The sequence below is a fragment of the Ammospiza caudacuta genome, chromosome Z (assembly GCF_027887145.1).
Source record: "Ammospiza caudacuta isolate bAmmCau1 chromosome Z, bAmmCau1.pri, whole genome shotgun sequence".
In the NCBI taxonomy this organism is placed as follows: Eukaryota; Metazoa; Chordata; class Aves; order Passeriformes; family Passerellidae; genus Ammospiza; species Ammospiza caudacuta.
Window position 1 is genome coordinate 44,577,968 of NC_080632.1, and position 115,034 is coordinate 44,693,001.

At 36.9% G+C, this 115,034-nt stretch overlaps 1 protein-coding gene across 1 annotated transcript; it reads left to right on the top strand.

Annotated features, from left to right (window-relative positions):
- The first annotated feature begins 507 nt into the window (after nt 1–507).
- On the top strand, nt 508–107,235 carry SV2C (synaptic vesicle glycoprotein 2C). Its single transcript, XM_058823925.1, has 13 exons — nt 508–640; nt 25,857–26,560; nt 44,260–44,440; nt 55,475–55,626; nt 75,821–75,954; nt 76,110–76,199; nt 80,471–80,581; nt 82,107–82,195; nt 82,550–82,714; nt 85,417–85,550; nt 86,882–87,085; nt 87,975–88,134; nt 97,802–107,235. The coding sequence occupies exons 2-13, from the start codon at nt 25,981–25,983 to the stop codon at nt 97,983–97,985; spliced, it is 2,184 nt and encodes a 727-aa protein (XP_058679908.1). The 5' UTR covers nt 508–640; nt 25,857–25,980; the 3' UTR covers nt 97,986–107,235.
- The last annotated feature ends 7,799 nt before the right edge of the window (nt 107,236–115,034 follow it).

Here is a 115,034-nt window from a genome sequence, read left to right on the forward strand (position 1 = left end):
ACCAGCACTGATCTTTACTCAGTCTTTGCGTGTGGAGCACAGGCGGTTTCTCACTGTTGCTGCAAAGTGTTCACTGCTCGCACTCTGGGAAGAGAGTAAAGAGGAGGGATGCAGTGGTCTCTGGATGATCATCGGGCCTGTTGCAACCTGTATTGAAACAACCAATTTCATATGCTCTCTCCTGTCCTCACCTCTCATAGAACACTGTCTTCTGCAATAAAGTGAATGCGTGAGCGTCACTGATTTAATTTTTCCCTTCTAGCAGGAAAAGGGCCCTGTTTCCACGGAGGCTTCCAGCCATGCCGGCGGCGGGGGCGGGGGCGTTTCTGTGCCTCCCCTGGGCCGGCTCGGGCCGCTGCCTGCGGCGGGGATCGCCCTCGCCGCGCCCCACGCCCCCGGTTATTGATGGTGGCGGCCGCCGCCCGCCCCGCGCCTCCCGCCCGCTCCCCCTCTCTCCCCGGCACTGCCGCAGAGGCTCCACCGCAACGCGAAGCCCACACAGCCGCTCCGGTCCGCCCCTCCTCTGGTCTGTCACGCTCGGCGGCTCCTCCGAGAGGCTCCGCTCGCTTCACGCCGCCAGCAGGAGCAGCGGCAGCGGGAGCGGAGGGAGCAGCCCCGGCTCTCCGCCGCCTGCCCCCCGGTAAGTGATGATCCGGGCGCTCGGGCTGCCGCGACTCTGCTCGAGAGCAACTTTTCCTTTTTTTTTTTTTTTTTTTTTTTTTTGCATGCTTGGCTTCAACTTTTTCACGGGACTTAGAGGGGTCTTGCTTGCCGGGGACGGGGTAGAGCTCTCTTGCTCCCTTCGGGGCAGGTCGGGCGCTAGACGGCAGCGCGGGGTTCCCTCTCATCTCCGCGGTGAGCGCCGTGAGCGGTCTGTGCTCGGCTGCTGCTCACTCCTGCTCTGCCCAGAGCTCGGTCTTTGCGCAGAGAAAGCAGGTTACACAGATCCGAGAAGCTCCGGGCGCCTAATCTTCGCTTTAGAACCTGGCTTCTTAAAGCTGAAACTTTTGCACGCTAGGGGAGCAAAAACCAGGGGTGTCGAGGTTCACAGACTCCAGATGTTAGAGGAATACAAGTTTGCAGCTGTCGTAAGGATGGTGAGGAAAACCGAAGGTGCAGAAAGGATGTCAATTCCAGTTCCTCAGGGGACCGACACTTTCCAAGATACGTTAAGGAGGGAACAATCGGCATTTCAGACCTTGCAACAGGAAAGGAAGGGGGGAGGGGGGACGAGATAAAACAAAGAGAATAACCAATTTAAGTGGTTTTGAGAACACTGTTGCTTTTGTCACGATAGATTTCCTTCAAGAACTGTCACTCACATTGACTGTGTTGAGTAAACAGTTTAGCATTTGTGACCGGTAAAGTGCAGGGAGGGATTTCCTTCTCTGCAGCTTCAGGAAAGGAGTTCTCCAAAACATACTAAGTCCTGTTTTACAAGGGGCTTTGGGAATTTAGGTCCCGAGACGATTCTGACACATGTGGGGAGGAGAGAACACAGAAGTCACAATGATGAAAAGTATAGCCCAAGTCTAGGGTTAGGAAGAGCCATGGGATGGTGAGACTTTTCGAGGCAACACACATCTAATTTAAAGAAGATTGCAGGGTAGAAGAGCCCGAGGAATTAAAAGAGGCATAGGAGCAGGTCTGGCAGTCCTGAGAGAAGGCAGGATGCCCCAGGGGCTGGAGGGCTGGATGATGTGGGTAATTGAATGTGTAGGATCTCTGATTAGGCTTAGGGGCCTAATCCTGCAAAACACTGTGGGTGCAGTGAGAGTAGGGGACGAGGGTGGGAGCTGAGTCATCCTGGCTGGGGTGGGCACAGCACATCTGTACAGAAGGGAGGGGGCTGAGGAGAGAAGAGAAAGATGAGGAAGAAGCATATAAAGATAGGTGGGGAGGAGGGAGGCTGTCTCATCGAAAGATGCTGAGATCACCCGGGCTTCTCTGTGATGGATAGTATCCTGCTCTCCTTTCCGTAAAGGGTTAGGAAGGACGCTGCTGAATGTATCTCTGATGGAGAGGGGGATGGATTGCAGAGGTTAGTACAACACAAGGGAAACCTACTCAGACAAACACACTTGGTACTGCTGGTACTTGGGCTGCATTGCACTGCAGTGCAGGGAGCTAACAGGAACTTCTGCCTTAGGAGAGAGAGGGAGCTGCTGAATTCATCTGTAAAGGTGGCACAAACTCTGCCAAAAATTACTGCTTCTCAAGGGAATTGCAGATAGAACTGGAAGTGGAGCTGAAAGGAGATACTGGAAGGATTTTCCTGATGAATTCACAATAAGCCACAAAGGGTTTCAGGAAAAAAACTCCCAACATACAAGCCAAATGAAGGTCTCTGATTGGATTAATTGTAAATAGTATATTTCTATTGGAAGTTTTCCTCCAAGTTCTCTAAGTGAAAGGGTCCTGTTTTAACTGTGTTGCATATCCTCCCAAATAGAAGTTTTACATTTTTTTTCCCTGAGTTGAGTTCCCTGTGAGAATGAAAACAGCAATTTCACCATCTTGTAAAATGTTTGGTTTTCCCTGTAACTGTTCATTTATTCAGTATTGTCCTGAATACTGAAAGCAGCATGGTAAACAAAACCCCACCATTCCTTCCCTCTCACTTAGGCATTTTCTACAATTTCCCTGAATGATAGCTTACTATTTTAGTGTTTTGTTGGGCTTTTTGTTTGTTTGATTGGGATTTTTTGTTTGGTTTTTTTTTGTTTTGTTTTTTTTTTTATCTGTTTCCTTAATGTGGGAGCAAGAAGTCTCACTTTTCTATATTTCAAAGAAATGAAGAATTTGACAAAATAGTCACAGTAAGTTCCAAGTATACTTCTACTTTTATTTGGAGAAAAGCTTTGCATAGGCCAAATACAGAGAAAAAGACAGTCAGTCAATTAAAATCATTGATTCATGTCCAGTCCCCAAACATCTTGAATTGATACTTGAGGAAAAAGAAAAAACAATCATTTGTTTAATGTCTGTATTTCTAAAGCTGTATTCCTATGGTGTTTCAACAAAAATGACCCTGAATATCAGTAGCACTGACTAAATACGTAGTTTCTCTGATGGCAATTTGATGTTAAATTATGCGTCATTGCTTTTGGGGAAAATGGATTTAAATTTGACCAAATGAAATCAAACCAAATCTTTTCTCATTATATATTTGAGAAATCTAATATATTTTCAAAAATAATAAAGCAAAGGTGTTAGGTTTTTTTTCTAAGTTCTATCAACATGCAAGAAAGATACTTGCAAAAAACAAAAAATAAATACTAAAAAATGTTATGTTTACGAAACATGGTGTTACCTCAGGTGACAGTAGCATGTGAAATCTGTAACTGAATCTATGTATACCCAGGAATGTAAACTTGTGTAAATTACTTGAACAAGTGGTAAATTTCAAATTGGCTTTTTGAAATGTGTGTTTCAAAGCACAACTGACAAAAGTTTATCCACAGTGGTCCTGATCATTCTGTTAAATCAGTGTGATTTGAATTTAGGTTGCAGTGTGAAATAGAATGCATCCAGCTATATAATTATCTAGGGTTTTAGTTAGTTGTGTTTTCTCTTTTTCTTTTCTATGTTGTTGCTTTGTTTGTTTGTGGTTCTTTTTCTTGCATGAAAATAGTATTAACAAAAATATTTCACATTCTCAATATTATCAAAGTTGTTTCAGCACCACAGGCAGATTACTTGGGCTGTATATTGTTGTGAATCTTTGCAAACCATATGCACCACAGGATGCATATCAATGCATGTTTAAACAAAAGCTCATCAATTAGATTAAATGTGTTTGCAAACCTGTGATAGGGAACTCACAGCTGCTGCCACTGCTTTCATATGATGTAGTGCATAACATTTTCCTATTAAAACAGAATGGAGTCCTTTGTAAAATGACTCGGAGGACTAGATTTACAGCTTTTCTTCTTTTAAGTGTTTGCAAGCAATATAAAGGGGGAAAAATTGAAATTGTGCTCAAAGTATTGATGTTGCAAGAAAAGGTAGTTTAATTTTTCTTTTAACTTATCAAACTTCCTCAGTTTTAAATTAAATGTTATGTATTTTCTAGTATCTTTGTTGCAAAACACGGTGGGCCTCTTTTTCCATAAAGCAGTGGTTGATAATTTTAATTACAAATCTTTAATTCTTCTTTGGTTTCCTATATTGCTACACAGTTCATCTAGAGACATTCTAAAGGTACAGAGTACATATTCTCATGTAAATACATATGTTACAGGTCAGTGATCTATTAGTCAGGTTTGTTTTCAAATCACCAGTTTTATGTCAGCAAGAGATAAATAAGTGTGCATGAAATATAATCAAATGTAAGTTTCTTTAGTGTGATTATTATTGAGACATTTGTCCTCTTGTTAAAAAAAAAACAAAAACAAATGGAGGAAAGCAATATCAAGCTCAGTCCTTCCTTCTTTGTGGTTCCAACTCTCAGTCATTTTCTCATCCAGAGAGGCTAATAAAAGTTTAAATGTTGCATACGCAACAAACAAAATCGCTTAAAGATGTAATGCAGTGTAATTCACTGTAATAATACTAGGATACCATTAGCATCCTTTCATTTTTGAGACTGAATTCTTACCTCTGTTTGTCTGTATTTCTGCTGACTGACTGCTGACAATAAAGACTTGCTATGCATTAGCAAAACATCAGAGACTTTCACGATTAGGTGGAGATTCCATCCAAATATTTCTAATTGGACTGAAGATGCACCATATTAAAAATACAAATGACACCTATCACATAATTTATCTGCTTCAGCACACAAGGCATTTAGCTTTATATTGATCTGGACTCATAAAAACATGGTGCTGCTGCAGCTTCATGTTCCCTTGCCAGCCGCAAGATTTATTTTTTTTTAAGATAAAGCAGCATCCCTGTAGCTGGCTCTCTCTTTCGCTGCAGGTTATTTCTGTGGTCATGGCTGCATAGGCCTGGTTATGTGCTTTGTTCTAGAGTGGAAGTCTGAGTCTCACAAGCACGTCTTGATTTTTGACAGAAAATCCATGTTACAATGCATACTGTTCGTAGCGGCATTAAAGCATCTTGCAGGATTGTTCCCCTTTAATGATCACATGAGAGCTTGTATAGGAAAAAGCTTCATGAGATGCATTATGGAAAATAATTATTTAATCACTATTTTACCATTTAACCATGGTAACTCTGGAATGGAGAGATGACTTTATTCACAGCACCTCCCAGGGCCTCCGTATCTTTAGCTGACACCATTTTCAATTTGTATGGAGCTGGAGGATAAAATTTCCTGTCTGTAAGCATAGCAGTGCTTATCCGAAGATGTCTTTGCAAAATGTATTCTACCATCCCCACCTCCCTTAACCATAGAGGGTTTTGCTTTTATCTGGCAATCACAGCTATTGCTGCAGCCTTACAAACAGTGGTTGCCTGTACTGTTCCTAAGGCTGAGAAATTAATGACTTCTTGGACCAGAACTGTCCATGGGCCAGCAGCGTGTTCTGGTGGCCAAGAATGCCAGTGGTATCCTGGGGGGCATCAGGAAGAGCATTGCCAACAGGTCATGGAAGGTGATCCTGCCCCTGTACTCAGCCCTAGCAAGGTCTCCCCAGGAATGCTGTATTCAGTTCTGGACTCAGGACCAAAGAGGCATGGAGCTCCTATGGTGAGTTCAGTGGAGGGTGACAAAGTTGATGAGAGGACAGTAGCATCTCTTTTATAGAAGAAAGGCTGAGTGAGTTAGGCCTGTCCAGTCTTGAGAAGAGACGACTGAGAGGGAACCCATTGATGTGTGCAAGTATTTGAAGGGAGGGTACCAATAGAATGGACTAGGCTCTTCCTAGTGGTGCCAGGCAGTAGAACAAGAGGCAGTGGGCAGACACTGATGCCCAGGAAGGTCCACCTGAACATGAAGAAGAAATTTATTGTGCAGGTGACCTTGCAGTGGAACAGATTGCTCAGAGAGGGTGTGGAGCCTCCCTCAGTGGAGATAATCCAGAACCATCTGGATGCAATCCTGTGCCATGAGTTCTGGGATGGTCTAGCTTATGCAGGGAGGTTGGACAAGGTGACCCACTGTGGTCCCTCCCAATCTGACCCGTTCCTGTGTTTCTGTGATTTCATTCTGTGTAAGCATATGTATGCCTAATATACTAGGCATGCATTTTAAAGGCTTTACCTGTATAATTTACTTTTTTTTTTAAGCTACACTGATTGGTGTGTTTCATGTTTTCCACTCAGGCTCGTTTGATTTTAATATACACCTGAAATACAGTAGGCAAAAGTACCAAAGGTTACCATTTGATGTCTTGTTCTCCTGTTTTTCATATCAGCAAATAGTTGTGCCATTGCTGTTCTCAACCGTTACTTCTTTCATTAAATAAATCAAATTCTGGAAACAGAGAGAGTATCAGACAAAAACACCCTTAGTGATGTAGGACATATAACTAAAAAATTTCTTATTGTGCCTGGAATGTTTTTAGGGGTGATCTGTTTAGTGGAGAAAAAAAAGGAGTACTAAGGCTCGTGGGAGTCTCTGCTATGCAGATGTAATCTGCTCTTTCCCTGGTATGCCGTCTCATCACGGGCTGCAGTATACTGCAGACATAATGGAGAGGTTTAAAATAGCTAGTTTCTGTGGCAGTTTGGTACACCAATACAACGCTCTGAATGAACTACAAACATAGTTCTTGAGATTATCCTGCGGTGTGGATAGTGATGCGTATAGATTGTCCTCATTCAAAGGTAATTAATTTAAAACTTACAGGAAGGTTTCTGCACAATACTATTGCAGTGCAAAAGCACCATTGAATACTGTACATTTGAAGGTACTTCTTGAAATTACTTAATCCAGTCCACTTCTAAATGCAGGGACAATTTTATAGTTAGATTGGGTTGCTCAGGGCCTTTCACAACCAAAGTTTAAATCTCCAGGGATGGGGACCTCAAGGCTTCTGTGTGTAACCATTCCCATGCTTCACTGACTCAGTATGAGGACTTTCTTCCTTATAACAATATATTGGTAAGAGGGGCAAAATTGGAAATACTAATCTAACCACATCTTGACAAACAGAGGGGAATGTTGCCTCAGGTGAAACTCTTGTTAATGCATTCCAGAATGTGGTTATTCTGCATTTGCAGAGGTTACATGGTGCTGTACAGCAATGTAAGTTAAAATGGGGTCTCTTTGCCCAAAGACTGATGTTAGTACAGAGGACCTGATTCTTCTTGGAGAAAACATCTCTCATTCTCTCTTAGAAAGATGTTACTGTGTGTGATTTTTCTAGTGTAGAATTCCATGAAAAATATTTTGTGACATGGCTGCCTACAAACAGCATGGAGATAAATGTCCCATTGAGCTAAAAAGTATTATGTAATGGCTCAAGTGTCTGTTGACAAAGATATTTTACACTGGCTTCTCCTCAGCTGTGAGAGCAGGGACATCTATTGCATATTCACATATAAGGAGTAGTTTAGATGCCAGTAAATCTCACTGTAATTCAAATGTGGTTAATGCAATTGCATTCAATGGGAATTTGGCTTAGAATCTGTCAATATAGAGGTCTGTTGGAGAGAAAGGGCTAAAAAGAAATTGATCTTTTTTTCTCTCTGATTATTTTCCATCTGATTTTAAATAGTCCTACCTATATTGATCAATAAATAAGCACTTGGCTAGAAAAATTCTAACCTTCTAAGATTTCAAGTATTGTGTGGTATCTAAAACTTGTATTTAGATAGAACATATATGGTCAGCCTTGGCAGATATTGTCATGTTTACTAGCATAGAATATTTTGTGTGGATGTGTTTGTCAGTACCATAAACAAAAGAAATCACATCCATTTTGTGGGTGTATAACTACCTTATAAAGCCTTATAGAGGTTATAAGGGCATAACTTCACCTTTAAAGAGAAAAAATGTATTTTCTCTATGTATGTTTCAATCCTTTTGTGGACATTACATTTACCTGCTGAGAACATGATCCCTATGGGGAACAGCAAGTATACACTTACAACTTCATTCTTTGGTGCTCTAAATTAACAAATGGATTCTTAAATTGAACATATTTCATATGGTTTCCCAAGTTGGGTAGGCCAAGACTGTTGCAGCAAAAATTCAGCCCACTTGTTGAGAAAACTGAAAAGCCTTTTATGTTAGTCTTTGATAATTTCTTTGGTCCATTCAGGTGGAATACTAATTCCTTTCTGGTGCTCTCCATGCCTTCAAATGAACTGGAAAGGAAAACAAACAAACAACAATGTGGGCATGGAGCAGTGAGTCTGTTTTTCCTAAAAAATATATAAAGGTGTTATAAGTGTTAGACCCTAATGGAAACAACTAGCATTGGTCTGCTTAAATGCACTAAAATTTATTCAACTTATATTTCTTCAAATTTAATTTCATATTTCCTTCACATCTGAACTTGGGAGAATCTAAGTCTTTATTAATTGTAAAGGTCTTAAAAATTTTATTTACTACATGATCTTGAGGATATGAGCTATCTTCTGTTCCATAAATGCACTCCTTAAACTCTGAATATCTCAACAAAAATATTTAGGCCCATATTTACAAAAATTCTTACTAAAGACAAATTCCAGTTGAATTCTGTAGATATCTGTATTAAAAATAATTAAGGGATCAGTCCTTGTACACCTGAACAACCAATCACAAACTCACAAAGGTTAAAAGATAATACAATCAGTGTGGTTCTGTGTCTTTGCTCAGAAAAACTAGAAGGCAGGGAAGATAATAAAGCCTCTTAGCTAATTGGTCAAACATATTTTAAGAACCAGATGTTTAGAAAATAGGTGTAAATTAGATAAAAGTAGCTGTTATCAAATACCATTATTAATTAGGTCCTATATTGAACAGAGCAAAGCTTGCTCCTTAAAGACTTTCGCAGCTAAAATCCAAATTAATAAAATACCAATATCCCTGAAGGTATTTGCTGGAGCTGTGGCTATCTGCTGTCTGTCCATGACCATGTCTCTTCATGAAGATGGTGGCTGTTCAAGATGTGGCACTACTCATTAATAGTCTGGAAGCAACCATAAGGCTTTAGTCCTGGACACCTTTCCTCCTCAAGGCAGTTTTTTGTGGAGTGCAGCTTGTTTTGTACTAACTTCCTCTGTAGAAACAAGAAGACTCCTGGAAATTCTCTTTCAGTTCACATTTGTTAAATGGTTTTTAAAAAAGCTTTTTTCTGTTGTAAAATAGCATTACAGTGTTGATTATGAATCTGGAACAACCGACTATAAGCACTAAAAAAAACCCCACTGAGTATTGCTCTGACACATCTTTTGACTAAAGTGACCTGGGGATAATTCAAGAGTAACCCATTTAAGGTGATTTTCTCTACTACATGTAAGTCATTGCTTGGCCTATCAGTTGCTTTAGAAAGTATCAGTGGACTTCAATTTTTGAAAATTAAGAAAATAATTGTCTTTCAGATCCCCAGCTGGGATTGAAATTCATTACCTGTGAGTAATCATTATTTCTCATACCCGGCTCACCCTTTTGTTTAGGAAGATGACTGAATTGCCTCCTGTATGTTGTTTTTGCTCCACATAGCATGAAAAACTTAAAATGTTACTTTACAATTTTCCTCCCAATTTTAAGTGTTTCAGTTCAATTTCAGCTATAATTTCATGGCAGAAAACTACCAGAACTCACAAAATTGATTTAAGTTCTTTTTTCTGTCTTTAACGAATATTTATCATTCATGTGGTCATGCAAAACAGTGTAGAAGATTCCTTGCTGTAACCAGCTGTACAAAATTATTAAGTAGAATGTCACGCTGCTGCCACTCTACTTAATCTTAGCAGATGGGGAAACTGTTTCTTTCTAGGAAATAAGTAATTTTCTCAGAAGAACAAATTTTCACTGGAGAAATTACTTGCTAATTTCTGTATTATATTAACAAATGAGCATGATGACTGTCAGCTCTGTAGTCCAAAGGAAGACAATAAATTTTCCAATATTTGGGAAACTATTGCAAACCAACTTCTTTCAATATATTTACTGCTCTCTAAAGTAGTTTTTACTCATAGAAATCACCAAATAGTAATTTTATTGTGTATACTTGCTGAAATATGAGGAACTCAAGTGTATTCCCCTTGAGTGTATAGCATAGTGTAAGCAAGTGTGGTAACATTCCACTTTGATGTTTTAGGGGGTGTTGTGGTAAAGATATAAATAATATTTTTCCTAAACCTTCTAAGCTTCACATATGCTCACTTCAGGTACAGTGTTTCAGAATAGAATTACTGTAGATGCCAGCAAGTGAAGAAACAAAATCCAGATAACAACCTGAATCAAAAAGTGTGTCTAGCTGAAAAATTATGTTGTTTAGTATTCTTCTGCAGTTCTTCCAAACTGTAGAGCTGCAGAGTCATTTAGTTCTGTCTTTATTTATGGAGATGTTGTAGCATATAGTGTCAGTTCATAGCTGGCCATTATTTAGCTTTTTGGCTATTTTTCTCTTCCTAGGGAAGTGTACTTAGGAGTACCCAGAAAGAATTTGAATAGAAGTGGACTTCATACTAAAAAATACCTAATTCTCAGGTGGAAATAATATGTTGAATAAATCTCCTCACATAGCTTAGAACACATGAAGACTGCAGCATTTTAGGGATTTTTATCAGCCAAAATTACTTTGGGCTAGTGGTGAGATAGAAAGTTTACCTTCATTATCCAAATTCACATGTGACAGCCATAGTTAATTCTTTCCTTCTCTTAGAAATACATGAGGATTTTTGCATCCTGTGCTGAAAAGTTTTTCCTGATTGTAGGGCATAAGATTTTTGGCATATTTTCTTCAATATTTTGTCATATGACTAATCTTAAGAATATTGTAGTCAGATGCAATATTTAATTAAAAAAAAAAAATCCTAGCTCTGTGTTGTACAGAAGCAGATTGTGGGAATTCAAAACACAGAAACCTAATTTGTAAACAACATCCAGTGAAGGTTTTTCCCCATATATGTACAAATATCTGTTTATATGCACATAGATATGTAATGTATCTATAATCTTCTTTTTTGCTATGGAGTTGTTCATATGAATTATTACCTCAAGGGCATAGGTTCTTGTAGAATAAGACAACTTAGTTGATAAAGTGGAAACCTTGTGGAAAATAGGTGTTGACAGAGAAAGTGCCTGCCAGGACATGAGTAGGAAATGGAGCTGAATTATCAATTAATTTTTTTTCCTGTCAAATATTGATGATTCTTTATGAAGTATACTTTATGTCCATTTTATTTGTGGTTATTAGGTAAAAATATATTTTTTGTGTTTGGGAAAAAAATTGTTTTATATTGTCCCTTTTACGCATGAAAAAATGTAAGCTTTTTTGTATATTTGTATTTCAATATCTAGGAATAGGAGCAAGCTACAGGTTCCAATACACTGTGTTCCTTCACTCCTGTGACTGGGAAAATGAACTACTGAGAGCTGAAGTATCCTTTTGTTGGCTGAACTTTATGCTAGCAATTTTCTTTAAATGATTGCTTTTGTTAAAATATTAAAATCAATTTTATTTAATATTTTAAAATAATGGAAGCGGTAATTCGGTTCATGTCTTCTGTTTTTGATAATTTAGTAATGTGGATTTTTAATGAGGAAGCTATTTTTAATAAATAAATTTTCCTAAGAAAATGTACAGCATAAATGGAATAGATTTGATTGAAAAGGAAGAGTTACTGTACTTCCTAAGGGCTCTGTAAACATGTAGAGGCTTTTTAAAAAATCTGAGTAAGTGTTAAAAATACCACTAAGAAAACCTGTTACCTGCTGGTCTGAGTGCTACAACAGCAGAGAATGCAAGGCTTATGTGTTGCTCTGGGTGTGAATCACTGAAAGATGTAGAGAGGCCAGGAGAGCACCTGCAATGGACAGAAAAGATGCACTGATCCAAATTCCTGCATAATTTTGGGTTAAATTAAAGTTCCTTGCTCTGGGGGGAGCAAACACTGAGTGCTGATTCAACTATACAATCTACAAAACTGTTTTCCATGAAAGCTGATGCACACATATTCAAGGAATCAAGCATTTAATATGACCTATATCCTGAGGCCACCACAATGTGATACTTTTTAAAAGCTGATTGTAAACTATAGTCAATAACTAATTGGCTGATATAGTAAAAATTTATCTTCTAAAATTGCTTTTCTAATTAAATGTAAAAATTTATGGCATCCAAGTATTCTCTTATTTTTCCCAGAAAAAGAAAATTACTTTTAGACCGTGGTGTACTGGGCCTTAATTTGGACTTTACTTGCTGTTCATTTTGCCTGTTTTGGGCATATGCCTCTACACACACAAGTGTGTTGGTTTTTTTTTTAATGCTTTCTTCAGACTCCCTGGCCCCAGAGTACACAGGAAACCTTCTTCGAGTGTAACACCAATTTCTTTTGTTAGTCAGCTGGCGCTGGTTGCATGTAGATAATTTTCTGCCTTTGAACCAAAAATATTATCTGATTTGAGTCATCCATGGACCCCACTGTGGGTGGATGAGAAGGGTCTTACTGTTTCTTTTGGATGAAATAAAAGCGATAATTATAGGCCAAGTCAGAAGAGAAGAAAAATCGAAATGCTTCTAAATGCCTATTAGTAATGTAGAACATTTAAATTATGCGTGCCGAAGCATGAGGGTGTATTAGAATCACTGGAGAGTGCAAATAGTGTCCTTTAACATGCTCTGCGAATGTATCTGAGGTGCTGATAATGGTATGATCCCCTTGTCAAGGGATGTTATTGATATGGCAGTGCTTCTCTGTGTGACTGATAGCAGCAATATCTTCAGTTAAACAAAAAGCACTTGTGAACATGGAACCACTATGCAGGCGTCTGTTCTTGATTATCTGCTGAAGGGTCATGGCTGGTTTTGTTTGAGGGCAATATCAGTAAAGAGCCAGAGTGGAAAATGGGGATAATGATTAATCAGATGGAAGACATAAATTCAAGGGAAATTGCTTTAGAACACAGACAGGTCGGGATGACCTTTGCAGTGTCAGAGACCACTGTCAAGTGAAAGATAAAACTAAGCTGTTAAATGTTAAGTAATTCTTACCTCTTGGGGAATGCATGGCTTTTAAGGATTGAGCCAGTGAGGGTGGGTTCCACCTTTCAAAACATGCAAATGACATGAAAAATTAAATAAGGCTGCTGTGTACACTCTCTCTTAATGGTTTGATTTATCATATTATACTGAACCTCGGGATTTAGAAGAAACCACAGTAAAAAATATGACTGTGTATCTCCTCTGCCTAATTTACATTGCTGTAAAAAACAACCACTCCTTTTAGCAGGAAGGCATAAAATAAGGTGGAGGTATTTTATAATTATTAAGGAACTATTACTGATTTTGACTTTTTCCCTCCTGTGTTTTTATTCCAGTTCCTTTTAATGAAAACCCTTTTAATGTGAATCAAGAAATTAATACATTTGATCTCAGCAGCTGGCAGAGGTAGTATGTTATGCCCCCTTCAGAACTGTGGGGTTAACAGTTTTTATTTATGTGCTCCATACCAAAGACTCCACAGATTTAAGACTTTTGACACCACCTGCTCCAGATGATGTCCAATGACTCCCAGTCCCCTCTTTATGTTTGATGGAAGATAATGCTTTGATAATATGTCTAATATGCCACTTGAATGGCAGAACAGGAAATCAAGCCCACGGCTCCTGAACGCAGCAGAGATTCTGTAGCTTCAGCCTTTGTCCTTTCAAGGGTTTCTTTCAATGACATTTTTCTTCCTGAATATTCAGTCATAATATAAAAACACTGAAGTGCTATAAATTCATAAGCCTGGTCAATGCTAAAAGTTGTGCAGAACTTTGAATTGTTTCTCGTGTGTTTTCAGCACACACTTCTAGCAAACTACTGAAGATAATTGTTCTATAGAAGGTGATACCTCATTGCCAATCACCCTGGCTTCAGTGTGAGTGTGTTAATTTGTTCCAATCCAGTCTAAAACATTCATCGCTAATGTTCCTTGCAAACACCCTTTCAGACTTTAAGGGTGTGCTGTTGCTTGATGTGGCAGAACAGAAATATGACATCACAGATAGGTAGGAGAGGCTTGATGCTAAAAAGTGCAGCTCAGTGTGTGAAGTGCAGTGTGCTCCCCTTGTCTTGCCACAAAGGAGACCTGAGAATGTCTGTTTGTCGACTGCACTTGCTACATATGTCAAAAGTAAGGTTTCTAACTAGCCATTCTGATAACAGCTGTGGTCAGAGATTGCTAATGAAAAATACCGCCATGTTGGCTTTTTGGCTATTCCTGCTGCTCTTCCAGATATAGTTTTAGTCTCAAGAGGCTTTATAATTTTGAGCATACCATTCTCTATGGATAAAGCTGCTTTCAAATTTCTGGTGTCTAGAGTCTAGACATGCCTTCAGCATTGTCAGTAGAGAGATGGACCTGTGTATATAGAATTTTAGCCTGCTGTCTGTAGCTTTACTGTCTGCTTTTAGTCAAGTTTGATGGTCCTAAGGGTAATCTGCAAGTCAGGAGTATGTTCTTGTTTTCTCTGAGGATGTTGAGTGCCCCAACAGACTTGGTTTGCCCTGCAAGTCTCGCTGGGACCCCTCACACAGGCACCTTCGGCCTGCTGGTTCGGGGCCTTTGGCTGAGACCAGGCTTTGGCCCTCAGGAGAGTAGCCAAGGAGCAGCAACCATGAGACTGCTCCAGGAGAGATGGCAGGGCAGGAGATGGCTTAGACCAGGCTTTGGCCCTCAGGAGAGTAGCCAAGGAGCAGCAACCATAAGACTGCTCCAGGAGAGACGGCAGGGCAGGAGATGAGGGGGACCACAGTGTGGGCAGGGCAGTGCTGTCGCTGATGGAACATTGTCCTGAGCCAGAGAATGGTGAGAGCAACAGTTTTCAGCAAGCGTCTGGTGCTCGTCAGAGTAGGGCAGTGTTATGTCCCTGATCTGTCAGGCAAGTCCAGTCTGAGATTCAGGAACAGCAGGGAATAGGAGAGAGATGGAGCTATATAGTGCAGCTATAGTGAAGCTCAGGCAGACTTGGGGCAGCCAAGTCTGAGCTTAAGAGGGAACTTGAGCCCATGGCAGAGCATCTGGTGTACTGGAAGGGGTACTGGGTGAGGCAGGGCTGGATTTAATGAGGGACTTGGGTCTTAATGAGGGACTAGGAGCCCTGACAGCCAATTAAAACTCTACAAGAGAAGAAGCGCAATCAGTTTCAAAGCAAGGAACTCCAGGGATATGGTAAACTTCACTGCTGAATGTCAAAAGATTTTAAGAACCTTAGGATCTTAGTGAATCAGAGAATTGTTCATGTCTATAAAGCACAAAGATTACCAGGTGGCATTCTGCTTTAAAATAAAATAGAGATGGTTTGTATGACAGAATTTATTTTTGAGATTTTCAGCTCACCACATCTTTCTGCTGTGCAAATTCAAACACAGGGAACAGAATATTTTTTTTCAAATTGTCAAGTAGGTTGTTTTCAAAATAAGCTGCAGAAAGCTTGTCGAAATTGAAAAAAAAATTACAGCTCTTCTATCTTCATTTTGCTGCCTTTATTTTGTGCTTTTAATGGCAGAGCACTGTGTTTATTCATTTGTGCCATCCATCTCTACATATTCTACCCAAGGGAAGAAAGCCACACTGTGGTTGTGCTCAGATTGCGTAATGTACTCTGAGATACAGATAAATCCCATTTTGTTAGATGTCTAAGTTACTGAATCTGAAAAGCTTGGGTCTGCTGCAATTTCAGTACAGACTTTTCATCTGTACATTATATTAGTCTCTTTTCATGGTTCCTTCTCACCTATGTTACCAAGTCCACAAAACAAAGGCTTATGGAGTTCACAGAACAAAGTAGTGGTGTAAAATATAAGCTGCTAAAGTGTTATATTTGTGATTTAATGGCACCCATAAAACTACAGGCACTTTGATTCATTTACTTGAAGTTTTCTTACACCTGCATGTGCTAAGGCACACATGCGCTCGGCAACCTGCAATAATAGTGTGATTCAGGATAAAAAACTGAAGATGTGTAGTCAGCACATAATGCAGTTTGCATCTGGCTAAAATATGAGTTTATGCTCAGCACTATAAAGTGTGTTTTTCCCAGTGTGGCATAAAATGAGGTAAACAATTTGCACAATTGTAAGTCAGTGCAACCTTAAGTAAGATGTATATGGGTTTTTAGCAGCACCATTTGTGTTTGGGGAGCATTGAGCAGTCATGGTTTCCTTTCTTACCTAGTTAAGGCCTGGTAGACAATGAGTCAGCCTTTATTGTGAAAAAGTAATTTCCACCTCAAACTGTTGCATTTCCCTGCTGGGAGAGGTAAGATTTTATGAGTGTGAAGAAGCACTTTTTTAGTGCAGCAGAACTAGCATTTTATTTGAGTATCAGGTTCCATAATCTTTAATAGCTCGGGTATATCTGAAGATGAGCAATACATTACTGTGATCACAACCCTCCAGTAAAAACGCTGCATGAAGCATGGTGCAGAAAAGAGTACTAGGAAAACTCTGAAGAAACAGGATGCATTAGAAAAGATTGGTGTACATGATCTGGAGTACACACAGTACAGTTCTTTTTAGCCAAATCATTTAGAATGTATCCTGTTCTTTAGGAATAAAAGAGAAAATCTAAGGTGAATGTAAAACCAAATGACTTTGCAAAAGGAAGTCTAGGAGTCTTGGTTGTTCTTGTACAAAAATGAAAACAATGTAGGATTGCAGGGTACTTTCAAAGTACAACAATCTGTTCCTTAACCTCCTTCTTTTATGTGAGATGCCAAGATGTTTAAAGAGAAATCATAAACTTTTAGTTACTTCATAAGGAAAAATAATATGTAAAGCTTTTAAATTCACTTTCTACTTAAACTTATAGGAACTTTTTGCTATTTATATATCTTATAAATATTTAGATATATTTTGAAAACACTGAAAATACTTTTTGCCTAGGCACCTCTTGTCTGCATATTACCAGGCTGCTTTTCTTACAGCCTTCCATGGATATTTTCTTCTGTCATTCTTGATTATAGCTGGGTTCCCATATTGATGAATGTCCACAACAGAATCTGAAAGGCATTGTTACTTTTTATGTGCAAGTATATTCCTTATCAACTTCGTTATGGCCTTATTATGTGTAATGATTTGTTCCTGACATGCACAGCTTTAGTCACACAGCTTTCTATTTTGTGTCTGTATTTTTCCGAGCTGTTTTCTCTCAGAAGTAGTAAATTTATGGAAAAACACAGTTCAAAGAGCAATGTGTTGAAATTACCAAATACAAATTTTAAAACATATTTTTATATCTGCCCATGTCAAGTTTCACCAGTGGTCTGATTTTTTTGTGTTTAAATTGCCACTATTTCAAAGTAGGAAAGAGAAAACGATGAAATATTCTGTGTAGTTTATCTGAGGAACTAATTTTAAAAGAAATTTTTGCACTTTTGAACATTAATAACCTATAGCATTTGTTACATATTTTCTACATATCCTAATTAATTTGCATCAAGAAACATAAAAGCTGTCTATCTACGATCTAATTTTACTTTTCAGACAGAGCAAAAATAGTAGGAACAGTGGCATTATTTTTGCATTTCAAAATCACTAGAGATCAAGCATTTTGAACTAGAGCAAAGTCATTAAAATGTTGGAATTTTTATAGCATGTGACAGGGATGTGACAAAAATCTGATATACATTTCAGATCTGTTCAACTTTCTCATCTTTGCCCAGTGCTTCTCCAAAATGAAATCTGTATAAAAACAGAAGACTTTTCTTTTCCCATATGGGCATTGGTTGCTTAACCAATTTTAGCTAACTGTTTAGGGGCCTAAATGGTCGCCCATCTTCTAGACTCTGTGTCTAGAAGGGGTGTCCTTTTGACTCTCTCTAGATTACCAGACTGAATTCTAAACCTTTTTGTTATTCTGTGAAAGATATATTTGTATACTGACATATTCAGCAATTGATGCTTGATTTTGATTTATAAAAATAGAGCTCTTCATTTAATGTGAGAATATAAACTTTTTTTTTTTTGATCTGTCAGAATGGTAGAGTAATTTGGGTGAAGAAGTAATTTGGAGGTTACCTAGTCTCAGATCTGGATTAAAATAGCTCCGAGTCCTGTCCAGTTAAGGTTTGAATACCTCCAGTGCTGGGAAACCCAGTGCTCCTCTGTGTAGCCGTGTAAGTGGCTGGAGACTTAACATGAAGAATTTCTTCCTTAGAACTGTCTGTAATTTCTCTTGTTGCAACTTGAAACTGTTTCCTCTTTTCTTTTTGTCTTTGCCTCTGAAAAAAACCCATCCTCATTGTATTTTTAATCTCTCATTAGATGATGGGGGATGGTGAACAGATTTCTCCTAAAGTATTCTCTGAAGATGAGGCAAAAAAGACTTACTCTCCCTGTGCATCATGCATCCCAGACCTCTAACCTCTCCAGTGATCCTCTCCAGACTGTGGTGATGGTGGAGTGCACGAAGTTGGATGTGTGTGTTGGATGTGGTAGTCAGTGTGGCCACAGAGAGGGGAAGTGTTCCCTTCAAACAATGGAGAGCATTACTCCTAAAGTGATCCAGCTGTCTTGGTGGAACATATTCTGTCTGTTATTCACCTGAATCCATAGGGCCATGTGTGCAGATATAAGGAAATTATTTAAATTTAAGCAATGTAAATATTAATGTAACTCAAAAAATACATTCCCCATCTTAACTTTGCATTTTGGTGTAGCCAGATTTATGATATTTGGCAATAATGTACCTGTTACAAATAACAAAAAGTAACAGATGTTAAAGATAAAGAAAAAATAATATGATCTTTGAGTGAATAGCAAAGTGACTGCAAAGGGAGTACGGATGAGAAAACCAGGGTGTTCAAGTACCTTTTAATGTTATGCTGAGAAACCACTATTCTCCTACCAGGGTTTATTGAGCACAGCAGCTGATTCCCCATGCAGAGGTCAACACAGAGCAGCATCAGATAAAGACAGAATTGGCAGAACTGGGAAGAGTCTTTTGACTCTCATTCTGCAGGCACAGGAATGATGTACCCCAGTAGAAATTCAGGAGAATGAAAAGCTAAATGTTTTCAGAAAGTTTTTCCCAGTGGGATCTCAGAGTGTGACCCTGTATTTACTCCTAAAAAATAAGTAATGCTTACCTCTTTTATTTCAGGAAGACAGGAAAGACACATAATTCCAGCTTGTAATACAGCTTGCCCTACAAGATGCCCTTCAACCTTCCCAAGTTTTCCCTAAGCTCCAGTGCTATTCTGTGGCATCTGTCAGTCTAGTATTTGTACAGTTGCTGTTTCAAAGTACCTGTACATTACAGCTTTGTGCAAAGCAATTTCAGAAATGGCTTCTTCGGTGGTTGAGACTTGTCCTGTTGCATTTGCAGATTTTATTCCCTGGAGAATTTCCACAGGGCATTATTTTCTATTTTACTTCCAGGATAGATCTCTTTGGCTGTTCTTCTTAAAACTTCAGTCTTGGTGTTTTTAAAATACGGTTTTTTAATATATATCTTTCCCCAGGTTTCCCTCTTCCTTGTGAGTGAAATTTTTTTCTGCTTTCTTTTGATCTCAAATGATTCATGACTGCTGGTGGGCCTTCATTTCAGAGAAGACTTGTCTGCTTTCTGTACAGCAGCAAACATGACAATGGCAGATACAAGACAGAAATTGCGAGTTGGTGTGCTTTTGGTAGAGGGTTGTGGTTTTTTTATTGCTAACATTGAGCAATGAAAACTTGCTTGTCCAACTGCTTTGTTCCTTCATTATTGAAATGCAGGATGATGCTTTCCACTGTGATTCTGACAACTAAAAAGTACAAAATACATTGGAAGCACTGATGATGAAAGCAAATTTTCAGGAGAAGTAGGTATGAGAAGGGAGATAGCCCTTGGCTTCAGAGGAAACAATTTTCTTTTGCATTTTTTTTCCACTTTTAAGGCAGCCTTAAAAGTGCAGAGATATGTTTGAACATGTTTGGCTAAAAAAAAGGTTTTATCAATAATGAAATTTCAACTTTCCTAAGATTTGGGTAGTCATTCAGGTAATATGGGTAGAGTATGAAATCTCATTAACTTTTACTGATGAAACTTAACTTATGTCATTTAGGCTGGATGATGTTTTATTCTTGCCAATTCTTGTTGAACAAGATGATGCATTCAGCTTGTGTTGACCACCACCCAATACAGATCCTGGAAGTAATATGTGCTTTGGGTGAATAGCAAAGTGACTGGAAGGGAGCACTTCTTCACTGAAGAACTCCACAGGAAGCACAGTATTCAAAGAACAAATTGAAACCACAGTGTTGGAAAACCACAATGATCCCACCTTGTCTTTAAAGAAATTATTTCTTTTTTAGTGTTTGCCAGGTAAAAGCATGTAGAAGCTTGAAGTAGCCAAATAGTGATCAGATTGACCGCAAAATTGACAAAAGCAATCAAAACTCTGGTATTTATGTACTGTAAGAGAAAACAACCAGGAAGCATTAGATTTCAAAAAAATCCAAAAACCAAAAAAAAACCCCTAAAGACTTTGGACTAACAAAATTTTCTTGTATATGCTAATCTCTGTTTACAGTTTACTGTGGGAAAGACAGCAAGACATCTCAAAACATGTCCTAAGCTTTGTTCAGTCACCTTTTCCTAGGAAAGCAAGCTCTTGATTACATTAAAAATGAAGGAAAGTTTCATTCCACTGTAGGGTCTTGACAGTTTTGTTCCTAATAATATTTTAATTTTTGTTCCTACTAATAATTTAGTTAGTAGATATGGCTATTTCAGGTTTGGAACTCAGTCTAGCCTGTTAGGGGTGCATTGAACTGAGTCTAGTTCTAAGGAATTAGACATTGTTATTACAACCAGAGAGTAGGTAATATCTATTTTCTCTTCAATAATTCTTTTGCTGTCAATATTGAACCTTTTTTGTATGTCAAAAGAAAGCATGAAAAAGGCTTGATAAGAGAGGTTGGAGCATAGATGAACCTTACTCCAGACGGTGACCTTAGGTGGAACTGTGGATCAAAGGGGTTTAGAAGACTGATAAAGAGTGAGATGAATTAGACATGACTGTGTCAGCATTAGGATGGTAGTGCTCATAAAACTTATCAGCATTGTGTCAGCTTTCTTCAGGATACTCTTTGAAAGATATTTAGAGCATAGAAGTACAGCATGGAGGACTAATATAGTGGAAGTATAAAGTGAAGAATGTCCCACCTCCTAACTTTGTACCTATAATTTTCCACTCTGCCTTTCTTGGAGAATTTGTTTTTACAATATTACTGCATTTTTATCAGTGATTATTCAGTTAAGATTTCCTGATTTTCACTGGACAGAGTTAATAGCTTTTGTCCTAGGTTTGTGATTCCATTGTCTTACGTGGTCTGATTTCATCATAACTGTTAGCTTTCCAGTTAGTACTGCTTAAAGGAGAGCTTTTGCAGATCCTGGTTTCATTGCTTATATATCCAGATGTAAGTGGGGAAGAACCAGGCCTTTGATCAAAAGCACTATAAGGCAAGAATTATTAGAGTTATTTTTTGTTAAAGGCAGATGTCCTCAAACATTTTACTTTCAGGCAAACATGTTCTTTTTTCTGAAATTTCAAGTAAAAACAAGCTAAAAGCAATTCCACTTGTTTTGTTCTGATTTGTTAAGTAGTTTAAGAAGAATTGGGCAGGTAGAGCATATGGTGCAGAAACAGTTATCTGCAGGTTTAATGAGAAAGGAAAATAGTAAAATGGGAAAAAGGAGATTGCAATGTACCATAAAGACCCTGTTTCTGCTGAGCTCGGGATCATTGATGTGTACTAGGTAAATGAATTCCCATGCTCATCTTGCACATGTCTGTTGTGCCTGCGGAGAGGATGCAGTGACAAGTGCTGGTACAGGACCAGTGGTGAAAATACCATCCAGGCAGGGAGAGTGTTGGGGACAGCCACTGGTGGTGGCACTGCAGCCTTGCAGTGTTGTACACAGTTCTGTCTACTGCAGCTTGAGCCGGAAGAGTGCAGCCTCTCATCTCTCAACATGAGAGAAAGAAAATTTGCTTAAAATACAGAAACATAGCTTTTAATCCGCTAGCACTACCCAAAATGAATCTGTTTCACACCAGCTTTGATGCCAGCTCTTGTTTATTTTAAATAACTTAATACTTCTATAAATAAATACCCTTTATTGAGGATTCTATTCTTTATTAGGTTATACTGAAGTAAATACTACCCTGGAAAAATAAACAGAAGGCTTTGCACATTAGAGATGAGGAGGAAGTTTGCAGGTATCCTGGTGAATTCAAGTGTGGGTTATTTTCTTAATTACTGAGAACACTTTCAAGACAATAGCATCTTCTGTATGTGAATTAACATAGTTCAGGTGCCCCATTTACCCTGGGATATAAAATAATTTGACAAGGTAGTAAAATTGGAAGTAGTTATGATGTGTGAAATGCACATTTGAGTGTGACTTCCAGATCTGTTCTGAAGATTTTATTATCCTATATTCGTATAGTTAATACCACTTTTTGGAGTACCCAGTGAGTCTTCTCGCAGCCTATATTAAGCAAAGATCTGAGTCTTTGTGGGAGTGAGTTTTCTGACTTGTGATAGATTTATACCTTTAAAGGATCTCACTGATTTAGTTTATTATGTCCAATCTTTATTTCAGATGTATCACAGTCTATACAGAATGCCAAGTATACTGAAATCTGTGAATGTAACATAGTGGAAAAGAATAAATATTAGAGCAAAAGGATGCTTTGATTTTTATTTTGTGTATGCATCTTTGAGTGTTTTTAAAGGCTGGTTTTTTTAAAGGTGTTTCCTGAAGGAGTATTTCTGTTTCTGGCAGAAACACTAGTTTCCTGGGATTTTTTTTTGTTTTAGCTGAAGGAATTGAATAGGAATATGGTGTTTGCTTTAGTGAAAATCAGTGAATATATTGGCTGAATTGGTTGGTACAAAGAAGAGTGTATAGCTAGACTGTCATCTCTGCTTTTGCTGCTTTATGCTACTCAGGTAGTCATTAATCCTTACTCTTTCAGACTTTCCAGTTACTTACTTGTAGTAATCAGTCCAACATAATTGAAAGGGTGGGAAGCTATCATGCATGGGCTGTAAATTATTCCTCTTTGTACTTATCACCTTAAGGCACGGATTTCAATTCATTGAGAAAGCAAAGCTGTTTTAAAAAACAGTGTTCAGATTAAGCATTTTGCTTGGAAACTTCAGCAAGATAGAGAGACATTTCTGATTTCTGCCCAGACAGAAATTTTGCTTTGTCTGTCTGCATGTTTTTTGATGACAGGGTCATCATAATTTTAGTGAATATGAGCAGGTGAAATTCCTTGTTGATGTACCTGGTTTATCACAAACTGCAGAGTAAGTTCAGTTACTTTTTCAAATTTGATTTTTTTTGAGTCTGTTGAACTCATGGGGTAGGTGTACTGCAGAAGGGTAAAGCATGGTTGTACCAGTGTTGGCTCTTAGACTCTTCGTTCATTTGCTATTCCTAAATTCCTGCTTTCTTCAAGATAAATGTATACATACACATACAGACAGACACACACAGACACACATATATATACATACATATATATGTGTGTATATATATATATGTACACACACACACATACGTGCCCTTTAATAATGGGTAATTTCACAACTGAAAACCCTAGCTGGACAAACAAAAAGAAACAAATATCAGTCTGAGAATGAGAGGAATTAGGTTAAATGTGTTGCATGGACACTGTAAAATTATCTAAAATCTAGGAATACACTGTACTCATGAACAGTCAGAAAAGTACCTGTTAGGATTTCATGGAGTTCTTGAAAGTATTTGTAGAAGACTTCAGCAAATCCATGAATGTTTTGATGCATGTTCACTAACAGCTAGTAGATACTCCTAGCTAGGAAGGTAACTTCTACTGAGCACCTTGAAAACTCTAATTAGAGAAAGAGCTCTAATTAGAGAAACTGCCTTGGCATAAAAGATTCACCAGGATGACCTACTTAAAAGGATCATCATGTACCTAAAGTAAGGCTACAGTTTGAAGTCATAAATATTACATCAGGACTTTTTTAAGGCTGCATTTCTCTTCCAGTAAATGCTTCAGTTCCCATTAATAGTTGAATAGTGCCATCACATTTGATTTCTCCAAGAAACAGTCAAAGTGTATGAAATTAATCCAGAGGAAGATACTAAAAATAAATACTTTTTTTACTATAGGTGAATTTCTATTATTAAAAAGCTAGGGAAATATCTTTTAGCTTCTAAAGTCATGTCAATGTGATTGTAGGCTTCATTTTCTTGTATCAGAAGTACATCACATCCTTAGTTTATTTAATGCAGTCTGTAGTTTTTCCTATCCCTCAAAACACTATCAGCCCTAAAACTCATGTCTGGAGTATACTTCTGGAGACAGTATATGCAATAGAATGAATAAAGGACAACTTCTTAAAGCCATTCCTTGGTCTTCTCCCATGCAGCTCTGAGGGCAGTTCACACTGCTTTAGAAAGGGTAATAAGATTAGTTTCAGAAATTTCCATCTATTTTTACTCCTGCATCATATCTCACTGCCTCCTGAGTTGCATTACTGCAGTTTTTCTGAGGTAATGCTGGAAAATAGATCATTAAAATGATCATGGTTAAAAATAACCTTTTCCCCAAGCTGGAAGCAGGCCATGTTTTCTTAGAAGCACTGCTAAAAAACTGTAGCTTGCTTTCTCCCAGGGGGGAGGCTTCTACAATCTGTTGCAGTGTCCAGATTCACTCATGCGCACACACACGCACGCACTTTAGACACGTGAGTAATGACGCAATTTTGTAATTGATTTTAGCTGTGCTAACTACAGACTGTTGCAAAAAAATGATCCTGCATTTCTTCCTTCTGTATGCTTGCATGCTGCTGTCATTTCTTTCTCCCGCCCCTAGTGATAGTGCAGATGTGTGTTGAGCAAATTGTCTGTAGATATGCCTGAAAACCACACCGAGGAGAAGGGAGTGGTTAGTCTTCACTCTAATAAGCAAACTGCTCTTGACTCATTGTGTCTGCATTCGGGGCTCCATGAGATTGAAAGATACAGCAGGGGAGCAGGGAGGAGAACTGGGGGAAATGTCTTGGTGCTTTTGTGCAGCTTGGTTATTGGGAGCTCATGCTGGACTAACCCTGGGAGATGCATTAGCTGATAATACACAGTTGCTCCCCTCTGACCCTACTGTGAGTATAGATAGAGAAGAAAGGAATGTGTCTGTCCATGACTGAAGTGTTGGGAATCTCCAAAGTGCTAAAGTGCCACCACTTCTGCCCACACAGCTCCCCACACAGAATTTTTTAGGGTGGGCTTTCATGTTGCTAAGACTCGGTGTGAATGCCCTGTGAATGCACTGGCCAAATTCAGTCAGCTTTGAGACACTGGTACAGATTGGAGGAATACTAACTTTCTACAGGATTTGTGTTAAATAGAAGGCTAGAGAGATATTTCATGGTACCTCACTGAGAGAAAGACTAGTGTTTGTAGCCCTTTCCTACGAAACAGGGAGTTCAAATGAGAAAGGATATTGCAGACAGAGTCAATCTGATGTATGATGCATGGAATTGCTTGATTTCTTTCCAAATAAAACCTGCTATCCAAGACTAGACAGTAAAAAATTGAATTCTGAAGATTCTCTGATAGTGATATTAAATTTATCTTTTGCATATTTTCCTTGTAACCTGTGGTATTTGTATCTCTCAAGAAAATGCAGGCTTTTATATTCGAAGCCCTCTATTCTAACGTCCAGTGCTTAAATAAAGATTGGGATGACTCTGTATCAGTGTGAAGAGGCATCTAAAAATAGCAAAGTATAAACTTTTTTCTCTTATATTTTACAGGTTGAATATTACAGCTTCACTTGTACCTGGGCTTTTTCCACTGATGTCCAACACCCAGTAGACATTCCAAACAATATTTGGCAGGTATTTTTGCAGCCTAAAAGCAGTCCTTCTTTGACACAGGATGGAGGACACCTACAAAGACAGGACTTCACTAGTGAAAGGGGCCAAAGATATTGCTAAAGAGGTGAAGAGGCAAGCAGTGAAAAAAGTTAATAAAGCAGTTGACAAAGCCCAGGATGGCTACACACAGAGGTCCTACAGTCGATTCCAGGATGAGGAAGATGATGATGATTACTATGGCCAAGGAGGAAGTTACGGTGTAGAAGCTAATGATGATGAAGGATCAAGTGAAGCAACTGAAGGACATGATGAAGATGATGAAATTTATGAAGGAGAGTATCAGGGAATCCCCAACATGGGGCAGGGTAAGGATGACATGGCAGCCTTAAGTCAGTCTATGCGTGATGAATACAAGGATCGTCATGAACTGGAAACAGAGAGGAAAGCTGATGAAGAAGAGCTGGCACAGCAATATGAATTGATAATACAAGAGTGTGGCCATGGTCGTTTCCAGTGGGCCCTCTTCTTTGTGCTAGGAATGGCCCTAATGGCTGATGGGGTTGAAGTGTTTGTGGTTGGATTTGTGTTGCCCAGTGCTGAAACAGATATGTGTATACCCAATTCTGGATCAGGATGGCTTGGTAAGTAAAGTCTTCATTCTATCTTTTTGCTATTAAAAGATTTGCTTACAGTAAGACTAAGTATGTATATGTCATCAGAGAAGCTTTTATAAAAAGAGATTTGTCTTGAATATAAATACAATTATTTAAATGAAAATTAATTGTATGTATTAAGAATTTAATTAATATTGTAGTTTTATTTTTAGATTATTGTTTTCTTAGTCAGTCAGTAAATAAATCACTAAAGAGAAAGACCACACTGTGAAACTTAATAAGGAGAAGGACAAATTTTGTTCTTGTATACAAGAGTAGATGTCCAAATGAGCTAATCTAAAAAAAAAAATAGCTTTTTTTTAGATTAGCCCACAGATGGAGAATTGGAGTCCTGTTGAAATTATAAAGGTGTAATAAAGAGCAGATGATACAACTGTATGGCAACATTTTCACACATGAACCTTTGAAATGGTAAGGTGAAATCAAATCTAGAAAATGAAAAAAATTCCAGTGAAAAGGCTATCTATTGCAGCCTTTCACTCTTTTTGTTTTTAGTCCTTTTATGCCAGTGACTGTTCTCCAGCCATCCAAAGAGAATACTGTTTACTTAGGGTCAGGGTGACAGAAGAATGAACAAGAGCCTGAGGTGTGCTTGTTGTGTCCATTCTGCGGATGGGGATAGGCTGTGTCCCATCCCCTCGCCTGTTCCCTCCTGTGGTGTGGTAAACAGGCAGTCTGAGCCAGCTTTGTGTGGCTTGGTAAAGCAGCAGTGCTGCAATCAGGTCCATGCTCTCTTCCCTGGACATGCCTGGGCACAGAAGGTAAAACAAGGCTCTCATGGGGCAGGGCTGGAGAAGAGTTGTAGAAATGGTACCCCAAGGAAGAGGGGAGATGGGCAATTGGGACAAAGCAGGCAATGAAATGTATATGTGTAAATTAGTTACTTGGGCCTGAAGACTGGAGAAAAGGAGGATATACAAGACATTTAAAAGTCTTTGCTTTGTAGCAGATGTTCTGCTTGCACCCTCCATCTTTGCAGCAGATGTTTATGTTGCAACAGATCTCATTTTGGCTTTGCTCAGTTTCCTGACATACTGATACCAGCACTGAGGGTCTGTGGGTTTCATTACTGTGGACTGCAGTCTCCCACAGTTACATCTCTAAGTCTCCCTCCAGGTGACAGGAACATAAGTGGAAACAGATGAGGAGTTCTCAGATAACTGTGTCCTTTGCATTATTCTTTGCTGTTTGATCATTTGTTATTGGAACTACTTTGCCTGTAGTGCAGTGATTAAACTTAAAATGGAAGGAAATAAATTATTACAGTTTTAATGGTTAAAAAGTTTATATGCTGAATATACATATTTTTTTTTTTATTGCTTGTTTACATTAAATGCCAACATAGTATGTGTCATGGTTGGACTTGCGAACTTTCAAGTCTACTTCTTAAAGGATGAGAAACAAAGATAATGCAAACCTGTATCACTAGATAAATGTCAATGGGTCAGTGCCGATACTAACATACAATGCATCTTAGAAAAGTAGTGAATGCCCAATTTGCTTTTTTAACATGATTTTTTCATCTAGTCCTTGGCAGCTGACTTTAAAATCCACTTTAATATCTTTAGAATCTACACCTCAATTTTTATAATTTTTGTAATTTTTATAATTTTTATATTGCTGGAACAAAAGTTATTTTTCTCACCCCCATTTTAAATTACTGATAAACCTGCCTGTTACCATGTGCACCCTGCTCAACAAATGAAAGAGTCAAAATTGTCTTTGTTCTCCAGGGTGAAAAAATGTGAGGGTAACCCCCAATCTCCAATTAATTAATATTACATTGTATTTTCTACAAATAGTATTCTTTCTAAACAACTACATTAAATATTATGGAGGTGTTTGGAATTGGGAGTGGGGAGTATTGTCTCCAGCGTAACAGGGGCCATGATTATTCACATCCACCTGTTGGGGTCTGACCCATGTCAAGAAGGATGAAGATTTCCCTGTCACTAGAGTTCTTATGATGCTGTCTTGAGATGTACTGGAATAAGTCTGTAAGTATTTAACTAAATTCAGTACAGAAGCTGATAAACACATTATAGTTACAAGTATTTGTATATGTGTGCATGTGTGTGTGTATGTGTGTGTGTATAAATGAAGCTTATTGACAAAATTAAGGTAACAGTTCTGGAAAACTAAGCTGTGTAAACCATGTATTCTCATGCCTAAAATATAGAAATCATAATATATCTTCCTATTGCAATAATATAAAACTAGCCTCTCTGTTGTGGTACTAACAAATAATTGTGTACTAAAAGATGAACATACAAAACCAGGAAAGAACAGCGATAAGCAATTTCTTTCCCAGTGTGTATTGAGAGCATTGCAACACGTGACTGCTTTAGCAATAATTTCACCAAAAATATATTTCTTGCCCATTGTTACTATAAATGTATCATAAGCTGCAAGTCATCAGCACACTAATGTGCATATGGCCTATAAACAGAGTAGATATACTGCTTGCAGACAGCATAATCTTAATTCCACTGATACAAAATATTTGTTGTACCAGTGAATGCTCAGTGAAAGCTTTTTTATGTTGTCACAACTGAGCCCTCACAACCATGCATTTCAATTATTTTGCACTTGTGATTTCACCTTATAATTACATCCTAACTGAGGTCTTCCAGACAGGCATAATTCTTTTTCTCATTATTAGAATTCCATAATTCAGAGGATTCTGACATTGCTAGAATATTAAAGTCACAGGACTAATGTTAAGAGTTACAAGGTAAAATCAGTACACTTATACAGTATTTATTTTTCAGGCAATTTTTTAGACTGTCAAAAGACACACTAAGAGCATCTTAATTTCTCTTTGAAAAAGCATTCATTGATTTAGTTGTAAAAACTAATTTCTCATATATCATGCCATGACAGTTTACTAGGAAACTTGAGCTAATTAAAAACATGTGACAGTATTTATTGACCCTCCCTGTTCCATCTTTTATTTTTCCAAAATTCACTTTTGCAAGGACAATTTCCCAAAATCCTTCCATATTGACCCTTGCATGAGCTTGAAATCACTGTTTATTGATCACCAGCTATGTCTCAGAGCCTATAAAGTCACATAACAAATGTGCTGGTGCCATGAACTAGCCTCAAGTTGTCTTTTGAATTCAATAATAAACCAATACTTTTTCATCTCAAGTAAGTGGTTTTCTTAAGAAGAGGGCAGTTAACTAGCTTAAATTATTCAACTTTATAGTGACACGTCACAAAGCATGAAAGAAAGGTGTCCTTGATGTATATATAACTTGGCTGTACTTGCTAACTCCTCCGTTTAAGTGGATTCACACTGGCCTTTTGGGTTCTGGCACTACTGGGATAAGACTGTACCTTCGTGAGACAGGTTGTGGGCTCAGGCCTAAAGATGTTGTTTTAACACTTTTCCTGCTTGCATCTTACCTCTTTAATTTCATCAGTCAGAAACAGACTGATCTTAGGTTAATTCTCTGGGCTCTGATTTGGGTATACTTCTCTATCTAGTTTTTCTCTGTCTTTGCATTCAGATTGCTCTTAAGTTTTATTGTGGGGTTTTTTTTTGTTGTTGTGTTGTTTTGTTTCGATTTTTTGGGGGGGATTTTGTTGTTGGTTGTGGTTTTTGTTGTTGTTATCATTGTTGTTGCTGCTGGTTTTGCTTTGTTGTAATGTAAAATTCTTATTATGGTTTTTTCTTTCCTCAGCATCTCTGCACCTGAGATACTGAAATAATGTTTTTCCTATGACTTTTATTCAAGAGAGCATGGATAGCAAAAAAGTTAGGTCCTTAAATATGATCTGGTGTATATACACAATAAAAGCATCTAGGTAAAGACTGTTTACTATTGGAGCCATATCAGATATTTGCTAGTGAGGAATCTCACTGAAATAACAGTGACAGTCTGTTGCACTTACAGTTAATAGTAGTAATAAATCTTTAGCAGCAATAGAAATATTTAGCAATAGAGCTGCAGTCATTGAAATGCATCCTAAATATTCCAGAACAAGGTGAAAATTGGTCTGTAGGATTAATGTCTTACTCCTTCAGAAGGAGATGCCAGAAATTCAAATGCCATCATGCATGCTGTTCACCTTTGGTGCAGTTCAGCTCCCTTGCAAATGACATTATTAAAGTCCTCCTATTCAGTGCTTTTCTCACTTCTCTTCCAAACACATTTTTTTTGAGGGTGAAAAATTAAGAGACAGATCCTTACAATTTCTAAGCTGTTACAAAATATGGATATGTGAAAATAGTGGTTATGTCTGGTTTTGTTTTCTGTGGGGAAAAAGGGGACAGTGGAGGGAATAGGTGAAGGGATTTTGTTTGTTATGGCCTGGACTAAACCTGTATCACATGGAACATCACAGACTGTCACAAGACAGGATCTGGAAGCACAGATTTAAACCATTAATGAAACACAGTGTACTCAGTGGTCTCTCTGTGCTGGTACAGGCTCCCAGTGTAAGCAGCTTTCTAAGGTGGGTCATAGCTACCCTCTTTTTCTGAGTATAATGTTGCTCTCCAACCACTTTGTTGAAGCCAGTATTAGTAAAGTGAACAGACCCATTTCAAATGTTTTTCCCCTTTCAGGTTGTTTCTACATGCAGCTTTACTGCAAAGATCAATAAGGATCATTGACCCCAACCCATCATCCTGCTCAGGACAGCCCCAAAAATCATACCTGAGAGCCTGAGGGCATTGTCCAAACACCTTTTGAATTCTGTCAGGCTGGTGCTGTGACCACTGTTCTGGGGAGCCTCTTCCAATGCCCTGCCACCCTCTGGGGGAGGAACATTATCTTCTTCTTACCTAAACTTCCCCTGGCACAGCTTGATGCCACCTCCTCAGGTCATGTCACTTGTCACCAGAGAGATCAGTGCCTGCTCCTCTGCTTCCCCTCGTGAGGAAGATATAGACTGCAATGAGGTCTCCCCTCAGACTCCTTCAGGCTGACCTCAGCCGCTTCTCATAGGGCTTCCTCTCAAGACCCTTTATTATCTCCATTGCCCTGCTTTGGACATTTTCTAGTAGTTTAATGTCTTATTTTTATGCTGTGGCACCCAGAGCTGTCCCCAGCACTCGAGGTGAGGCTGTCCCAGCTCAGAGCAAAGCAGGACAATCCCCTCCACTGCCTGGCTGGCCATGCTGTCCCTTAGGTCCCCAGGACATGGGTGGCCCTCCTGGCTGCCAGGGCACTGCTGACCATGTCCAGCTTCCATATCTCTTTCCAAAACGCTACTCTCCAGTTTTTAGTATCATTTATTAGCATAGAAAATTGAAGCTAAATAATTATTGCATGTAGTTTTCTTCAAATCTGCCTCAGAAATTGAGTTTCTCTAAAATAATCAAAAATCTTTGGGCTGCTTTTTTGCACTTGACAGGTTATTTTCTGGCTCTGCCTATCCCAGCACAGATCAGTAATTTTACCATTTATGTCACACAAATTTATGGTCCTACAAAAGTGGCCAAAAGAAAGAAATGCTTCCCAAAGGAAAAGCCTGAGGGCAATGTTGATTTCACACATTTAATTTGGCTGTCGCCTTCACTTTTTCCTCCCTCTCTCAGCTACCATGGGATCTCTGGTTGACAATACATCAATTCTTAAATCAATGTGTCAAATAGAGTTTTTTAGCCAAACTGAACATTTAAAAGAATGTTCAGTGCAGTCTCTTCCAAGTCTCAGTTTGGTTAATTCTGCAGCAGAGTTTAGGATAATCTGCAAGCTTTCAGATTTTTTGCATAGCTTTGAATTTTGCATCTTGCATCAAATGTTGGTCTATGAAACGAAACAGAGAATGTACGAGCTCCTTGTCAAGACAAAGAAATATTTTTACAGAGAAAGTGGTAATGAACTTCCTTAAGACATGGACCAAACATTATTTAATGGCTTGGTCGTCACAGCTGAGTAAATATCTTGCTATGCATTTAATTCTTGAATTTAATCAATCAAGGATTTTTGAGCCTGTCAAAGTTTGACTTGTTTTTTATCTTACACTATCAGTATGTTGAAGAATTGAAAGAAAATTGTATGTTATTATAGCAACCATTTGAAATAGCTTCCTATTCCAGACCTTTGGCTTGTTTAAGGGAGTATCAATGCTAAAAAAGATGGAAAAAAGAATTTTAATCTGGTCTGGCTTCATTTTAATGCAGATGTAATTCTTTCCTAGTGATGGGCACATCAATTCTCACTTTACACACTTGTTTCACTTATTTGAGCTATCAGTTTATTATTGTTTCAAATGTATGAAATATTACAACTTTTATAACTGATGCAGAATCAAAGTTGTGGTTATACAATATTACACAAAAAATACTTATACAAAAGAATACATGAATAGGACATATGTATGTTTTTTTAAATCTTCCCCTTCCCATGTAAATGCTTTTTCAGCAACAGCTATAATTGTAGCTAAAAGTCTGTCTGATTTAACAAGAAATCACAGGATACTGTAGGTTACTGACATTTATAATAAAGTCTCTTGTTTGCATTTAGTTTTATTCATTTTTCAGTGCTTTGTCAGCCCTATACAGAATGAGAAGTATTGATATAAGGGAACAATATAAATGTAAGATTTTGTAGTTTCACATGCTATTAACAGGCCACAGGAGTATGGGGTGAGTTACTCACAGATTTATCGTGTGAGCAGAACTATGGGTAACTTAGGAAAGTTCTGTTCATAATAATAATTTTTTTACTAGGGAATCTCATATTTTACACTCAGATCAACTTTACTTACTACTCACACTGCTAGATGGGCACTTCCATACTGCTAACTGCAAAAATGTTCCCTGGCTCTACTAAACCTATGACATGTTTACACAACATCTACCAATCTGCTTCAGCTACAGGAAAAAAACCAAGAGGTTTTGATGGCGCATTATATATGTTGAGTTATTCTTGCTTAACAAGTAAACTTTACCCAGGACAAATATGTAATGACAAAGACTCATAGAAACCTGTTTAATCAGCAGAAAGGTGTTTTTATATCGTTTTTTGAGGGGATTGCAGAATGTTGGGAGAGTATTAAAAGTAGAAAAATTAAGAAAATGGTGTAAAGTGAAACTGGATTTACATCCATTGTATTAAAGAAGATCTGCATTTTCAGTGATAGGCAAAAGTGGCTATTTGCAAATTTCTTTGTGTCAGTCTATCTGGACTGAAATGATTTGCTTTATACTGGCTAGCAGTGGAGCATCTTATATCAATTTGAAGGAGTATAGACGAAAATAACTCATGTGATATGTGACTCTATTGCACTGTTGTTCATCAGACCTGCTCATTTTCACAAAGAATAAGTATTTTCCTAATCCATTAGAATTCAGGGCAATTTTCAAGGTTTGTTTTGAAGCTGCCACTAGCAAGTCATGTTAAATGGATATTATAAACTGGTAGATGCACTAATCTAAAAAAATTTCCATTTAGACGTTATAACAGTGCCTCCTGGTACCATGGTAAATACATAATTAAAAAGCCTGTTTAGCTTCACCAGCACCTGCAGGTGTATTGGCATCACACAGAACATTACTCTGATTCATTATTCCTAATTTTGAATTGGATTATTTAATCTGTTTCATTGACTGTAAATTGGAAAGCAGAAAGAAGACATGGGATGGAAGATTTTTTTCACTCTCATGCAGCTCTGTGCTAGGTGAGGTCGACCAGGCATTTTCTCAGGCAAATATGTGTGTTTCAGACCCTTATTAATTTTAGTAATCTGTTTCTGAATGACTTCAGCCTAATTCAGTGTCTGTATCTGAAAGCAAAAGGTTTGGTTAGGTTTTAGGGTTTTTTCTTCATTTTTCTTTGGGGAGTTTTCTACTTTGTTTTTTTATTGTAATTTTTCTTCCCCCACCCTTCCAGTTTACTGATGGTAACAGCCACTCTATTGATGCAACAAAATAAAAAGAAGATGTTTTCTCCCATTTATGAGGAAAGAAGTTTACTTCTGCACAGGGATATACTTACAGAAAACAGACATAATGGCTGACTGAAGAGATAACCAACGGTTATCTTAAATATTGAACAGAAACAACTAAAAATGTAGTTTTGTTAATTAGTTCTTAGTATCACGTATTTTGATTTACTGCTTTGGATGAATCTGTTATTAATGTAGGTTTTTATGGTTTGGAATTTTTGTTTTAATTCAGCACTAATTAAAAGTTAGAGGTATTCATGGGATGTGCTCTGTTTAGGGTCAGAAGCAGGACTAGTTGTATTAGAAATTAATATTCAGACAATAAAACATGTGGCCAAAATGAACAGTTTTGATATAAAATGAGATGATTAATGTAGATGACTGCACAGGCAATTTAAAGCTTTAGTGAAATATATCTTTTGGCTTTGAAATTTAATTAATCCTAGCTCATTGCACAGTGCTATGCACCGTTCAAGCATATGCAGCATTTATAATCATTCTGATTCTCAGGACTGCCATGGAAGCGCATTTCAAATTGCAAAGTCACAGCAATTTCTACCATGACAGGGTCAATTCAGAGATGGACAAAAGTGCAATGAATTTAGCATCTAAATCTGAGAGCAGAAAAATCCAAAGGAACCTCCACAGTTGCAGAGGGATAAAACAGGAATTAGGGGGGCTAGGACAGCTTAACTAGCTGTGTTTTATCCAAAGCTTGTCTGTTAGGATTTTCTTGCTTGTGCCAGAAGGAATTGTTGGATCAAAGGAAAAGATAATGTGAAAATAGTAAGTTCAATGATAGCACCTATGGAATCTGTCAACAGCTCCATGTCATCACCTGGGATTACCTGAGCTTATGTTAATGTCTGTTATTATTGGTATATTGATAGCTACCATCTTGTAAAATATTGTTTATATGGGAAGAAAAATACCATGTATTGTTTGCTTTTTACAGTTCCACATTGTTAAATTTGAATGCTGATTGACTATTTGGAAGTAGCAAGGAATTTACTTGCTAAATTTTTTACTTTAATTTTTTTGGTATAATGCACAGTTGATTTATCTATCCAAGTAATACCTGTATGAAATAGCAGTGTGCTGCTGTTGGCTGAAATAGTGTCTGTGAGTATCCAGTTTAGAATGATTCCAATGAAGAAATGGAATAATGTTGATCAAATATTTATTCTGATAAATCTGTTATGGAATAAATAAAAATTATGCTAGCATCTGGTAGCAGATAGTACTTTTTTTAAAGACTTAAGTTCTTGGCATGATAGCATTTTAAAAGTAGAAGCAATGATGGCAATGTACTGCTGCCTTATCAGAAAATGCAGCTGTGCAGAATATTCCTCAGCCTAGCAAGTAATCTATTACCTGTCACAATCTCTGCAGCTACTGATCTTCTCCTATTAATTTATTAATTTATCTAATTTGGATATGAGGATAAGCAGAAGCACTTATTCCTTTTGTCATTACAGTGTTTCAATTAAAATAATATCTGAGTACATAAGAATGTGTGTTACTAATGAAATAATAATCCAAAACTGAGTATTCTTTCATTATTAAAACAAAAAGTATCAGCACACCTGCTGGTGTAAATTTTAAACATATTGTAAGGTGAATGTCACTATAAGGAAAGTGACTAGCATGCAGAAACATAGAGCAAGAAAATATTATGTTTTTCTCCAAATGAACTGAAAATTTAAAGGTCTATACCTATATCACCTTGGTCTGCACTAAATATTTAAAATAAAACTAGTTTCATTAACCCAAGGAGGGGAAATATGGAAGCAAAATGCTTCATGATGGAACTTAATTGAGCTTGTGCAACAGCACTGCAAGTAGAAAATCTCACAACTGATGTACAGGAAACTAATCAAAATTAAGCATATTAGGTATATAAATATAATATGAGGATGCCAGAGGGAAAAAACAACCCATATTAATACCTGAATGAAATTTATGTGAATTATTGTTGTGGTCTCATTCATTTTTGATGGAGAGTATTTCTTTTATAGGACTAGAAGAGTTTTGATCAAACATTTCCAGCAATGAGTTTTCATCTTTGTGATTTCCCTCAGGATGGATCTATTGGAGTAGATTCCTGAGACATGCAAGTTGTGTTCCTCAGGAAAAAAAGAAATGGTTTTGTTTTGATTTGTTTTTTGGGGGGCTTGTTGTTGTTGTATGATTTTTCTTTTTCTTTTTTATCCTTTTTTCTTTTTCTTTTTTTTTTCTTTTTTCTTTTTTTTTTTTTTTTTTTTTTTTTTTTTTTTTTTTTTTTTGTTGTGTTGTTGTCTTTCTTTTTGCTTTATTTTGTTTTCTTTTTTAATGGAGAGGATAGAACAGTTCTTACTTCCCCTTTCCATCCAAGAAAAAAAAAATTCTTGGCTCATCTTTGACCTTTTGACCTTTGGAAGAGCAAGCTGATCTGTTTGAGTAGCCATGCTATAAGGTGACTTTTACTTAAGTCTCAGTGTTAAATTGAGGCAAATAAATGGTAGGTATTTGTCAATCTAATGTTTTGGTGACATAAAATTATGTATAGTCAAATTTTGTCTTGCATTACATTCTTTCTGGTCCCTAAATATGTCAGAAGTCCTATCCACTTAGTTTCACCTGGTTTTGGCTTCTACATTTGTTTCGCTTTTCGGATTACGTTGTCTCGAAAATTTGGACTTTGTTCTTTTGAAAAGGAAATACTATGGGAGAAACCACCAGTTTTGTGTTCTTCTTAATTTTCATTTAATGTTTTGTACTTTTTTGGCTGTATATTTTGTTTTGTATTTGTGAAACTTCTCTTTAGAACTATAGTACTGGGCTACCTCACAATAATTTTCTTTTACTAAATCACTCATCAAATTATAATAGTCAGTCATAATATTACAAACCTGTATTTTTAATTGTTTGTGCTACTGATACTGCTTTTTCTCATTATCTTTAACATCATAAACAGGTTTGCATGAAGAAGTGTTGAGTTACTTGCTCTTTTCCCATCTTTGCTGGTCAGCTGAGCATGATATTACTTTTCCTTGTTTTTGCTTTAAGTTCCATTTTCTTGATTTTCATGGTTGAGATCCTGTATTACAGCTCATCAAAGTTGTTTGAGAACAGGATCATTTTGTGTAAACAATGGATAGAATTAATTTGATTTTTATTTTTATGGAATTTCTGGGTTAGTATTTGACTGAATGTCATCAGATGTTTGTAGGCATATTTGAAAGTTTGGGTGCTTGGGTTTGGTGGGTTGTTGGGTTTTTTGGCTTTTTTTTTTGTTTGCTTGGGATTTTTCCTACTAATGAAGCAGACAGACAATTTCTTGTATAGTTTTAAATTGATTGCCGTGAGCTATCACTTGTGTGAGATGTATTTTTTGCAGCTTGTACGTCAGAGGATTTCCCTGAGTTGTTTTCTCATGTAAATACTAAAGAAACAGAATTTTACAAAAAATTATTTTAAAAATTTGTTTTGGGTTGAAACAATAGTTTTAGATTTTTTTGCCTTGATGAAAACACTAATGTTTCTGTATTGTTCAACAAGTTTAAGAAGAAATGAGGCTGTATTTTCATTTTCCAGTAGTCTCACTGGAATTTAGTCTTTTCCTTTTTCTTGAATTTATATCTTTCTTTAGTTATTATGGAGATAAAGTTGTCCTTTTTTACTGACTGTGAAGCATATCCAGAATGTTTTGTGAACTAAGCAGCTAAAAGATATGCAAAAGCAAAATGGTCTATCATGCAAAGGCTTGTCACTTTGGAATTATTGCTATTAGAGAAATAAACACAGAGGTTACTCAGATGAAAGTTTTCTTCTTGAAGGCCCAAGAATGACTGCAGTATGATTGATGCTGTAAAAACTGCTACATTGAGAATGGAGACCTGCAACATTCATTTTAAAATAGATTTATGTCTTTCATGCATTTAAACAGATAAACCCTATTACCCCGATTTCTGAAAGTAATTCCAATAATACAAGTGAACCTTAACTGTCTGTAAATGTATTTTAAGCCAAAGAGCAAAGAGCTTCAAAAAAAGTGTGTAATTAAGCATCTGTGCTAAAGAGTGTGAAATTTCATATCAAAGCCTGTCTGCAGTTGTCTTGACAGGGAAGGCGGGAGGAGTGGATTAGTCTGAAAAGTTGTAATAGAAAACGAGCCTGACATGCTGTGGCATTTTGGGGATTTACATACATTTCATATTATTAGGTAAGAGAAGTCATTTAACATCTGAAATTAAGACACTAAACGTTTACTATGAGAAACAGGTAGAGTTTAGATGAAGGAAATGCAAGGCTTGAGAAGTCTTGAATTTGCAAAGACTCGTGCAAAATATTAGTTTTAGTTAGTATGGTGTCTTATCTCACATGCTTGCTGGAAAACAGTACCTATCAGCTTTTTCAGATGGCTGAACAATTTGTGGTTTACTTTAACCACTTAGATCCACTCATTAAAATTTTACCATTCTGTGTATATAGAGCTTGCTGTTTCACCACTGCAAGAAATATTTAGAGAAAAAAAGAAATAGTTATTACAGATAAATATTAGTTTGTGGCAATTCTTTATGTAGAAATATTGCAGCCATTGTACATCTGAGGGGATGAATGGCATAATATTAATAATGAAAAGTGAAGATCAAATATACTAAGTACATAGGTTTTAGACATCTAAATACATGGGCTGTAGAAAATTTGAGGTTTTTTTTCAATTTTGGAGTTATTACAGCTTTATTATATTTGTTGTCTTAATGGAAAAGTGTTTGCCTTAATTACCTCCCATTGCAAATGCTTAATTAGAGGTTATGTTTGACAGTTGCTGCATAGGTTGTTCCAATTTTCCAAGTCTTTTCCGATCAAAGAAACTATTAACAGATTGTAATTAAATACAGGTCTGAAATATTATAGTCTTTAAAATCCAAATATAGTGTATTATCAGGATTAAAACAAATATAAAACTGGATATTCTCATTCTTATATTCATCATGCTACTTATAGGCATTGCAATATTCCACTATGAATTATTATATTCTCAACAATAGCATATGGAAAGATCCATGTACAAGTAAGTAAAACACTGATTACATTATAATTCTTACAAAAATTGTCTTGCTTGTTATAGAACCACATTTATAATTGCTCTTTCCAAAATAGAAATGATATTTTAGTCTTATTTTTAAAGTCTTTTTATAACGTGTATTCTTTTTCTGGCTGTATGAAATGCTTTCCTCATTCAGACAGATTACCCAAACGATGTAACAGGAAACAAAAACTTCATGCTCATTTTATAACTGATTTATAATAGGTATGTTAGTGCAAAAAGCTAATCAGGGAGTCCCATACCCTCTGAGTCTCTCTATTGCAGCGAAATCTGACTTTTCTTTCATTGCTGTATTTTTTCCTGACTAAATACACTTACAAACTGATTTTTCAGAAGGTTTTGTCTATCTTTTAGATACCAGACTATGAATTACAACTGATATCAGCAAGTAATGAAGTTATGGCAGCACGAGTAGTAAAATACTGCTTAAGTGAACTTAAGTGACTAGTTATGCATTTATTGTTATGTCATTGTTTAAATTGTCAATAACTAGCATTTGGATACCAAGGGAGTTCTTGGTCAGCTGTTTGTAAGGCTAAACTCTTTCAAGCAGTATGAAAGATGCTGTGTACACATCCCTTTAAAAATATCTAGCCATCTGGTAGCCAAAGTGTGTGCATGGTCTAAAGCAATCCCACACTAAGGTTCCCTTGTCTGAAGAGGATGTAAGTGTGTATTATGTACATTTGTGCAGTGGGTGAAAATCATTGAAGTATGTAAGAATTCTGCAATGGAAAGAAAATACAGGTTTGTTAAAACTTGTCAAAAGAACAATAAAAGAGATTATTTATTTTAGCATGTTTCTTTTCAGCTACCATCTGCCTCTTCTCAGTGCTTTTCCAAAAATTGAGAGTTTTAGACAGTTTTGTTACCTTGTGGGGAGAATCCAAGATGTATGATACAGATATCCTTCAAAGTCTTTATATTTTAAAATATTTTAAAATATGTTCTAAGGTCAGACTGGATATCAAACCAGTGTGTTCCTTCCACTGTATTAGCTGATTTCTTTGGAGAAAAGTGTACAAAAAGAAAGAGAAAAGCAGCCAGTCTTGTGGATGGTAGTAGCTATTCAAAAAAGGAGTACCACCTCTCAGCATTACATGCTAGGTTGACATCTATATACATATATAGATTGACCAACAACATGGTATTTAATTTTTACATATATGAATTTATGCAAAATGTAATGTGTGAATTATGAAATATGTGCAAAAAAAATAGTGTTATCCAGAAGACATTTATTTTCTGACCAGTGGCATAGCATAATGAACAAGAACTACAATGGTTAGAAAATAAATGCTAATGATAATCTGATGACAATAAAATTATCATCTTATCTCATTGGCTACTTACATTTGTTGGGTGGTTGTTCAGCTATTTTCCATGGTTAGAGTTCTCCTGTACCGTTTTTCACTTTTGTGACTTATTGTTAATATTGCTGCAGGGTAAAATGATCTTAAGGAAAAATTTGGAAATTGAGACAAAGGGCACTTCCTTTACCTGATGCAGTAGGGGTTTAAACTAAGGTTTACTAAAATAAACTAAAGTTTACTAAACTAAAGAAGGGAGGAGAACTTCAATCTACCCCAATCCTGGCATTTTGGTGCCAGTGCCAACAAGAGACGCCCAAAATGTAGAGAATTTTCAGAATCCAGCAGCTTTAGATAAGGAAGAAATTCTTCATTATGGGACAGATTGTACAGAGAAGCTGAGAATGCATTTTCCTTGGAAGTTTGCAAGGGCAGGGTGAATGGGGGTCTTAAGAATCTGTCTAATGAGGGGTGCTCATGGCAGGGGCGTTGGAAATAGATGGGCTTTAAGGTCCCTTACAACCCAAACCATTATATGAATGTCTTACAATAAAGAGAAACAGAAAATACAGAATAGAAGACAGAAAATGTACCGAAACGTACTGTTGGTAGCTGCAGTAGGTTCAGGATGGAAGGGTTACAGATCTTTGGTCAAGGAGAGGATGTGTGCAAAGACTACATGGCAAATAGGAAAAAATTGGAAGTTAATATAATGGGAAAGAAAAAGATAATGCTGCAGCTCAGAGAGCAGCTTATTTATAGCAGTTTATTGACAGGATGAGAATATTATTTTTAGCAGCATCTTTCAAACATTCTTTAGGAGAATTACATCAGTATCAAAGTCCAAAACACAGTACAATGACCAAAGGATTTTTCATCTAAAAGAAAGGGATTTTTTTTTAAACTCAAGACTTGCAATCATTTTTCTTTCATTGTTCAAAATGTTTTGATATATTTGTGCATCACAAGGAATGTAAATTGGTAAAGTTATGATTATTTGCATAGAAATATTTCAAAGGTATCTCTATAAAGAAATAAAAGGTTATTTAATTGGTCTTCTCTATTTCTTATATTAGAATGTTGACTGGGAAAACCCAATAATTCTTATATTGAAAAGAATGTAATGAATTTCACTGTAAGAATAAAAATGACCTTTTTTTCTTTTTGAAATGTCTGCTGGCAGTACAACTATTTGACGAACTTTGCTACATTCTTTTCACTCCGACTGTCAAGCAAACGGCAGATCTGTTGGATGGAGTTTCCAAACTGCTTATGGGCAGTGATCCACCTGCAGCATGGTGAAATAACCCACAGAAGAGATCTTAAAGCCATTGAATGAATATGTTAAATTACCCACCAATCTTTGTCTCTTTAGGACCAGGAAATACATTAGCCATGTGCATTTACAGAAAAATCTCAACTAGTGGAATAAAATTTCTGATCAGAATGAAAAAGCTATCCAATAAATGTCTGCTCCTAAATACCTCTATACTAAAAAACAGTACTGTAATGTCTGTGTCCTTCCTGAGCTAAAGAAGGTAAAGATAGATGTCTTAGTAATTCTGCAAATTCTGGATTTACTTGTATTATCATCAGTATTTTTTGATTAAAGTCTAAGAACCCAGCAAAATTTAGAAAATATTCATTGACAAAAGCTGTTTTTTAAAAGACACTTAACTGTTGTTCTTATGGAGTTTGTTGCTTTAGCAATTCTCCTGTGATGAGCAGCATGGGATCTGTTATCCTGAGATTAGGTGCAGATCTGAGAAATCTGATTTAAAGGAACATGCCTCTACTCATGGCCAGGGATTGAAATTTAAGGTGGTCTTTAAGGTCCTTTCCAACCCAAACCACTTTTTATAATTCTGATTCTATAATCTTGTTAATATACAATATAACACACAATGTGTATCCTATTTTAAAAAATATCCTATTTTAAATTATGTCTCATAAGGGAACAACAGTGGAAACTATTGCACAGAACATGAGAGGGAACAGAGACACTTCAGGGTGTATAAGACCCTGCAGATGTCAGCACTTCAGATGTTATCATCTGTAATTCCAAGAACAGAAATACTGATGTGTAAACTCTACACTGATATGCATTTAACCAAGAGCAGGAATTTAAATGGGTTTTCTTCAGCTTCCTTTACCATCCAACTACCTTCTGCAGGGCAAAGGTGATTCTTTTGGAGGCCAGAATTTCACAGCAATTACAGTCCATTAGAGACGCTGGAGAATTTGTCCATTCTTGAGACTAATCTAAAGGAGACACATAACAAGGAATTCTAGTATTTTAATTACTTCTAGCACCTTAGTGAGTAATTCCTGCTCTGTAGAAGATGGTAGCAATATGCAGGATATATAAAACCTAACCTGGGAAGTTCAACAAGAAACTAGATGGAAAAAGAATTCCATGTATCAAACAAAATACAAAGTTAATGGTTCTGTCCAAAACTTGGGAATTACTTTTTCCTTCCGACAGTCTGCTCAATATGTTGTACATATTTGTGAAATGTTCCACAGGGTGTTTGTAAAGGAAATTATCTACAATGTGTTAAGATGAGAAGAATAAAAATGTTAAACATTTCGACTTATCTTTCTGTGAGAAAGTACATGTGGAAACACAATTTACGCTAAAAAAATATCACCCCAATATTATTTTTTGCTATACCATTTTAAGAAATGTAACTGTATCTGTTACATTTATTATAATTATTGAGAGGGGGGAAGATGACAAAAAAACCCCCAAAACAACAAGTCAAGAACATTACAGTTTTTGCTTTGAAAGGACATTGACTTTTAAAACAAAGAAATACACTGGTGTAGGAGGGAGAAAAAACCAATCAAGATCAATGTTTATGATTCTATATATCTCAGGTGAAAAGTGTTTGTTATATAATCATCTTTTTTTAGCACATATTACTCCCAGCTATCCTGGTGTTTAATGTCCTGCTGAAGATGTTCAGACAAATTGTACCTGATGGAGAAGTAATATTTTTTTGCATATTTAACACGAATGCATTTTAATTCTGAGGAAATAGTGGCATTTTCTCCTCCTATTCAGACTTATTTGCCTACATGTTTATTGTTTTAGCTAAATGCACCTTGTTTAGTATTTATATTAAGCTTCAGTTTAATGTTTATATTAAGTGTGTCTGGTAACAGATGAAAAAAACAGTAGGAAATTTGTTCTCTCTAGATACATTTACAAAACTGTGCATGTAATTTCTATTCAGTGAGAAAGGATAAAAACATCAATATCCTAATCTTTTTGTAAATATAGAGGGTTAACTGATTTTGGTGTGGTCAATTATGTAGCTGACAAAATACCTCTTTTGTATTTTTGTGTATTACAGGGAGTATCGTGTACCTTGGGATGATGGTGGGGGCATTCTTCTGGGGAGGCTTGGCCGACAAGGTGGGAAGGAGACAATCACTCCTGATATGTATGTCTGTCAATGGATTCTTTGCCTTCCTTTCATCCTTTGTCCAGGGCTATGGCTTCTTCCTCTTCTGTCGCTTGTTTTCTGGATTTGGGTAAGCTCCTCTGGTTTTGTTAATTTTCACAATTCTGTGTGTTAATAAAACTTTTCTGTTTGCATGAGCACATTATTTAGTGTAGAAATACAGTCTGTGTCAGTGATGAGAGAACTAAGCAAGGTAGCTACTACAATCCTAAATAGCAACCTGAAGGGGAAGAATAATTTTGGGAGAAAGACACAGACTGAAAACTGTGAGAATGAGTTTGTTCTTATATTGCAAAGGATTTGTTTTGTGAAGTTGATCAACTTGCTTAACTCTTTGAAGCCTCAGCTTCTGTATGTACAGCATCTTGTTCAGTCAGCAAAGTAACACTCTCAATACAGGTGTACACTAAGATTTTGGTAATATTTTTAAAGTTTCTAATGTCTTTATGTGCACAATATTGTGCACATGGCATCGTGATAATTTACAATGGCATCCTAAACTGTGTCAAATGTTCTCTCTGAAATATTGGAGTTTATGAACCTGTGTTTTCTTTACTTTTCATTTAAATAACTTCTCAGTGATTAAATTTATAAATTTAGACTTTTATGAGCAGAGAAGGAGTTAGGTAAGTAAACTACTATGAGAAAACCTCTACCTTTACTGCACACTTGGATAAACAAGAGCTTTGTTCTGCCGACTGCTTGGTTTAGCACTTCTGGTCATTGTTTGATTCAGATTAAGACTCCTAATTACAGTTCCAGTTCAGATCACTATCGGTCTCTGGTATGCTGAATAGACAAGATCATATGAGAGCGCAGCAGCTGTGCTGTAAAGCCACACACATGAACTCCATTTCATTAATGGCTTGTTGCCTCTATATTATGGAGCTATGGTTCAGCAATACAGTTCTATGATATTTGTGCTTTGAGAAATCCTTTGAACTGGTCTGAAGTAGGCTACGGCTCAGCATGAATACCAAAAAGAAATTACCATAGCACTCAGTAATTTTAATCTGATTTAGGAAGAGGAATAGAAGGACAAGAGGAGATAGAAAAATGTGAGGAGTCATCTAGCTAGAAGAATCTCTTAGTTTGTCACCAGATTGTCAGATATAGCTTTATAAGACAAGAAGGAAAAATGGCAATATTCTACTTCCTGAAAACCCTGAATCCTATAGAAAAACAAAATTTTAAAAATCCCTTATCATAAATTACCATCATTTCTAGATGCCATGTTTTTTCACGCCATGCACAAACACTACAGATCATATAGCATGACACTTTCACTCTTCTGTGATCCTGCAAAGTTGAGAAGCTTGTTGTATTACTGCTTGGCCTGGTCAATTTCCTGGGGCAGGTCTGGACCCTTATGCTACAAAGGTTTGTTTTGTTGTAGACCCAAAATGACTTTAATTGAAACTGTCCCTTTTCGGATATACTGCAAAATATGTATTAATTATACTTCATGAGAAACTTGCTTACACCATTTCCTCCTCACCTGTCTAGGAGCTTTTACAGTAAGAGTCAGAGCCTGTAGCTTTCCTTGTGATACATGTTTGTCCTTGATTGGGAACCACATTCTCTTGTGTACCCAGCATATGATTAAAGGTCCTTGAAGGAGCAGGCCTTTCAAATCTTTACCATACACTTTCCCCATTCTGTTCAAAGTCCTCCTACTGCATCTTTGAGAGCTACATGAATAGATCATAGATAATTTGTCGCCATGTACTATATTTTAAATGGAGTCTCCAAAACAAACCCCAAACCAATCCAACAACAACAACAATTAAAGACAGCATGAACTGTAGAGTTGTTCCTCATATCAATTACTGCAGAGAGAGATTCATGGCTGGTTCGTGTTTGCTGTTTTCTTTGAAGATTGGATTTTTTCCCTGAATAATCCCTTTCAGATTATATCAGGGTAGACATGTGAAAGCCATGAGGTTTCTAGAAATCTGTTTGTTAGACCCTCTTGGTCTTGAGGAAAATCCCATCTTGATAGGTGTTTCCCCTCTTCCAGTCAATGGGCACCTCACGAAACTGCCACAGTTTCTCAGATATGGAGGATAGTAGCTTAGAAACTTTGTCTTTCAATTTCATCAGGACCCACCAATGTGTATTATCAGGTCCCATCAGCCTGTGCATCTTCAGGCTACTTAGATGTTCTCAAACCTGATCTTCTCCTGCAGTGGAATGCTGTAATTCTTCAAGTTCCCCTGCCTTGCCTCCTGCAGCTGATGTGAGTGGAGCTCTTCGTGATGAAGACTGAGGGGAAAAAAGTTAAGTGCCCCAGCCCTGTCCATATGCAGGTAACCAGATCTCTGGTTTCCTTTGGGAAAAGGCACACGTTTTCCTCTCGATTACATTCCACTGTACTTCTGTTTTTCTTCCAGTAATTTTGTGTGGTTCAAATAGTCCAACTATGGAACTTGAATGATTTTAAGGAAAGAACTGAATTATATGTTTTAAAGGCAAAATAGTATTGTTACTCAGACTGGAGAGGAGTGGGAGTTTTCTGAAGGGGCAGAGAGTTATCGGGATAATTTCTTTTAATTAAAGATCACTGAAATTGAATCCAGAAGACTGATGAAGTCTCTAGGAGGGCTTTAGACATGGTTTCCTACAAAGTGAAAAGACATAGAAGAGAAACTGTGTGTGGTATTCATCATTAGCCATTGTGGGAAGGTACAAATATTTATCATCAAAAAGCACCTTGTTGTATCTGTTTGAAAATGTCAAAAGAATGTTTCTCTGATGCAGAGAACATAGCTGCTAACTTGAATGAAGCTGGAGTTCTGTTCAACACTACCACTGTGAAATAGTATTCTCAGCTACATAGTTTTGTCCAATTTCTAGAAAACACTAATCTAAGCTATTAGTTTAATGTTTTTGATACTTACAAATTTAGATGCAATTTTTTTAAAGTAAAACAACTAAATTTATAATAAAGTGATTAAAACTGCGCTACACATTTGTCTTATCCCACTAAATTTCATTTTGGTTGCTTCAAGATAAGCATAGATTATACAGTTTGGGGGAAAAAATCATGCTTATCCAGCCCAAATATTACTTCTAAAAGAAGTCAAAGTTTTTATACATTGAAAACTAGCTGAAATAAATATTCTGAGGTGAACTACAATTTAAAATTTTTCAGACAACTTGATATGTTTGCTCCTGGTGGAAAGTTATTCTTTCTTCTGAGCAAAACAAAAGATGCTAAATAAATGTGGCCTCTTTTAGAACTACACAGTATTTCCAGAATGCAAAATTTCTTCAATTTGCCAGAATTGCCAATTTGGCCAAATTTCTTCTCCAGACCCACAGAAATATTAGGAAATACAGGTTAGATATTGTTAACTGACGTAACTAAAAGCTATTAAGAAGCTTTTCTCCTGCCTGTTATCCCTTGTGAAAAAAAGTCTTTCTCAATATGTATTAACGTAATATTCCTTTTCCAGACTGCTTTGGACTATACTTCATTACTTCTGAGACTTACCTTCAGACTTTCTTCATCCTTTAGACAATCTCTAAACCTTCCTGCAGTACTCCTTCTATATTATTGGAATCTATCACAGAGTGCTGGTGTCATTATGGTAGAACAAAACTTGTAATTCAGGTATTTTCTAAAATTCTTCACTTTTTCATGGGGAATCAAAAATTAGCAAAAATCCAAAACTATGAATGTAGTTTCTTGTAACTTGCAGTTCTGAGAGGTTCCTTGAGTAAGTCCACACACCCTGGCTTTTACCAGCAGTTTTGTATACTACATCGAGTGGCAAAAAACACTTAAGGGTTGCATATCCACCCCTTAGAGACTATGACATGAAGGGTGTACAAGCAGGCTATATACATAACAACTGCAAAAATGTTCCAACAGAGATGAAGACTGAAATGTTCCAACAGGATAGGATTGTTGACCGACCCAAGCAGTTCCTTCAGGAACTAGTACTCCTCTAGGAGGAACTAGACCAACCTCCAGCTGTTATAATTCCATATCATCACTATTATCATGTTGTATTTATCTTTTACTTCCTCATATCCACTTGTTCCACTGCTTTGTCGTGAAGAACCTTGTATCCTTTAACTCTCAAAATGTTGTAATCTTCTGCCTCTGATTCCTCTTCAGCATCCAGCTGTGTCCTACGCAGGGCTATCAGTGTTTTTACACTGTGAGCTAATGAATAGCTCTGCAGGTGACTGGCTTCAAAGCTGATAGGCTATGCCAAAAGGGATATACACTTCTCAGAGAAGCCAAGTGAGCATTTGGCAAGGTCTGAGCTTCACAAATTGCTTTGCTTCAGTCCTTGCAGTTTCAGGAGTGGGTGAAGGTTGATGAGAGGTTCTCAGAGAGAAGGGAGTCTTCTCTAAACCTTCCCTTCTATAAGAGAAGACACCATTCTTATGAGGAAAGGAAGATTATATAAAAGGGAGAAAAGGGGGAAAAGGCCAGACAAGGGTAAATAAAGAGAGATTACACAACAGAAAAAAATCAAAAGAAAAAATATAGAATCCATAGAATTATTTAGGTTGGAAAGGATCTTTAAAATCATTGAGGTCAACCATCAAACTAATACTGCCAAGTCCACCACTAAGCCTTATTCCTAAGCATCTCATCTATAGATACTTTAAAACCCTCCAGGGATGGACATTCCACACTTCCCTGAGCAGCCTGTTAGAATGTTTTGCAAACCTTTCCATGAAGAATTTTTTCTATGGAGAAATTTTTCCTACTCTGCCATTCCTATGGTACAGCTGAGGTATTTCCTCTCACTCTATTTTTTGTCTCTTGGAAAAGGGAGACCAGTCTTTCTACACCTCTTTTCAGGTAGATGTAGGAGTGATAAAGGGTTTTTTTCTGATTTTCTCTAGCTGAAAGTGCCCCAGTTCCCTCAGCCACTCCTCTTAGGACTTTGCTCCAAATGTTTTACCATTCTTGTTGTCCTCTCTGAACATGTTCCAGCATCAAAATGACCTTCCTGTGGTAGGTCATTAAACAGAGGATTGGAGGTGTTGGCCTCACCAGTGCCCAGTACAAGGGGACAGTCCCTGCCCTGCTCCTGCTGGCCACAGCATTGCTGATCCAGGCCAGGATGCCATTGGCCTTCTTGGCCACCTGGGCACAGCCTGGCTCATGTTCAGCTGCTGCCACCAGCACCCCCAGGGCCTTTCCAGCCACTCTGCCCCAGCCTGTGGCACTGCCTGGGGTTGCTGTGACCCAAGGGCAGGACCCAGCACTGGGCCTTGTTGAACCTCACACTGTTGGCCTCAGCCATGATCCAGCCTGCCCAGATCCCTCTGCAGAGCCTCCCTGCCCTCGAGCAGATCAGCACTCCCACCCAGCTTGGTGTCACCTGTGAACTGACTGAGGGTGCACTTGATCCCCTTGTCCAGGTCACCAATGAGGGCATTAAACAGGACTGGCCCCAGTACAGAGCCCTGGGGAGCAGCACTGGTGACAGCCACCAGGTGGGTGTAACTCCACTCACTGCTGCTTTCTGGGCCCAGCCAGCCTGACAGTCCTTTACCCAGGGAACAGGGCAACTGTCCAAGTCACAGGCTGCCACTTTCTCCAGGGCAGTGCTTTGGAAAATGGTGTCAAAGGCTTTACTAAAGTCCAGTTGGGCAACATCCACATTCTTTCCCTCCTCCACAGTGTATGGTTTGTGAAAAGCAGGTCCTACTTGATCTCCTATTATTGATCTCCTGCTTTTCACAAACCATACCCATGATGGCTGGGCCTGATCCCCTGGTTCTCCTGTATGTGCCATGTGATGGTGCAGGGTCATCTACTCCATGACCTTCCTGGACACTGCAGTCAGGCTTGTAGTTTCCCAGATCCTCCTTCCGACCCTCCTTGTAGATGTGCATGGTATATCCCAACCTCCAGTCAACTGACACCTCCCCAGTTAGTCAGGACTGCTGGTAAATGATGGAAAGTGGCTCAGTGAGCACTTCCACCAGCACCCCTAGGGCCCCTGCGTGGATGCTATCCAGGCCCAAACGTTTGAGCATGTCTAAGTGATATAGTGGATATCTGAACATTTTCCTTTGGATTATGTGGGCTTCATTCTGCTTCTGCTCTCTGTCTCACAGATCAGGAGGCTGGGTACCTGGGTACCCTGGTCTGACTATTAAAAATTGAAACAAAGAAGACCCCAGTTTTTTCTTCATGCTTTGTCACTGTGTTTCCCCCTTCATGTGAAAAAGGCTGGGTAGTCTCCTTAGCCCGCCTTTGTTGTTAATATATTTATTGAAACCTTTTTTTGTCTTTACGGCAGTAGATAGGTTAGGAATCAGTTGGGCTTTGGCTCTTCTGATTTTCTCCCTGCATGATCTCATGACATCCCTGTACTCTTCCTGAGCAGCCTGCCTACTCTTTCTTAGATCATAAACTCTCTTGTTTTTTTCTGGAGTTCAGCTCTCTCTTCAGTCAGGCTGGTCTTCTTCCCTGCTAGTCGAACTTTCAGCATATGCTGACAGCCTGGTCCTGCACTTTAGGATTTCGTTCCTGAAGAATGTTCAGTGTTCCTGGGCTCATTTGGCAACCACAACTGCCTCCCAAGGGATTTTCTAAACAGGCCCAAGTCTGCCCTCCACAAGTTCAAGGTACATGTTCTCCTTGCCAACCTTCCTTACTTCTCTGACAATGAAAGGCTCTGTCATTTTGTCATCACAGTGGCCCAGAGAGCCTCCAGCCATCATAACCCATCACCCACTGGTCCTTCTCTGCTCACAAACAACAGTTCCAGTAGGGTGCCCTACCTTGTTGACATCCTGACCAGTTGGGTCAGGGCATTTTCTTCCAGGAACCTCGTGGACTGGTTCCTCTCCACTCTGTTGCTTTTCCAGCTGGCATCTGGTAGGTTGAAATCCCCCACAAGAACAGTGGAGGGATTGTGCCAGTGATTGTGAGAGTTCTCCCCAATGCTTCTAGAATATTTCACCTGCCTTTTCTTCCTGTTTTGGTGGTCTATAGCAGACACTGACCATGGTATTTGTCTTTCAAGTAAAAACTTGAAGAGTGAATAAGAAAAAGCAAATCTACAAAAGAAAGAATTAATTAGCATGTGAAAGCAATTTATTGACATATCTGACACATTTTTTGCTTTTATATGCTTGAATGTAAATTAAACTTGATTTTTAAAATAGTGTTGGGTAAATAGGGGGAATGAATTATTTATTTGTCAATTCATTTTTCATCAGAACTGACTGTTGTAGAGTTCAGTAAATTATCATGTGAATCATTTTTACAAGGACTGCCTTGCTATTGAATAGCACACAGGCCACTTATGTACCTGCAAGAAAACTTCCTTATTCATAGTCCAAAGAAACACTTGTATTTAAAAATGGGTATAGTGACCAACAAAGCTTAGTCTTTAGTGTGATGTAGTTTTCCAGGTCTTCATCCAGCAATTCTCAAGGAAAAGGTCGATCTGTTTGCTCACTATTAAATACTTTGCCAGTCTAATGGCAGTTCTGAAAGGGAAAAAATGGTGATATTTTTCAGTGAGACTTGTGGTACTGGGGTGGAAAACTGTTAAGAAGACTGTTATGTGCAATCGAATGGAAGGACAAGGAGTGATGGGCTGTTTCCAATTCTTTGAATCTGTGTTTTGAGCTCTATCACTTTTTAACAAATAGCAAATAACAAGGTGACAACTTGCAAATGCCGTCTCAGACAAACACTATCTATTTTTAGTCTGGATGTTGTTCAAGTTTGAAAGAGAAGACAAGGTATTTCAGAAGAACACCAATCTACCTTGTATATTTAGTATTCTGTAAGGGCCTTTTGTCCTAATTATCTCTATTCCTTTTATGCTTTTGCATTTCAAGCCCTTTCGGCTAGTGAATCTGCAAATAAACAATAGCTTCTATCTGAAGCCAGAGGTTTCTGAATGCCTCACAGACGTGTTTTCATCCCAGCTGTCACACTGTGCAATTGCCAAAATCTGTTGTGACAAATCACAGCTCTGAAGGTAGATTAGCAGACATTTATCATCTTTGTTTGTAACAAAGAAAATGCAAATATATCTTAGCTTATTGTTTGTTTCACTGAATCCCACTCTCCTAAGGTGCACCCCTTAAATCTCCTTTTGGTTTCACCTTTCCCATAATTGCACAGAACAAACCTGAACTGAGAGTGTACATAAATATTCATTCTCTCTTGCTCTGCCTACCTACTTCTGATGGGGTTTATTACATAAAATGAAGAATAACTGAGAAAGATCATTATTTATTATTCTTTTGATTGACATTTATGGTATTCTCCCACATATAAACAATACGTGCAGTAGCAAAAGGTTCCTGCTATTTTATTAGTGTTGTTCTTTCATTTATTCCTACATATTTACCAAGAAAAAAATCAAGGCTGAAGGCATGTGTCCTTTTATTTCATATGAAAAGTCTAATTTTTATTGAGTGAGAGAACTTATTTCATGATTTTGGGCCAAGCTCAAGGAAATTTTACCTCCTGTTGGTATTAGATTTTGCCTCATTACAGTATGTGTTATTCAGGAGACAGATATCACTCATGATCATCATCCCAGAGGCTTAGATCTGTGGGTTTTTAATACTCTAAAAAATGTTCAGACTCCACACAATTTATCTGTGAAGGAAGATAGGAAAAAATTGTACATACTAACAAGATACATACTATTCATGACCCAGAAGGAAGTAGTGCATGGACTTCTCTCTGTTATCTGTGGGTAACATGTTTACATCCACTGCTTTGGTTAGGATAAGTGAAGAGATAACAGAAATGAATAAGAGATGAGATATTAAAGCTTCAGCTTGTTTGAATAATTTGCGTTTAGGAGAGTTAAACTCCTTCCCATTTTTAGAATGAATATTCTTCTCAAGTCAACCCACAATTTTCATGGGCTTTTCATCTGCACAGGGAGACATATCAAGAGAAGAATGTAGGTTCACATATCAAATTATTTTCTACAAGTGACGATGAGCCAAATAATTTACAAACACAGTAGTAGTAAAGAGCCCACTGTATAATACCAATTCTTTGCCAGAAGCGGACTTAACACTGTATCCTGGGGAAAATAGCATTTGCATTTCCCTTAAAACAAAAGATGAAGTCTTCCTACTGAAAAATTAGGGGCAGTTCTGCTTTTAATTTTACTTGAAATTCACTCCTGTACATGCCACCATGCATTTCACAAAATGTTGGCGGGCAACAATGAGACAGTTGCTTTCAAACTTACAATACAAAAATGTTGAGAATCAATTTTTTTTCCCTCCCTAAAAATATGCAAGGGATTACCTGGATGCACTGAATTATTAAGGGTTTTTATGAGGACAATTGAAGATGGGATCTAGGCAAAGTTTTCTTTTTTAAAACTGTTACAATTGTGTTCTTTGCAGCTGTTGCATGATTTATTGGTGGATTTCTTTAAATATAAACTTTTGATAAGGTAATTCATAAATAGCAGTAGTGGCTGAAAGATCTGAAAAATCCTCACAAGAAAGTGATGGAAAAAGTTGGAGATACTCTGATCTTCTCTTGCCCCAGTCTTTGAGAGGTAGTTTATGCTTCTGCTAGCAGTGTTCAGTATACCAGACACCATGTTAGTTCCATGATAGAAAATGACTGTAGTACCAAGCACAAGTTAAAACTTTTGCAAGTTGGGAAGAAATTTCTTTGCTCCTTAGAGGAGTTCTCAAGGTCCATTGAATTTTTAAGACAATTTCTCATTGTTGTTTGGTGTGAGAACAATTGTAGCTGTTCCTTCTCTCCCTTCCTGCTGTCACTTGCTCTGCATTTAGGAGCAAGTTTTAGGGAATGGAGACATGGCTACTGCCACTTTGGGATTGTCCAGCATTAAGAGCAAAAGGACAGTCTTCTGCAGGAGGATGCTTCCTCTCCATCTCCCTCCTTGGTCCTCCAGTTTTGCAGTTGATTAGCCTTTCTAAGATTTTCATAATAAATCAGCTGATCTTTGAGGTTCTTTCCAACCTAAAGCATTCTATGACTCTGTGAAGACCTGTAGAAAAAAAAAGAGAAAACAGCAGTCCCCTATAAAAGCTCAACCCCATACTTCATAACAGTACATTAACATATATTAAAATTAACTGTATGCCTGTGGCACTGAACTTTCTTAGTATTGAAATACCATTTCTGTATTCATGTTTCCCTTGTTAATATCTATTTAAAACTGTTTTGAGGTTTGCTGTTTGCTTCCAGTTTGGCAGCTGCCAGATGATACATAAATATGCATTTCTCTTTAAAATTTACTTACAAATTCAAACCATGCCATATGTTGTATGTAATCTGAAGGTATTTTCTTCATTGGAAAAAATAAAATTCACAGGCACTTGTTGTGATGTAGAACATTAGGCAGCTTGCATACGTAGTGAGCAGGTAAAGATAGTAAAAGATGACTTGGAAACTGGTACCAAAAGTGATACATATTTTGAGTTACTTTAATTTTTGTAAAACCAGGCTGAATCTTCTCTTTTTTTTTTTTTTTTTTTTTGTACAACTGACCTTTAGACAATATTTATTTTACCATAAGAAAAAAATTAATATTATATTAATGCAAATGCTTTTCATAAAAAAATGAGTAAAAAGCCAGCATGGACTTAGCTATTCGTGTAGTCCAAATGAGTAGAATATGTTTTGAATTGTGTATAAAAAAATTCTAATGACATTTCATTATTTCTTGGTTACCTAAACCATGGGAGGTAAGAATTAGAGAAATACCCATTACACTTTGGGAAAATTATTCATATTTTTCCATTAGAAGCAAGGTATTTTAGCACTTGTCAGTAGACTGCCATGATTTTGTAACAGTGAAAGTCAAGACTTCACACTGGTTTCTGTTCCTGTGACTGACGCATTGACAATTCCCTTGAAACACTGAATGTAATAAATGGTACATAGAATTTTCAAGGAAATATTTGACAAAAAATTGCATCCAAACTGATGAAAGTTTTCTCTAAAGTTCTCCAATATATTGTGCAATTTGAGAAAAAACACTTGACAGAGAGGGTGCTTGTATTTCAGGTTTTTGATGACTGCTGCTATGGGCTTGTTCAAACTTTATCTAGCTGTTACTCTTTTGCTTAATCCATTATCTCTATCTCCTTTTAGGATCGGTGGCACCATGCCAACAGTCTTCTCCTATTTTTCGGAAGTGCTTGCTAGGGAGAAACGAGGTGAACACCTGAGCTGGCTCTGCATGTTTTGGATGATTGGTGGCATCTACGCTTCCGCAATGGCTTGGGCAATAATTCCTCATTATGGTAAGAAAAGCCGTAGAAGAAAGAAAAATCTCCTTGTGATTTGGAGGTATTCTAGTATGAAAGTAAATATCTCGAAGCTTGATAACTTAAAGAAGAGTCTTCATATCTGTTTTTGAACTAGTGACCTAACTCATAGTAATAATAACAATAACAATAACAATAACAATAACAATAATAATCTTATTTATTATTACTATTATTATTTAATAATTCCTTTTGGAGGGTATAGTGGGAATAGATTGTATGCCAAATAATAAATAATTTATTACAAGATGCAAAACTTCACCAATATCCATATTCAGTCAGATTTTTTAAATTACTGAAAACTTGTACGCATGAAAATTTAATTGGTGTCATTGTTAAATCTGGAGAAGATAGATGATGTGGAGATTTCCATCAAAGAAATTTTAAATTGCAGGAATGTCTAAGTAGTGATCCTTTTGATACAGTGTTTGATTGTGAATTGAACATTCTTGAGAAGAAGAGTTTGCAGTGCTGAAATCTGAAATTAGTCTGAAAATAAAGCTGTACTGAATGCTTCTTAATAACTTAGTATCTATCTTAGTAGATATTTTTAGTGGTGTAAAAACAGATAAATGAAACACAGTACATTTAAATGCTGTAGGGATGTGTGAGGGCAATGGCTGAAGTTATACTCACGTAAAATACAAGCTACTTTGTCAAAGAGCTCTTTAATTTCTCTGACATAGTTAAACATAATATGGAGGTATAGATTCAATTCTTTGTCTCTTGTGCTTGCGTTTTATAAGAGTTAAGTGCTCACAGGTCTCCAGGGTTGCTCAGACTGCTCAGGCGTTCTTAAAAATCAGCTTCTTAAGCAGTTCTCTCTGGCAGGACCCAAGTGAAGTAAAGCAGCACTGTGAGCTGGCAACCAAAGCAACTTCCTTTAGCCAAGCAATGAGGTTTATCAAAGCATTATTGTGGAGGTTTGCTTGAAGTGATGGGAATATTTAACAAGTGATAATGTCCAGAAGTATATTATAATAGTGCTGATTAATCAAATACCTGGACTGTTGCATTAAAATTATTTTAGGGTTCAGTACACCAAACCTGAATCTCTATCTTCAACCTTGCCTTTTGACTTTGAACTGCTGGAAGCAAAGAGAGGAATTTGTGCTGACAAGGCACAGTATGGATTTTTTTTTTTTCCTAAAGTAGTAAATTGCTCTGGATGCCAAGTACTTTTTTGCTGTCCTATGGACTTTTATTTTCTTTATCTTTCAGTAGAAAATGCAAACATTATGACAGACTAATTTACATAGGTTGTCTAATTTAATGTAGATTTTATTAATAACTTTATATCCTTTACTGAGGTGCTTTTAGAACATCACAGGGCAGTGTATTTTAATATCGTGCACTTATACCAAAGCAGTGTCACTACAGGGAAAGCATTTCTGTTTCTTTAGCAGAGGAAGAATATCAGCAACAAAAAAGGAGTGCTGCACTGAGTTTTTTGTTGTTGTTCTTGTTTTTGTTTTTGCTTTTTCCACCTACAAAATATTTGTTAAATAATATAAGACAAAAGAAAGTAAAAAACTATTTCAAAACATAGTATGCTTTAGTGCTAGACACACAAATCACTACTTGCAGTTTATTAAGGTAAGTTACAATGACCAAAAAAAGGCCAAAAAATCAAGCTATCAGAAGAATCCCTTTTCAGAGTAGAAGAAGTAAGTTTGTACATCATTGTGGCAAAAATATCCCCAGGGCAAGCCCTGCTCCAGCATTTGGGGAGTGTGGTCACACACTGCTGTCCCCTCCCAGAAATATTCCAGGTCAAGCAAATGCCTGTTCAGGTGTCTACACCATTTGTATTACATGCATTTACAAGGAGGCTTTTATGGTATTTTTTATTTTACTATTTCTGAATTATTTCTACATAGATTTATTTTGCCAGAATTAAGCAGAGATAGAGATTTTCCTCCAAATCCCTTTCTGTATTTCTCATCATTCACATCTTCAGTGACCAGGAAGCAAAACATAATTATTATAAACTAGACTTTCTCTTTTAAACTGCATTTATATTTGTGCATTTCTGTGCACAGAAATTTGGGTATTTCTGTGTTCTCTGCTTCTCAGTTGAGGACCTGACAATGTTTGGTTTTCTCAGCTGGACTCAGAAGTTATTCAATAGCAGTGAATGGGCTCCATCTGTACAAAAAGCAATAAACTGTCATTGAGCACAGTGGAACTATTCTTCTATTAACAGAAAGATACCAGGTCAACAGAGTAGAATACTTCTGAATATTCTTTTCTTCCCTCATTTACCAATGTATTCCTTTCATTTGTAGTTTTTCTTATACAAGCCACTTTAAAAAGTCCTAGCATACCTTATCTAGCCCAAGGCAGACTGTGAAGCTATATATGTATGTTTGTCCATTGAACATTTAGATACATCTTTCTGGGAGAAAACACAGATTACTCTTTATATGTAACAGTTTATCTCTGTTGCTGTTCAAGCAACATAGCAGTATGAAACAGGAGATGCCCTGGAACACAAAATAAAATGTTGATAACTGTTGTTTTAACATCAGCATGTTGTTAACTGAGGGATAAGTGTGATGCAGTGCTGCAGTCACCACACATGGAAAGGCTAATATCATCTGGAAGACAAGCATCTCTCTAGCAAGGCTTTTTGACTGAAATATCTGTTTGCCATTGTTTAAAAACTGAAAGTTTGTGTAGACCAGTTCAAGGTCTCCTAAACTGGAGCTCAGGCTGTGAAGAAGAAACGTCTGCAGAGAAATGCTTCTAATTGCAACTAATTTTAAAAGTCTCAGATTAGACTGCTAAAAAGAAATTCCTCTCTACAATTCTTATGTCAGTCTGGATAGGAGAAATAATAATCATTCTGTAAATACTTCTGCAAGTGCAGTTTTAATTTCAGCATCCTGTTTCAAAGTAGAGTAGTTCAAAGATGTCAGAGACTTCAACAGTGTATTACAATAGTCTTCAAAAATATTTGTTTTTCAAATAATGAAGAATCCCAAGAAAGAGAAATTTTAGTTTAAAATACAGATATTTATATCTTACAAAATTTTTTACACCAAGTTTATTATTTACTCTGAGAATAGGAATTAAAAAGAATTTTGAAAGTTGTTTTATCAGTTATTAAAAAAGAAAACAATTCTGTGGTATGATCATAAAAATCAGTGTCAGTTTTTATTGTAACGTATCTCCAAACTAAACATCAAGGGAGGCTAGATAAGGATTTCGGTGTCCTAAGCCTATCAGTTCTGATATTCTGTCTAATTTTATGTACTTTGCCTGTAAGAGTTGTACGAGCCTTTTCTGGCTTTATGGACTATAGGGAAATCTTTTGAAATTTGCAACATTCTCTACAGTATTTTACTTAGTCATAAAAAATATTGACTTTGCTGGTTCTTAAATCTTATTCTTGAACAAGAAGAGGAGTTCTTGACCAAAAAGAAATTAGATTGCAAGGAGAAGAACAGGATGGTGCAGGTATCTAGGCTGTTACAGCACAAACTGCAGGGGGAACCTGAAGCTTTTTCCAGACTCTCACACCCCACTTCTGGTATTTACCAGAGAAGAGACGAGATAGCCACGTCAAATGATGTTAGTGAACAAGTCTCCACTGTATGGCCAGAGAAGAGACATTACCTCCATAAATATGCAGAAGAGTCCAGTTAAATTAGGCTCCATTATTCCCTAAACCACTTCAAATTTAATAATACAGAATCAAGAAAATAGTAAAAACACTTCTTTCCAACACTTTCAGTACAAATCAGATGTAAGTTTAAACATTCTTTCAGACAAGGGTAATCACATTATATGACAGATCTTCACCTAAAGTATTCATTTTTCATCACTAGAGTCTTTTGTCCTACTTAATTGAGGACCACTTACTTGTGTTCATAAGAGAGGTATTTAGTACTATTCAGGAAACAAACTTGGAGTAAAAAAGTGTGGAATAAGAAGTCTACAGAAATGGCATTCCATTTCAGAAGTGAAGATTTCTTGCCTAGGTGTAATGTGTCTCTCTGGCTGTAAGTGGGAAGGCATTAATATGTTCTCTATTACAGCAGAGTTTTCTATTGCATCAACAAACAATTGGTGTTTTATTCTGTGACTAAAAGTCGCAGTTACAAATTATAAACTTGTCACCGGTCATAATATTTCTCCTTCAGTCATTAGAGCTTTACTAGAGAAGGCCATTTTTTCCTGAATGTATTTTTTTTGAGAGAGGAAGTTCTTTACAGTAACAGAACCTAAAAATACAGACATTGAAGTGTCCAAATACTGCACTCACTCTTGTCTTACAAAGCAATATATTTAAAATACTAACAATAACTTCTATTTTAAAAAATTTTAATCATGTCTCTTACTGGAAATATTTGAAAAAATTTCCTGGTCAGTAAAATATACTCACTTCTATTTTCTCTGAATGTTTTTGCTTTTTTCTTTTCTCCTGTCAATATGATTAAAGGGCAGAAAAAGGGACTTAATTTAGATAGGATAGAAGTTAAATTTTAAATGCAGTTGTTATGTAGTACTAATATGCACTGCCAAATATATTTACAGAATCTTCATTCACTGGATGTTGTCAAGGGCACATGAAACTACAGACTGCCCTTAACAGTTTAGAACTATGCTAAATTCACTAGACCTACCAATGGACACCTGTTGACTGTTCTTATTCTACTTTCCATAATTAGATAAGTGTTTTTTAGGCCCAGGAGTACATAATGGCCTCTGAGTGGAAATGTGAGGAGAATGGACCAATGTGTTTTTCTTTTGAGTAAGATCTGGTTTGCAAAGTGGCCTGAAAAATATTTCTCAGTTTGTAGCAGAAGATTGTTGTGGTAAAGCAATTAAATTAATCTGAAGAAATTTACTCTACTGGCAATGAAAGTGATCCTTTTATCACCCTTTACCCATGATGGCTTGAAAACATTTTTGTTGTTCTTTCCATGTCACGTTTGTTCCATTTTTGTGTCATCCGACTGAAGATAAAAAAGATAAACCTATCTTCAAAACAGCAATGAAATCCCCTTCTGCATGAAAGCATCATGAACTCTATAGTAGTAAAACAGGCAAGGCAGCAGGGCTGCATGCAGCAGCTATGCAGATGAGGAGATAGATTCTGGCTCACTGTGCAATTCACAGCATGCAGAGCACCAGGCAGAGTTAATGGAGGAATTAACCTCTCAGCCTGCTGCAGATTTAACTGAGAACATGATGGACTAAAATTGTGGAGCAGCAATGAAAAAAGAAAACCTTTTAACTCCCTTATTTTGTCTGGGTTTTTGTTGGGCTGAAGGGTTTCTCAGTGTCACACAGCAGTGGTGGTATTGCATTAAAAATTCCCACACTAATGCTGCATACTGTCTGTGGGTTAGAGACTTAGGGCACAGCAAGTACTAGTGCTTGATGAGCAATAAAACTAGAAGGATCTCTGGAGTCATCCATCTTTCAGCACTTCTGGTGAGCAGACCGGGATCCTTTTGAGTGGTAGGAGCTGTTTAGTGTGGATTTACAGAGACTCATCTGATATTTCTGTCAAGAGTTGGTGGTACAGATAATGAAAAAGATTTTATAATGGTCTGTTTGTTAAGCATCTGAACGAAACTGCCATGAAAGAAGTAAAAGCTCAGGCTGAGGTTGCAGGGGCCATTATTGACTCTGGTTTGAAGCAAGTTGATGCAACAGATGCCCCTCAAAGTTCCCACACCCCTGTTCTATTAAAAAGATACTGTTCCTTCGCTTGTGTTGGAGTAGACTAGAAAACAGCAAATAAAGAAAAAAATACTAGAATTTTTAAAAAAAATAGGAAAAGAAGGAGCATTGAATAGTCCCAGCACATGTAGGAAAATGCATGTCTATCAAATTATTCTCACTGGTAACTCCAAATGGAAGACAGAAAGCTTCTTGGCCAAATAACCCTGCACTGGTAGAAAAAGTACGTTGGTCCTCATTTAATTTCTAAAATTCTGGACTCTCAATTTTTAAAAATTCCAATTCCTTAATATTACTTTTCTATTGTTTTCCTCAAACACATCTTTAAAAATTTTCCTTTTCAAGGTAGTTTAGAACAAATTCATGCCATAGCAACAGCTGTTTGGGAAAAAGTTGAACCCAAGGCATGATTTTCTATTATATGGTAATTTGGTATTTTTGCAGAACATGTCTGAATTTCATCAGTTGTCCAGTACAAAGAGAAATGCCAAAGAAGATGGCTTGGGTAAGAGAACCATGGGATTTTTTCTGAGCTGTAAAAAGCCCACGAATGCACCAAGAAATTTGCAGAATTTGAAATCAATCTATTGTCCTTGTTCTTAAGACATGGAGGAAACATGTGAACCAAAATTTAAAACCAAGAACAAATTTTCAAATTTGCCCCATACAATTTCCTTTCTGATATATCTTCTCTCTTCAGAATTAGCCTTCACAAATGAAAAATACCATTTAAGGTTTAAAGAAGTTAGAGTTTTGTTAAGGTTGAATCTGCATTTGTTGTGAGACTGTGTCATGCTGTATAAATGGAATAGATCAGACATAAAGGCATCTACTATGTCCCACAACATCTGTTGATCTGTTTTATATTCCTCTAAGAGGCAAAGTGATTGATCCCCAACGTGCTATGCTTCCCCCCTGCAAGTACTTAATGCACTTACATTTATCATGTATTCTGCAAATGGAGCTTTATCTATACTTTTTAAAATCTGAGTTAATTGAAGTGTTTACAAGGCAGTTTCAATGTTAACTTGAGTTATCAACTTCTATTTGTGAATTGTTCCTCATTTGAAATAATCCTATTAAATTAGATTACACTGAATGTGTACTTTTAAAAAATCTTCATCTTTAGGAACAACAATAATGACAGAGTACAGCAGAGTTTAGAAGTGCTGCTTATGCAAATCTAGCTAGGAGAGCAAATAAACCCCACTTTATCAGGTGGTGGTTTTTTTGTTTTCTGTGCTCTAATGCAGAGTTTGATATGGTCATTTCAATGTTTATATTTGCAAGCCCTAGAAGTTTAAGCAGCTTTTAGCACATCTATACTTAATGAGCACTAAAGATGCTCATTAGTGAGCTTCAAATATAGCCTTTTCCTTGGCACTTCAGTCTGAAGGTGAAAGAGAAAATTTGTTTAGGGAGAGGTTCAGTAAAAATCTAGCAAATTGTTTTGTGAGCAAAGAAGATACGAGGCTCAGTTTCCTAGGGATTTCTGTCAATCACCTTTTGATCCTGATGAACTCCCTTCTGCCCTCTCTTCCCCTATGTTGCTTACAAGGCACCTCAGCAGTCCTTTTAGTTTGTCCTTGCTTTTTCTAGGTCCCTTTCTGCTACACTCTCTGCAGTTCCCCCTTCTTTCCCCCAGAACTCTGGAATAAGAAACATTCAGTCATCCACACTCTCACCATGCTCAGTGGTGCAATACAGCCCTGGCCTAGCTGCTCTCAGCTAGAAAGAAACTCATTTTGACCCGGATCAGAGCCAAAGCCAATGGATTGAGTGGCTGTGCTGCATTCCCCATACCCAGGTAGGCTTCAGCATCCATGAGGGACCGCTGATATCTCCTGCCTTTTCCTTCATCTTCCACTGGACTCTCTCTTCTCTACCTGGACAGCATATTTCACAAGGCTTTGGAGAATGTGACTGTCTTTGGGACTATTACTTCCTGTGACACTTCATTGAAGTATCTTAATGGCTTTAAAGAATGCTGGTGGAGAAACTGACAGACAGGTGAACAGACTGTTGCCATAAACATCATTGTTTAATGCCATAAACACAATTTTCCACAAAAACTGTAGTAATAGTCAATCATTCTTATGACAATAAAATAGTCAGCTTCTCAGCCTCACTCTTAATGAGAAATCAGTTTCCCACAATAAATTGGTCTTGAGTATAATTTAAGGAAATTTACATCCAGGTTAATAAAGATGCCTTACAAACCTGTTCAGATTGACCAGCAGAAGTACCTGCAGTGTCAGACATTAACCTTGCTTTTCATGTCTAGAAACAAGGAAGATTCTAATCAGATGAGATTTCTTTGTTAATATTTTTAATGTTAAATTACAAAAAACCTGTGTTTGATTTTTTGGCTGTTCTACAACAGATGAAAAAATCATGAGATAAAGCATATACAAAAATACATTAATTTCCTCTGGAACATATTAACAGTATAAATTTGCTGTCCATACTTTCATATTATTTCTGTGGCTTGCAGAGCTATCTGCTTTGAAGAACTTGGTGATTTTCCTTTTAGTAACAGTTTCTTTTCACTTTAATAATATATTCTTTCTAAGGATTGCATATACAATTGGAATATAATTTTTCAATTTGCAGTCTAGTTGCCTTTAAAATAAAATTAACAAAATCAATTGCAAATGACGTTGGATTTTTTTTTCAGGAAGTTTGTTCATACTTTTTCTCAAAGGAAAATATTTTGTGTTACTTTTGACAATCATGCCTACTTTAGTGAAAGTAATTCCATTGAGGCCTATTAAAATATCCGGGCTTACGACTGTATCTGACTATCACACTTTTAGGAGAGGAACTTGTTCAAAAATATGGCAAAACCAGATCTACCTTCCTTACAGTGTTTGTGCACGTCATCTTTCCAAGACAGCTCTGTTTTTATACCTTACAAAGATGTTAGCGGAAAACACTATAAAATGAGCAGTGATAAGCATTAAGATTTCATAGTGAGGGCTCTAGGCTGAGGTTTCCATTCCCAATTTCCTCAGCTTTGGTGCTGGGCAAAGTGAAGAAATGCTGCTTTCTACTACTCACTGTTCCTCCCTTGCTGTTTGAGTTGATATTGTTTTCTTTTTAGTGTTGGGGCAATTTGATTTTAGGCATTGAAAGTTTTGGTCCCCCTCTTAGTTGTTTCAAGAAAGTGGCACTGCCATTTAATAAAAAAGTAAGGAAATACAGATAAAGATGCAATAAAGGTAAGGCTTTTATGTAGTTTTATTTTCCCATAGAAACATTATGTAGTTCAGTCTGATACAAACATTTGATTCCTTTGTGATTCTAGGCCCTCAAGGAAGTAATGAAGCTGTATAAAAGAAAGAATGTAAAATAATTATCTGTTTTCTTAATGTATTGTGTTTTCATTGTTTCCTTCATAATTGCATTTCAAACACTGTGACTGACAGCTCACAGGCACAATGCACCTCCTGCTGCCACTATGATAGACTGACAATTATTAGTACTGATTTGAGCGTGCAAAAAATATTTTGTTGGAAGTTTGACCAAGGCTTGAATTCAAGACTTCTCACCCATTGTTCACACAATGGCCCTACAGCCTGTACAGTAAGGCCAGAAATGTGATCAGGCTTGTTCTATTGACTGCTGTTAGATTAGAAGATAATTCCTAGAATGCACGATGGCTCTAATAATTTGATCACATAAACTACCTGCTTAGTCTATATGTCTCTCTCACAGGGGTAAGATATTACTCCTTTTCATTCTTTTTAAGAGAAAACAAGAGGCAAGCAAAATAGCAAAAAAAGGAAATAATGCTTTAGTCACAGCACTGATATGCTCATTGAAAATAAGCTCTTTTCTTGCAACACTGTTCAAACAAATAAATATAACAGTTAAATTTTGAAAGAGTTTCTTGAATTACGGAGATATTCTGTTGTTACATTGCAGCAGCACACAAAAGATAGAATGTGTATCACTGATAAAAGACATGTCCTCTTGGTATTCTTCAAATATTGTTCCAGCATTTCAATTAATGTTTTGTTTCTACGTTAAGCTAGATAAGGAGGCCCCATTTTCTTTTCATAAGCTACAGTGTTTCATTGTGCCTTTTACTGATTGTCCTTTTTGATTAATTGCTTCTCTTTCCTTCTTTTCCATGAGCCCATTATTTAAATATCCTTAGTCCAGATGCACATAAATCACTAGGAGTCCTGGAGCAGGACAGGAACACTTACATTTTCAATTAGTTTCCACATCTAACTGCTGCTTTTAGTAGTGTCTGCAGCAACTCATTACTCCAAATATAGCACCGTTTGTGATCTCATGGCAGTGGATAGATGGTGGAGGGCGCCACACAAGAATACATAGATATCATTGTATCTGTATTTTGTGTATGGGTAAGTCAACAATATGAAGGGATTCTATTGAAGATGAGTGTTTCCTTATAGACTTTGGTCATAATGGGTACTGCACAGGGCATTTGACAATCTTATATTGTCTTCTTATAGAAGTAGATTCTGTTTGCTCTCAATGATTTACTTTTTGTAATCTTTGGCACTGTCCAAACAGATGCCTCAAAATTAATACAAAGCCATTTTTCAATTCTTAAATAAAGTAGTGGAGAACTACTAACTACATGTTGGAGAATGGAGGTAAAAAACTTAATACAAATTTAAAGCTACGTACATATGAAGTTCATACAATGTTTGAAGCACATTTTAGTGGTATTTGGTTGCAGAGTCTTGGCGCCAACATTGGCCGTGTTAGTTTGAAGCCCTGACAGCAGCCTCTCTTAACATTCTGTCTTCCCCCACTTCTGACATTAATTGCATCTCTTTGAACCATCATCTCTGGAAAGCTTGACATAACCTTTTCTTAGACTGACAAGCCTCTAAGTTGTGATGTTGTCAGTGTTGTGGCTGGCAGATTTTACTCTTTGTTTTGCAGATTGTGAAGAGCCTTCATTGAACAGCTGCACAGAGCCAGACCCAAGCCAGGACTTTGTAGAAATGCCTGAATACATAAATCTCTGGGGCCACTGACTCAGTCAGCCAAACAGTCAGATCAATTATGTGCCACAGTCCTTGTAATGAGATTTTCAGCTGCATATTAACCCTTGGTGGCTTATTCTTTTTTATCTATTTATTTGTATCTGAGTACTTAAAACATCATCTTTACAGTTTTAAGTCTTTATTGTAAATTTAATGTAATTATTGAATAGACCTTGTTCATATTGAAAAATACATTTCAATATTTATGCTCACTTTTATCTGGTTGTTAAGCTAAGAAAGTTCAGCTACTGCTGGTTTTTGATAGTTGGTTTTCATAAAATGCTTCTAGGCCATATGGACACAAAAAAATTAAGATAAATAAATCTTTCTTACATAGTTAGCTTTAGTCAGCTAGGTAGTATTCTATAAATCCAGTTGAAAAATGTCTGGTGGTCATTAAATTCAGGAAGGATGTGAACCACTGAACTATAACGATCCCAGCACTAATTTTTTTTCCCTAAGTCAATGGGATTACAAAGACATTAGAAAGATTCAAAATGTATATATAAAAGACCATCAGAGCAGTAAAAAAAGTATTTGCTTCCGTAGGACTGCAAATGGTGCCATGTAATGTAGCTTTATATTAGGTCTTTAACTAAAATGAGAAAATTTTCTAAATCACATTTGCATGCAGAAATGTGACAAAAGCAGACATTTAAAGTAAAATAAAACTTTTGAGCTTTTGATTACATACCAGAGCTCTTTTCATCTGAACCTTGGACAAAAGTTGACCTGTGTTCTTCTACACTAATTTCTAGCAGACTTGGGCAGTTTACTCTGAGCAGTGCCTTAAGTTTTAGCATTCATATTTCAGATTTCTGTACTGCCTTATTAAAGGACTCAGAACTTCATATAAAGTGTTAGCAAGTTCTCTTCACAGGGCAGTTAGACAAACAATCCTTTTCCAGCCTGGGAACCAAGAACGCTGTTGTAGCTTCAGGCCCAAAAAGGCACAAACAACAGCAAACTGGGGAGAGCAGTCTGGGAGGATGGGACTTCCTAACCTGGAGCTTTGGACCTAAACTTATAAAAGTGTGAAAACTCGTGACCAGTTGTCCATCTTGGGTCTATCTTGGGCAGAGCCCCAGCTGGGATCTTGTGCTGCCCAAGGTGTATCCTTTGAAGGCTTTTTTATAAATACCTGCTTTATTCCTTTAACTCTGCCTAGCCTCTGCTCCAGGTCAGCCTCTTTAGCCATCAGGGCCATGCACAGAAGGGAAGTTCAGAACCTTTTAGCTTTCTATAATGTGCATATTTACTTAATTTAAATAGCTACATAGTATTTCTTATTTTAAATTTCAGGAGTATGCAATCCACTTAAGTTTCTGGAGAGATTTTGCCCTGATTTGTATTTTATAAACTATAGGGTAGAGCAGAATAAAATTATTTTGAGAATGTACAAAGTAGATTATTTTAGACACACTAACATCTAAGCAGAAAATTAGAGATTTGCCATAGCAAGCTTTCAAAATCTATGCTTGTTAACCAATTAACCAAAAACTCTTAACAAGTGAGCATATACCCACTTCTTAAGGACTTTAATGGTATTTGCATTCAGAATAAAGCTGAATGCTTTATTCTGAATGCTTTATTCTGAATGCAAATACCATTAAAGAATAATGTTGAAGTTACTCAGACTCAATTCCTGGTAATGGGTGTCTGAAGTCTGGTTAAATGATAGGACAGAGGCAAAACTCTTAATGGTGATCATTAAAGTCAAGATGTTGCAATGTTGTATTGAAGTGCTTTTTTGGCAGGTTTCCAGTCCTGTAGGATAGTTGCATTGCAATTGTGTTCAGAATTTCTAAGGTGCAAAATTGTGTCCTGTATGATGCTGGAGATATTACACCAGCATGACATCTTAGCAAAGTGCATTTCCACTATTTCTTTCTTGCTTGAGAATGGAAACTTCTCAGTGGCCAAGGTTAACAAAGTACAGAATTGCAGACCTGTCTCCACTCCTCATCAGTGGCATCCTTTGTTCCTTTCCTCTAAGTGGAATGCTTTACTCTTAGCCCTTATTTTCATGAAGAGTCATGTCATTGGGTGCAATGAATAGTTGAAGTTGGGATCAACCTAAGAAAGGCTCACAAAATTCTGTGGGGTAATCACACATCAGCCAAACCTATGTCCTGTGTCAAAAAGGTATTGGATAACAACCCTAAGTCTCCTAGGAAGGAGGTGCAGCTATACCAAGAAACCATGCAGAAGCTTTGGACAAATTTGATGTGTCTCAGTTTGGAGAGAAATTTAGGAGAAAACACACTGAAATGAGAGTTCCATCTGAAGAGGAGGGCTCCTGTAATGCCTTTTGCCAATGAAAAATGAATGCCAGTGGGTGAAAGTGAAAAAAATAAAGCAAATTGTTTCTTAACAAAAAGCAAACAAACAAACAAAAAACAAACAAAAAAACCCCAAAAACCCTCAAAAGGATGCCTGCAAAGCACAGAAAAGGATTGAATAAATGCAAGACACTGAAATTTCAAAACCTTAACTCCAGTCCCGACCAGACTGTGTGGCGAGGACGGAAAGATGGTGTCTGCCCTCCTTGTCTCAGGGAAGGGGAGGAACGGGAGTTTGCACAGCAGACTAGATGGGAACCATTCTGGTGTTAGTCTCTTCCTTGCAGCAGGCGAAACTGGTGGATTTTAGAGTCCTTTCTCATGTTGGTTCAGCTTCTCTGAGGTCTGGGGTTCATGGCACCCCTCACTGGCTCCTCTAAGGGACTGAAAAAAACCACAAAACCCAACTCAAAGCCAAAACAGTTCAAGGAGCAAAACAAAACAAAACAAAACTATAAAAATCCCCAAAACAACATTAAAAAACCACAAAAAAAGCTGCCAAGAGGATTCCCAGTACAGCATCCAGGTGAAGGGGAAAAAAAACCCCAAACCTTCTTGCTTCAAGCTAGCGAAAAACTAATCCAACAAAAGGACCAATGTAGCATTCCAGTCCACTCTGCCCACAGCACACCGAAAGTGGAGATTTGAACCAAACCCAGCAGGAGCTCAAAGCTCCCAGCCCTACTCCTGGGGCCATCTTAAAACTACAGCAGCCATTTCTGGGCATAAAGCAGATGATTAGGGGGAAAAGTATCATCATAAAATCACCCCAAGACATGATGTCTGTATTTTCTTGCTCCTCTTATGGGATATTGGCTTTGCATTTGATGTCAGTGTCTTTCTTTAGGGATTTTAACAGTACAGTCTCTTCCAAAATTCTCTGTATTTTGACTCTGATTACTATCTTATTTTTACACCTCTTCAGTGTCACTGAGGTCTTACAGCATTGAGTAATATTTAACCTGGTTGAGTATTACTATTTGCATCATATAAATATACAGAAAACCACAATAAAACACTACATCTTGCCAAAAACTTGCCATATAATTGGGTGATGTTATGAAGGGTGGTGGCTTGGAGACAAACTAAAAGACATAAACATGTATGCCTCTGTGCAAGATAACATAAGAGGCAGAGAAATCTTCCTCTTCTATCGTTTCGATGTCAGATAATTCCTACAACTACCATTCAAGACAGAATTTTTCCTGCAAACGGTACTAAGTCAAGGGCTTTTTATTTATTTTTAATCTGCTGTTTATCTATAGAGGTGATAATTTGTTTTAGTGCACCTTTACATTGGTTAAAATGGAATTTTTCCAGCTCTGTGAACTGTAAACGAATGCTCTTGCTATCATACTTTCTCAGTCATATAGAAAGGGCTGAAGAGGCAAAAAAATTTTCTGAAAATACCATAAGCTGATTCTTGTGAATGCTTTTTCCTCTTTTGCCATTGTTTGTCATAGCTATTGGAACAGCTATACCTTCTGAATAATTGGGATAGTCCCCTGAAGCAGGATGTATAGGGTGAATATGTAGAAAATTTATAATGGTCAATTTAGTTTGCAAGTCCTTGCTCTCTGGTTCGGTACAGCTTCTCTTCTGCCTTGTTAGGCTTCATAACATGAATGGATAATGAGTGATTTTGTCACATTCATGTCTCTGTTTATTTGGTTGGCCAAGTATCCTTCCCAGTAAAAAAAATTAAAGTAAAATTTTCCCAGTAAAGAAAATTGAAGTGCAAGAATAGCTTCCTTTGTTCAGCTCAAGATACAGGCATGCCATTCCCATCAGGCCCATTACTAGCAACAGCCTGCTTCAAGACCCTACAGGTTTTAATATTTATCTACTAGGGAGGTAAGAGAGATTCTGATTTCATAACCATAAATAGACCAGTTATTAGACACTCCTTACCACTTCCAGCTTCTGTCAAGATTAGATAGATAACATGACCATACTATGGGGTAGCTGCAGCTCTCTTATTAGGGATATTGCTTTAATTCTCTTATATGATTAGGTTCATCTCTTCTTCATTTTAAATATTATCTTCTTGGCTGCGCTGTGAGTCACAGATCTTAATACAGCCAAACTTCAAGGCCAAATGAAAGTCAGATTTCAGACAGACCATTTCAAACCATGTGCAACTTACACATCTCCCTTACCTTCTCCACACATCTACCTCCACCCCAGCATTTTTAAATATTCTGATTTGAAACGAATTTTTGTGAGTTCTTTTTTTCCTGTCAGGCCTCATACATTATTATATTTATTATTACATTTCTGTGTAAGTGAAAGCCTTACTTGTCATTACTAAACCTCAAATTTTGGGCACATAATCATACCATATCATTGTTTGAGAAATGAGGATACACAAACATCCTCCTTAAAGGAAAGTAAAATATTCAGGGCAGTTCTACAGCAGGTATTAGAGAAATTTAAAAAGTGGACTATTGATATGGCTGATCAGAGGTACTACACTTGGATTATAGTGCTATGCAGGAATGGGTTTAATAGTATTTGAGAGCAAATTATTTTCTATGCAAGATCAATTCTTCTTGCAGCTGTCCTGGGGATTGTTGGAATACAAAATACTGCCACAGGAGTGGCTGGAGACTTGATTTTTGTATGTCTTCAGATAAATGTCAATGTCAGCACAGAGGAGTGACTTGGGTCTGTGCTTACAAACCCCTTCCTCTGTGACAGAGGAAATGTGTCTTTAGAAAATGCTTTGTTCCTTCTCATCATGTTTTAAGTGTCAGCTCCCTCCATCATGGCCTGCCACACTTCAGCTATTTCATTTCCAAATTCCTTCTTCAGAAATTACCAGTAGCTGACCTGCCGAGACTAGATTTGTAGAGTATCTAACTCTCTATACAGGCTAAAAATAACACTGCTTTTCCCATGTGATATTAATAATTTAATCACAGAAAAGACAAGTGTTCTACTTTGCGCTACTGGAATTTCACAGTAGTACAACACTGAAGAGTTCTGAAAATATCATTTCTGCAGTTGTTTAAAATCATGGTTTTCATCCAGTTTTGTAAAAATGTGTAGAAGATTTTCCTCAGCTACAAAATTTACCCGAATTTTTCTCTTTTTCAGTTTTCTTTAATTCTAATGAGTAGCACTACAATATATGGTCTCAAAATGACATTGACAGTTAAACTTGGTAACTTAAATCTTTATTTGTATTGAGTAGGGTAACAGTGCCACCAAGTGACAATTTAGAGCAATCATGCTTCTTAGTTCCTGTAAATATTTCAAACAAAAACATTGAGAATGAGGGCTAGAAAGCTGACTTCTGACCAAAGGTTGTGTGGTAAAACAGAAATAAGGAAAGCTATAAAATAATGTAAATTATTCCTTGGAAGAATCTGTGAAGTCTATGAATTAATGTAAATTCATTGGTTCTCTTTCTCTCCCATCTGTAATTTTTAAATATGGTTCTGCATCTACTCCCTCCTTTGATCTACTAAAAGACAGAAATCTATGAAAAATCATGTTTTGGCAATTTATGACACTACCATGAAATTATTTCCTCTTATTCATACTGAACAAAAATTGTCAATATGCTCAGTCTTTAGCTAACCATGCCATAAAATCACAGTATTTGATTGGATTATATTTGCCAACTTTAGTGTCATAGAAAGGAGTTCACAACTTTATTCCTCTGGTGTATATAAACTGCCTCCTTGCCAGCCAGTTTGTGGCCACCCATGTTTTTCATTGCCCACTTTACAATTTAGTGTAACATATATGAGTTTGTAGACATCTATGGTGTTCCTTGCAACCCTTAGTGTGGAAAGTTAAGCAAATCATCCCCAAAAACCTGCTCTCTAGTAACATGTCTACTGTAGGAGAGGATCCTTGTGCTTGAATGTACTTACTGTTTATCAAGTGTTATACATTCATAAAATTGATCTTAATGTGGACAGGTTTCCCTCTGTATATATTCAGGAAGTCTATGACAAATAATCTTTTCTTTCCTTTGGAGCAAGAATTTTATAATATCTTTTTGATATATTAATATTATGGGGCTGATAGTATGCTGTTCTGTGAGACAAGATTTTGTTGACATTGTGCTCAACTCATACATTGGTGATTGGCTACAAATTAGTATCTTGTACAGTTTGATTTTGTTCCACTGTGTGCTCCTGTGTTTCTGTAATCAGTAATTGCCATGTCTGTGATTCACTGCGCCTTTTCCAGCAGCCAGGAAAGCAGGAGGGTAGTATTTAGCACAAAGATTCCTGCAGCAGCTTCAGATTCGGCCATTCGCAGGTTTTGGGTTGCTCTAGAGTGCATTACTGCCAAGATGCATTTAGGACAAATGTTTTGCAATTCATAAAACATTGTGACTTGCTCCTGTTCTCAAGATTAATGACTCTTGAGTACAGCATAGCTGGGGAGCAGGGGTGAAGGTCGGCTCCAGTTTTGAGCAGTGCGCTGAATGCAGCCATGTAGTGCTGTTGTGCCTTTGCTATTTTGCCATGAATCAGGGGAGAAGGAGATTGACTTACAGCCAAGAACACAATTTCATTTACTTCCAAGACTTGCATACAAAGGGACTGAAAGCCACTTTGTGAGCTAAATTCAGAGCTGCTCTAATGGCTCCATTATCCAGATTAGCTTATGACCTAGGGAAAAAGGATGTGTTAAATATAAAAATAAATCCAAACTTGCTGTGCATTTGAAATACATGTTTGTTTTGCTGATCAAGTGCTGGTGCTGGAGTAGATGGGAGGAAAAACCTCCAGAAAGCTCTATGCAGCTCCAGCTTTTTTTCTTAAAATTGTTTTTTATAATAATGACATTCCTCTTTATCATTAATTCGGCAGATATATTAAATCACAAGATAAATTGCAGCAGCTAATACAGTACATAGTGAAAAAGATGGAACAAAAGGAATAAAAACTATAATGAACATTTCACTTGACATGTCTCTCGGGTATTTTGAGGAGTAAAAAAGATGTTTTGTATGTTGTCACAATGACAGCAGAATGAACAGCGCATTTATTGCTTTTAATTAAGTGTAGTGTGGTTCACTTATATTAATAAATGACAACTAAAAATAAATTACCAAGAGCATTTTCCAGGACTGGCTACAGAGCACAAGATGTTGCTCTTGCTTTATAACAGGTATAAAGTCACGTTGATTTCATTTACTGCAGAATTCTCCTTTGTACAGCTCAGTCTCATAAAACATAAACTGGAGCTATGAAAGGCAGATGGCTTAACTATTCCAGTGGCTTCATGTATTTGTGGAACAGTTTTTAGTAACAACAAAAGCCAGTACCTTGGCTGATACTGAACATTCTGAAAGAAAGAAACTCCTACCCTGTGCTGCCTTCCCTGCAACACTAGCAATTGCACAGCTTCCCGAGATTCAGATCAGCTCACTGTAAGACCAAAAAATAACTTCACCAAATAATTTTGCATTAGGTGATTTTGTTCTATACTTTAAATTACGTAATGAAGTAAATTATTCTAATTATTAGAACAAAATGTGTACACAATATCCAAAACACAGCTGTGATCTCTAATTGCTTCATTAACACAGTGTAAACCTTTCTTTACTTCCTTTCCTTCACAATTTAGATGTAAAATAAACCCACTTTATTTAAGTCTTGAAATTCCATAAGATCAAATGTTAACATTTTCCAAAAATCAATAAAGAATGAATTCTAATACACTTTCATGTCCTTGTTTTGTTTACAATTTTATTTGTAAATTTTAATTCCAGGTTATATTTTTGAATAAAATTTAACATTAATTTTTAGACATCCTTGTTCAGTTGGAAGGATATTTTGAGCAGTAATGTCCATATGGAGCCTTACTTGAAAAAAATGGCATGGGATTCCAAGATCATTGTCAATACTCTTACAGATTTTATACCTTTCTCCCTGGGGTAAAGGTGGCAGTGCTAAATGGCTGCAGAGCAAAGTAATATAATTTCAGAAACATAGGAAATTTGTAGGAGACCAGAAAAACACATATTCCCACATCTGTTCATCAAGATTTTTCACCAAACTATTGATAAAAAATAAAAAAAAAATCCGTATTTTTCATGGGGTAATGTGTAAGTACATTATTATAGAGAAAGAAGTTTTTTCCCAATAATGTGTTTGTGATCCACAGCATAGAATCTTTACACTCCAAAACACACTTTATATTTCTCACATAAATACCTCCTTTGGAGAACTATTTAATAGGCCTTTTGTTACTATGTCCTGCAAGTTGTTTACTGACATCCAGAAGGATTTAACTAACTCTTTTGCCTAGAAAAATCAGGTAGCAAATAATAAATAGATTAATCCAGTGTAACAGCTCTTTCATTACCCAAGACTTCATTTTCTTTCAGTAACGTCTTCTGTCCTTTACCATTGTTCTTATCTTCCACTCACCTTTTAATAAGTTACCCTTGTAAATTTTATTTGAAAATTCCTGCTCTGCTGAAGCCAGACTAAAAGGCCAGGTAGTTACCAAATAATACTTTTCTCTTTCTTAGGATAAATTCTTAGTTTTCTTATAACTATAACATTTCAATAGTCCAGTCATAATATACCAACCAACCAGATATTTTAATAAAAAGCTGAACTACTGGTCCTCCAGTTTCACATGGGTGATTGTTATGAAGAGTAAAGAAATCAGTTTTGTAGAAAAAGTTAATGTTAAGAACAGCTATACAATTCCATAAAATGCGTAATTTGTGTGTAGTTTTTTAAGTCTCTTCACTTCCATTGTTCACAGAAAACTATTTTTTTGTATATATATTCCTATGCATGGTGATAGTGTTCCTGTTTGGTTCACATAACTACCTTAATAGAGATTTTGTTAAGAGAATTGAAAGAAGCGTCTTCATCCCTAAACCAAGAAAGTTTTTCATCCATAATACAACCACTTTCCGGTATGACTAGTCACATGCAAGAGGCTAAAAGTCATAGTGTAAAACTGCTTTTTAGGTGGCCAGTATTTATGGAAATATATCAGTCAGGCTTCATTTAAATACAGGTATCATTTTGTATGTACAAGAAGCAACATATATAGAATAACACATATAATACTCCTTATTTGTCTACATTTTGTGAATTTCTGCTTCCACAGGATGGAGTTTCAGCATGGGCTCTGCCTACCAGTTCCACAGCTGGCGAGTATTTGTGATTGTCTGTGCACTGCCTTGTGTCTCTTCTGTGGTTGCCCTCACCTTTATGCCGGAAAGCCCACGGTTCCTGCTGGAGGTATAACTTCCCAAATGGTTTCTAGATTCCAGTGAAAATTATTTCTGTTTTATATCATGACTTCTACCAAACAGGCATTAAGATCATTCAGGGACTATAGCTAGTAACTCTATTTGTATGTATGTTGCACTTTAATGTTTTGTTCTAACATTTAGGTTGGAAAACATGATGAAGCTTGGATGATACTCAAGCAAATTCATGACACAAACATGCGTGCTCGTGGTCAGCCCGAGAAAGTCTTCACTGTGAGTATTGCTTTTAAAGCTAATCACCTATCACATCAGCAAAGCCTCCTGACTGGTGAGGTCTGGACAGCTTAAGCAATCAATATTAATTCTCTAAATGGCTAAGCCAATTTTTGGCACTCTAAATACCTAAATAAAAAGTATTGTGAATTCCTGCTGAAATTGTTATATATACAATGTCTGCTAAGAAATCAGCCTTTGGGGAGGATATTCATGGATGTATAAAGCCACAGCATAATAATTTTATCTGTTGTAGCAAGATAGTTAATAGATTCTACATGTGTTTTATTTATTAAATTTTGACCTTTAGTACTAACAGTAGACACGTAGTCGAAATTGGTTAGCTGTTGTGTCTTTAGGATTTGGAATTTTTCCCCATTCTTATCAGCTAACACAATGGTTTTAAAAACTACATGTTCATTTCGATGAAATAGTAATTTCAAACATTTACCATTCTCAGAATGTCTGGGAGGCTCAAATTCATTTTGTTGAGGCTTAATTATAAAACACTATTTAAAGTATTGATGGGTTCTTTCTATTGGAGGAGAAATTGCCAATTAAAAATAGACATTTTTATGGCATTTTTGTTGTTTATGATGACTATACATAACAATCTTGTCTTCTTGGATACAGGGAAGTATCAAACAGCAGTTTCTTGCTTTGAAATCCAGTTGGCCTCTCCAGCTTGTGCAGTGCTGTGGCAGTATGTGCACACTCAGAGCCATGTGTGGGATGCTGTTCCTCTTCCAGAAGCTTTCTTCTTATTTTAACACACATGTAACTCAATTAAGAAATCCTCTTAAAGGTTCTGCATTTGCAGGCAGTCTTGAGGAATGACCATCTGACCACATAACTTATATTCCACCGAGATTTGCTGTTTCTGCCTTGAATGTAGTTTCCATTGCTTCCATTTAAACCTTTCCACAAAGAAGCTCAAGAATTCCTATATTTAACTTGAAAGAAAGCTGGTTAGCACATTTACCATGTTAAATCCACATTTGTTGGCACACTGGTGACCTACCCCTAATCCCACCTAATCTAATATTTTATCTTCTGATTTAATTTATGAGTAAAGGGATTTGCCTAGCACCATACAGCTATGGTGTAATTTCACAATTGGCTCTTGCTGATCTGAGCAGCTTTCAGACAGAATATGCCTGCTCCTGGTGACTCCAGGGTTTGTTTTTTTTTCTGCTACTATTGGTATTCATTGACTATTTCACAGTCAGCCATAGTGTTGACCCTGTCCCCCTTTTGTATTGGTTTAAGGACATGGAAGAAGAACAGAAATGTGCTAGGAGAAAATGCGGGCGAAAGGATAAACCTCTCACGTCACTTTAACGTAATTGTAATCACATCCCAAAGCAGCTGTCAAGAACAAAGCAGAGCACAGACTTGTTGTTTCCAGCTCTTGTGATCTGACAAGCCTTTGTCTCTATGGTTGTTAAAATGTGACGCTAAGACACTTTATCTACAGTCACTTTTGTAAATTGGTCAGCCATTAATTTTTCCAGCTTCTGCCTTGAGAATTAGGAAAACTCTACTCCATAGATCAAGTTGAGACTAGAAATACGCTCTGTGTGTCAAGGTTAGACATATATAGAAGTCCCTAATTTTAGCTTGCATTAAATTGATTAGAAAATGCATCATTCTCTTCTTTTTGTACAACATCAGCACTTCATCTCATAAAACCCAAAAAGCAAAGATCTTATGCATATTTTTTTGACATATCTTTTTAGGTTTTTTTTCTGTTAGTCCACAAAATATTGTGACATTTTGTCTCACTAATTTATTCCCATACTTTCTATACTCCTCATTTGCTTATCCAATGCCATTCTGTGATTTATGTGTTGCTATTTTCCTCCACTTAATGTTGTTAGTTACATCAGACACACTTTGATATTAGGTTTTCTGACTCTATAGACAATGTAACTTTTTCTCCATTACACCTATACTTTTAGTGCAATTTTCTTTTATGCATTTTCCTCTATTGGTTTAATCTTTTTCTTGAAGCTTTTTTTCCCCACAGGTTACATTTATTCTTGTTACTCACATTATTGAGGGGATTATCATCATGTCTTTAGAAAGAGATGGCATCAAATGACAAGTAGTTGAGTTTAGAGTTAGTCCAAAATGGAATATTCTGGTTCCTGAATTAATTTAGAGGGTAGATCTTCATACCATGAAGAATTTGTCCTGAAAGCAGTGACACTAACAGAAATCAATAATTTGATAGTATCTTCAATCACAGAACTACCAAAGTTAGACGTTTATGTACATGCTTTATTATCTTCCTGGGTTTTTAAAATAGCTATTCATTAAATCTCTTGGTTTAAATATTTAAGTTAAAAAAAAATCAAAATGCATCCTTAAAATCAAAATTTTATCCACTCCTCAATTACCATGTATTGATTCCTTTTCTTGCAAATATTTCTCTTTGCAACAAGTCTTGATTTTTTAAAATTTAAAACATGGCATATTTCTAACCATTGCTTTTAAACAGAAGCATCTTTTTCATTAAAATAGGTTTTCTTTTCTGGGTTTTGGCTGTTTTTTCATTCTTCATACACTGACATGCTGAATTTGCATGTTCCAGATGGACTATTATCCTGATTTGATAGGACTTTTCATATGTTAAAGAGCCACCAAGGCCAGGGAACTATTTTTTCCCAGCCCCATACAGTGATCCCAGGACACATATGTTTCCCTGAATCCCCACAGCTCCAACTGAGTCAGGTGCCCAGTACAGTGAAAATGCTGCCCCCAAAAGGCATTCCTTTTCTGCCCAGAGGAGTGGTATGTAAGGATTTCTGTATGTAGGAGATACCAGATAATTTTTGAGGATTTGACTCAGTCTTTTGTATAACATATCTCCTGAAAGCAGTTTAAGAAAAGCTTGAGATGAGTACAGTGATGTGGACATGATTATTGGAAGAGCCATTACAAGAAGTTTACAGGTTTTTGATAAAGTCATGATCTGGCAAAACAGCGAGCTGAAGTACTTCAGAAATGAGGGTAGTTATACCTCAAGCTGCTTAGTGGGCTTTTCTGTGTTCTTGTTCATGGGATGAGGCTGCTGTTGCATCTCAAACAGCATACATCTGTAAAAGCAGTGGGCTCAAAACTTGACCTTTATCACCAATATTGCTATTCCCTGATGTTCTGTAATCCACTGTGATACATTAGAGGTGGGGGCAGCGGTTGTCCTCATTGTGTTAAGGAGAAACAGAAACTATGTCTAACTTCTGAAATTGCAGCCAAACACCAAACATGCAGTCTCTTGCTCTCTCCTTCCTTCTGTGTAAGTCCTTTTCCCTATTCTATTAATTTTCTTTCTGTTCTCGACTCATCTTCTTTTAAAATAAATTGTGGATGAATACACTGCCTTTTGTGATATCATTATGAAGCTGGGACCAGAGCAGAAACTAAAACAAAAACCATACATTAGTATATGTTTGTCAGATCCTGTGTCTGGAAAGACCATGGTTCTGCCTTTTAATTTTCCTTTTTTCTTTAATTCTTTTTTTTCCTTTAGCTTCCTTTTTTTTTCCACTTTTAGTCTCTTGTGTAGCAGAACCACATCCTGGTTCTGCTACACAAGACAGTAAAATTAAAAATTAGCTTTGTAGGATGCATTACATTCTCCATCACTGGTAATTTTCAGTATTTTTCCCCTGATGTCTCTTTATCTCATTTCACTTTAGATAAGTAGATGATTGTTCATAACAGCAATAATATGCATGGTTCCGGATAATTTTACCTAACTTCTTCTCTCTTCATTAAGTTTTCTGTTTAACACTAGAAAAAAATAACAAAATAATAAAAGGTTGTCCAACTACAAATTTGTGACATTTTGAATACTTCTGTTTTCATCGTTGTGTCTTAAATTACTTCCAACAGTGTTGTGATAGCAAGTTAGAAGCAATTTGAAGGCAAATTCTGGGCATGGCTAACTGGTGGATGAAATTAATGTTTTATCCTTTGTGGCTTTGGGGGTATATGCAACAACTCTCTAGAAGAATATTGCAGCAACAGCTTATTGTAGCCAGAGGAAATGTATTTCCTGCATGCCTTGAACATAGTTTTCTGAAACTGTTACATCCATAAAGACTTTGGCATCACAATGTGTTAATATTCCTTCCTAAATCTAAAATATGTCTAGTGTAGACACAGGTTGAGTATCTGCTCATTTTTAGTAGATGGGGTGTAATAAACCCCACCAATACTTCTCTGTAGGCAGTTCATGATTTTTGTTCTGTTTTTATTTCTAGGTTACCAGAATCAAAACACCTAAACAGATAGATGAGCTCATAGAAATTGAGAGCGATACTGGAACTTGGTACAGGAGGTGTTTCGTAAGAATCCGCACAGAGCTGTATGGTGTAAGTAACAACATCTCTGTTCATTCTGTAATTACCTTTTTAATTAACTTTCTGAAATTAGATGGATTTGCTGAGCTCCTGCTGTTGATAGCTGCAATGCTACATTTTCCATGCAACTGAGGGAATCAGGAACCAGTGTAAGGTTTTGGTTTCCTGACCCAGAAAAAGTGCAGGTGAATCATAGAGCTTTATCCCAGCTTCAGAGGAGGAAAATGTTGCATGGGTCCTCACAGAAGTGATGGCCAATAATTACATGGTGATATTCATAAACAGCACAAAATAACTATGTATTGAGAATGCGTATGGAAGGAGGTGACACATGAGTAGATGAAAAATTATCAGGAGGAAAACAAGGCAGCTACATTAGTTAAAAATTATAAAAAATAAAAATTATTCATTAATAAACTGTGTACGTAATGCCTTTGTAAGGCATTGTGTCTGCATGTATTTTTTAGGTATTTCAAATGTTTTACCAGAAAAATATTCTAGAGCTATTTCAGATTTTAATACAAGCTTGCTGGAACTGTGCTTCTTATCCTTTTGTTAATTTTTCTGTAAAACCAAAATTACATAGTATCTTTGAGCCTTGCAACAAAAATTGGAACAGTCCTCATTAATTAATCCTTTAAAAGTTCAAAACTTTTCACAGCTATTAAAAATCTGTCATTTCAAGCTCTCTAGAACTATGATGAAGTGTTAACCAAGGTTTGTCACAAAATTACTTTGTTAGGAAAAGTCACATTTTCCCCAGGGAAAAGAAAAAATTCCAAAACCTTCCTACTTTTACAATTACTGGCCAAAAATGGAGCATTTGAAGACTAAAATAATATTTGGCCATTATATTACTAAACCAGCTTTCAAGGATCTGCAGCTTGGTTGGATCACATCCTTTCCTATATCACTAGACTAGATCCTGGGTCAGAGTCATCACTGCATGATATATATTAGGGCCTCTGAGAACAGACTGCCTCTCCTCTCCTCTCCTCTCCTCTTGAAGAGAGGGAGAGATATGAGAACACCATTCTCAGTCAGTTCTACTGCACTGTCTTTGACCCTGTGGTACTCCCACATTTTCCTCATATAGTGCAGGCATCAGTTTCTAGCCATAGTAGATTACAATATATCAAACTGTGATTGTATCCCTAATTATGGAATATCGTTTGTCTAATACTGGGAAGTGAGAAGAAAACATTTCTGAGACAATCTGTGGTTTATTTTAAAAAGTAAAATGAAGCTGTCTAGAGATGAAGAAAGTTTGAGCTGATCAGAATAAGGTTGAATTTTTGTACATAGTCCACACTGGTTACAAAAAAGAATTGATATGAGACTACAGTATGTTCTTGCAGCTGAGAAAGCAAATCACATCCTGGGCTGCGTTAAAAGAAGTGTGGCCAGAGAGCTGATTTGCTCTCTCTCATGCCCTCAAGAAGCAAGCAAATAAGAATCAAGTATCTTCTAGCCTTTAAGAAAACTGTTCAAAATAAATGAAGATATGTAAATAAATGTGTTTCATAATGATTTACAGATTTGGTTGACATTTATGAGATGCTTCAACTACCCAGTGAAGGATAATACAATCAAACTTACTGCTGTGTGGTTCACCCTGTCTTTTGGGTAAGAGTGGTTGAGATTAAGCCATTTTTTATAGTCTTGACAGACAGAAAAATCATCTGCATGTAAATTTCTGACACTATAATCATAATTTTTATTCAGGATCTTTCCACAAAATGCTGTGTTTGTCATTTAGTCTGTTCTTGGTTGCAAACCTGACTCATCAGGAATACCTTCTTTGAAAAACTGACATCTTCTGGCGTCAGCATCTTTCAATAATTCTATATTATGGAGGACTTTATTCTGATGGAGCAGCAGCTCAGTAACATAAGTGTCCAAGGGAGCTGCTCATTCACACCTTGCACAGATTTCTGAATGAGTGAGATTGGTGCCTGAAGTTTTTCTGGTTTTCCACAGCTACTATGGCTTATCTGTCTGGTTTCCTGATGTCATTAAACATCTGCAGTCAGATGAGTATGCATCCCGAGTGAAACATTTCCGTAACGAGGAGGTCTCACATTTCGTCTTCAACTTCACACTGGAAAATCAGATTCACAGCAACGGAGAATACATCAACGACAGGTCTAGAGGTTTCCTAATATCTTGGCTTAGTTGGAATAAACAGATGCATGTTTTAAAGCTCATCCTAATAACCCTTTTTTTCCCATGAGGTAATGATAGATGGTTTTGTTACCTTTTAGTAAATATTTATTTCTGTTCTAAATTTCTTATGACTCATGAGCATGGGAAGAAATGTACATGCCCTTGTGGTTCCTGTGTGAGGATCCACCATGCAAACCCAGCTTCCTCGTCTTCCTGCAAAACAGACCAAAAAGCCTACGTCAGTTTTACTTCCTTTCACAGTGGGATTCAAAAGTTTTCAGATCCAACATATGCAGTATATTGTAGGGGGCTGGGCAAAGACGTACTTTCATCTCTGTTGCTGCTTCTTTTTTTTTTTTTTTTTTATGAAAGACACTTCTGTGAACAGACTGAACATTGGGAGGTTAGGATCTTATCACAGAAAAATGAAAGCTAAACATTACTGTAAACCAATTAAAAGCATGAACAGCTCTGAAATGGGAAACACCACCCTGGCAATGCCTTTTGTGATTTTTTTAGCCAAAGGCAAATATATTAAGGCTATATCTGGACTTCACAAATAACTAGATAACTTTGGGGAAAATTAAACACAGCTGGTTTAGATATCTGGTTTCTATTAAGAAATGTACACACCAACCATGTGAATGGTCAGCTGAAGTCATGATAATAAGTAATTATTATTTCCATACGAAAATCTATATTTAAGTGAATAAAATTGATTTTGTGATTATTTAGTCGTAGTAGTAGTGCTTGAGTTTTGACATAGTCAAAGGTTTATGTACTGAAGAAAAAAATAGCTGTTATTTAATTTTCAACCTAGCCATAGCTTCCAAGTCCCACTCCTTTCCAGAATGTAGATGTTCTCCTAAAATCAGAGAACTGTCTGTAACTGAGGTTTTATCAATTTAAACAGAATATTCTTGTGAAACACTAAATCTAGCATTAATTTATGGTAAATCAGTAATGTACTCTTTCAAATGTGCAAATTTAATATGCCTCTGAGACTTATTTGGGATTCACAAAACATTTTCCAGGAGATATGAACCCATATGATATCCTTGCTTCATAAATGTTTCAATACCCTACTCATCTTCAATCTCACTGTTTCCTTCATGTTCTTTCTTAATGAGAAGATCCATCATTACTTGTCTTTTTAATACATTGCTTTTCTGTTGGGTTTTAATTCAAATCATTGTGACACCAATTTTAATGTAGTCACATAGTTCCTGTATGAAGGTAAAAAGTGCATCAGAAGAATGTAGAACATGTAGTTCTGTAATTTTTTGTTTTAACTGACTAATCTAGTCACTATATTTTCTTTGTTCTCTTCTGGAACTAGTCTACATTTTAGAATGGAAAGTGCTGCATGAAAAATGATAAGGAGTAACTCCAGCGTGATTTTAATCAATCTGTCACAAATGAGAAATTATATAGTGACTAAAACTAATGGGCTGAAAACACAATTCTTCTGACCAATACAAAAAAAGAATTCATTAGTTAGTAAGTCACTTACTGTGATAAATACTAGCTTTTTCTCTCCTTTCTCATAAAGATGTGGTTCCAACAAATTTATTCATGAGAGAATTTAATTCCTACTACTTTGTAGATAGCATATTTTTTGTGTTCCTATTCCTACTATTACTCTTCTTATAAGAATAATACTTAGCTAGTGACACTAGGTTTGATTAGAATAAGGTTGGATCTGTGTTTGGAAGAAAAAACTGCCCTTTTTTTCCACACCGTCGTGTGAAATAAAAGACATCACAAAAATAATGATGCCATTCCATTCCACATATTTGTTAAGGTTGGTTATGTTAGCATGATCATGTTATTTGGTAGAATTTTACTAAAAAAGTCATACTCAAAAAAGCATTGTTTTAGTGACATGGGGTAGAAAGTCACTGTATGTAATATAATTTGTCACTGATTTTTCTATTTTTATTTTGATAAAATCTCCGTTAAATGAGAGTCAGTAGGAAGGAGGATGTTCATAAATAAAAAAGCTACCTTTTTATGTTTTATGTACATAGCAAACGTTTTATGTTTTATATACATAGTAATTATAATTATAATTGCATCTATAGGCACAGAATTAATTACATACTTACAGTTAGATGTCTAGCTGTGTAACTGGCAATGTAACTTTTTATTCATGTTATAGCCATTTGTGAAAACAATTTTTAACACCAGTGTGTTTTGCATTTGAGCCTAACCCAGTAACTAGTGTGTTCTTCTGACAAATCAAGTTTCTTTTAAAAATTCTTTATTTTCAGCTTGTTGGTATTAGCTAGTGTTTGTTTATTCACAGGGACTGAATAGCTGAAGCATGATCTCCCTGTTTCCAGATGTAATGTCAAATTACTAGCAATTGTGATTTTACAAGGCTGTCTCCTGAATTTCATGACATTGGTTCTGATTGATGATTAAGGACAAGTAACAACAGAAATATTATCAAATAAATTATATTACCAATTTGGGCCAGTAACTGCGTGGTGTTACTTGTCTTGCTAATTATTCTGAGCAATAGTATTCTAGAATGAGTTAATCATTAATCACATCTGCAAAATGCATCAAAGGAACCATTGTTACTGGGATTGAGGTTTTTTAGATCTAAAAAGCTGCATCTGTTGCTATTTCAAAACTATGAAGGTAAATTGACAGCAATTCTTTGCATTGGGCAGGTTTGTTATGATGAAGTTTAAATCAGTAACCTTTGAAGATTCACTTTTTAAGAACTGTGTTTTTGAAGACATCACTTCACTGAACACATACTTCAGGAACTGTACTTTCGTGAATACCACCTTCTACAACACAGGTATGAGAAACAGCCTCAAATGCCCATTGGTCAGCTGCATGTTTTCATCTTACATTTACAATTTCTGGATTTCTAATAAGACATACAAGAAGTCCTCTTGTAAACTAAGAATAAGAATAAGAATAAGAATAAGAATAAGAATAAGAATAAGAATAAGAATAAGAATAAGAATAAGAATAAGAATAATATGAATAATAATTTATAAAAAGCAGCTAGCTTGTTACAACAGAGAAGTGAATGGATCTCACTGCAAAAGAGATACTGCAGGCCTAATAGTGCCTCAGAAAATGAATTATTTATTTTATTCACATAATAAGTGATTTATTTTTCATCTTTGATTTCAACCATCTCTGAAGAGATTCAGTCTGGAGTGAAGAAAATGCATTTCCCATTTTACTGGTAGCTTTAACTAGTGTATTTTTATTTAGTGCAAAAGGGTCTGGTGAAATGCTTTGTTCGATCTGCTTGCTGTGGCAGGGGTATAGAATCCAAATTACCTGGTCTATATTCATTCCCAATCTCCTAAGTATTGTATATTTTCATATGTTTAAACATATGAAAAAAGAAGACTTCCTTTTTTTCCAGTTTAATAAAACATAACTGAAAGTAGAACATGGCCAACTAAGTTTGTTGAAAAGATGGGGCACTTCTTCCCACTTTCCTGTAACTACAGCAGTCATAACAGTAACAGACCTGGATTTCAGAGCAAGCAATGACTTCAATGTGGAAGGAAGGTGTTCTTGGTTCACGTTTATAAGGCTGACAAAAGGAATGGGAAAATAAAAGGAATTCAGGGATAGTTCTCTGGAATGGTATTGGCAGAAGAATCAACTATGTAGAGTAACTCATCTATGGACAAGCTGAAGACCATGAGGCCTTCTCAGAAACAAAAATCAGTTTAAACTAAATTCCACGGGAATATTTCCTTAAAGGAAGTCAAACAAAAATGACCACAATTGACAGTCTCATCAGGAAATAGAAGGCCTGATACTGAGAAAGACTGAGTCATAGAAACTTGCAGATACCTAGCACATTTTATGCAAGACCAGCTGGTGCTGAAAGGCCTTAACCAAATACAGTCCAGCCAGGGTAACATACAGTACTATAACTTCCTAATTCCAGGCTTTAGTTGGTCCTTTTCAAGAGCTTTGCAAATTTTTCTAGTAAGATAAAAACTATCAAAATTACCAGCAGCAACTAAGTGCCGTTTTTGCAAAGCTGTGAAAGTTGCAAGTTGTCATTACATTTGCTTGAATTTGAAATGTTTTTAATCAAAAGTTGCACATGGAGTTGGCTGTTAGCTGAAATGATTCTTTTTCTTCTTTCCACAGATCTCGAGCAGTATAAATTTGTTGACAGTGAATTGATAAATTGCACATTTTTTCACGTCAGGACAGGATGCCAGATTTCTTTTGATGATGACTACAGTGCCTACTGGATCTACTTTGTTAATTTCCTGGGAACTTTGGCAGTGTTACCAGGAAATATTGTGTCTGCTCTCCTGATGGATAGAATAGGACGGTTAACGATGCTAGGTAGGGGCTTCACTTTGGTACAGGGAACATCAAAAGTAACATGTCCTCTTTTCAAGGAATTTGGCTAGACAAATGAAAAACATTCTTTCTGTGGATTTGTCATTTATGTGCTGTCATTTATGTGCCATCATAAATACTATTTTTAAAAGCCCCCAGTTTTGAAACTCTAGGGAAAAAAGGAACCTGTGGCCACCTGTAATTGCTCTTCCACAGATATTACAAGACCATGGTCTAAATGCTAAATTCTAGGCATTTAGAATGAGATTTTGGAGACTGATGGCCATTGGTTTATCTCTGCTTCAGCTGATATAAAGGAAGGAAAGGTGTGCACAGGTGACCCTCAGCTAGTGGAGCAGCTCCTGGAAAGTATCAGCTGTTCTTTGTCTGTCATCTATTTTGCATAGGAACACAGTTGAAAGGTATCTCCTGCAGATTGTCTACAATGAGAAATCTGTTTTCAATTTCCTTAGAGAACTATGTGGTAGTTCATTGTCATTATTTTCTAGGACAATATCTCTATATAAATACAAGAAAACAAATACAGCATTTTTATTATAATATATGAACATGTTTCATGTAATAGCAAAAGATGATGAACAAAGAATAATGGGAGTAGTTTTGCTCAGGCATCTTGCTTTGGGAATTCAAAGAGGCTTCCAACTTAATGCTTTGTGATATATGTGAGAAGTCATATCTTTTTCTGTGACCTCCTTTCTTCAACATTTGTCTTTCTGTCTGGCCTTACCAGTGGAGGAGGTCTCTGGTTTTTAACTCAAATGTTTGGGTCACTTATTTAGCTACACTGTGTGCATAGAAATATAAGGCAAAACTAGGGTTATTCTTTATATACAACTCCACTACATGTTTGTTTCACCTGCCTTGTACCTAGGTGGTTCCATGGTTCTTTCTGGCATCAGCTGTTTTTTCCTGTGGTTTGGGACCAGCGAATCCATGATGATAGGTATGCTGTGCCTCTACAATGGCCTCACCATCTCAGCATGGAACTCTCTAGATGTTATTACTGTGGAGCTGTATCCTACAGACAGAAGGTATGTGCAGTTACATCTCCCATAAACTCACTGAAACTATGTATCAGCAGAAATGGCAAATAGAAATTATTTTATATGGGCCTTATGGAGTTAGTGGTGTTTTGAGAGGGCCAAATTAATAATTTGTCCTATGAAAAGTGAAAGGAAACAATGAGGGGTTTTGAGCAACTTAGTATGTATTTGCATGAAATATCTCCTAATCAGGAAAATACCATAAATGTAGTTTCATTTGAAAGCAGAAGGTCTAACAGCTACTCTCATTTAAAACACAGTTAGTATTTCTGAAAACAATAATGGACTATCTTTGAGTTTCCTGTAGTTTAACTGTATAAAAGGGCAGTAGTTGGTCCAAACCAGAAATACAGCTGCATTTGTCTGTTGACTGTGAAGTGGTGGGAATCATGATAAAAATCTCTGTCTGAACCACGCTGTGCTGCTGATCAGTCTGCCGTGAATTTGTATGCGGGGCCACTAGGAGTGTACACTAGGTGGGTAAAAATTACCTTGGGCACTGCTCTTGACTCTTCAGGGCTCTTGCAGGAAATCTCAGGACAATTTTCAAATCCTGCATTGCTGCTAAATAACATAGTTCGGGGCTTTTTTTGGATACAGGGCACTTTTTAATCCTGACCTTACACCACTTAATGGACTGAAGGAAGAACTGTTGAGTCATACTCTGTTGTAAGGGGAGTGCAAAAATGTAAAAGCTGTGCTATCTTGAAATGACTTTAATACTTCCCCCCTCTCAAATCCCTAAAAATATTTAAGTAAAATTTCCCAGATTCCTTAAAAAGGACATCGTGTCCTTTCTCCTGTTGCAGTGCTAATTATGATGTTATCCACTGGATATTTGAAATGCAGTGAAAAATATTTCCAGTTTATAAATGAATGATGCCTTACTGGCAAGTGTAATTTCTTTGAAAGGAGTTACCTTGTCTTTAATGTTGTCCATGAAGAGATTTAGAAAAGTGTAGACTGGCTTCCCTGTTTTCCTTTCATTGTAATTTTAAAATTATGTGCTTCTTCAGACAAGAAATTGATGTCCACAGCTGTAATTATATCAAGTAACAACACCAGTCTATTTATGAATCCCAGGCACTGAGCTTCAATATTGCTAGTATTTTTAATACACCTCAGGAAATTGCTCTTCTGGCAAGAATACTTCCACCATCCAAATGCTATGAAATAATTTTAATAAATATCCTGTAGAAATTACCATCTTTTGGGTATTGCTGAATGTAATAGCCACATATGTTTTCCTAAAATGAAATAAAGAAAAATAATTGGAAAAGCCATTGCTGTTAATAGAAAAAAAATCATTACTAGGAATCATAAAAATAATTTAAATTATATTTATCTATATATATCTATACAGGTGTTAAGGCATCTGTAGTTGTATCTACAAATGGTTGTTTTTCATAGATTCTACTAGCTTTGGGATTACAGAAATTTCTTACTCAACTTTTCTCTATTTAAAAATCTTTTGTATGCAGGAATTACTGTCCAGAAACAGAAACTTAATTGAAGCTGAGTTGGTTTTTGCAACACATCAGAGAAAAAACTTGTCCCCTTGAATTATCAGTACAAAAAGGCTGATGGGTAAATGTACCTGTGCCTGGAAAGACATTGTTGACATAGGCTTTTGATGAGACTTTTTCCCAGATGTTCTGATAGTGATGGAATCATGACTGCTAGTTTTTGCCAGCTTGGTTATGAGTAAACAACCAATTCAAGATTTTTTGTAGATAGGCAAAACTACTTCTTATTTTGTAGAACTTTTTGAAAATTAATACCTTCAGGGACTCAAATAACTTGCTTACAAGAATTTTTGTCTGATAATTTATTTTTTTTTAATCCAGACTAGATGCAGTTTAACAACCAGCATTGCTTGCCTCTCATAGTCCTGGGTTTCCTTCTCAGATTCCTGTGATCTCCATAACCAGGCACAGCTTGCCACAGTTTGCTGGGAATTTCCAGCTTCTGCAAGTAACTGTAGGGGTGAACAGCCTTTCTCAGCATATGTGGAACATGAAGCTTCCTAATCTGTTTTTTCATGTAAAATCCTTCATACTTAAGATGATATTCTCTTTTGCTACAAAGCAAAAGCAAAACAAATTCCAGAGTGAATCTGGTCCTGAAACTGACTTCCAGATTCTCCTGTAAAGGGAATCTAAGCACAAATACCTTGCTCACTCTGTCAGTGTTTAATACTATTTCCTTACAGCCTGTCCGTGAAATGAGCACAAATGCGCAGCAAAGCAGCAAAGGGTAGCTGGAGGTCGGGCTCAAAGACAGATGGTTGGAAGGAGGCCGCTTCATGCTACCACGCACAAGAGGCTGGACTGGGTAGCCCCTCCTTTTCCTCCTCTTGCAGACCAGCCAGCTGTTGAACTGCAGGGGCTTTGCTGGTGTCATGCAGTATAATATGAAAGGTGTTAAATAAATTGTATTCTAGGTATTTAGGGATCATACTGGCTTTTAGCCAGGTAGGAGTGTGGTAAACAGTTTGGCAATGTGCAGTCTGTGTGATACAGGGTACACATTTCAGTTTATTCTTCATCAGCTATAGTTGCTTTAAAATCTTGATAGATTTCAATTCTGTATAAATTCACACTCATCAATATATTTACATTTTAGTTTACTGATCCCTGGAATTGAGGTAACTACATAGTTTGTCCTACTTTCTTGATGAGTACTGCCAAATTTTATGCTATTTTAGGTTAGCTTTTGCTTTCATGTTCTTCATAAAGCATCAGCTGGTTTGTACAACTGCTGTAATAGATATTAGAGGATGTATAAATTTCAAATGGTTCTCAGGCAAATGATGAAGTTGTGTTCAAATGAAAAATAATGTTACTAATGTTAGTCATAAGTGTGTTTCTGTCTTCTAGATGAAGTAATTAATAATATTTTGATAATATCCTACCATTTTTTAAACTTTTAAATACACAAATTTTAAAAGACACCTATGATAGCTAGATATAAACTAGCTAGTGATTTCCAACAAGCAAGTAAATTAATACAGCTCAAGAATATAAAGAACTTCTATTTTCTCTTGTCTCTTTTCTTACCTCTCTTTACCTTATATTCTTAATGGACTCTGCCATCCATGAGGAGAAGAAATCTGTAGGCTGGAGTGTGTGACACCAAAAATTACAGTCACTGAGAATTTTAGAAGGAGGAATCGGCTGAAAGTGTAACTTCAATACAGCCATAGGTGCCTAGCACTCCAGCAGCATAAACCTGAAGGTGCAAAGCTGAGCACCTAGAAAATATGAAATGTGTGCTTAAAGACCATTTTGTTGGTTTTTTGGGACTTGCTTGCATCATATGCAAATTCTGCGACAGGAGTAGGGATTTTATCCTTTCCTCTGACAGCACTCCACTCTCTTAACCATGAAACTGTTTTCTCATTGTGCAGTTCCCAATCTTATTCACAGTGCATCTTCTAACTTCTCTAGTAGATGAGGGAAACTAAGTTTTCTTCACTACCTCTATGTTTTACCCTCAAGCCCTCTTTGTTCTCTGCATTGGCAGAGTGATGCGGAAAAAAAATATTATGTGATGAGGTAATTACAGCTTGCGTTGTAATGTGTGTGCCCAAGGGGCCTGCAATAACACTGCACAGTTCCTCAGCTCTGCCTGTAATAAAAATACAGGTTGGAAGAAAGCTTAAGTTCTCTGAAGAAGGAACCTTAGGACATTTTTATTACTTTAAAAAGCAATTCTTACTTTCACATAAATGGTAAGTATCTTCTTGTGAACTTGGGAAGCACCAGCATTATAAGCCAAGATTCTCACTAGGAAGATGATACAAGAAATAACTAAAACCTAAATAGAACGTGGAATAGAAATAGATCAACTTCCACATAGAGAATAAATCAGATTGCAGCAGATAACCAACAATTCATCATTTTTCTATGGCTGCCATAGATCTGGGTTTGAATCTTGTCCAGGAATACTTAGAATTCAAGGTCATCTATAAAATTAAGTCATCCTGTTTTCCCTTTTTTAAATGCCTCTGAAAAATGTTCTTAACAGTTTGGCCATAATTAAAGAATAAGTCTATCTTCAGTTCATGATTTTTAATTTTTTCACTTCTTGAACCCTTAGGATCTATGCTCAGAACAATAAATATTATTCTCACAGTATCTTATCTCCAAGTTTGTATTGATGTGGATGAAGAGAAGAAAAAGAAGAGACATTTTATATTCTTTTGAGTCATAATAGCAGTAATTGACTTACAGTAGATTTCCTCACAGCTATTTTCTACTCTCATCCTGTGGATATAGCTCAACTACATTTTGCTGAAATTTTAAAGTTCTTAAGGCATGACCTGCCACACCTATGCCTTTTGCAGTAGTCCGAGGAAGGAAGGCAAATTCCACACTTTTACTTGCACACTAAGCACTATAATTGATCAAGCCATGAACATGATATGTGGTTCTGTACTAATTTTTTAAGAGAATATGAAAATATCTGGGCATGGAAAATTGTCCATAGAACGTTTGGATACTCAGTTTAATTCCTTACATATTGTCAATTCTAACAACATTTTGTTGTAACTTGCCATTTTTGTAAATTGCTCTGGCAAGATAGATAACAAATATTTGTGCTACACATTTAGTAGCACTCTGCCACAGGACAATGAAGTTTTTAGATGCTTTATCAGCAGTGGAAAAGTGGATCTGAAGTACTTTATGTAGGAATACAAGCACCTGGTCTAAGAAGGAACATATGTGGCAATCAGGAAACAAGCTCTTTTAATCTAAAGACTTGGATAATCCCTCTATTTTTAACTGTTTGGACTCTTGCCATTTTTATGTGGACCTTGGATGAAAGGAAGCTAAGCATTTTTCTTTGTCACAGCTTTCTCAACAGCAGAAGTAAAATACATTGGGGAAAATTCCTTTTCAGTAACATCCAGCTTTCTCTTCATGCTGACATTTTTATTAAAGACATTTGCATTTTTCTCCTATCAATACTAAATTCTGTGTCTGGGGTTTTTTTAAGACAATCCTAAATTGATTAACCAGCATTTTCTTACTGATGTGCCTGAAAGACTTAAATGAACTCTCTAGCTGGACAAAGGATTCTTGCTACTTATGACTGGTCTCCCTTCACTAGTAATGAGGATTACTCATGAAGTCAACATGACATTTTTGTGCAAATGTTTGTCCAATAATGGATCAACACAGAGAAAATGGGAGCACATATAAATGGTGCTAATCCCTTGGGATTTTTCACTTAATTGTTCATCATGCTAAGATGATACATCACTTAACTTTAATCATTTGCTGATACTCTTGGACTTTCCTCAAACATTGTAACAGAGACTACTGTACTAATGCTGCAAGAGACTGTAGTCATACACATGTGTAATTTGCAGCATATTTATTTCCTGGCTATTTTTATTTCCCTGGATTCAGAAGAATTAGTTATAAAAGCATGAATTAATACAGATTTTCAAGAGTTTTAAACACAAACACTGTACTAAGAAGGATGTTCTAAAAAAGCAGGCAGTCTGAATTTGCTACACCTAGAGCTGGTTTGACACCTTGTTCTGACTGTAAGTACAAACATATTCAAACACATTATTAAAATTGAAGGGTATGAAGGTATAGGATTAAACAGTGACAATGCTTTTCAGGTACAGGTCATAACAACAATTTACTCTAAGCTTGTTAAAATCTCATTGTTCATGTCAGTTACATGCCTATTTTAGGCAAAAGGACATGACTGAAATCTGCTTAAAGATTAAAAGATTCAACTTCTTCTGGGTTGTTAATTTTTTAATTATCAGGACGGCTAAGGGCAATAAAATAAGCTTACTTTTTCTTACTTTGATTTGTTTATATTTTGATAATACGAATGGGATTAGACTAATAAAAACCCCTTAAAATCAGCAAAATTCAGTAAGTCCATTTTACTAACAGAATTGGTTTTTAAGTGCAAAAAAAATTTTATTTTGTTCAGACAGAAGAAGTATTGTATGTACTACAAAATTACTTTAGAACCTGATATAGTAATGTTGGTTATATAATCAGTAGTAGATCCAAAGAACAGTGGCATCTGTAGAAATCAGAACATGAAAAGAAATGGTTCAAATTGTTCAGAAAATTGTGTTCAGACCACTGTCATAACTAGTTGACATAAGCAGCTAACCTCTATGAAACAGCTTACCTTTCTTTATAAGGTAGTATAAAACAACATTAAACATAAGTAAAACATTCCCATATGTTCCATGCTATTGTTTTTCCAAAGATTTCCTGCCTGTATCTATCCAAATTTGTTTTAGCTGGATCTGTGTATTCTTTGGGGAGTTCTGGTATCTCTGAATATACTGAGGCTGTTGATGACTAGGTGTCTAGTTTTTCTGTGGGTTTTTTTTCTGTTACTGTTACTTGGAGTTAAGTTTGATTTTACATTAGCATTGACAACCAAGAAAATCATATTTATGTGCAGACTTTGATCACAACCAGTCACCACCATAACTTTAGGTGCATAAATGAGGCTGACATTAGAACCATTCTGACTCTTTTCCTTTCCTTCTTCCCTTGAGTTCTTCAGAATAGCTGCAATCTCTTGTTATCCTATCACATAAACTTGGTTTTCCAGTCTAGTTGTGTTATCTTTACTCTTTACTCCTGCTTGTCTATTTTAACAAAGCCCTTTCCTCAGGAATCTCCTGCCTACCTGCATGCTTTGTGCAGCTCTTCAGAAGGACCTTGACAGGCTGGAGATGTGGGCAGAGAAGAGCCATCTGAAATGCAACAAAGGCAAATGCAGGGTCCTGCACCTCAGGAAGAATAACCAGTGCAGGCTGGGGACAGACCTGCTGGTCTAAAATGACCCTGTTTGAGCTTTGAGGTTGGACGAGGTGACTCACTGTGCCCCCTTTCAACCTTACCCACTCTGTGATTTGTGAACCCTACAAGATCCGCCAGTCTGGGCTCCTTCCTTCTCAGTAGCTACACCACATCCTGGGTCATATTCCTCCAGATATTTTGGGCTTTATATGTCCCTGGAGCACAAATGTTGCCATGCTAGACATCTGCTTATTTTCTCCTAGGCTTTGGAAATTCACTCCAGTAGGATGCTCTTCTCTGCTTCCTTCAGTGTATCTCATGCTCCTCCTTCAGACCCATTTTTCCAAAGGGCGTACTTAGAAGGGAATGTTTTACCTTGCTCATTTCTCCTTTGAAAAAGGTATTTTCAAGGAGCTGCTGCAAATGTTTCTCTGTCAGAAATTTCCAAACACAACACTTCCCCAAGTTTCCTCATCTGCTGCTCTCAGCAATGTGCTCTCTGGCGGGCCTTGGGGGTCCTGGCTGCCAGAGGGAAGAACCTGTCATTTTCAAAATTGTTATGTCCAGGATATGCATGTTTAGGTTTCCTTGGCACTATGTGTTTTGTAAAAGTACTGCAGGTTCAATCAAATACATGTAAAACAAGTAAATAAAGACTTTCAACATGTAAGAGACATATCTAGATCTCTTCTACTTGTTTTTTCCCACAGATTATTTGGAAAGTTTCTACTCTGCTGTAGAAATGACCTGTCTCTTTTTCCTTTGATACTGCCAATACTTAGTGTCATGCACTGTCTGGATGGATGCCATGCTTTACACAAAGAGGAATTGTGCTTACTTCAGAAAAAACAGTGATTTCTTTGCTAAATATTAGACATTTCAGAGATTAAAATACTGCTAGGGGGTGCAAGAGACATATTGTCAGACTAATAGTACATAAATATATAATCATCCAGAAAAAAAAAGTAATTTGTGTTTTGTCCCAGATTCAGAAAAGACATAATACACAAAGCTAACAGTAGAACACTGTCAACTCTTCTGAATTTACTTTTACAGTATTTTATGTAAGGGAACTGACTTTGGCCTGCAACAATAGAAAATTAATATTTAACGTAATGGAAAAAAACTATTTGAAGGTGTATTAATTAGTACATTACATGTCTTAAGACATGCAGACATTCTTTTAAATTATTTAAGAATTCAAAAGGAAAGCCTCCATTATTTCAAAAGGGAACACTCCAAGTGTTGTTCAGATTGTGGAGTTGACTTTGTGGGTTAACTAGAATGATGGAATTATGTTTCTTAGAGCAAACCACAGTATTTTAGGAATATACAAGAAGGATCTAGACCTAGTCATCATTCTTTTGATGAAGGGTCCTCAAATATACTGTGACTGGTATTGTTCTGAAGCACAGTATCCCGGACAGGGCATGGACAGTGCTGAAAGCCACTATATCCTGGTCGCCTCTGCCAGACTGAAGCCTTTACCACTCCCCAGACATACAGCCTGGAAGCATGACACCAAAAGGCTTAGGTGATCTACACTGTTGAGGTACAGATCTGCCAAGGAGCAGAGGAGGTGGACTCTGACTCTCTGGGCTGTGGCCAGGTCGATCAGTTGCTTCAGACAGAGGGTCTCTCATGCCTTGATATAATTGTTTGCTGTTTTCTAAAACAAAAATCTGTTCTGCAAAGAGCATTGATACACTGTATCCTTGCTCTCAGCTGGAGTCAAGTATTCTTACTTCAAGTTGATTCTCTTGGCTCCTCTTTAGTAGCCCCAGTAGAAGCTTTTCAAATTTCTCAGGATTTCAGTCTACATCTGAGCATAAGAGTTCTTCCTTTCGCTCACAGGTGCTTCAGTAGAATAAGCAGAGTCTTTTAAGTCACTTAGAAAACTAGCATTTCTCTTAATTCCTCTTGTTTAGACTAGGGCTTTTAATTGCAGTACAAGCAAGAAATATTTTGTCTGAAAATTAGAACAACTATTTTCTTGAATTTCTAAGAGAGCTGACAAATGTTACACATTCTACCATGACACAAACATCTTTGTTAGGAAACTTTTGGTAGGGCAAGCTTATTCCTGCATCAATGAATCATACAGTCATGTCAAAACACAATTTAAATTATGGTAGTTTGCATAAGACGTATATGCAAGAATTACAAAATAATAAAAATACTTCAGACTACTAAAATCACATTACTGTAATGCAAGGCTCCACCTGAATTATGGGTGTCATACTTTCTCTTGGCAGTCTGTTTCCTTTTCCTTTTGTCCAAAGTTTCTCAGATACCTCTTTCACCCAACAGATTTTTTTATACCTTATCTTCTTTACCTCTAAGAGAAGAACATTTATTTTAATACTGGAAGTCTCATTAGCCTTTGAAAAAGCACTGTTTCGACGTGTGTACCACCTGTAAGAAACTCAGTTTTAATTCAGTACCCTAAGATGATCATCCTTTAATTCTGATTAATAATCATCACACAGATGACAAAGCAGTTCTCCTTTGGGAGCTACTTGACATGTCTGCTCTCCTAATGTAGCCATTTAAGTTGTACTGAATTTCCATTTGCAAGTTCCATGTTCAACTCTAGAGGTGCAAACTCACCCGTTCAGTCATTCATTTCACATTTTGATCCCTGAGGCAGAAAAATTAATTGCCTCAATGAAATACTGTAGCAGCTGATCTTTAACTTCTCATTCCAAATAAGAGCACTGAATATGAGCACAGAATCCTTATTGGCATAAATTTTCTTTAAGCTATTGGGACTGTACTGATTTATTTGCACTGAGGATGTGTCTCAAAGGTGTTACTCTTTCACCTGTATTTTAACTTTCTTTTGTTTTCTCTTCTAGGGCAACAGGCTTTGGCTTTCTGAATGCACTATGCAAAGCTGCAGCTGTACTTGGAAACCTAATATTTGGTTCCCTTGTTGGTATCACCAAAGCAATCCCTATTCTCCTTGCTTCTACTGTTCTAGTATGTGGAGGTCTGGTAGGACTTCGGCTTCCTGATACAAGAACCCAGGTGTTGATGTAACTGGAAAAAACATTCACTATTTATTTCCTTCTTTGTACAAATGTCATTCTCCTGACTGGTGGTGCAAAGGCTTCAGATTCTCAACACACAGTAGAGTGCTCAAATGTCAGAAATCAAACCCAAAAGATATTTTGGAGTAGCAGAGATTTAGCAACCTCTGTATGAAAGTTTTAAATTTCACTTTTGTTTGCTTGCATACTTTGTTATTCAAACCCATTTCACTTTGAAGTGCAAAGCTACCTCTTACTACAGTTTTGGTGACATATCCAAGAAGGTAAAAACCATACTGATAATTATATATTTAAAATGCAAGCAGTCAGATTATTTCAAAAACACATGCTAAATTTGGCCGTGGCATTGTGGGCTTCAGTAACAGTACAGACGTGCAAGTCAATTACTTAGCAGTATTGGTGCAGGGAATGTTAATGTATCAATGCATGCAGCATTTATCAGGAAAGACCACTGATAGCATCAATACTGGGAACAGTGACCTTCTGCAGCTGTGCTTAGGTGATAAAAACTCGTGGCCATGACTCTTCCTTGGGAAACATTTTTAGGCAGATTCAATCTAAGCAAAGATTACCAACTGCACCTCTTACTGACTGAGGAGAAGGCAACAGCTATTGCAGGGAATTTAAAGGTCCATATAGGTATGGAGTAGAGAGAATAACAAAGTTAACATTGTCACTTTTTGCTGCTGATGCTCCAGAAAACTTTTGTTTTATTCTCACTTGTGGCATCTGGATTTTTTTTCATTTAAAACAGTGAATTTGTCTTCTTCCAAGAATGAATGAATGCAAATAGTTTTGCTGTTGTTAGTAAGAATAAAGGCAGAATCAGGCCATTGAACTATAAGGATGATACTTTCAGAGATTTATTTAGCATTTATATAAATAAAGACCTTAATTACTTTCATAGTTTCTATACTTCTTAATATAACCATTTTCTCGGCTAATTTTTAATAGTTCCAGAAATGTCTGACCAGTTGATATTTTCAAATGTCTCTTTGAAAAGCCACTAAGAAATAAGCCATGGCAAGACTGCAGGGAATAGTAATGCTTTTATTAGACCAAGTGCATAGATGGAAAACAAATGATAGTAAATACATTCTTTCTATCCTGATTTATGGAAAATTCCCCATCAGTCCTAACACTATGCAAGAAGTTATGGGACCTCTTTAAAAAATCAGCATTACAAATTTAATACAGATACATTTATAAAATCATCAAAGAAAAGAGGCAGATCCTCTAATGACAAAAAATTGCTTTGCTTTCAGTGGAGCTAAGACAACTTATATCTGCTGATTAACTATCTGCGGTTTCAAGTGTGAAATAACAAATTTTCTATAAAACATATGGAAAATTTTATTCAGTATTTTTTTCTAATTATGTCTGACAGCATTTATTAGATAGATGAATCATTGCCAAGCAACTAAGCTTTCAAATAAGGTCATCATATAATAAGCCAGACCTTTTTTAATTGATTTTTCTCTTGTTCTTAGATGTGAACTTGGATTTAGGTAGTAATATGTGGCACTGCAGTCTTTATCAGTCATCATCGTTGTCATATTGAAAGAATCAGTAAAGGAAGATCATTCAACATATTCATAGTTCACTGTTTAATCTATTGGTTTTAGAAGTGACTTTTTCAGTTACTAACAAATGCCTCTGCTACACATTGTAGCACAAAAAGTGTTAGCCCAAGATGCTGTTTTCTCCTACGAAATGAGAAAATTGGCAGAATTTAAACAGCGTGAGTATGGAAAACTAGGGGACATTATTTTGATGTTGGTCATTTAAAAAAAAGTTTAGCAAGTGTGTTTATTTTGGAGTGTTGAGATGAAGATATTTGAGATTAAATATTTTTATGTTTAAATATGACTTCGACATGACTCTTAAATTTCTAAACTATGCTAATAAATGAGGAAGAACTCATTTCACTAAGGTCTAGAAAAAAATTCTGGCCTTAGTTTTGCATCTGTGGCCTTTTTTCCACCAATCATAGCCTTAATATTATTTAAGGCTGTTTTCTACAATTAATATTATATTTGAGCCATTTTTCTCTGTGCAATTCATTAGTAGCACATGTTCAACTACTTGCATATACTGCACAAGTTATTTTGAAATCTGAAGCCTCTGTACATATTTGGAGTAAACACCAACAACAATGGTAAAATATTGCTTTGTGTTGCACTGTCCTCTTGCAGTAGTATATTCTGTCCATCTCTGCATGTAATTCCTGTAACACTCACATGCAGCACTTCATACCTTCTGACCAGCTTGAAGGAAATGGGTCACAGAAAAATAGCGTTCAGCTTTTGAGGGCTATGATTCAAGTTTAACATTCTAAAATCTCCAACATGTAAAATTATGTTGACTTCAGTGTTGGTCTTAACAAAAATCCTGACTATATCATAGGTCTGTGATTAAGTCTGGATGAAATGACATGTAGCAACAACAGGAATTAGCAGAGATTTTTAAAAATGGACACTGCATGGTCCAGAATGATAATGTTCTAAGGTAGAAAAAGAAAAAGGAAGAGTGGGTAGGAATTGGGAGAATAAGTAAATTAAAGAGATGAACAAAGAAAAAAAACCAAGAATAATTCCAACATATGAAACAAAACTGAAAGTTAGAATTTTCCCAGATGGTAAGCTAGCTGGCTCAACAGATTTGAGCTAGTGTGCATGCCAACATCAAAGTTGTTTGAATATTCAATAGTTTTTACTTGAGCACAGTAAAGATTTATCTCATAAAGACAAAAAAGTGAATGTAATTTCACACTATAAATAACTTTGTGAGATAGGTGAAATCCACAGACAGGAACAGAAATCTATGGACATCTGAACACAAGTGTTACTCACATTATAAGTAATTTGACTGGTCTTCAGCAATTCTGTCTTTTCTTGCAGCCTCCAAAGCAATCACAGGTAATAAATATTGAACAGAAGGATCTGCACTTTCTTTCTATCTCTATTCACTTATATGTCACACAGAGAATCACTTAGTGGCATGGCTAGATTCCTAATATACCAGACAGAAGGAAACTTGATAGCATTTATGTATTACAGTTATAAAACCTATGTAATCAAAACTGCTTATTTGTCTCTTTTGGTCACAGACACAGAACTGACTGACTGCTAACTAGAAATCCCTGTCAGTCTAAACTGAAGTAGGATATAACATCTAGGATTTTTCTGTGCAGCTGAAAAAGCTCATCCCAACAGCAGAAATGACAAAAAGCACAATAACCCCTGAAAACATATAAGACTCATGGCATTTAGAATGCTATTAACCATAACAGTCAAATATTTTGAAATTTGGAAACTGTCCACAAAAGAGACCACATGTTTTCATTTTTGGCAAGGAAATTTTATTTGAATTAATTTCACTCCTTACAGGTTGTGTAATAGTAGAACTTGACTTAGCAGACTCTAATTTCTTGAAAGCATCTTAGTTATCGTATTAGTACTCTTTAACCAGCCTGGTTATGTCCATGCTAGCATCCTGCTGCTTGGAAGCATGCGCTACAACATTTGGGAACCACTGCATTGGTTGTTGAGTACAGGCTCCTAGAAGGGGAGCTAGGAATAGGTGTTCATGGTGGAGCGCTCAACATTGGTAATTAATGACCTACTGGGAAACCTTCTTCCTCTCAGCTTGATTTTTACCAGTTCCCTTACAGAGTTGTGTAGTACAAAAGCTGAGCGTTGATGAAAAAGAGTTATCCCTCCTTCCTGATGGCTCCAGTAGTCTACTTGTCCTTTATCATTTTAGGAATATGGATCAAAGTTAAGATTGCTAACTCAAGCTCTGCTTTCCAAATTACTTTTCTTGCTAGGGGGACCAGCCTTAAAGAAAATTAAAACTCTCTCACCTGCTTCTGACATTCAGTAAGAATTTCCATTACATATCTTTTGCATTTTGGTTATAACTTTTAAAAACAGTATGTAAAGAAGCTTTAGAAGTCCTCTGTGGGTGAATCTCACCTTTTGAGACAGCCAGGCTCCACGTTTACCTGAAGGCTGACCTAATAAAAGGAGAGGTGTCTTCTCAGAATAGCGCTTGTTGATCTCCTGATTTAAGGGAATCTTCTTGCCTGTGCACCTAGCTCAGCTCCATTTGGAGGAAAAATTATATTCTGTATTCTTTTTTTCTTTTATCTACCACTGTGGAGCCTTATCTTTGTGTAACTGCTCTTGAGGCACAATGTCGGATACCAATTCTCAGCAAAGTAATATAGTCCTCAGTCCCTCATATGGACAGCCTCTGTGTGCTAGGCTTTAGCTTTCTTCCCATTCTGAGTTTTAAATTAATCTTCATTAGTCAGAGAAAAATGTTTACATCCAGTCGCACCTCTTTACCTAAACAAGATGATATCATGCTAATACAACCTACAAGCCATGTTTCCTGTTTAATAACCTGGAAATGCAATTGAAATTTCAATCATAATGTTAAAAAATGAATCTTTGCACTCAGGGGGTCAAAGACACAAGATGTAAAAACAGAAATGTTCCACATCCTCTGGTGTTTTGAAAGAAAACACATGTTCAGTAATCATATTCCAGAAGAAAACACATCTGAGAGGCTGCTTTTCTATATTTCCTGCCTTCTTGTTCATTAAACTTACAGTAAAATATTAGGTATTTGCCTGCATTAGTGCTTTCAAATGCTGCAAGTTGAAAAAACACAGCATAAAAATACAGACTTCTGCTTGTACTTTCAAGGTAAGACGTGGTTCAGGTAATAATGTGATATTAGAAGAGACATGTTAGCCAGAAAATCTGGAACTCAGTTCAAAACATGAACTAAATGGAAAGTATCAACTTAAAATGCTACTTGCAGATCTCGCTTACCTTCATTTAACCTCACATAGTCTACAACCAGTCCATTTGCTGCTATCAGCTTCATTTGCTTTCTTCTAATAATTTCAGCAAGTGCTGCAAAATATATTTAGATTCACTATCATTGGGTGCCTTTTTTATTTTTAATCCCTCTCTAGCTGTATAAGACTGATATATAGAAAAACAGAAGAAAGATAAATTGGGCCTGATTTATTTACTTTTCTTATTAAACATTTTGTTGAATTATGTACAAAGATGCTGGCCTGAAATAGGGAGTTCTAGGCCTTTGAATACATGCCGTGAAACTCAAAATGAACAAAGCAGTAATTTTCAGCAGTCTCTTCCCACAACATGCACACAAGTTACGTTTAATAGGACCAAAACACTTAGGGAAAAGTACAGTGCTTTCTAGGGTAAACAATCTATTCTCTTTGACAAAGGTCTAGAACATATTGCTCGATCCGGACCAGTACACAGTCTGATAACTAAAGATTGGAGATTACATAACAACAGGAGCATTTCGGTGAGGATGACCTGACATGAAAGTATTGTTCTTTCCACCCAGGGTACTCATGAGTATACATTTTAATGACACATAACCAAGATGATTTGTAGACACTTCCCCCTACTCTGGCCATCAACACATTTGAGTTGTAGCCAGACATACCAGCCCACGAGTGAGAGAGAAAGTGAGAGAGAAAAAGAGCTGACAGGCACTTTCATCACTCTCTCCCACAGCTAGCCACCTAAGTTCATTTCTCTTGGATCCTAAGGATCTGGTTTTTGGCTTAGCTTTCTACTTTCTAATTTTGGACACCTACCACTTGCCATTCAGTTTTCACAAGCAGTCATGACCAAGCAAGCTGAAGCTGCTGTAATGCTAAAGGACAGCACTCACAGCCCATTGCAAATAGAGTACTCTGCAAGAGTCCAGTGTCATATGTGTTGTTCCAGTTTCATTTGTTGTCAAGCGATAGAGTTGTTGGCTAGCACTTCTCCTGTACAATTCTGCATGTATTCTTATCTATGAGTCATGTCCTCTGTCCTCTTAATGTCTGCCTTGTATGACCACATGTATGCCCATCCCCCACTGGCTATGTGATAAAAATATTTTGTGAATCTTACATGGGTCTGTCTTACCCAGTTAAAAAGAAGAGGGTTGGGAAAAATACTGAAACAGAATCAAATTAAATGTAAACAATGAAGAGTAATAGTTCAAGAAATAGGCTTCAATTATTTTTATTTTTTCAGATGTTTTCTTCAAATCCTAGCCTGAAGCTATATAATATTGCATATTGTAAAGAAATAGTACACAGTTAGAAGTGAACACATATGTAGGTGAGTGGACACACACATCTCTATAACGCAGATGAATCTTAAACTTACAAATCATGTTCTCATCTCTTTCTCCATGACAGTGTTACTTTCTTCATTGTTCATTATGTTTTGAACACAAATAACATCCTGCTCCATTCCTTTTGCAGAAACCTTTACTTATTCATGTGCAAAATTGTTGGGATGCCAAGAGTCATCTCAACTGGCCCTTAGCTTCCAGTCATTGGAAGGGGATTCCTGAAATGATCTGAAAAATGAGCTTTGACTTGGCTGTTGCCTTCCCCTGTCTGCCCAGCCCACCCTCCTTCCCCATCACACGGTGCCAAACAGCAAAACAGCACATCATGCCAAGGCACTGGTGTTCCAGTGGCTAGGAGACACAGCACTCTCGGTTACATAAACTCCTAAAAGCTATAAATTTTGTCTTATTCAACCAAAAGGCCTTCAAAATGGTCCATGGGGATATCAACATGCTAATTTCTGTGTAATGTATGAGAAAATGTCTGTGATATTCTGTATTGTATGTTTTCCATTGTTTCTGCATATATGGCTGCTGTTGTTCTAGTGATGTGGTTAAAGAATTATCTGCTACTGTTCTTATCAGCAATTTTTGACCAGCCAGAAACAGAGCCATTGCCAGGGTGTTTTTCAATTAATGATTAACACCCATGAAGATCTTCTACAGTAATTAGTGCCATATAAAGTCATGGATACTATAAATGAAGCCAATCTAGAGTGAAAATAGCCACACATAGCCACCGACCAGTGACAGTGGAAAGAGCTCTTCCAAAAGCTCTGGCATCTGCTACATTTCTTCTTTCCTCTTTTCAGGATGTTCACTCTCTGAAGTATTCTTCCTCTGGTAGGGGACATGCAGTCGTGCTACAGAAGTAAGAAAGCAGAAGAATGGGCATATTCCCTTCACATGAAAGAACATATGTTTGTTATAGGAAAGCCAGCTCTATAGTAAGATTAAAACAAACGAACCATCCAACCCAAGAAGCTTGCTATTCTTTTTTATCCCCATGTCTCCTTTGAGTTGATAAACTAAATACCAGTGCTTACAAAACCTTTGGGAGGAGGCTAAGAAAGGCTTACATGATAGTTCTTTTGGAAAGGAGGAGACCTTTCCAATGAGTAAACACATGCAATGAATGAAACCATACCATAGTGCTTCTAATTGTGATCACAAACAAGCAGTTTTAAGTAGAAAATTATGACTCAAATCTGTAGCAGCTGTAGATAGTACTACCTTTTATACAGAAATGTGTAAACATAGATTAAAATCAATGGCTTGGGAGAAAACGGAGAATATTTGAAGAGCTGCTTCAAAAACACAACCTCCCATCATCTCTTTTGGACAAACCTTTTAGTGCTTTCCTGTTCCTTCCTGCTACCAATCATCCTAATATGGTGACTGATTCTTTTAGTGCCTCACTAATGAAATGAAAGGCTAAATTGACATTTGCTCCTAACAAAAATTGAGAGCAGGCATGAAATTAGCACTGTAGGAAAGCTAGCTCATTTATAAGAATTTTAAAAATGCCCCAAGCTGCCAGTGTCTGCCTGCATTTATTGTCCTCCAAGTGGTTTAGGATCCTACAAAGTGTTACATGTCAGAAGCTTTGTATGTGTAATATCATCCCTATTTAAATCAGTGAAGCAGTGTTTTAGGGTCAGGAGCTTTGTCCTTCAAATATAAGAGGTATATGACTGTATATACTACCATGATGGAATTTCTATTGTGAGAAAAATGTGTCTTTTCAGCCCTTTTTTTAGGATTAATAATTTTAGCCTTGTTTTTCCTATGAATGTAGTGCTTCACAAACATTAAAAGGATTTCAGTACCAATGCTATAAGCTAAGCGAATCAACTGGCAACTTCTTTTAATCATTTTCTACAGAATATTTTATTAAAAACCCAAATTAAACTTTAAAAAATGCTGTATTACCTTCAGCTGCACAACATTGTGACAACTAAATTGTATCTCATGTTTGGCCTCAAATATATGCCGGAATATACCATACAAAATTAGATGTAACTAAATTGTATCTCATGTTTGGCCTCAAATATATGCCGGAATATACCATACAAAATTAGATGTTTTTTTAAGTGGGCAGTTTCCACTGCAGCGTAATGATATATGTGCAGAAGTCAGGTATCAAGGATGAGGTACAGAAAGTAGGGCTCTTGGTCTTCACTGCAACTTACTGGTAAGGCTACTGATTTTCTCAAAAACTTGTTCCATTTTTATTTTCACTGCAATTTATTGGCATCGTCATTGCATCTTCTTAAAAACCTGATAGCATTTTCTAATGCTAAGCAACAGAAGGAAAATATGTGTTCTTTCCTAGTTTTTTACAGTTATTTTCTGTCCCCAGTTTCTGCTTCTAAACTTCCACTCAAATTTCCAGCTGCTGTCAGCCAACTGGCCGTTCCATTTTTCAAGCAGTCTTCAGTGAACAAACACACCGGTATGTCAGTGGCCATGTGTTTTCAAGAAAATCATTACCATTTCGTACAACCTCCATTTCTCAATGCAAGGTAACATGTACATATTGTATATACGGGTAAGAAGCTACTTTAAAGATGAATTGCCATTTGAACATCGGAATTTGATTTCAGATCTGCTAATCTGCACCAAGATCTTGGCAATGGTCCTGACCTCTCTGTTTCTTTCTTTCTTTGTTTCCTTTACTGCTGTGTGCACCTGGAAAGCAGGTTACAGTCATCACTATTGTATCTATGTGTTTGCATGTGTGTGCCTTGATAAATTCTCTCTTTTGGAGTTCTGAATTTTTCATTTCAAGTCCAGCTGGTACAATTGTGAACTCATCTTTCCAGTATCTTCATCTGTGTAGGATTGCCAGCTTCCAAAATGTTTGACCAAGTGTTTTGATTAAGTCCTCTGAGGAAAGCTGTCTGTATATTTGTGAAAGGGCATGCTCTGTGTAGGATGACTGTGTACAGTATAAATCTATAAAATGTGGAAGTGTTTATAAATTTATCTGCAAAATATTTATCATCTGTGAAACAAATGCAAAGTTATTTAGTGTACATCAGATTAATAAATGGGGATGATTTTTTGCTCTGCTATATTAAAATAAAGATATGTTCTCTGCAATGAATACATACCAGGTGTGATGATAGCCAGAATATTGCTGTTCTTTATCCACAAGATGCTACACTACCCACTATAGAAAAAAGCAGTTCTTTTGCTTTAACTGTTCTTTTACAATGGTTCTCTATGTATCTCATCTTTAGTGCCTGTAGTAGAAATTGAACATATAGTAAAAGTAAACATGGAACAAGTTAATAAAGTTAAATGAGTTTAAGTGACCATGAAAAAAAGATAGAGTAAAAGGTACTATGGTTCTAAGAGGCAAAGTTCTTTAGTTAACCATCTGGGATTCATATTTTTATGGTACATAACAACACAGAATAGACACCTGGACTTTCAGTATATAACTGCATTGCAGGAGTATGTTATCAACAAAAGGGTTTAGTCTAACTAAATGTAAAAACATACTGCTGCAAAGTATAATGATCCATGAATCTGAAAGGCCAGTGGAAATTTATATAATAAACTATGGTTCCATAAGAACTTGGGATTCACGGGAAAAAACCCACTACCAACAACAAGGCCAAACAAACACATACTAACAACAAAAAAACCACCCCAAACCACCAGATACACAAAAAAATCACCCCAGGAACCACCAAAACTGAAGCAGAACTGCAACAATATTAATTATTAGTTCATTGCATTTGTGCTTTTGGCCATCCAAAAAGCATCAAGAGATCAAATGTGTTAGCTTTAAAATCACAAAAAAAAAAATGCTGACTTTTTAATATTCTAACATTTCCATGACTAAATCAGAAACACATTTCCAAATATAGGTTATTTTAAACAGATGAGTGACTAAACAAAACACATGAGTCTCTTCAGCTGTGTCACCAACAGGGAAAACTTAAGCTACATGTGAATTGAAACATTTTTCAGCTCATGCAAGAGTACTGTTGGCAAAACCCAATTACAAAGGGGATGCATGATTTTGTGAATGTCCTTTAGCAACTACGTTGTTTTGTGGCACAGTGTAGAAAATACCATTCTGTATTTATTAAGTACAACCAACAGAAGTACTATTTCATATTTTTAGTCTCCTTAGATGTACATCCTCATCTACCTGCATTTGAAGGGTACACTTCATTCTCTAGTGGAGATTTGCCTTCTAGTCTCATTATGGGAAGAAACACTGTTCTTATTTTCTGCAGTTTTCTGCAGATATTCTTCACAGCTTCCTGTCAGAAACATCACATGGTCTCTTGAAAACCTTCAGTAGCAGGGAATCTTGTGTTGGACGACATCTCTTGCGTTGGAGGACATGAGAACATCATCCTGCAAAGAAGGATACTTGCCTTGTAGGACAGTATTCCTCCAAATGAATTTTGGAAGCATATATGTGTGTATATATATATATATATATATATAGTCCTGGCTGACAAAGCTATGCTATCAAAATGCTTTTTTTGTGTGTCCATTTACATATTTTTTGAGATGAGTGCATAGAGACCAAGGATGCAAATGGTAATCAGGGGAGGCATTTTGTGGTATACAGCACAGTATATCCCTGAAAACAAACTTTAAAATAGATCACGTGAATTCTCCATATGCTTTGCTTTCCACTAGGATGCCAGCTTGGCTGTGATTTGTATTTAACCCATAGAAATTGTAATGTTACACAGATTATATATTACATGAGGTCAGTATCTAACCCAAACTGCCCCGCAACCAATTTACTCATCTCTGGAACTTTTTAAAAGCACTTTACATTGGCAACAGAGATAAGAAATATGGGCTGAAAGTTCTTCAGAGACTTTCCTAAAAATATTAAGCTCAATAGAAATTCATACAATTCTGTACATTTTCTGGTGTCACCACCATACGTAAACTTTCACAGTACCCAAGTTAATGCACTCTTTCTGCAGATTCACTTCACACAATGTTGCTTGTGGCTCTCACAGGGAACCTAACTGATCTGATTAGGACTTCAGTGGTGATTGTAGTACACACAACAGTAGCAGACTGAAGTTGTAAGCACGAAATAGCTTGGGAAGAAAAAAATGCTTGACTGAAAACTGCATTTGGAAACGCCCACACTGTTCAATCCAGGCAATGTTTCCAGCTGTGAAAATAGGAAGACAAACTAGTCCCAACCTTATCAATTCTTGAGTAAATTCCACTGTCCTTCAGAACAGCCAAACTGTCGCACTTCTAGTCACAGAATTACAAATTCTCAAAGTATTTCTCGAACACACTGTTACGGGCTGAAAAAGTTGGTACTTAAGAATGGTTAGCTGCAAGAATGAAGTGTGAAGTGCCTGCTGCAAAACCTTAAAATGCTGCTTGGATATCCCAATAATTTGGCTGAATTCTGAGTAAATACAGTTTCAGCTACAAATCTGATCTTTGTTCTCCCCCAGTCAAATAGCACTTTAATTTAAAAGAGTCATGATAATGCAGAGTTCAATTATTGCAGAACAACAGCTTTTTGCCAATAATTACAATAGATCTGAAAAGCTAATTTTCCAACATCTGCTTTATAATGCATTTAACTTTACTCTGTGCCCACACAGACTAGAGACTACTTAACCCCAGGACTTACAGGGTGTACAAAACTATAAATAAAACCATCCTTAGCTTTGCAGTTAGACTGGACTTTACAGAGAGTAGGAATGGATAAAACTAAGAGTACTCTACCTGCGTAAGAGTTCTGAAAGTGAAGCCACTACTGGAATCTTGTATTTTCTGTATAATTTATTTTTGGCTGGCTGTCCCTGCACACATACTCCACGGACTCCCTTGCAAACTCGACATTCTGCCTACAAAGAGCATTACAGCGCTCGTGTTAGAAAGGCATTCCACCTGGTATGTAGGATTACATACCAGTTGGGGTCATTTTCCCCAGGTTTCTTTCCCATCCAACAGGTCTGGGAGCTGTTGTCTATTAATGTTTCCCTATCCCTCCTATTCAGTTATGAGGATATACAGAAATAACTGTTTTGATAGTGTTCAGTACAATTATATGAAAGGTAAGCTCAGGCTGCCCGAGAGTAATTGCCCATCAGCTCAATTCTCAGTATGCAGGAGGATACTGAGTCTTCAGTCTTTAGCTAAAATCAGAGGGTTTAAAATTTAAATATAAAAAAAATAAATAAAAAAGAATGGTCACAGTTGTTAGTAATGATGCTAATGTTGAACAAAGGAACACTACGATGCTGATGTGCTTTTGGGTTACAGTAATATTGGTATTGCACTGCTATAGTGAACTCTGTATCTTTGGTGGGGCTGCCATACTGTGTTTTGTGACAGAGAGTACGTAATTATTGAAAACAGGAGTACAAGGTCAAATGGAGCCCAGTTCCCAGAGTAAAACTCTGGACTTTGCATGCCAAAAGCATATCAGAGATATTGACTGATCATAAACCAAAAGAAAAAACAGACGGGTGAGAGCTGACATCTGTTTAAGCAGCCATTAACTATGTAATTAACTAGGTTTCTTTGCATTGTTACTGTCACACAAATGTTGAAACCAAGGAAAACCTACCTGTTCACGGTGACACAGGATCTTCCCTCAGTGAGAGCATTAACACTGACCTGTTTCGGGGACCATACTTTACCATCAGTAATCTGGTTATGGAGAACAAACTGGTCCACACTGAAACAGTGCAATCGTCAAACTGACCTACAGGTGGAGCAGGAAAAATAACTAATGGAAGGATCAGGAAAGACCTTATTAACAAGGCTCACAGAGTTCCAGCTGTCGCTGCTCAGCAGCAGACTGAGATCCTTCCTTCACCCAGGCACGCACACCTTGTGAGATGGGTGAGCAGCGTCCTTACCCAGGGATTAGCTCATCTCTGACATGTTTTGAGGGAACAAGTCTTGAGTGGGGGCAGCTTTGGGGCTCTATGCAAGCAGGGCTGCCGTAACCCAAGGAGCCAGTGCCGGGATACTAACGCTCCCCAACATACACAAGATGCTGATTAACTTTTCACAGCTCATTTTTCTCATGCTCATTTTAGTGCTACAGACACAACTGATTTGGAATCCAGTTATCTGAGGAATACCTGATTTCCTTTCAGAAAACAAGAAAGACTCTTCCCGGAGTGTAATTCAAATGAGAGCCATTTTGATTTAAATAAGAGGAGGCTGCCGACACTGTGTTCTCTGTGAAGGGTCCTGGATGTTGGGATTAGCTCTCCTGGCTGAGCCTCCTGGAGCCTGAATTTGTCAGTCTTTTAGACATGTTCTTCATTTTTTTTACACTAATGTGAATAATGAGGAGCTTTTCAAAAGGCTGGAGCTGTGCCAGTGGAAAAGTGATGGAAATAAGAAGACCAGACTTAATCTAGTGGAAATCCATGGGAGTTCAGCCTGTGCTTTATCTGTGGGGCAACTGTTGGCAGGCAAGAAATAGTTGTAGGGTCGCCTTAGCTGTCACTCAGTATGCTGTAAATGGAAAGCTCCTAATGCTGTGCCTCAAGAGTAATAAATAAATAAAACATTAATGAGTGAATAATGCATAGACTTTTAGTGGAGTGGAAACATTGCTAAGCACATGCAATCACAAAGAAGCACACAGATGCTGTGTTACAAAACCAAAAAAATGCCACTCCAAAACCAATAAAAATCCCACCCCCCAAAAGAAACACTGCCACAGGCAAACCACTCATAGATTGTGGATAACATGTGAGGAAACAATCAAGATCTTGGTTTTGCTGCATCCAACTCAATAAAAAATGCTTTTTTCCTGAATCCCTGAGCTGCAGCCGGCCACAGATGTTCCCTGCTTTCAAACAGTTCTGAATTCATTTTTATGGTTATTCATTATGTCTAGACAAGGAGAGTCACTCCACTCCGAAGTACTGTGTTAAATGAATAAATATTTATTCCAACAGGCAAATGGAGAAAGCTCTTTTCTGTCAGGGTGTTGGCAGAAAGATTTCCACCTCTGTCTTGCTAAACTCATGCCACTTTTGCAGGAACCAGGGCATTTGTCCAAGACATTTTGAACAAATACTCCTTTTTAAAAAAACCTGATCAAGCAGAGAAACTGGTTTCTTAGGTACCTTGACAGGCAAGATTTAACAAAGTCTTGCCCAGATGGGGAAAGCAGAGGGAGCCCTCACCTGATAGGAAAGGGCATATAAAAGTACACCTTCAAAATGCACCTTAAGTAATGTTAGATGCATGACATTTAGGCAATTAGAAGTAGACACAAGAAGCTGCACTGTAATGTGGTATTGCCACTCCACTACTGCTTCTCACTTTCAGCACACGACACATCACTCCAGCCTCTGTTACACTTAAGCAGCTTTTTTTGGGAGCTGAGCTGGCTTCTGAAAAAGAAAACCACAGCTTTTGGGCAGCAATGAGGAACATTAGGTTAGCTTAGTCCCATGACTGAGATAATGGAGTGACCCTACAGACAGCCCCATGAGCACAGCTCTGTCAGTCAGCATGAGCTGTGTTTCTCCAGTTTGTAACATGCAATCTAGGGCCTGGAGAGAGTCACTGAGAAACCACAATATTGCTTTCTCCAGTATGCCAGTGTTTGAAATAAAAATCCTTGGATTTACTATTAAATTGGAAGTCACGAAGTGTTTCTGATAAAAACACTGGAGGATAAACCACTATTCACATTTCCAGGACTGTATTTGCTAGTTTTCCCTCAAAACGTGAGGTCTAAAAAGGCTATTTTCCTCAGGACAACTGAAGTGTGGGTGCTTAAGCACCTTCTTACTTTGGCAGCTGGAGCTTAAAGGCAAACAACATGAGGTTTGCAAGTGCAGAAAGAAGACAGATTTCTGACACTGAAGCAATTTCTCTAAACATTTTATTTTTCAGGTGTCAGTGCTATACAAATACATCATTTTACACACATTTAATGTAACGATTTACACTTTAACATACCATTTAATCCACATCTTCAGGTTTCTTTTTTTACAAGTTTGGTCAAAGTTATTCACATGTTTGTTTCTCCTCCATCCCACAGACTACTTCTTTTGCTTTTAAAAAATGAGTTTTCAATTTTATCAAATAAGAATATAATTTGGTTTCTTTTATTCATATTGATGCCCAATAGAGTTCAAATAGGTGTATTTCCAACTACCTTGTCTTACCGTAGAAATCATTACAAAATCTGAGGAATGTGTTCCTCTAAATATAGAGGTTTGCTGTTTAGTGTTGCCTCCAACCATATGCCAGGACAGCTGAGAAGTAAAAATCACTTCCTCAGTGGGAAGGCATAATTCCTACTGAGAGAAAAAGGCACTTCATCTCTTTTATTACAGGTTTCCATTTAACCTGCCATTCAGTTTGCCATGATATTTTGAGCTTGTAAAATCTCACATTTCTTTAGGATCATTTGACTGACGCAGCTCCAGTCTAGCTTGAACTTAATATACCTTTTAAAATAAGGTTTCTGCTGTAATAACAGGCCCTCACTTATTGGAAAGGAAGAGCTGAGAAGAGAACGAGGTAAGTAAGGGCTGAGTTGCACCATCACCGTTCTCCTCTAGGCACACAAGGAAGGGGACAGAGGGAAGCAGTATCTGTCACTTGCTTTTTCTGAGCAAGGGACTTACAGTCTCCCCACTGACACAGTATGTATTTTCTCCAGGATCCCTGTGGCCAATTATGTGATGACTTAATTGTTTACTTACCTCATGATAATAAATAATGCATAAGAAGAATACTGTGCTGAGGGGGAGGCAGTAACCCAGCACAATTCCCAGAGCTGATCCCTTTCCCTGCAGAGACAGCTGCTTGCAAGACCCACAGCAGACCTTAAAGGCAGCTGTGCTGGGGACACTTCCTGATTTTGTGTTTCCTAACATAGCCTTGAGCGCCTCTTGACCTTTGAGTTGAATTCATAAACACAGAAGTTGTGGCCTTTTCTCTGCAATGCATGCAAAATTATTAGTCTAGGTTCACCTGGTGTTCCCACTAGTCCCACTAGTATCCTTGGCAGCACATGGGGACAGCAGCTTGTGTCCCTGTGAGTCACCATCACTTTGGTGACCTCTGATATCCAGCAGGGCTCAGGGACCCCTCCCACCATCCTGAGGCACCAGTTCATTCCCTGGAAGCACAGGGACCATAAAGGGCAGCAAGAAAATTTTTGGTTACAACGCACGGGTGTTGGGTCTGCACAAGCGCCCTGTGGCACGTTCAGCTTAAGCTTGTCAGCCTTTAATTAGCTGTAAGAAGGAAACAATTGAAAAGGTCTTTGCAGTAACTGGGAGCCTGCCTGGAGCTTATCTTCTTCTGTATTGTGCTGCAGAAATTCAGGCTGACCTGCCCAAGGAGCAGCTCCCCACTCCTTCTCACCAGGGTGATCCCTCCAGCCCAGGCTTTCTCTCCTGCAAAATTAAAAAGAATATGGACTTTCTCTACAATAGCTAATAGGAAACAACAACAACAACAAAAAACCCCAAACAAAGCAAAACCAAAGCCACCAAACAAAACCTCTTCTAAATTAACAAACACAGTTTTCCTTTCTGTAAGACAAATGCTACCAGCCAAGGCACATGATGTAACAACAAATTCAGGTATTGTCACAGAAAAAGTGACATTAAAGCCTCTATTTCCAACAAAAAGCCTAGTGTCTCTAATTACCTGCATGTACTTGCGTCACTGCTACATAAGCCACCCAAGAATTTCAAATATCAATATCCTTCACCATATAAAATCTCTCTGTACACAACAGGACTGTCAGAAAACTTGAAGTAGCAGAGGCCTCTGCAGATTTTTGATCCATGCACAGGCAATGATATATAGGAAGAGTACATTTTTATTCCTTCCT

Coding starts and splice junctions, on each gene's coding strand:
- SV2C (XM_058823925.1), top strand. CDS start 25,981: ATGGAGGACACCTACAAAGACAGGACTTCACTAGTGAAAGGGGCCAAA. Junction 55,627..75,820: donor GGCAATAATTCCTCATTATG/GTAAGAAAAGCC, acceptor CTGCTTCCACAG/GATGGAGTTTCAGCATGGGC. Junction 75,955..76,109: donor GCCCACGGTTCCTGCTGGAG/GTATAACTTCCC, acceptor TCTAACATTTAG/GTTGGAAAACATGATGAAGC.